Below are 138,999 nucleotides of genomic sequence, written 5' to 3'. Positions count from 1 at the left end.
ATACATACATAATTAAATTAATAAAAAAAACTTCTCCTTCTTCAGGTTAAAATGGCTTTCAGTAGTGCTAAATGAGCACAGATGATTTCGCCAATGTCACGTAGAAAGGAATCTAAAAAAAAAATCTATCATAGGTGATTTTGAAAACATATTAAATTTGAGTTATATTTTAAAGGACAATATTTCTGTATTTTATCTAGACGTAGAGGTGACTTACTTAGGTACCTACACACATATAGTTAAGTTTTATTCACTCAGAGAAATAACACAACATAATATTTACCTTTACTAAAATAAGTAATAAAGAAACATTTTAGTTTTATCTAACCTGAAATATCTGAATTTACTTTTTTATAATTATTTATCATTTATTGAAATTGTCTTATCGTTTAACATAATTTATTGATTACATACATATTATGTTAAACTTTCAAGAATCTCATTTTTTCCTACAAACAAATCGGTAACGAATCACTCCATCGGGACGCCTGATTGACAGATGGCCTGTCGAGATAATTGAGACAAATGCGAATCTGTTTGTCTAGCTTAATAAATCTTCTACGATTTTATCGATATTTTATGATCCTATGTTTTAACAAACAACGTGACATACAAAAAAAAACTAACTATTTAATTTACAAATATGATCGATTTTTCCTAAGATAACTAGATTTCTATGTTTTAGTTGACAAATGACTGGTATGGAAATTTGTAATACTTTTTAGTAATTACTTAATAAATATACAATATAAGCTGTAACTTATGTTATTATGATGTCAATGAATCTGAATAAATAGTTTGGCAGTTTATTCATAGCGATTAGAGCCTGTTATTTCCGACGGTCTTTGATATTTCATACCGGATGGATATTTGCTTTTGTACAAATGTTTGTTTTAGTTCTGTGTGCACCGGTAAATAACGCGAGTTAGCACTGTTTAACTATCTTTACTGTCGGTGGGTAAATTATTTTCACTTTGAGTTTATTTATTTGTTATCATAAGAGGTAGATAGAATGCATATACTTATGAAACTAACTTTCATTATGGCAAGAAGTGTTTCGTGGTGTGAGTCAGTCTCTCACTATCCACGGTTTGATACTACACACAAAAACTCACACAACACACACACACACACACACACACACACACACACACACACACATAACACACACAACACACACACACACACACATACAAATGTTTTAAGCGTAAATAAAACACATCCAGGCTCAAAACAAGCACGTCCCCAAACGATCACAATCCAAACACTAGCACGATCCAATAAACCATCCAACTTTTAATCGAGTGAACCTATGAGTGAAGTAGTTCCAACTGTTTCTGCCAAGCTATGTAACTTGTCTGGAACAATCGTTCACGAACATTACGATAAGATCTAGCAGCGAACGCTCGAACTTACTCCAAGTCGTACTAACTCTGACGACTATTGGTGCTACAACTACGAAATACCTTAAGCTCTTGAGATGTTTAATGCCTAATACATATTCAGGATATTGGTCTTATGTATTCAATCAAATAGTTATTTTAATTGTGTTCGAATAAAAAGATCACTCCCTTAGCAACAAGACCGCTTTTGTTCATTTTTCTTTGTATGTTACTATTTTTTTTTTTTTTTTTTGTTTTAACGACATTCAATAAAGAGTATTTATTATTACTATGAAATATATAATGTTTCTATTTACAGGAAGTTTAGTTTTGTTGTTAAAGATTACAAAATATTTTACTATCACTTATGTTTGGTAAAAGTCTTACAAAAGACACAAAGAACGTTTCATGAATCTCGAAGATAATGTTCAAAAAGACACTCTCACAAATCCTTGTCAGAAAACAGTACAACGCAAAGAGCCACATAATATCGAAAGTGCACTTGGAAACTCAATAGTAACTGGTCCCTGATTGCACTGCGGTGAATTATAGGCCAGGAGTTGGCTGCATTATTGCCAAGTTATGAAACCGTGGACAATAGCTACTATTGTGCGCCGCGCTGTAGCCAACGTTTACCAAGGCGTTGCCAAATTCATTTGCTCCACCTAGACACACCATTACACATTGTTACACAGATGGCCTGGTTGGTAAATACTCTCTGACCATTGTTTTCCTCTGTAGTGCAATTTGCAACTATGATTCGCTTCAAAAAATTTTTTTTAAAATATACATTGAAAATCAATCAAAATAAAAATTTTGTGAACAGTTTATTAAATTTATGTTTCCTTCTTTTGATTTAACTTTTAACGTTTAATTTTTTAATTAGTCTCTTATCAACTTTAATTTCGGGTCAATTTTGTACCTTTGTATGTAAATCATTCTAAGGTAATAAATTTTATAATATTTAAGAGAACCCATGCTTGTAGCACGTGATTTACGACTGAATTTAATACTTAAAATTGGACGTTACCTAATTTCGTCTAACACGAAACACGATATTGTTTATCCAATGAAAGTGTACCAGTCTTTCGCAAGCCTCGGGATTTGCTTTTAATAAAAATTTTACGTCGACACGACGCTGCTATGAAGTTGCAAATTAATTTAGGCCGGTTTTGAAAACTCAATTTTCGGTTTATTTTATCCGCCAATATTTACTGAATGTCAATTATCAGGCGCTCAGCTCGGTCGTGAAGCGGTAGCCATCAATCTACTGCCCTTTATGAAACAACAATCTTGTTTTCAATATTTATGACGCACCCATTCATATCCCCCTTTCATTGGACGATTTGACGAAATATATAATGCCGAACTTTGGTCCGCCTCAGCGATCAGTCTAGGTGTTTATGACATTTTTGTGATTTCAATTAAGGCCGGTATTCACTGTGCACGATACTTATTTACACATAAATGTGTGAAATTTTCTCGATATCATTTAGAAAAACATTTGCAAATGTTTTTTTATGAATAATCTTCTTTATAATTTTTTTAGGACGTATCCACCCCAACAGACTTCAAATGCCCGCTTAATTTTGGGGTTGTATATTTAAAGAAAACAAGACTGCGAAGCGTGATTATGACCTTTATGTGGTTTTCATACGATTCCTTTTAGAAAAAAAATTCGGCGCTGTCAAGTTTTTAAGGTAGCAACATAATTTCCTCTCTCGACATTTTCTTCCTCTGACGTCACAGTTGATGGAAGCTCTTTACTCATTCAAGGCAACCATTTTGCGTAGGTATCCACAAATTACTCTAATGTCTAGAGCAAAGCCTCACAAATTGCGTACATATACTCGATGCATTCAATTTAGTTCAGCAAAACACTCATTATTTATGAATTATGAGCAAACTAGGAGACGCTAATGGAAAAGCAAAGGCAACATTTATCAAGAAGTATTAACACTTTATTAATTTAAGACCGAGTTTTAAGATAAGTGTAATATTTGTACAAAATTTTAAAATACAGAATTATCCTACTAACTAATTCTTTTGAATTACAAAATTAATTTATTTATATAATTATAAAATTAATTAATTTCACCAAAAAATTCTATCTTAATAAAAAACCTTACGAAGATGATTTTATTGGACTTCGCAATTAATTTTTAATACATTCAAAACACAAAAAAAAACCTTTCGGCGAATTATAAACTTAACACCGAGCTTCGCGAGCTTAAATAACTCGTAAAAAATTTGTAACGTACTTAGCATCGAAGGAAAATATAAAATGTTGCGAAACCGCAAAAACTTTTTCTTTATTCTTTACAAGAGAAGCTTAAAACTTGAAGATTTTATTGTATGTCAGTTTAAGTCCCTCTTTAAAATTCTTCATTTATACTAAATCGTTACATTTACCTTCGTAAACAACTGAGCGCACAATATTAAAATAAATTACCGTATTACAAAACAGATTCATAAAATCAGCATGACAAGTTTCAGGTGGAACTTATTTGTGCAAATTTGTGACCTATACTTGTACACATTCACGCATATTTAAACAATTAAAAGGTAAATTTACTGTTGCGGTAATTAGGTTAATTTAGGTTATGTTTTTTGACATGTTGCAATTCTCATTGAAATAAATTTAGATATGCGGCCAAAAAAACTATATAAATATCATATTAATATTTACATACCAATAGTTACTAAATCGTGAAATTTCGTACTTGTGCGTACTCTGTATGTACTCTGTTGTCCTTAATTTCTGTTAGATGTTCCTGAGATTTCTTCATAAAACACGTTTATTCGAACTCCTGGAATTCTTTCTCTTTTAACACAATCTGACACTAGGTTGTAAGCAGTGATTACAGCAAATAACTGTTGCGCCTGGTCCCGGGTTCGATTTCCGCCCCGGATAAATATAATTATATGAGGGACTCACAGATATATGTCATTGCCTGAGCGTTTGTGTTGTGTGAGTACTTCCGGACCACCATCAAAAATAATAGACTTTTCTTTCCTACCTATAATATTAGTATATATCACTTTATATACTTAGAGTACTTAAGTATTATATTATTATTTACTTAAGTACTGATTTTACAAATACTTCAGTCACTAAGCTGCTGAGTTTCTTACCGATTCTCCTCGACAGAATCACACAACATCGATAACACCAAATTGATATGTACGATTTCGTATTACTTTAGTAATAAATAATTTGTTGAAGACCGATACATTTTTAATTAATAATGCATTATACATTTTTAATAAAAGTATAAATTATTTTGGATGACAAATTAATGTATATTTCGATACATTACATTTACTCGTATTAAAAAACAAAACGTAAAACATTCAAACACAAATGTACTACTCTACTACACTAGTCAAATATGTTTCACATTGCTTACTCACTACAGAATACGCTATAATTTTATATCAAATAATACGTATTTCGTGGATGTAAATTTACTCATTTTCAGGTAATAACTTTGCCATTGGACACAGTTATATTAGAGTGAATGCGAATCGGATTAAACAAGTAATTGCAATTATATTCAAGATATTTATTGTACTGCAGCACGTCGAATTATTTATGTTTATCAAACGCTGTTTAAAGCTTATTTTATTTATAATATAATAGGAGATTCGCATATTTTAATCACGTTAATATTACTAATTATAGCAATAATAGCCATTTTTAGCCTAAGTTACCTACCTATTATATGACATATAGTAATTCTAATTTGAAACTTAATAATAAAGATAAAATTAAATACTTTGCACATAATTGGCGTTACTACGATTTTGATCAAATTATAGTTGTAAAAATGTTATTCAAACGTTAAAAACTGATATGCTGTACAATTATTCTTTATAAAAACTTTAATTCTGAACCCTTAAATGAATTTAAACAATATAACTTAATAACAGTAATAATTATAGTACAATTAGTATAGAACATACTATAAACAAATACATATGTGTGTACCTTAACTGCTAATTAAAAGACTTAGTAAAATTAGTCTCTACATATAATTATCCAAATTTATAGCATTCACCAGTTTCAAAGTAGTTTCACGCCTACACTGATGCTAACTGGCCAATTTATAAACTCTCCTTCAGTGTGACACCGCAGCACTTAGGGCACCTAAACTTTGTCTGCCCTGAACTTTAATAAAATCGATCAATGATATAACTTACTACAGCTATCGTGCTAACGCAATATCGTAGTAGTAGCGAATATTTCACGCAAGGCGTGTTGAGCCAATATGCTGGAGCAATGAGCCAATATTATGACACAATTATAATAGTGTTATTATTGTGTCATAATACTCGTAGCTAATCTATTTTTGTCATTTGTACTTCTATACGCATAATAAAAATTGTTTTTTAGTTTTTTGTAATAGATAAATTTTATAAAATTACTGTACCAAAAGTAAATATTCTTTCACCGGCAGACCGTGACATTATCAACGAGTGACAACTATACTAATATTATAAGAAGGTAAAGTTTCTAATTTTGTTTGTTTGTAGGGGGTACTCTTCGCCAATACTGATCCGACCACGAAAATTCTTTCACTAACAGAAAGGTACACTATTTAGGAGTGACAAAGGAGGTTTTATTGTGATTGAACGAAAAATTCAGTGAAAAATCTTATATATAAAATTCTCGTGTCACAATGTTAGTTACAATACTCCTTCGAAACGGCTGGACTGATTTTTATGAAATTTTGTGTGCATATCGGATAGATCTGAGAATTGGCCAAAATCTATTTTTCATACAGCTAAGTTATAAGGGGAGGATTAAAGGGGGGTTAATAACATATATGGCAAAACAACATTTGCGGGGTCAGTTAGTTGGTTATATTTTAACGGATATAAATATTTTTAAATGGTTTACTGCAATTTTTTTTGCAAATTTTTAATGGTTCCTCAATTAAATCTGAACAAATTCTCTTTTAATTACGTTAAACCCCGTTACTTGCATAGTTGATTAATAAAATTAACACTTTTAATTAAGCCAGTATAAATATTTACAATATGCGAATATGTAAAACGCGTCTCGGTGTATAAAAAAAAATTTAGGTCAGGCCCCTCGGCAAGGCTGACTTAAACTTTTTGATGTCAACTTCAAAAGGAAAATCTTCTCACAGATGTCATTCAAATTAAAAAAATTAAAATCTATTTAAAATAATCGCATTAAACGTCTATAAATATCTATATAAACCGTCGTCAGCTTACTCTAAAAATAAGGTAATAGTCAAAATGATGGCGATAGTAGGCGAAACAAATAACTTTATTCAGATTATTTTTCGATAATTATTTATTGATGTAAACAAAAATGACACTTATACCGATTTACTTTGAATTGTAGAATAATATCTAACTGCATGACTGTTTTATTCAGTCAGTAATTTTATTATAGTTTATAAACACTGTCTTAAAAAAGAATACTATATGTATATTTAAAGACTAATATATTAGAGAACATTTCATAACGCCGAATCATTATGTATATAAATATGTATATATATTAATTATAATATATTATACATTAATTGGTTGAGAATAAACTATGGCGTTTCCGTACAATTAGCTCTAAATATTTATTGATCACCTTTTTGTAATTTTCTTTATTAAAAAATAGTCACAAATTAAAAATGCTTTAATTTAAAGGAAAAAAACATCACACAATATTTTATTCCTAAAATAATTCACAAAACGTTGTATGTTGTGTTTAATATTTCCTATCACTAAATTGTGGAAATTTAAATACGCTCGCGGCAGATTGCTCGAACTCAAAGTTATATGAAATGATATACGTGTCACAGTGAGACGCATCAACTCCATAAACAATATTAATTTGAGCTTTAGATTTTGCATTTCGAAAGTGTATTAACGTTATGCTATCGCGCATTAGCATTTGGAAAAACTGATTTCTTTGTCTATAACTATTTCGAGATCTATTGAAAAATATGTAACTGCTTCACTGGAATAATTTCAACTTTAATTATCTTATCTACTATTAATATTTAATATCCTAATCTGACGTGCTTTATTTGATTTTTTTTTAATGTTTTTTTTTTAATTATTTATAATCATATATAATCATCATATCTATTTTCATACATGTAAATCTTTCACTTCAGCCTATCGTAGTCCACTGCATGACCTCTTTACAAGTTCGCGCCAAAAATGACGCGAACTCGCGAATAGGTTTTACCCATAGTCACCACGCTGCGCGGGCGGGTTTGTGACCGCGGGGCTGGCTTTGTCGCACCAAAGACGCTGCTGCCCGTCTACGCCTGTGTATTTCAAAGCCAGCAGTTAGATGGTTATCCCACCATCGGTTGGCTTTTGAAGTTCCAAGATAGTAGTCGAACTATGTTATCCCTTAGTCGCCTCCCGACACCCACGGGAAGAGAGGGGGATGTACATCTTTAAACATACTTTAGAAAAATAACAAAATTATTTAATTAGTACATTACTCGAATTTAAACCTAACAAAACTACGAAATTATTACTAAGCAATTTTAATAATCACGTTTATTTATTTCCTTTAGGTAAGTTTAACAAACCACATGAATTTGCTTTTAGAGTAGTGAGAAGTTAAAGAAAATATGAAAACTATGTTCCACTTTACTCGTTCATACATTTAAGTTGTGAGAGTTGAAAGGGAATATTGCATTAGATAGTCAAACAGATTTGTGAATGGGAAATGATAAGATTAGAGAGCCAACGCCGGCTTTCGGTAAACCATTTGAAGGATTTTATTTGAGGATATTTCATAAGATTATGTAATGTTCTCAAAAGTATTGAGCGAAAAAAAATTTCGTCAATGCTTAAATAGCAAATAGCCAGTAATGGAAAGATTATCTGATGTTGAGCGATTACCGTCACCTAAAATGACGTAGCCTTTAAAGGCTTAAAATACAAGATTCTTCTTTACTATGTTAATGCCATATAATATGTTTCGTGCCAAGCCAGAGCCAAGACTGCCTTAGCGGCGGTTGCACTATTCGTTTTATACACGTCAGAATAACTCGAGTAATATAATAAATGAGGGTAGATGACTATCGAACGATGTGCCTGGTGGCGCGATCGTTGCATCTGTTGTTTATAAATTCCTTTCTAATTGCGTACGACAGTGCTATTGCTGACATATATATTATTTTCACCATTTTGTTACCCTTACATTTCTACACAAATGTTAACTGTTCTGTTTTGTGTTTTGTTTGGTAGATGTTCATAACTAATGAGCAGGTAATCGTGTGTTACTATACTGTAATACTGCTATCCGATGTTACTTTATATATAACCTACATTTTTGTGCATACCATGTTTTTATCATTTTTTATCATTGTAAACAACATAAAATTCACGAAACAAAATTTAAAGATTGGATTAGGCTGAATTAAATTTTTGATAATTTGTACTTCCATCATGCTGTATTCACCTTAAAATGCAGTATATTTCGTTTTATATTTCTTTTGGTATTTAGGTACATTCATTACTCTGTATCGATGTAGTTGCCACAGGTGGATTAAATGAATACAAATAAAAAATAAAATTATTTAACTTTATAAACACACAAATTCGACTATTAATTAATTAATCATCATCATCACTTCAGCCTATTGCAGTCCACTGTTGGACATAGGCCTCCACAAGTTCGCGCCAAAAATGCCGTGAACTTATGTGTGTTGCCCATAGTCACCACCCTGGGCAGGTAGGTTGGTGACCGCAGGGCTGGTTTTGTCGCACCGAAGACGCTGCTGCCCGTCTTCGGCCTGTGTATTTCAAAGCCAGCAGTTGGATGGGTATCACGCCATCGGTCGGCTTTTTAAGTTCCAAGGTGGTAGTGGAACTGTGTTATCCCTTAGTCGCCTCTTACGACACCCACGGGAAGAGAGGGGATGGCTATATTCTTACTGCCTTAACCACACAGCAATTAATGAATACTTGCTTTTATATACGTATATACCTAATCATTATTCGTATATTGATTTTCATTCGTCCAACCTAAAATCTAAAGTAAGCGTTGATGTTTTTTTGATCACAGATTAAAATCACCCACGTGCGTTTACCAAAGCGAGTGTTAAACGCAAAAAAAATATCCATTTAACTTAATTATTCATAAGGCCCCTGTAGTCCCCTCGTTCAGAAGTTTGTTCGGTCCTGTCACGGCCTTGAGTGACAAATTACAAGCGAGATCGAATCATTTTTTTTATGAAAATATTCCACTTTTATCTCACCTCACTTAAGATGTATTTCTAAATGTTTTCGAGGGAATTGATGGATCGCTCTTCGGAACTGGACGTCAAGATAAATATGCTGTCGTCGACAAAGCCCGTTTGAGAGTAAAATGTTGAAATAATTGTGATGGAATTACGAAACGGTAATATTTAAAGTACAAACAATACCTTCGAAAACAAATTATTGTTAGCGTAACTTGTTATAAAGTTCATTTCGATGTGAAATTAATTTTCATTTAAAGACATGAATGAAGTTTAAAATAATTAATTCTTTCGTAATCCTAACTCAGTATAAATTAAAATTGTATACATAAATACTTACCTCTTTGTTTTACTAAATGTCAGTATTATTTATTGTTATGGCCACAATAATTTATTTATTTATTTATTTATTGTTTATTACTTCTTGCATACATATAATTAAAGTAAAAAAAAAAAACAAAAAAATTATTAGAAACAATAATAATATAATAATTAATAAACACTTCACACTCAACGGTCCCCAGTAGGATTTTCTCCTGTGTTAGGGGTTCGGAAACACACACAATACACAAGCACAACGCCCAGACCACGACAAACATCTATATGGCCGATACAAATGTCTGCCGTGAGCGGGAATCGAACCCGTGACTGCCAGCGCAACAGCCTGTGCTATGAACGCTACGCCAACGCGTCGGCTAGAAACAAATATACATAACCGTTTTTTTTTTTTAATTTAAATTACGATACAATTATCTTAAGCCTTACATCCATACGAACAAAAACACAATGCTATGAAAGCTTTCAAAGAAGAAAAACATTTTTGTAAATAAAAAAACAGATCGCTAAAATAAAAAGGTTTTGTGTTGGAAAGGGATTTGGTGTGACATCGCTGCGAGGGCGGGCTTATCGCGGTATCGACGCAGGTAGGTATCAGACACGAGCTTTATTTATACGTATTGTACATATTTATTCTGACAAAAGAGATAATAATGTTATAGGACTTCTGTATCCTTATCTGTGGAAAATATTAAGGTGAAAAATAGATTATAGATTTTTATATCTCAACTAACTCAGAGCACTGGAAGAGTCAACGCAACATGGCTCCTACAATATAATATTATAGCATAAAACTAAAAAAAAGATATACGACGTAAAGAACATTTGTATGGTGTCAAATTTTGTCTAAAACTAAACATTAAATGAAGTGATATCATGCAGAAATGAGGACATACGCGTCGGCCCCGTTTTCTTTATTATAAAATTTTTGGGTCCCAAAATAATTACAGCTTATGAGTTCACGAAAGAAAATTACTATAAACAAACATCCGACAGTGGAAAGAGTATTGTTATAGAAAACGTAATTAAAATAATTTTACATTAATTTTTATGATTTAGTTATTGTTATAATGTGATAGAATAATACATTTACAAATTAGTTTTAAGATTGTCAAAGAGCATAACTAACCAGATAAGTCATCTTAAATTGCAACCTAGATCTCTTTTTAACCGACTTCAAAAAAAAGGTGGAGGTTACTCAATTCGACATATGTGCGGGGATAACTTCGTCGTTTATGAACCGATTTTGATCATTCTTTTTTTGTTGGAAAGCAGATATCCCTGGTGTGGTACTATGATAAGTAAACCAGGATCCGATGATGGAATCCCAGATAAATCGAGGGGAACTTCGTTTGCCTGCAAACACAATTATTTATATAAAAAATGGAATTTGACAAAAACAGAATCATGTTATAAAGCTATATATAGAATATAACTATGTCCTGTTTCAATGAAACCAGTCATATCCTGTCCGAATAAAACCTTAAACTTTCTTAACAAATATATGTGGCCGATTCCCAGAATCGTGAAATTTAATTTTTAATATAAAATGTTATAAATTAATAAAAAAATATTTATGAATTGTGGGTTATTTTAAAAAGTATTTGGTACTTGTTTTGATTAATCAATGTATTGGTTTATCAAAGTTTTCAGTGTAGATGGGAACGGTCATTCTCCAATTCGGCGTTCTTTGCCTAATTACCGTGACGTTTTTTATTTTTCACTGATTTGACTTAAACACATTAAAATATGAAACAAATCAAAAATACGTATTCAATAATTAATTTGGCATGTAACAGTTAATTGTGGTTTTCTAGATAATGAGACTTAAAAAATTTATGGGTATGGTAATTAGAAATTTTTTATATTTAATGTAACGGTAATTAGAAAATATGCTGTGTGGTTACGGCAGTAAGAATATAGCCACTCCCTCTCTTCCCGTGAGTATCGTAAGAGGCGACTAAGGGATTACACAGTTCCACTACCACCCTGGAACTTGAAAATGCCGACCGATGGCGGGATAATCATCCAACTACTGGTTTTGAAATACACAGGCCGAAGACGGGCAGCAGCGTCTTAGGTGCAACAAAGCTAGCCCTGCGGTCTCCAACCCGCCTGCCCAGCGTGGTGACTATGGGCAAGACAAGACAAGACACATGAGTTCACGCCACGTTTTTCTTGAAATATATCCTCTCTTGCCAGGACAAATGCGACTGATCTCATCTTGCTCTACAAAAATTTGGACGTCTTGTTTGGTTTTCTCTACAGTAGTCCCTATATTATTATTATGTAAATACTTTGGTTCTATTTCTTTATCATGACTTTGTTTTGGTTTTGGATGTAGCGTGTTTTATATTTCAGTCTTAATGCTTGCTTCCTGTACGTTTCCTTTGCTCTTCTAAGCTCTATTGTTTAGTCTCAAATATGACATTTCTTTATTTGTTTTCTATACATGCCTTCTAAATAACAATAAGAGTGAGATTTTTTTACGTATCGGTTTCTTGACAGTTATCTTTGAAGATGGTGAAGTTGGTGAAGTTGGTGTTGAACACAAGGAAGACGCTCGTTCCGTAATATTCACACTTGTATCTTTATTTTCGGTCAAATGCTCATTATTGATTAATAATAAAATAACATACTTTCAGTAGAAGATGATGACAGAGCACTAGATGGACGCGGCGTTGATGTGGTTAAAGAAGGTTTAAAATTCGGTGTGGTGGTAACTAATTCTTTTTCAAAAGAAGTCGACTGCAGAAAAATTTCGTCTTGCTGATTATCTTCTTTTTTTGATTTGGGATTTTCGGGACAATTTTGTACTCTTTTAGTGTACTTTTTAGCGCATCGAGTATGATAAATCATTGAGATGTGGTGTGACAAAGTTTCAAGAGGATCTGTTATATTGTTATCAAGCACCTCTATATCTAAGGTCACTTCTTCCTCGATTGTTTTAAATTGTCCCTTTTCCTTTTGTCTTTTATAGTAAGCTCTGAAATTTTCTCTACTTCTTTTTTGAGTTTTCTTCCGGCTTTTGGTGACATTTCGCAGATAGGCAGTATTTTTTTATTTTTTTTATTGTACCCTTCTTCCTCCTTTATTTTTTTTTTTTTTTTTTGATTGCTAATACAAAAAGGGGCATTTTTAATTCGTTCTCGGCATTGTCGCGCGGCAAGCCTTCTATTTTCTTTAACTTCCTCTTTGGTCTTTTTAGGTTTTCCTATCTTATAAATTAAATAATTTGGTGAATATAGACATATTTACGGACAATAATAATAATAATCTACGAAAACCGTGGTAAAAAAGTATTACTTTTCCATACAACGGTAATTATAAACATATGGTAATTAGTATACGGTAATTAGAAAACGATAAATTTTCATAAAAATGTTTAAAACCGACACAGTATACAAATTCTAGCTTATTACAACGTACGGAGGCCAAAGTACTGTCTCCATTTACATGATCAACTTGGGTCTATCTTAAAAATCTAGTATTAAAATAAGAACAACGGTAATTAGAAAAGTTTTTAACCAAGGCTACGGTAATTATATACTCACGTGCTTCATTGGCGGTACACTAACATGAGAGTCATACAACTGCTGATGGACCTCGGTACACACTGAGGAGACGCGATGCGTACGGTAGTGATGTGCCAAATACTTTTATTTAGGGATGTGCACTCGAGAACAGCACATGTTACGGCAATTAGAAGTTTCCATTGGACATACGATTACTTCATCTTATACTATTAAACGAGCAATTCTTGTATATATATATCTATATAATCTGAATCTCGGAAACGGCTCCAACGATTTTCATGAAATTTAGTATGCAGGGAATTTCGGGGGAGATAAATAAATCAAGCTTCATAATTTTCATTCTTCTTAATATTCTATAGATAATAATCTAGGATTCATTTTTAGAAAATGTCGTTTTATCCCTGTTTTTAGGCAATAAAAAAATGGCTACAATATCGTCAGAATAAGAAGGTAAATTTCGCATCTGTTAATAAAGTTGTAGTAGCTCAGGGGAAATCGGCCGATCGCGCTCGGCCGAAAAGATCATGGTTCGAATCCTCAAGTTTTCCAGATCCGATTATCGTTTTTTTTTCTTTTTTTTTTCTAAAAAAATAAAATCGAAAAATATTATTCATATTTTATCAATATGTAATTCGTATTTAAATATGATTTTCAAAAAACACGATTTATTAAAAATACCGAGCTAAGCTCGGTCACCCAGGTCCTAATAATTATTTGTAGACTGGTTCTATTGAGTTGATATTTTGTTATGCGATACACGCTTAATATCGTTTAAAACGTTGAATGGATCAAAGTAAATCTATACGCTATAAAAATTACAAGCAAGTTTTAAGATTAAGTTGGTGTGCGGACACGCCACGGTAATTAGAGAACAGAGAATTAATTTAGTCTTAGTTACTTAAAACAGAAGCCAATATTTTTTTTTACAGCTAGGTACGGATGCTATCTAAAATATATAAAAAAGTGCATGATTGAATATGATGATATTACGATTTAAACAAGCCCGGACACGAAAAATTTGCTAATCGGAGAATGGCCGGGAAGAGAGAATATGTTGTAAAAGTTTCTAAGTCGAATTGTCTCACGTTTTTGCAAAAGTTTTTACTCTTATTAAGAATACCTACGACTTTTACTAAAATTAAATAAAAATTTATTAAAATACATGTATACTTTTACAATTTGAATTATTGAGCTTACTAGCTTTAACCCGTGGCTTCGTTGGAATTGAATTTTTTTATACAAAAAGTATCCTATGTTACTTTTAATACCTGCAAGAATATGTGTACAAAGTTTCATGATGATCGGTTAAGTAGTTTTCGCGTGAAAGCGTAACAAACAAACTTACATTCACATTTATAATATTAGCAGGGATCATGTACAATTATTTTTATTAAAACTTATAAAATTCAGACATTCTGATATGTTACTTAGAAAACGAAATTACAAATTCTCTTTATACTTGTATATATAAGTATTAGGACAACATATCTGCTACAGTAACAAAAATGTCAAACTTTGATATGAAGGTTAATTAAAACAAACTCGAGAAACAAAAACAATTTGCCGATAACCCCAGGCATCCGACATTGTAATACGGCCTTGCTTCAGCCCGAAGCAGCCGTCCATTTCCATTTTAACTAGCCGTCTTTGCACAATAAACGTTTCAAACTTGAAATGCAAATACGTTAAAACACATAGTTCTCTCGAAAATATTATAAGATAAAATAATATAAACAAACTTATAAAGTGTGTACTTTATTAACAGTCTGTTAATCTTGGCTCAATATTCACACAGTATTGTAGTTTAGCGCGAGCTCTGTTATAAATATGAATATAATTATTACAACTAAGTTAGTGATTTTGTTGATATAATTATATAATTTTTTTTTGTATGTATAGTAAAGTTCATTACAAATTTGAAAGAAAATTCATATCCTAAAATACACACGAAATTAAACAGATAAAAATGTATCACAAAAACATGTTTTCGAAATGCTAGTGTCGTTTAGATTACTTCACGATCATTATGTAAGGAACAATACTGCTTTGTTTGGCCGAGTTTGGCTGAGTTACAGAGATCGTCAATTATAATGTAAGCGTATAACCTTCAAGCGTTCCCGGCGGTGTAACTTTAACGTTTTTTTTTTTTTACGTCAAAGCCGCCTGATACGGCGTTGTGGATCCTTTGTTATTCCGCAGTTTACCATTTTACTGTGGAAGACGGTGACGTGTTTTATGTTCACCAAGTTTCTTGGAATCGATCCAACAACGACTGTTAAGATAAAATTCTCTCAGTTGTCATGAAAATCAAATTCTCGTAAAGTACAGTACGATAGGGATAAGTAAGCTATTTATATGTTAAGTACTCTATTATTGTATTTTTAAAATGCTTGATGATTTCTTTCTTCTTTAAAGTTATATAATCTATTCGTAACATCAAATTTTTATGAAAAAACTTACTTGTCAATAAGTATATTTTTAACAAAATCTTAAGCAATCTTCTATATCTTCAAAATATATTAACAAACTCTTCTTGTCCGTGTAATTGATTTTTAGATGATTTTAAACCTACAATATTTTTAATCGACATTGGTATACAATGAAGAATTTTTATCAGATTCCCGTTTTTGTGTTTCATTGTACGGTTGCTATGTGAAAACATTGAAAGGATCTCATAACAGTGTAATAATATAATAATACTTGCTTTCAGAAGCCTGTTATTGACATTTTTTTCTGTTGTAGATCGTAAATTGATATTGTACTATTAAAATAAATATTCAATATTGGGATACTTGGATGTTGTACTCGTATAAATATTTCGTCTTTGTAGCAAACGCTCGTCATTTCAATTATAAAGTTGTCATAAATCATATCAAATAAAAATGTAATAAATATTGTCTTTATTACTTCAGCGATACTGTTTATAGATCGAAATATTTACATGCCACAATTCACACGAAACAAGAGACTATACATTTAGAGAGATAGAAAGAGAGATATATCTTATATATAAAATTCTCGTGTCACAATGTTAGTTACAATACTCGTCCGAAACGGCTAGAACCATTTTTATGAAATTTTGTGTGCATATCGGGTAGGTCTGAAAATCGGCCAACATCTATTTTTCATACCCCTAAGTTATAGGGGGAGGGAGGTTAAGAAGCTTTATAACAGATGTGGCAAAACAACGTTTGCGGGGTCAACTAGTATATGTATAAATTTTAATTTGTATCGATCTTCGTCTTCTTTTTGTTCCGAAACATTAATCTTCATTTACTTTCGTATTTTTTACAAATTTACCACTGTATCCTATTGTGTAATTCGATTACTAAGAACGCCCTGCGTTCTCGCTCAATATCAACATTGTTCTTTAGGTCTTCTGTTACAATGTGACCTAGGTACTTGAATTTGTGAACTCTAACAAGATGTGCCCCGTTTAGCTTTATTAGGGGTATTTTTTCCGGTAGTCTGTTGCCAGCCTTGTAGACTAGGTATTCACTTTTCTTCACCAATCCATGCGTCTCAGCGTATGACTCACAAAAAGCCAGTATCCTCCTAATATCGCTAACAAAGGGTCAGCAGTACCATCTCATCCACGTAGCTGATATTATTGAAACATACGCCACCAATATTGGCATCCGACCCTAATGCTGCTGAGCCCCTCAATCAGCACATTGACATATAGGTTAAAAAGATTAGGTGAGCTGAACCCCCCCTGCCTCACCTCACATTCCAACCTTTATGGCTCCGAGTACTCGTTAGCCAACTTTATAATATTCAATTGGATGCTATACCAATATTTAAGCAATAAAATCAATTCTGCAGGTATTCCCAACTGCTGTCGCTTGTTCCACAGGATGTTGATGTACATGACCAGATCAAATGCTTTCGACAGATCCAAGAAGCAGGCACAAACAGGTGTGCTTCTATCTGTGTAATACCTGACAGCATGTTTTAAACTTAGGATTGCACTTTCCTTGGATAATTGAGACCTAAATCCAAATTGGAGTTCGTGAATGTGCAGATAACAATCTAACTGAGCGTTAAGCACACTGTCAAGTACCTTGGCTATGATTTTTGCTAATGAGATAGGCCTATAATTCGAACTGTTCGCAGAATCACCTGTTTTGTTCTTGACAATAGGTACCACAACTGTTCTCATCAAGTTCGTTGGTAAATATGAATGTACTATACATAAGTCGTCTAATATGAGTCGGATATTCTGAAAGCACTGTGAACATGATTCGTAGCAATGCTACACGTGTGTTAGTTGTAAGCTGTCTATAAAAGAAAATAACCTAACTGCTACGTTAAACGAAAAGTACTTATAAGAGCCTCGCTTTTATCGCTTTTGTTCCAAACCACTCAATCGACGCGATGATATTTCACTTTATTAAAAATAATATATTATTTTTATACGCTAATTTCCTGACCCCAATCTTAGTATCTTGGCTTAAAACGTGCAGCTTACGGCGCTTAATGGAGCAATTTAGCATAATGAATGCGGTCACCCGCAAGAGCACGTCGGCCATCTTTAAGCCGCCACTTAAACTACATATTTTAGAAAAAAAAAATTGTCATAATTTGCTAAGGAGATTTAACATAATTTGTTAAAGTGATGAATACTTCGAAATGTGATAAAAAAGGCTTTTTGAAATACGTGTCCCAATACTGGACAAATAATGCATCTTCTGTTTAGTTAAAGGGGTATTCTAAAATTAGTTTTCAAATTGAGTCATAATTGTCGTACACTTCTTATATAGAGTTATCTTATGTGTATGTATTAATGTATTAAATTCTTCATCAAATTTTTGAGTACAAACGGTCGCGAAATTAAATTTAAAAAATACCAAAATAATTGAATATTATTCTTTGTAGTATGTCACACAGAAAAAAAACGTGTTTCAGCAATTTCTGTTACAACTTGGACTAAAGTATAAATACTGAATACTGATTAATATGAAAATATTTTAATTGAAATATAATATTTATGAATATAAATGAAATTATACCGTCAATATCTTTTTTTGTTGACCCAGAGAAAACCCCCAACGGATGCCTCCAGCCCGGAGGAGCTGGAGGGTATGTCCGGTTCGCACGAACTAAAACCTTTGGGATGTTCCTTCGCTCGCCTGGGGTCACGGGGACGCTAAACTCTGCCGCGATCCCGCCGGCGTTGCCCAATTAGGGCCTATCACCATAAGCGACCTCCGAATGGCTCCCTCGAACACTAAAGTTGCCTCCCTCCTCGGGACTGTGAAATACGGACGATAAATCCCCCGCTTATTCACCCTCTGGTCCGGCGTTACGGCGGCAGGTTGGCTAGGTAAGCCCTGTGTCGCAGACCGCGCCTTCCGCGGCGAGTCGGGAGCGAATTTAGGTCCTGAACCCGCTCCCGCTCAGCCGCTTCCTTACGCAACATTACGGCGCTGCAGAAAGTGGAGACTGCGTCCCAGCTTTCCTCACTGCCGACCATGGCCACAATCACGGCCGACAGTGGGAGATCCACCCCGATGATTGCCGATAAGGCGTTGCGCTCCACAGCACGACGGGCAGGCAATGCGCGTATGCTCTGCCGTGTCCTCGGCGCCGACATCGCAATGGTGACATCCCGACGTTGGCTCCCACCCCAACACTCGGCACAGATAGCGACCGAAACAGCCGTGCCCGGTCAGCATCTGCGCCAAGTGGAACGACACCGCACCGTGTCGTCTATCGACCCAGCCATGTAGGACGAGCCGAATTGCCGCCAACAATTCCCGGCTCGCCTCCTGGTCCGCCAGGCTCACCAACTACTTCCGGAAGAGATCATCGCGAGCTGCTCTCCTCCATTGTACGACCTCTTGCAGAAGAGGCGGTTCAGGCGCCCCTTCGTCACGCGCCAGAAGACCGATGCGTGGACTTCAGCCTCTAATTCCCACAGGGTTGCTATACCGTCAATATCTGCACATAAATAGACTTACATATATATTTATATACGTAAAAGATTAAAGCAAGTATTTTTAAGGAAAACTAAAGGACGAACTTTGATTTCGATTTTATTGTAAAATTAAATTATTATAAAAATTTTACGTTGCAATATTAAAACTATATATTATAACGTACTTGTACAATTTATCTAGTATTATTTTATTTGCTGGCAAACGAAAAAAAAAACCGAATTCAATTACATCGACAAGACAACGTAGGTAGACGAAAAAATAGTCAAGTTGTATCGTATTCAATAAATAGTCAAGTAGTTCGTATTTACGCATTATCAAAGATTACTCTAAAAGTTGTAATCAAATCTCGATGAAATTTAAATGTGACCACATGATAAACATCGGCTTTCGATTAAATTCATCAAAATCGGTACACCCAGTAAAAAGTTATGCAGATTTTCGAGGGTTTCCCTCGATTTCTCTGGAATCCCATCATCAGATCCTGGTTTCTCCTTTCCAACAAAAGAAGAATTATCAAAATCGGTTCACTTTCTAAATTGATATTAAAAGTATTTTGTTGATATTCAACTACGTAACGTGTATTCTGGGATACCGCACCGAGCTTTGTTTGTAATACGTGAGCTTTTTCACTAACTTGGAATCTAGTGAAATAACATTGCACTGGATAATAAAACAATTTACCTTATTTCGAATTCCTTGGAACAAAATCATAGAAAATTGTTAATATCGAATAAATCACATAGTATTTCTGATAATTAAATTATTATGTTATTGAAGAAATGAACAAAAATAAAATAGAAGAGTCTCTCCGCTAGTTTCATTGTAACTCTTACTTTATCATATTCATTTTATTGCATCATTATCAACCATCAACATATATTGATCCCGATTAACCTGTGTCATAACGGTTTGTCCAATGGCTATAATTAAGTGTTAGCTCTGGTATTGCGTCACATTTATATGTATTAATTCTCGTGTTTCACGTCTAAAGCTTACCTAGTACCTGTTATTACATTATTTTACAATTATTTTTATTCAGTTACAAAGTAATGAGAAACTTTCAGAGGTAAAAAAAATATATACGAGTATTACGAACTGTATACTACGTCAATTTCTTATCGTTTTTTGTGTGTTTTGAAGTTTTTGAAGTGATATGTCAGTTAAAACAGATTTTTAATAATTTACTCAAGCATAATATTACAAGTAACGACGACAAGACATCCATCATATCGTAGAAATGTTAAATATAATATTTTAAATTTTAATCTTCATAACGATGTAGTATGATGAATTGGCTTTTGTATTACTAGTTCATGTTTATTAAATATTGCATCAAAACATATGTACGTATGTTGTTGTACTAAATATATTATATTCTTTATTGTAAATATATTATAATCTATTATTTTCTTACTGCTCACTTTATGAGATGGAATAATATGGAGTGTTCTGAAACTAACTATGCAGTGCCATGAAGATCAGAACTTAATAATACTGTTTTCAAATAGTGGTGTGCTTCCGTGGCGACTAAGGTAGCCAGAGCTCCGGGAAAGATTAAGGGGTCGGGGTCGGCGACGCATTTGTAATGTTCTTGGTGCCGTAGTATAAAAAAAAATGTCGAAGGGGGCTAGGAAATGATGGATGCGACCAAGAACCACTTTTTCCATTGTATAACATATTTGAACCATAGTTGTGCAGCCGTTTGTATTTTTTACAGGTTTATACATACAATAGATTGTCTTGTAACCTCATGACTTTAATAAGGCAATTTATTACTTAGTTACTTATTAAACAAATTGTTTTTGCATTTGATAAAATATTTTCGTTTATGCATTCTTAAAATTACTATCACTATTAATTTTCCTTATATTGTGCAGTTCATAATTTTTTTTTTCTTATAACATCTATTTTGGCTCACTCGCTTAGTATAAAACGATCACAAGATATTTTAGTCCCCATTAAGCTCTCGGATACTTAATTCTTTACTCTTATAAATCGTTTTAATTCTATCCTGCACTTAACGTGATGGATGCGGTGGTAACCGCTGGGTGATAAATTGTTAAACCATCTTAAACCAATGTAGGTTAAGATAAACAACAAAGAACTGATAATACAGTTCACAGTGCTAAATAAGTACTGTTTTCAATTTATATTTTTATAAATCATTCAGTGATGATCGACTCCTTTTTTTGATATTGGATTCATATCACGACTAGATAAACTGTTATGTAGGGGTGAGTGTAGTCGCCTAAGCAAGGACGGTTGTGAATTCTATCGTTTCAAATATTTTCTGGTACCTATGTTCTTGTTGAACTCCCTATCGAACCTCGGAGAGCATGTAAAGATTTTCGTGTTATAATAGCAATCATTTCTCGTGGTAAGAAAATTATTCACTAACTTGCTGTGGATCACACACACACACACACACACACATCAGCCTACCGCAGTTCACTGCTGGACATGGCCTCCACAAGTTCGCGCCATAAATGGCGTGTACTCATGTGTTTTGCCTATAGTCACCACGCTGGGCAGGCGGGTTGGTGACCGCGGGGTTGGCTATTTTGCACCGAAGATGCTGCTGCCCGTCTTCGGTCTGTGTATTTCAAAGCCAGTAGTTGGATGGTTATCCCGCCTACGGTCGGCTTTTTAAGTTCCAAGGTGGTATTGGAACTACGTTATCCCTTAGTCGCCTCTTACGACATCCACGGGTAGAGAGGATTTGGTTATATTCTTTGTTGCCGTAACCACACAGCAGTGCATCAGCGTGATGGATTAAGCCTGACCCTTATTCTCTAGGAAGAAAGATAGATACCCTTGCCCAGCGGTGGAACCCTACAAGGTGAGTTTCTTACCTTTAAACGAAAGGCGATCTAAAATGGTGAAAATAAATTAAGGCCGTAAAAGTTTAGTCTTGCTGTGACTGGTTCGCTGACCTGGGTCGTTTTAGCTCTAAAGATGATTAAAATCTTAGATATTTAATGGTCAATAAAGTTTCGAAGTTAAAACTTAAAATTAAAAGGGATTTTGTTTTATTTGACTGAATCAGTAATTAAGCCTTTAAATTTTCTTGATTAATAACATTTAAGGAGTGGATTTAGTTGGCGTGTTTAAGCTGCTGATTAATTTCGATTTACTCGCTGTTTATTTAACTACTAAATATAAAACTGTGACACAACTTTTTTGACGTTATGTTTATATATTTTGTTGAATAGAATAAGTATACAGTGTAAGTATACAGTGTATGTGGAATATGAATACAGTGTTCAAATTTAATTTTAATCTTTAAAACTACATATAGATTATTAGGAAAAATAAGTTAGTTAATTAATCGCAAAAGCCTAATATTGCAAGCGTCACTCGCTCAATGTGTTCGACTTTGTACAAGTTCGAATGTTTATACTATAAGTATCTATGTCCTATGCAAACCTTTATGAAGAAAGAAGATCATATGCGCTAATGTAGGTAACCTATTTACCATTTCGCCAATCCAAATAAGAATACAATATAAAAGTAATAAATATAGATGAAAATTTTATACCATAATACAAATTGAGTTTAAATTATGTACAACTGGCATCCTACTCTCTAAACAGCAATCTCCACGAGTTATATGGTGAACTCGTAGAGATATAATATATATTAACTTTCTTAGATAGGGTTTAGGTCACAAATCTAACGCATAGTAAAATATAATAATTAGAAATGTGAATGGATTATATTCATAGTTTTATGAGTTTTTATCACACATAGAGTGTGAAATAGTATTTTGTAGTAATATTCCCTCGATCGGGTCATAGCTCACCGTAACGAGGCTTTACTGCCCTCCCTAGGCTCGTAAATTTGGCGCACTATTCTTTTCCCAGTTGGATTTCCAAAATTTATTCCGTCGACACTGATAGCCACATTTATTTCACTTGTAACTTAAGCATATATTATAGTGTACCGATTTTATGACGTTTACGTAATAGGTATTTTGAAGAACAATCTTACATCTGCACTACATTTAAAATAATGAAGTGATTATTCAATCAAATCAGAAAAAATATTGTTTTGGTTAACTCAGCACATAGAATCAATGCAATAGATAATCAACAAACATCAAAATCGAGCATGAATGGCCGATGATGCCGCGATGGCCGCTCAATGTCTACAATGTTTAACACCAGCATTTAACGTTACGAATATTCTAAAATAGCAAAAATTTTAGAAGGAATAACTGATATTAGGTATGCATAAAATTAAAAAAATCTTCGTAAGTAAAATAATGTTAGTGCTGCCGCTAGATAAATCAATCAAGCTCATGCATTCTAATGAGAATAAAAAACAGGCGTCGAACGAGAAAGAAAATTACACTGCATTTTCCACTAAAAGAACAAAAATGAAAGCACACGTTGCATGCATGCATTAAATACTTCTACTCCGAAACTTTGGATATCATATATGCTTGTACGCAAACGTACTATCGTTTTATTTGATTACACGTGTGAAATATCCGAGGAAGTTAATACCTCTAGTTATTGTTTCCAACAAACTCTGTTTCTCAACTGCATGTCAACTCATCTCAATAAAAACTTCGAGTAAATTTTACGTAATTATTCATTTGCAAATAACATTTTTATAATTAAAACTGTCGCCCAAGCACGAACTGTAAAACAACTGATTACTATAAACAGTCAACGTTCACTAATTAGTATAGAAAATATATTTGTCGAGTCTCCCGTAAATAGAGTCTATGACATTTTTATTTACGGACTGGGACTCTAATTAAGACGGGGGTCTATTTGAAAGGGCCTGAAATACATTAAACGTCCTTCATTATCGCAAGACTTTTCCTTTAGTGAGAACGAGAAAAAAGGCGAACAAAATAAACATACATATTACATGTATAATGTATACAATATGTGTTATGTATGTATTCTTGTGTATAACAATGTCTATATACATACTTAAATACTCATCTTAATATATATTTGTGTTTAATAATAGCTCTATTCTACATATTTATACTTACTAATGTAATAAATCTAAGATTAATTAGAGTACAAATGTTTTGAACGCTCGAACAGATGAAGTACCAATTCGTACATTATTTTAGCGTTGACCTACTTATTGAGCAATATGTCTAGACGTGAAAGAGAATAAAAAATATAACTAGTGCTGAAACAACGCTGTTGAAAATGTGAAAACGTGAAACGCTGTTGAAAGGTACACTTCAATTATGTCTTGAAAAGTCTATTGTATTTTAGTTTATTTTATCTATTGAAGGATGAATCTAAAAAATAGCAATAACAACAACTTTAGTTGATTTTATATAAAATCGATGTTAGAAAATGAAATAGCAAACGTTATTTTACTACGTGAAAAAATCTCTTATACATATGAACAGTCTAAATTTTAAGTTTAAGTTCTTAAAATAAACCAAAGTCTTATTAAATATCTACACGACAAGCAAATATCTCAGGTCAATATTATTTTCTTTCTTAGGAATTTAAGGGCAGGTCGGCAAAAATGAAGCAGCCACTACCGTGATCGAATTTTATGGCTGCCTTTTGACAATTTAGCGAACTTGTCGGTGGACAACGGAAAATCCAGACATATTTTGGTCATGTATCTTCTCTGTGTAATCATAAAAGCCAATAAAGGTAGGAAGGAAACAAAGTAGTCCAGAAACAAAACCATATAAACGACCATAATCGGATTTGCTTACATCTGGGAGTCTGTAGGATAAAACTGCATTAAAAACCCGAACAAAATGCTTTAAATTCGTTTCAATGTGTAATGCGCCATTTTAAATCTCACTTACACCTGTTATAAATGGGAAAACTTTTTTAGTGATATACGCGAGCCTTTTACGCAATTGAGATAAAAGTCGAAGTTTTAATGCCTAGTTTTTTTGTCTTTTAAACGAAATAAAAGATTCATGATCACAAATGTAACCATATAAATAACTTTTACATTATATCTGAATACTAGTAAAGTCAACGTATTTATTAATCGTATTCCATTTTTCAATGTTACTTTAACATTCGCAACACGTAACTATGATGAGTATATTTTTAAAGGATCATTGACCATAATACAAGGTTGAAATTCCTTTAATTTGAATATAGAACTTTTACGAAATCGGGATTGACGGTTCTCGCCACTTCAAGATGGCGGAATATTTAACCGAGTGACATTAAAATTATCAACAAACTGCAACCCACAAACAATCGAGTCGCAGATTCAGATAGCGCAGGTTTCGGAAGCGGAACTGAAGACAATGCGAAACATAAATCTACCATTATTATCACAAAGCCGTCAAGAGGGCCGTTTGATTCAATTCCTGTCGCAGATTTACGGGAAACCGTGTTAAAGAGTTCTCTTAACGTCCATCCATATTGCCATCGCAACAAAAATTACCCTAGGGATTAAGAAAATATGTTGTGTGCGAGTAGCGTTGAGCGCTAATAACGAAACTCTGTAAAAATTGTTTCCAATGGTTTATTAAGAAATAATAAATAACGGTAAAAACACACACAGTCGTCTGTCCCTATGACAAGCAAGCCTTAAGGCTTGTGTTATAGGTAAAAACCGACTATTAAAGTATTTTTTTTTATAAATATACGTAGAATATATACATAAGTACATAAATACAAATAGTACACCCAGAGTCAGGCAGGAATCAAACCCGCAAACCGCGGAACAGAAAGCAACCTGCGCCAACGGGCTAGTCATAGAAATGTTCTTATATATTCAGGTTATGAATCAAAAGTATTTATGTTCGTTATTAACACGTTACGAATCGTATTCTAAGTTTTGATTATTTAAACTTACAATATCGTTATTTATGTTTTGTTTTTGAGGTAAAACTTATTTACGCACGTTAGAATTGGAGACTCTAGATTTTATAAGTAAATAATGTCATTTTAGTTCATTCGTTCCTACATTTTTTCACAAATATGTATTTTGTTTTCATTATGCTAAATTCCTACTTCATAGTCCAGTAACTACTTTATTTTACTTACACATACATTAAGCGTTCTATATTAAAGGATAAGTCACAGATTTGGAATGTTTCCAAAGCTATTGTTGTTGGTAGAACAAAAACGCTTCCTATTAACATCAAAATCGAAGGCAAAACGAATCGAACACATGCAATGAACTGTTACGTAGATACATCCGATATCGATATACGGTATACAATTAGCAAAAGGAAGTTATTTCACTAGATATGTCCCACAGTTTTACTTGCATTCAATAACTATTTAGACTGATTGATGTTTGCGATTTCTGTTTCATTGTTGTTCTGTTTCACGGAAAAACATTAAATATACATGACACGTAACATATTTTTATCACATACATATTTTGACGTGACAACATCTAATAAATCGATTAACGCCGGCTATGTAGCCACGATGCACGTAAAAAGACGACTCATTTTAACATTACGCTCTTTATCCCGTTGCGCCCATTGTACGCTTGCGCCACAATTATGTCTCTTCCACTCGATTGGCCTATGCGTCCGAGGAGTTGTTTTGTTACGACGTTGTTACGTTAAACTATCGTCCGCAAACCAATTTTACAAAAAACCAATTTTTTTATTTGGTTCTAAGTTAATAAATATGACTTTTAAATTGACAAACTCTTCAGCTTCTTAAGTTTCTGTTCTTATTTTAATTCTTTAGAAAGCTAAAGATTTGGAAATAAATTGAAAATTTTGTAGTACGTACGAATACAGCACGAACCTGTTCTCTTCGGTTAATTGAGCTGAGTGCTTCGCCATTAAGCTTAGTTCGCGTTTCTGCAAGGACGAAATACTTGATGCATCTACGTATTCAATCATAAAAGTCTGTACTAAATTTGTTGCAATTTAATTTATTTATCAAAAATAAATATGACATTTATTTATTTATTTTTACATTTTAATTACTTAAGAAAAATAACAATATTCTATATGATATATCATTTTGAGTAATTTTAAATCAATTTTGAGTAATATTTTTTTTATAAATTAAATTTACTATCTCCTCATGCATAGGTACTAGTAATAAATTTTGCAGTAAAACATGTTTTAAGTCGTTGCATCATTAGCATTTCATTTATATTCTACATTCAAAATAGATCACAAGGCAGTGGGAAAGAGATTTTGAATTGTTTTAAATATCCCCTTTACTATTATATAAACGGTAATCAGTGTATTGTAATTTTTTTTTTGGCACAAAAATCACTCTCTTGGCGCTACAATAAAACAGAAATTTCTCATAATCTTCTTTCAATTTAATTCTAGTGAGCTTTTTTGTTAAATTAAAAAATAATTGGTAGCGAATCTGTATTTACTTACTTCAACTCAAAACCTAGATGTAATTGGCTAGCTTGTTTACAGCTTTGTTGACTGTAATCGAAATTAGCCTAAAGTACCACAGCGCCTTCTAGTGGTGAGTGACGAAACTAGTAGCCAATATCCGCATTCCTATATTTTATTCCCTCATTTTTGCCTATAAAGATAGATGACTAAAAAGTCAGCAATGCACTAAAGGCTTTATTAGTTCTCTAAATGGTCATAACAAGACAATTCTGTGATCGCTTATAACTACACCTATTCCTTCGTTGGCTGGTTATTTCATTTAACGAATGAGTACTTCGGTGTCTGTCATGAATTTGCCTTCTAATTTCAGACAGCAAAAGGGGTGCGTAATTGAAAGACATTGTTAGTTCCTGTTACATAGTATTAGCACTGGATTTTAAAGTTACCTTTTTGGGTAAAAAATTCTCATCATATGGGAAAAGTAGCAAAGAAAATTAACAGAATCTTCACAAGAATATAAGATTTTATTTGGTTGTAACATTTTATTCTACATTTATTTTTCGCGTCTTTGTAAAAATAGAGAAATTTGGAGTCTCTGATACATAGTTCTCGTTAGTGGTGAACATTTTATCCAATTTGTATATTGTTTTCTATTTTTTTTTTTTACATAATAACACACAAGTAACAAGCTGCGGAAAGTTTTTTATACCGTATTAGGTTCAATAATAATATTTTAGTAGTATATATTAACTTTGTTAAAGCAAATTACGTTCTATCAAACCACTCTTCTTTTCGTATGAGTAGAGGAATGTATCAATAATAAAAATCATAATTAAATCAATAGAAAACGATCCCATCCATACAAAAATATTTAGTTTAACGTTTTATAATAAGTTACGTATTCGCAAAATATTGATATGTAGGTCATTCAATAATGTATCAAAAAATAAGACAGACGAACATTTTAACTCGAATTCCTGTTCGCACGGACCATTTAACCCAATAAATTTTGACCATTACCCGTGTCCAAGCGGTGCTGCCATAAAGCGTTTTAGAATGGGCGTGTCGCTTTGAAAACTCGTTACACTTTTTGGCGAAGACAGCAATAAAATTAATTTTGTATAATTGAGCCATTACAAAACGGTTGGACGGCGCTTTGTTCACCGCGTAACGTGTCATTAACCGAGTTTATATAAACACACATCCAAGATCTCAAAACATTTTGACTTCATTTTTATATCAATACGGTTGCTGTACAAAGCAAGAACCGTCCGAAACCCTTGATGATAAGCGGTTACAAAATACCCTTCAACAGTGATAAACCTAAAAATCTCTGGGTACTTTACCACATAACCACAACACTATTCGAGATCAGTAAGGTTTCTATAATCATCTGTAAGGTTCAAATACTTCTATAGACGGCCCTAGTCAAAATTTTGAGGAAGATATTTCCAGTTCTGTTCTATCTCTTTCCAACTACTCAACTGACATACACTGACACACAATTGCATACGCTACACGCACACACGAATATGAAGAAAGTTTCTAATATCTAGGTATAAATATACACATCAAAACACCTAGTTCTCCGACAAATCATTACGTAGGAAATATTAATATCCGAAAATAAAGCAAGTAGTAAAATGAGTGATTTATTTTACGACTTGTTTGCGAAGGTAATACTTGCCTTCGTTTGTTTCATGTCCTAACAAACAAACAGAAAAAAAAAAATACTTTATTGACATAGCCTCAACGTCTCCTCAATTCATTAGTGCATATACATGTATACCTGCGAGTATGTCAATATTAATAATATTTATTGCAATACTGTACCTGTATGAAATGTATTGCCCAAAGCGAAATGAAAATATCTACCGTAAAAGTCAAAGCGAACGGTAAACATTGCACAGTGAATAGGTTCCGTACAAACGGTTGTAATCAACGTATACGTAATAATTTTACATTTTTAGGGTTCTATAGATATCGAAAAATACTACGTTCAAATAATAACATAATTTTTAAATTCTGATTTCACATTTTTAGTTTCACTTGATACTGTCGATGGCTCGGAGTGTATGATTACTGATATCTTAATAAAAAAACAATAATTACTCTTTTAAAAACGGTTTCAGTACAATGTTGTTTAAAACAAACAATGTTTGTTATCCCAACACGAACCCAACGTATATTAATCCCACTCTACTTTATCTCCAATATGATAAGGAGCCCTTATTATTGTAAAAACCCTTCGCACCCTCATAATTTCTAAAGATATGTACCACACTTTGAGATTTTAAATAGAATTAAAGAACAAAAACACATTCTTTGTGAACGTAACACATACATATTAAGTAAGTAGTGGTATATCAAGCTAGTAATATTTCGACAATAACATTAGGATTAAGTAAAATTGAAATTAGTTTGTTAATCATTAGATTTTAAACGGATTGTCTAGCGCAAGCTTTGTTAACCTGACTGACTGAGATTTTAAACTTTTCAATTTATCATTACTTCGTTTAGTTAGAAATATTCAATACCTGAAAGATGACATACAGGTAGTAATTATGAATGTTAAATTAGAGAATTATGAAGATTTTATACTTCCTATTCTTTTATGCAAAGTTTTATACTACTTCGAAACAACTGACTTAGAAATGTTACATAACCAAACAAAGGTAAAAGGTAATATGTTTCTTTCCGACTGAGGTTCGATCATTTTATTTTCTGTACTACACAAAATAAACTCCAAAAAAGATAGAATTGACAAATATTGACTTAATTAAAGAAGCGAATAAAAGAAAATCCGTCCGTAAACTCAATACGTGTTTTCAAAAGCAAAGATGTGAAAACATTTTTTAAATCGCATACAAACTTCACACTCCGACCAGATTCGGTAAACAAAATAACTTTACATTTGACTTACTGGAAAACTGACGAATTATTATTTACATTTCGTCTCGTATCGCGTATCGTCTATGTGAGCACGAGGTAAATATTGGATAGTAAATAATAATAAAACCTGGATGTATTCGGAAAAAGATTTTGGCAACACAAACGGTCTGCGTAATGGAAAAATGGATTATCGTTGAGCGAAATTTAACGCATAAACTATGCATAGATAGATAGTAAGCCGGCGCGTGTACAAGGCAATTTGAATAAATAAATACCATCTACTGCTGTCTAATATTGGTAAGTTCTGGCTTACTATAATACAAAATCAATACAGTAAGCTCCAATTAATCGGCACAGCCGGAGTTGGCATCGCTTACAACCCTCTCTGCGCCTTGCCTCTCGTGTGCAGCGTTTGGAAATTATCCATTCTACTAAAAGCATGTTATTTATTAACAAATTGCAGCGACGAGCTAAATTGAAAACGCTGTCTTCATAGCTATAACTTTGAAGACGCCTCAAGAATATTATTCATCATAAAATTATAGTGAGATAAAGAACTTGTCTGGATTCTGATCTAGACAAGATTCTTTCGTTATAAGAGAAAATGGTATAGTTGCACTTGTTGGGTTTTAGTGTCTGATTTAATTTTCGTGGAATAAATAAGTCATTTTCTTACTAATACTAAGTACAATACACAGCCATCGTCTCCGATGACATAACAATGTAACTAATTACGTACGTGTTATACCTACTTTGAGCCGAGGTGGCCAAAAAAGACTAAAGGGTTCTTAGGGCTAGTTTTACTGAACTTTCGAGTTATAAACTATGAGGGTCTAAAAACAATACTTCAATCATCATCAAGGTCTTTAAACTTATAAATTTAAAATACAATTTTAATATCATATATACATGTTATTTGTGAACACTGTATTACAATTTTAATACTCGCCAATAAAATGTTATTGAAAACAATTTCTGAAATTTCATAAACAAAATTGAATATGAGATACTCTTTGAAGTATTTTATACAATAATTAACTTCGGTTATTATTTCCAGCTTTCGTTAAAGAGAACTCAAATGAATATACAAGTGCCAATCACCCATATCATGTTACGTTGAAAACTGTTATCCCAATTTGTTCATTCAACCGTAACCAAACGTGTATTAATTAGTGAAAAATATGTTTGTAAATTAATTTCCCGACAGCCTATTGATAACTTTTATAACACGAACACATAAGGGCTATCAAAATAAATAACGTTTACCTCGCTTCGAATCTCTGACACTGTAAATGTCATACTGTCAATCTGTGTGTATACAGATATATAATTAATTGAAACGAATTTTCCAGTTTTTAAAGCTTTCTTACATTTCCTAGGGATTCGCAAGAGGTTTACTAGTAAACTAAGCATTCCTGGAAACAATTATTATTTTTAACGCGTTAATAATTTTCAATATCAAACTAATTCTTCAAATTTATGTTATGAATGATATTTTTATAAACTTGTAAAAGACTTACTGGCCTACTGACTTAACTTTTAACTATTATTATTGATATATATATGTAAATATAATATACAGCATATATGTGTATTATATACCTAATTGCTTACTTGCGTCAATACAATTGCTTAGTTATTCCTTAGGTGCTCGTTCACATTCTTCAAATTTTCTCCACATATCTCATCTCTTTTTCTCTTTCTTTCAATACCTAGTCGCACATAGCCAGTTGAAATCTGTTCATTTTAGTCTAGCGTAAGTCAGCTTAGTGACTATATACATATACGAATACTATCCAAAATTTACATTCACAGGCAAATGAAGCACGCAAAATAATACATGACTTTCATGCTCACAGATAATACAAAATCGATACGGTAAGCCTCAATTAATCATAGATGCGGGGTTTGCTTTTTCCGATGCACAAGCTTTTTAGTGGAAACGTAATTCCCGGTATTGTTGATACGTCGGGCTTCGTGTGATTTGGTTATTTTATGAATAAAAGAGTGTTATGTCCAGTATGGTTCGTTTTGCAGCAAAATATTTAAATGGAAATATATTGAAAACATTTAGGTTCAAGAAAGGATATTATTAATGTAAACGTCGTGAAAGGGTTTCAGTTTTAAAGCGATGCAGCGTAAAACTTTCTTGACCCCTTCCGAGCTGTCAGGATTTATGTTTAAAATAACTTACATTGCTAATACAGAACTTTGCTCCTACTTATTCTTTTCGCTTCGTCTTACAACTTTTCGAGACTTACGAGTTCGTGAAGTATTCGTTTACGAATATTTGCAGTTTTTTTTTTTATTTATTTTATCATACAAATAAATATATGGTATTGAATCAATTGAATTTTTTGCATATCTTAAATACAACATAATTTTATATTATGCGAAACCTCTTTCATAATAGAGTTTAAATGTATACATCATCACCCATTTTGTAGGCATTAATTATCAAAAAATGTTAAATATATTGTACTGTATATTAAATTTTAAAAACATACGTGAATTGCCGTAACCACCGTAACTATTGTCGAATATTCGCGTAAAACCAATACAACCTCACTTATAAATAACATATTTACATTATCATTAACGGATTTTATAATGAGTATATTTAAAAGTATTTGTACAAGCGTATGTGAATACAGTATATTTAACTACATGAAATCATAAACTCACTATACGATTGGTATTATATTTTATTTTAATAGTCTAAGAACTTAGTAAAGTTAGTTGATTTCATAATTACTCCTTTGCTGAAAGATTCGTAGCATGAAATGATCTGAAGTTAATTAACAACTTTTTCGAAAAAGAAGATTATTATTATTAAATGTAGTTTGAATCATCACTTTTCTAAAGCGTATCGTAAAATGTATTTAAGGACTCTTTTGCTTTGATCGAAGGAAACGTGTGTCAAGTGTGAAGTTAATATAATAATTTTAACTTTTATTTCTTCCAAATAATTTTGAAAAGTTTTGAAACTTATTTTTACAGCTAATCACAATGATCTTATAATTAGAATATTTTTTGGTTATTTTCGTGGATTGATATTATATGAAGTTAAAAATATACTTTGCAAATGATAATAAAGATACATTGCAATACGTCAATACCAAAAAGAATATTATAGTCGCAATGTTATGTGTATCATGCGCTCTCCGAATGTCCATCCATTGAGATGAATCTCTGTGACGTCCAATATAATGCTAACAATTTCACATTCACATTTTACTGCCCATAAAAAATATCTGCCTATATTTTACGGCGTCACGGGAATTTTGGCAATTTTATTTTTCTCGCCAGAGTGATTTGGTTTTGTCAGATAAACGGACTGGACATTTTGGTAATGATTTCGTTTAACATAATCCTGTTTTACAATGACAATAAAATACTTGAAAACTTGTGACTTTCGTTTACAAATGTATATCAGCAACGTTAACAACTTATTTGTTTTTACTACTACAAGGTTAAAAGAACTATCCAAGATAGCGAATGATATACCTTTCTAGAATACCTTTAGATATTAAGCAAATAATGTTGCTTTTTCCGTTTTGTTTTAGCGTTTGAAAGTCAAAGTTTTTGAGTGCATTACGTTGACAGTAATTGTTTATAGCTTACAAAACATTTTCGTAATTATTGGGCAAATAATTTAAGCCCAAAATTATAGTTATGTAAAGATCTATTAACAACGTATATTTGAATTAGACAATAACACATAAAGATATTCGTGAAATAATCGAAGTAAACAATATAAGTAATGCAAAATAAAAGATAGACAAAAGCTCGACTGATAATTGGAATCTGAAATCGCAAAAAACAATCCTAATAATTCAGGGAGCCGAAGTTGCCATGTACTCCAAGGTTCTAAAATAATGACCCTAACTGTAAACAGTCGCAGTAGAAGTAAAAAAAAAGAGAGTGACATGAAAATTTCAAGTTGTATAAAAAATCAATGAGTGAAAAAGATAAATGTTCAGCAGTAACGCATTAGCTTTTAATGCGGGCAAGTCGACGATAACAATTAAATAATTTATAATTAAATTAATTAGCATTGAGAACAATTGTTCTGTAGATTCTATGTCATAAGTGAAATACTTCTATTAATAACAATATCATCGAAAGGTAAGGTTCTAGGACAACGAAGTTAGATAAATTACGTTCACGAATAAAACAAAGTATAATACCATGTAATTAGCTATATTATTCTCATGTCAATAAAAGGACAATGTGAAATAAGGTTGAATGTGGGAATTAACGTAAAAAAATGTAGCCATAATAAGTGCAGCACTGTAATCTTTATTCCTAAAGTAATAGAGATCAAAGTAATGTATGGCGAGATACCTGTGTATGGAAGGCTTTGTGTACTCTTTGTTATTTTGTTGTTCCATGTACGATAGGGATTCATTTGCGAACCATACCCAAGCTTAATCACACACGCGATGCTAAATATCGTGTTTTCGGTAATATATTAAATTATGAAATACCTATATATATATTATTAGAACTACTTTTTATGAACACGTGGCATATACATATACTCGGATTTTATGCTTATAGAAGGAAATGAGGTAAATCAAGTGGTTTCAAGGCTAAGTAGCCAAGCCAAATGTAACATTTGCTGTGACTTCGTCTAGAACAAAACAACCCAAGTGTATTAGGAATTTCATGACAGTTATTTAAAACTTTTCATTGAATCTGTTTACAAGTTTTATTTCGTTTAGGGCCTGGCACCTCTTTCAAATCTATTAGGAAGTAGCACATATAAATAATAGTATTTTATTAAAGGTAGTAAGATCTTCTTAGATTACAGTCTAAGGAAATCAGTGTTCCGATTACGCTGTGGGCACGTATAAAATCACTTAGTTTGCTCTTAATGTACGAACACTTAGTATTAAACGTAAACAATCCTCGAACCATCTTTACACTTTGCAGTAGCCAATTTTTTAAAGCTTTATTTATCTTTTCTATTGTATATTAGCCATGCAAGGCAAGAAATAAACGTTTTACAAAATAGAAGTATAAACTACGTATTTCGTATGATATTTGAAATGAAATGAAAACATTTAATTCGCCATAAGGTGATACACACACTTAACGAAACTCAAAATAATATAATTTACAAAAAAAAAACCAAACAACGATAAAAGATAGTTAAGGTAGCAAAATATCAAACAATAAAATAAAAAATAAATTACATATTAACACTATAAGTTACATTACAACTTAGGTAATGTACCCTAAATTTATTAATGAGGCTGACATCATTATTATACTCTTTATTGTACACACCAAAAATCAAAAAAAAAAATAACATATTACAAATAAAAAACGGTGTACAAAGGCGGTCTTATCGCTATATCGCGCTAGGATCAAACTACCAACAATCTGCGTCTATGTAGATAATTGTTGGTGTATTTGTTAGCAATGAAAGCGTGTATACGTGCTTGTTAATACACACTGTTTGCTGGTCCAATACGTTAGATATGCAGTACATTATGCATTTAATCGAAATCTGACTTCAATAATCCCCTTGATTTATTATTATATTGTCGTATACTGACGCTAAAATTTTTTACACAAAATGTATATGTTATCATTCTGAATATATCCCTATTCCTTAAAAATAGATTAATAAAATTATGAATTAATGTTTCTGTACTTTTATCATTTTGCCAAATTTAATAAAATGACTAGCTATGCCCGCGACTTCGTCCGCGTAAATTTTAATAAAATAGTTATTGTTCAGTTCGTAGAGTAATAAAATAAAATAAAAAATCTTAAATACGAGTAGCCCAAGTTACTCATTATAACATCTGCCATTGATAGTCCCGTCAAAATAGGTCCAGCAAAAATTATATAAAAATATTATTTTGATATATATATATGAATTTAGTAAAAAGCGGTTAATTTAATGTTACAAACAGACACTCCAAATTTATTTATTTGTATAGATAAATCGATGAGAATATAGTAAATAGTCAAATTTTATACTTTAAATAAATAATACGGTAATTTACCAAGAACTAATTTGAATAACATGATGATCACTTATCATTTACTACGTGTTTACAATTTTCGTATATGTTAGTCGTAATTAATAGTTCTACAACTAATGGTGTCGTATCACAATGCCATTAGCATTATCCACTAATGACGTCACTTCCATTACTAAGCTTAACGATATAGATGTATAAATATTTTAAATAATGATTATTTTATATTTTAATGTTCACACGGGGATTAACGCGAACAAAATATTTTTTAAGGTAAAATATATTACCTTGAGGCCTGAGGTTTCGGCCAGGTTACACCAAAAAAAAATGATTATTTTAATCGTACTTAATTGAAAAGGTTAAATAATTCATTAGTACTTAATTTGTATTATTTTCGATTGAGGTTTTTAGTGGTTGCACGTTTTAACCTCGCCGTTAAGAAAATGTCTTAAATTTCGGTATAAAGAGTATTCAGTGTCTTATCTTGTAATGTACTAATCATTAATTAGTAACTAATGTATTATTGAGATACCTATGAATTAAAATATGAATCATTTACAATAAATAACGATTTAAATCCTTAATATAGCTTTACATAAAGTTTATAACGACACAACTAAACAATTTGGATAGAAACCAACATACTCGCGAGTCGCTATTATCAATCAAGAATATAATTACACGAGCAAGGGTACAAGGAACATAACAACTTAAGTCCCCGAAATTAATGACGATAACGACATTTGGCAATATGTTTGACAAGTTACTATCCTCTGTCCCAAACTATGTTCCTCTTATTTATCGTTAACTCGAGCGAACTCTGTATCGATTAAAAGACAAAACTTATTGTACTGTGGTAGATGTAAAAGTAGTCACAAAAATATAACCCTTTTTTCTGACGATGAGAATTAATTTCCTAAATGTGTTCCAACTTGAAATGTTTGCATCGTTTTTTGTATATTTACGTTTGAAACATTTCACCTTACAATCCGCTAGATATTAAACAGAGTGTCGTCATAAATACAAAAAAATATTAAAAAGAGAAGTTTACTTATGTCAAGCATGCCGCAATAATAAATATGTACAGAATAAATAAAATAACTAAACGGTGCACGCGACGGACGTGCGCTTTGCATATGAAAAACATGACTTGTTTCTATTGTATTTACTTTATATTTTAGGTACTGGTTTTAATTTAAGACTAAAACAACCCTTGCCCATTTATTATTTATATTACAATAAAAATAAACGTGTATATATAAAAAAAAATTATGTGGTGTCATGGGACACCAGGTAGAAACAAAATTCCTTCGGATAGTATAGAAGCAACACAATTTGAAAAAAAAATGTTGAATTTTATATATATTTTCTAGTTCTTGATTTTTTTTTAATTTTATTGGTTGGTTTTTAATTAATTACATAAAAGTATTTAGGAAATTTAGTATTTTAGAAAATAACAAATACCGTAAAATAAAATAAATCAAACAAAATAATAATAATAATAATTCAAACTATTATAAGTGAAATGAAAAAACATGTGTCTTTATTTATTTTTGTCGACAGTATAAAATTACATAAATAATTTAAAAAATCACAGCGTACAAAAGCGCAGCGGTCACAGTCATGGATTGTGCCTGTTGCGCTGGCGGTTGCGGGTTCGATCCCCGCACATGACAAACATCTGTATTGGCCATACAGGTGTTTGCCGTGGTCTGGGTATTTGTGCAGTCCTTGTTGGTCTCCCCACCGTGCCTCGGAGAGCACGTTAAGCCGTGGGTCCCGGTTGTTATCATGTACACCTGATAGCCATCGTTACTCATAGTAGGGAATATATCCGCCAACCCGCATTGGAGCAGCGTGGTGGATTAAGCTCTGATTCTTCTCCTGCATGGGGAAAAAGGCCTATGCCCAGTATTGGGATATTACAGGCTGAAGCGATAAATACGAAATTCGTTAACAGTTATAAGATTTATAAATTTACCTAAATTATATCCGTTGACTAAACTTCATAATTTCTGTTTCACCTTTTGAAATAGGGAAAATTGACCTACTTCTCCAGTTCATCATGAATGGGTCAAAGAGCTTACCGTCGTTTAGTAATACACTTCAAAAGATTCAACTCCATAATGTTACCCTACCTAAACATGAAATTGACCAAAATTGTTTGATGTAAATCATCATTTACCAGAAATATTGAAGACTTTTCACTCTTTTGTATTGTAGAAAATCTTTTCACAGAAATTAGTATTACGCATTTATGTATAAGCTTTTCTCAACTGTGGGTCGACAGTATGAAGGACTGATGATGATATTAAGGATTTATTTATACTTATTTAAACTTTACTTTGCAACTTTTATAAATCACCATATTCTGTAAATACTTTTACCAGAAATTGGAATTGAATATATATGTACATACCTATGCTCATCTGCAAACGTATCAATGAATGGAATGTAAAATCTAAATGTTAATCGAAAATTAGTATAAGTAGAGTTATTTTCACATATTGAAATATTTCTTTTGCAATTTTTTAATTGGGTATGTTTGTCATCAGGTTGCGACAACGCGCTTGCCGCTGCCGACGTTCTCGCCGCGCGCCGTGCTGATGTACAGCGCGGCGGTAGGCGGCGAGGGGGTGGCGCTACAGTTGCGAGAGGCGACGCAAGCCGAGATCGACGAGCGGCTTGCCATCGCTTGCCATGAGCCGGAATTGCTTGCGGATTTGTTGCACGCTGCTGCTAATATTGGTATGCAATTAGTAGAAATCTATATACACATACACTAACATCCGAAAAGTTAAAAATAACATCTATATTTTAATTTTGTGAGGATGGATTGATAGATGTTTGTCACACTTTTTGCATGCAATATGCACTATCTGTACCCTCGGCTTTGTTCGCGAATACCGTCTTGTTCATTTATCCTGTAGGATGAAAGTATGGACACTGGTTGACAACTAGTCGCACGTTAAAAAAATTTAAGATTCTGATTTTAAAGATATTTGGACAATAAGTCAACTTAAGAAAACCGAAGTCAGTAAGAATTAAAGGTTATATGTTTGTTATTTCTTAAATAAATAAATAAATAAATGATATGTGACAAGGCGTGTTAATAAAATAAAACTCAGCAGGTACATTTTCGGAATTTCATTCCTTCTGTAGAGGGGCTGCTATGAATATCAGTATAAAAACTATTTAGCGTCCGTACTACATTTTTTGTTGTGTAAAAATAAATAATAGTTACACGTTCTTTTGTCATTTTAAACATATATAAAGGTTTGAGAATAACTACCCCACAAAATAGTTATACCTATTTTACACATGCATTTACTCGTACCTATACTGCATACATTTTTAACACTTATAACGCGCTAATTCACGTAAATAACTTTTGGAGCAGATTTACATTAATGACCGAGAGGAAACGGTGTTACTTTTAGTGATACGATTAAATTTTATTGCATTCAGTGAGTTTCTTTGTTATTGTATCAAATGATTTCATAATAAAAATAATTTTATAATAAAATTTGCGTAACTTCTGAGTTGTGGTCATAAATACCACAAGATAACTATTTATTATATATTGACGTTATGGAACACGCCACAAGGGAAAAGTGCTGTCAACAAAATTGGCATTCAGTTGGAACGAAAGCCAACTTGTTTTATTTGACTACGGCGCAAGAATGAGGAGTATTCTTGCTAGTATGTCGAGCGTTTTGAAATTCAAATATGAAATTTTGCATTCGGAACTGGCTTCGAGCATCGCTCGCGTTTGCCGGACAGCATTACCATTTACTGCGGCCATTTGGGACAGACGATCATTTTTATTGCTAACTAGCTTTTGGTACTTGCTGAATATAGCTATAGCAATGTTTGTTTAAAACGTACATTACAATGAAATGTTGAAAACGGTTCACTAATAATTAACATTACACACGGATAGAAAATAAAATACGTATCACGACTTTATTTCCAGTCTTTTGTTTATGTCGCTAGCACTAAAAATTTCTAAAGGTTAAAATAATGTGAGGTTACACATGGTTGTTATTTAAACTCGAGGTAGTTATCAGAGTGTGCCGAAAACCTTAATTATCCTCGTGGGAATTTACATTTGTCCCTACCACAATAGCGGACAGAGCATATTGTAAGCGGCTCGCTCATTGTTGATGTTTTTAATATAACCTGAGGAAACTCAGTGAAACATTTCTTATGACAAAACATAAAAATAACATTTAAAATAAATTACGTGTTTGATACAATATACAATTATTAAAATGTAAATAAAATCAATTCATAAACCTTTGTTGCTATGATAAAATGCAGCTGTATACAAAAAATTTGTGTTAATGTGTATAAGCTGCAGATAAAATTATTTCATAAAATTTATATTACCTAATACGGTCATTGACAATATTTAAGCCCCTTTTCTTTTTCTTTTCTTTTTTATTTTATACATTATAGATTTAAAAAAATACACCTTTTTATGCTATCATTGTAGTTAAGTCTTACTGATTCAATAACTGACACTACAACACACATATTTTGACTAAGGTGTAGAGTTTGTGAAGTAAGGGTTTGTAGAGTTAGGGCGTGTAGAGTTAGAAGCTTGGCTCTACATGAGATCTGATAACTTTTTGACAGTGCGAGCCATATGATCTCGTCTTGGCAACATTTTACATGAAAATGTTTTTGGTGGGATCTAATATTCATAATATTATTGCCAAAATATATGTTCTAATAAAAGTATAAAATAAAAAAGATATATTTTCTCTATGTGTTACTTTATTAATAAATACTAACGGTACATAAGAATATATAAGAAGAAAAATCTATAAGTTATTTCATAACATTATAAATAATATAAAATTATACGCAATTATATGAATGGTATTGGTTCCTACCTAGTTACAGTGCCCCAATAAGAAATCAGCAATGATAAATTAAATAGCTGAACTTGCAATTTTAACTCAGAACTCCTGACTGCAGCCCTTCATTAGTCTAAAAATGCTCGAGGCAGCATCGTACCGACTTGTCAAAAATTCCCGCCAACTCTCGGCTCCCTTAAAAATGCTAACTCATGCAAACGAGCTTCCAAGGCCTCTAATTGAATTAGATTTCTCAAGCAAACGATGAAATATTCCTCCCTTTTATTGGACGCAAATTGAAAAGATCCAACTGCTGTGCATTTCAATCGTGAACTCGTTATTTGATTTAAAAAATTAACAATGAAAGTGTCAAAATAATTTATAACAAATTCGAGGGGAATAACAAAATGATTTTATATTTACTGAAAAAGTAGCGAAATTTAATACTACAATTTCGTATAAATTTTACTCGTACTATCAACTCGTGACATGTGTGGTGGTTATATTAATTACGAGATCATCATTCTACATTTTACAATTTAACTATTAACTCACAATAAAATATTTAATTAGTACTACCCCTAGTAAATATCCTTACTATAAAGACCTGTTCGCAAAGGACGGTGCAGTTTAAGTAATACTTACTTGTGGTAGCATCACTCAAACAAAACATAATTGTTTGATTGTTATCCGATATATTAATAATTTATCTCATACATAAAAGAAACGATTTGCTTTCACAATTTTTAATTATTAACACTATTTGCTTACAACTAGATTCTGTTCGTGGTAATCAAATACCCGGTATTCCATAGCCCGATTCCTCGGAGAGTATTTAATTAACACATGGCAAACAATTTCATAATTCTCTCTGTAATAATATTAACTGACTTACAATTTGCTTTAATCTTGAAATAGCAGAAAAATATAATGCCATTTCTAAAGAGCGTACATTTTTATTTATAAAAATTCAATTTTATAACCAGAGAATTTTCGTATTTTTTTTTTTTTTTTATCCTTTAAAACCATTGTTGCTTTTGACTGAAAAGAAAAAAAATGGGGTCATATTGAAATACAATGTCCTAATTTTAATAATTTCAATATTTTACAGAAGAAATTTGCAATAAAATGGACATTGTTAATTTTTTATTTCTATCCGAAAATTTTCTTCTTGCCCATTTGACTTTCATTAGGTATATAATTAAAAAAACATTATTGCATGTTTGTTAGTTACAAATGAACTATTATATAAGTAATCGCTAGATCATCATTTAAACTTTAAATTATATTAAACATTTACTTTAATTATTTAAGAGCATAAAATTAATAATTACTACATATTTAAAAGTATCGTATATTAATTCTGTTTTGATATCAAAAATTTGTTTTTTAAAAACTAAAATTTAGCAAAGAAATGGTAAATAATTTTCCGATGTTTAATCTAAAAGTCTACTAATGCATTATAAATAAATTGAACGAAACAAAGCGAACTTGTTCTCTAACAAAGCTAAATAAAAACAGTAAAATATGAGTAAGTGGTTGCATATTTTATTCAGTGGGCGGAAAAGGCTCTCGGAGAGATGAATTGTCACTCTAGGAATTGTTTTCGAGCGCAGTTTGAATCACTGACAATAATGGACGTCGGAGCGTATTCTTAAGGAAATGTTCTATGTTATGACACTATTTTTATAAGAATGACGTCTTGAGCTTAAACGTTTTCGCAAATTATTAAATGGAAAATCGTACTCGAGTTTATGAAATTGTATTCTTTTCGTTTTCATTTACTTATTGTAAATAAGTAGACGTCAGTTCTATATTGGATACATTATTTCTTTAGTTTTTGTTTAAAATGTATTACGAAGTTTTTTTCATTCATTTGCATGTTTTTATTGTGAATCATATTTTAATACTTAATTAAGAAATATAAATAAATAAAAATAACCAATACTAAAACCAATACTTGTTTTGATACTAAAATATCTATACAAATAAATAAAATTCTAGTATCTGTTTTTAATATTAAAATAACCGCTTTTTACTGAATGCATATAGATTACAATAACCAAACATTTTTAACAATTTTTGTCTGTCTAATCTCTGAAACGACTGGACTGATTTTGACGGACAGCTGATATAATAAGGAGTAACTAAGGCTACTTTTATTTTAGAAATTTATTTCTTTTGTAACTCTGCGAACTGAACAATATTTTTTTGTTAAAAACCACATCCTTCGTTCTACGCTGACAAAGTCGCGGGCACAGCTAGTGTATATACATATTAATTTACAAATAAATTTTTCATATTATATTGCAACAAAAATCTGCTACGGAAATAAGAATAAAATTATCATTTTTCAATAAGCTTAGATGTTAAACTGTAATCGTTCTAATTGAAAAGAAACTTCTATTAATTTGTTCCTAAAGTGATCTCGCCAAAATTACCTATTAATTAGATTAGCACAGAACCCTAAGCCTTTAAATTATTATTTATTTTAACACATTCAAAACCTTTACTTACATCCATATGGAGTCAAATGGTAGCTAATGATTTAAATTTAATTACTTTAATGTGCACAATTATTATGGGTCAATTGTAATGTGATTTTAATTTTGTGCCAATTATATAATGTATATATGTATAATAATATAGATTATGACCTTATTCAAAGCGTTGTACAATGTCAGATACATCAATTTTCTTAGTGTATTTTGAAATCGATTAAGATATACTTCAGTCTCAGAATCAAATTTAGAATCCTAGTATTTAACTTTACTTAAAATAACTAACTAAATAACTTTTACTTTTTGTTAACAAGCGGAGCTTATAATTATTAATAAAACGGACTATTAATCCGAATATTATATAATACTAGCTGTGCCCGCGATTTCGTCCGCGTGGAATTTAACAAAATAGTTATTGTTCTGTTCACAGTTTAAAAAAAATCGCAGAGCTATAAAATAAATAAATTTCTAAAATAAAAGTAGCCTAAGTTACTCCTTATTACATCAGTGAAAGTCCCATCAAAATCGGTCCAGCCGTTTCAGAGATTAGCCGGAACAAACAGACAGACAGACAGAAAAAAAAATTATAAAAAATACTATTTTGGTACATGTACCGTGTAGTACATATGAATTTAGTAAAAAGCGGTTATTTAAATAATACAAACACACTCCAACTTTATTTATTTGTATAAATTGATTTCACCTAACTGAAACTCAAATAATATCGGTTCTATGTATATACCGTATACGGTAGTATATAATGTAAATACCTACGTAGATAAATCTATGACCGGTATACCTATATTTCGTGCCAATATCAACTAATATCAGTCAATGTCAGGAAGAAAATTTAAGAACTGAATTTATCACATCCACATAGCATCATTACAAGAGAATATAGAGTGACCATGGTTAACATAGCTACCGAAATATTTTTGATTATGTCGAGCCAAACAATCGAAGAACATTGACTTTTTTCATATATACACAACAATATGATCAATTATATCGTACACAACTTATAATAACGGTTAGACGTTACTAGTCGTATTTATTTTAATATTTTTCAAAACTGGAAATCTTAGTTAAATTTTTCAACCGAAAATTATTATTTTTACATAAACAGACATTCGAAATAGCTAATAAGATGAGCGTATGAGCGTCATAATTGGACCCGCATAAATTCGCGAAAGGTCGCTTCCATTACATTTTACGACAAACACGAACCTTCATATAACTTTGTTATTACGGTTACTATATATTACAACCAGATGCTAACTTAGAATTTTGGTTAAAGATTATAGTTCAGTGTTCCTGTCTGTTAAGTTCTAATTAATTTATTATTACATCAAAACAAACATTCCTGGACTTGCAAACTAGATCCAAAGAGTTCGGTTATAAGTTATTAATATTTTTAGTTTAAATTAAAATCTTAATTATTCAGACGTAGGTACCTAATTTTAGATAGAAATAAAAAAAAGGTTTTACTACTCATCTCTATTACTTAGATAATAGAGTAATAAAACTAGTTAATATTTTTAAACGTGCCAACTTTAGAAACTTTTTAAAAACGTGAAACATCATTATTATGTAGACCAAACCACAAATAATATAGTATATCGTTAACTCCTACATAAATTATATTAAATGTTTAAATTAATTTTTCAGAAATAATTTAAAGTTCTTACAACTATAAATTAACAGTTATTTGCATTTCAAATTCAAGACACGAGGTTGGCTCTTTGGATCTGAATTTCATAAGTCCTAAAGATAAGTATTTGAATTACCCTTTAAATGGCTCTGTTTATTCTTTTACTAAAATTTAAGAACAAGATAAAATATATTTTAAATATTAATGATACATAATTGTGTTTTCTGGCAAACGAATAAAAAACTAACATCAATTACTTTGACCGGTAATACAACGTAGATAAACGAAAAAATAGTCAAGTAAATACGTATTATTAAAGATAACTCAAAAAGTACTTGCCAGATCTCAAATTTAAATGGCGCCACAATGACAAGCACCACATTGCGATTAGCTAAAAGAAAATCACGTAAACTCATACAGTTGCAGGTTCGAAAACGGGTAACGCGGATTCCTAAAGAGACAAAGTGTTATTTATATATTAAAAAAAATAATTACTATTCATATATATACTACTATATAATTAAACTCTTATACGTCTTCTCAATAGGAGAAAAAGCTTTTGCCTAGCAATGTGTCGATATGATCGATTTTCAAATAGACGATTGGTCTGGTATACACAGCTATGTAGAGAATAATAATTATATATTATTCCTTATTTAATTATCTTTATTTAATTATTTATTGATTGAAAAAAATACGAACAAACCATATTTAACCTTATAGAAAAACTTATATTTTTATCTATATAATGATACACTATTGTCTGCAACGCTATATTGATAGTAAAAAAATATATCTTTGATGTATATAACTCCGAATATTTTGTTCGATTTTACACAAACTGACTGTCTCGGTAAAATCTACATTACGTAACGTTTGGAGCTCTTCGCTATATTAAAAAAACTAGCTGTCTCCCGTGGTTTCACACGCTTTAATTAGAGGAAAAACAATAGCCTATTATTACCTTCCTCGGTGAATGTGCAAACACAAAAAGAATTTTTCAATTCGAACCATTAGTTACTGAGATTAGCGCGCTTAAACAAACAAACTTTTCAACTTTTAATATAAATATAGATATATATTTTGTAAAGTTACTGTTAATTATTTTCGTTAAATTAAACTAAATACACAAAACAAACATTCACTAGTATGGAAACAGGAGGTATTAGGATCAAACATCCCTAATATATCCAATTCATCTTGCTATCGACATTTCTCGGTAATATACCCCTGCACATGCCAATCTCACATCCTGCCAAGTCCCTCTTGTCATGTGACATCTCCGTCTTACCAAAGGGAAATCCTATCGTCTCAATGCCATCAGTTCACGTAGACCGGTAATTGGATATGATTATACGAGTATATTTTATGTACGTATTTGAAGAACGTTAAGACTATTATCCTTTTGAAGTAATAATATTATAATTTTTAAAGTAAGTCAAGGTACTTACCTCGTTTAATATCTCATATTTAATATCACATAGATAATTTTGAACTTTATCACTTATTGTTAAATAAAAACATTATTATTTGTATAACTTATTATTAAAACAATCTCGTTTGCACAGATATAAATGAACCTGATTATAACATGTCAGTCCATTACTGCCTATAACTTATGCATTAAATTATCTAGATTAGGAACAGACGTCCGTGTGTGTGTGTGTGTGTGTGTGTGTGTGTGTGTGTGTGTGTGTGTGTGTGTGTGTGTGTGTGTGTGTGATCATTCGATGATTATAAACTTTCTAGTTAGAAGATATCGGTATACTATATATAGGTACATCAAACATTCCATTAAAATCAATATAAAATATAAAAGCAATCATAGCTTATCCCAATATTACGGGAACGATATTCAAATGGATGGTCACACTATCCGAGGACAAGAGGGAAATGGTCAGGATTAATTACAAAGTAGAGTCACTGGCCAGCGTCAGCCGCGTCAATTCACCCCGACGATTTATTCAACTTAATTAAATGACACTAAGTAAGTAGTAGTGAATTCAGAGCACAACTGTTTAGCACTTCTAACTTTCAGTATAAGTCAAGTGCGATATTGCGAGAAGTTCATTTACAACTTTATGGCGGTACATTTAGTTCGGGCACGCGACTCTTCTGTGGCTTTTTGTGAAAAACTATTAGAGGCTCTACTGTTCTACGGAGGCGGAATAGTGATTTCCTAGTTTAGCTGTAACTGGCCTAACTTTATTTATATGGCAGCTGTGAGTTTTCGTTTGCACGTAGTTTATAGACACTCTTTTATAATTATATAAACGTTGCGCAGTTGCGGATATAGTATTCGGTACTTTTGTAATATACTTTAAGTTTATTTATTTATTTATTTCTTCATAAATACAAATTTGCAGAGCTTTGCTGCAGACACAAGTAAGTCAATCAGAAAAGAAGGAAAAACACAGTTATGTCAGGTAAAGAAAATAATGACAAATATACAATCTTACCAAAATATAATAATTAAAATTTATAATTTCAATAAAAAATACATTAGGTACTGTCAGTAGATTAATATTAAAAGAATTTAATATCAATAATTAGGAGTATAACGATACGAAGGAGTAACAAAGATGTACACCTCACACTCAACGGCCCCCCTAGAATTAACTCTTGTGTCGGGGGTCCGGAAACACACGAACGCCCAGACCAGCAAATATCTGTAAGGCCAACGCAAATGCTTGCCATGTGCTGGGATCGAATCCGCAACCGCCAGAGCAACAGCCACAAACCTATACGATATCTTTAATCATGGAAGTGTAAAATTATAAACAAAATAATAGAACTACTGTAATTAAAGAATATATATTGTGTACCAGTGTTTTTAAAGATTATGAAATTTTGCAAAAGTGAAGTAATTATAGTAACATCAAAAAAATAACAACATTTTAAAATAATATTTGTTTTGTTGAATTAATTAAACTTAAAAGTGAAGGTTCTATCGATTCGAAATGTACCTATATTATTATTATTATTATTATTATATTATGCAAGACGAATATCGCAGTTACTCTTTAAAAATGTGTTTTATTATAAAATTAGTAAAATCTTGCATGAGATACAGCGCCACTAAATCCACACATCTTTATCTATACAAATAAATAAAATTGAAGTGTCTGTTTTAATAGTAAAATAACGCTTTTTACTAAATGCATGTGAATGTATACAAGGTAAATATATCAAAATAACATTTTTTACAATTTTCGTCTATCTGTCTGTTTATTCCGGCTAATCTTTGAACCGGCTGGATCGATTTTGACGGAACTGTCACTGGCAGATAGCTGATGTTATAATGAGTAACTTGGGTTACTTTTAAATTATAAATCTATTTATTTTTTTATAACTCTGCGAACTGAAGAATAACTTTTTTGTTAAGTTCTACGCGGACGAAGTCGCAGGCACAGCTAGTCATTAATATATTCATGAGTCAAATAATATTCTTTAGCTGCTAAATTATTTTTAACATAAATTATTTTAAGCAAAAACATCTCAAATTTTTACATATTATAGTGATCGTTCATCAGAATGCTACTTATTTTAATATTTATGAAAATCTTCAATCAAAAATATTTTAATGTCTTATTATAGCACATTTTAAAATTAAAATCTGTCTTTTCTATTATAAAAAAGTGAGACTTTTAAAATTAAATATTATTCATAAGCAAAAACGCTTTCATAGTCTTTTATGAGGACGGAAAAAACAGACATCGTTAATTAACAGCGAGAATACGGAAAAGTATATAAAAAGGACAGGTTTGGTATTCATAGAGAGTAACCTCTATAAGGCAGTTTTCATAAAAATAATATCTTGAAAAAACCCACTTAGTCTTTTGTTGAGAATGCATAAAACACAAAAGTGAATACCAGTAGGCTCTGTCGCTGTCTGTTTAAAATTTGTAGTTTTATATAAAATTATATTTAAGTTAAGACAACAATGTTTTAAGATTGTATTTTCTAATTATTTTGAATACTTTACAATGTAATCACGGAAGAAAAAGTTGTATATTTATAACGAAACATATCTCTCTAAAAATCATCACTTCATCATCATCACTTCAGACTGTCGCAGTCCACTGCTGGACATAGGCCTCTCCAAGCTCACGCCAGACATTACATTACATAACTCTCTAAAAATAGCAATGTAAATTGTCTTTCCTCTTTTTTGTCAATGCCTCTAAAAACTAAATTGTCTGTTATAAAAATTCCATCAATATTTTTATACGAATATAACCCAGAGAATGCTCAGGTAAAGTTCCTCAAGTGCCTCATAATTATTGAATATCTGCTGGCAGGGTAAGAAAATTATTAAAATGTCATAATTTATTTATGGGTATTTCAAATAAGTCCGAAAAGGCTTTGGCATTTCGCAAGAATTCGTTTAGTATTTACAATACCTAAATAAATTTTTTAAATCCAAAATAGCTTCGAGGGATAATCGCATTTTCAAATTAACTGTATTTGGCAACGAACCATTTGGCGGCTTTATCTGACTTTATCGTATTAAGGATTTGTTTTTATTCTCTTCGATCTCAATTTACAAAAACATCTCGCGAGGTCTCTTCTTTGATAATTCCCATTTCAATTTACTTCATGATTTCCTCTGGACAGGAAGTAAAAACTTGGATATTAAAAAAATTCTGTATATGATATAAAATAACGGGCAAAGATTATGATTAAAAGAAATTAAACGTCAGTACAACATATTTGGTTAAATGACTAAGGGTCGCTTCTGCCAATAAGTTACACATAGACTTTGACAGAGAGGTAGAATAGGCCATTAGGACCTGCTTTTCCTCAATTAATAAACTACAACTTTAAGAATAATATATGCGAATCAAAAACTTTTATCTGTCGGATACCGTCATCTATCAAATAGCGTTATCCACAACTGATTAACCAAGCCCTAATTTTTATTACGTTTATACAAAAAAAATAGTAATTGATTATGAGACTACTTACTAGTGAATTTATGAAATTAATTACAAATTATAATAAAAATCATTTGTTAAAAGAAATTTTGAATTTTTCAAATGTATATTTTATATAAACATGACGCACAATAAAAAGTATGTTGTCGGGCAATCCAGACTTTTTCCTATTACTCTATTTGAAAGACTACTAATTATAATATTCATAAGAATAAAAAACATCACTTTCTTGCTCGGTAATCAGCCACTAAGTAACATGGTTTCCTGCTGGTGGAAAGCCACGGAAACGCGATGAAATCTCTCATTTTTCCGTCCTCATTAAAATGCGATGTATTACGAAGCAAAGTATTCCCCTGGTGATAATTTTCTGCGCTAATGCTAATTTTCATGTAGACGACGAACAGGACTAATTTTAATTTTTTCCCAACTTCGAAGCGCCAAAGGACTCTTATTATTTTTTGTGATAAAACTCAGAATATAAAATATACTTTCTTAGAATTTGATTACTTTACCACAGCGTTGTAAAAGTACACGGTATTCGTTAAATCAATTAAACGTTATACAGTCTATACTTCTTAAATTACATTACTAAATACATATACTTATGTATTGTCAATTCATAATAAAGTTCGAGTACTTTTAGCCATGAAAACTTTAGTCAGAGGTCTCAATTTCTATGAAAATAGAAATAATAAACAAATTTATACAATAAAACATACTACATTTTTTTAAACCTAATTTTAATTATTACCTACTTCATTATATTATTATAGATAATATAATGCGTATTCCATAATACAAAACAATTATATATTTTAATTAACATTGAATAAAATTTTACTTTATAATTAATAGAACAACAAAAGATATTCAATTATAAATAATTTATGGATAATTAAAACAATCAACAATAGTTTAATAAACATTATACATATTTACAATTCACAACTTAAGAACTAAATATTTAATAATAACTAAATATACACAAATATTTGAACCTTGGAGTAGCAGTGCAAAAAATTTTTTAAATGAGATAACTCCTCGCCTTATTGCCTCCACTGGTTACAAGAGGGCTGGTGCATTTTTTTGGCCAGAAAATCGGCATAGCGATTCAACGGGGAAATGCTGCCAGGATTCTTGGCACAAGTCCACGCGGACATGATTTATACCAAAACTATCTGTAAATAATTAAAACTAAAATTTTCTTATCTCAAAACATCAATGAACCAATCGAAATGAAAAAAATAACCTCAATCAGACAACCTAATTTAAGATATAATATTAAGTATGCTTGGTTTAATCAGCCAACACGGGAAAGTTCCGTCAAATGAATTCAATTTTCCTTTTATAAAATATTATTTCAAACTTATATTAGTTAAATTTTGAAATATAACCCAGTCCATAAAAAACGTTGCAATGATACAGCTTTATACTGTGCAATAATCGGGCTTTGAAATAAAACTTTGAGTAGATGTAATACTCCATTTGAGTGTTTACACCTCAAATTATGTCCGTCGAATGCCCAGTAGTTTTCGAGAAAACACCCTTTTTAAATTTATTCATCCATAACTTAAAATTTTCGACTGTGATGTCAACAGCAAAGTGGTCTATAATAATATACCAGTCTATAATAGTCCACTATTTTCTTTTACATAAGAAAGTACAAAATAATAAAAAAGGGATTAATTAATTTTCATTTCCTTCTAAAAGGCTTCTGAGTAAAAATACTGAAATAATTGAACATAAAAAAAATACATCACGTACCTTAGACTATGTCTACAAAATATCACGACAATGCATTTTAAATAAAATGTTACGAATAATAAAATTCTTGGGATATGTCTTCAAGCGATATGAAAAACAATATTCTTTTCTAGGCGGCGAGCATGATGGACTAACAGCTTTACTGGGAGCGTCGTCCCCTGACTTGGCGCTCGCTTCTGACGCGTCAGACAGCCTGCCATTGCCTGACCATGATAACGGTATCTATAATTATGTTTTGATTAACTTATAATTTGCTATGTGGATACGGCATTAAGAATATAGCCACTCCCTCTCTTCCCGTGGGTGTCGTAAGAGGCAACTAAGGGATAGCACAGTTCCACTACCACCTTCGAACTTAAAAGCCGACCGATGGCGGGATGACCATCTAACTACCGGCTTTGAAATACACAGGCCGAAGACGGGCAGCAGCGTCTTCGGTGCGACAAAGCCAGCCCTGCGTTCACCAACCCGCCTGCCCAGCGTGGTGACTATGGGCAAAATACATGAGTTCACTCCATTTTTGGCGCGAACTTGTGAAGGCCTATGTCCGAAGTCGACTGTATTAGGCTAAAGTGATAACAATAATATTTATTATAATCAAATACCCCAAGCTACTAAGACCTAGTGATATAACTATGGGATAAACTTTTACATTCATCTGTTCATCCTATTTATTTATCTGTTTCGCTGTTATAAGTTTAAATATGATGTTCGATATCTAAATATACGTGTATGTCGTATTGATATAGCCTTAATGGATTGGCAGACTTTGTAAGATTCTATTAGGTAAAGAAATATTAAACTCATCTTAGTACTTTTAGTATTATCGATTACTAACAAACAAATTTATAAAACTCGTTCAAATAAAGAAGATGCATAATAAGGTGCTTGTTAAAAAATATATGCAACTGTTACTAAAGCCCTTGTCTATTTCGAAATACGATATTTAAAAATCTAATAAATGAAAGACAAAGAATATGATGTACAAAGCACATCTTAGAATAAAGCCGTCTCATATATGTACAGATGTTTTGTAATTAGAAACCTCAAAATCCTAACAAGCACGAATCCTCCCCCTCTCGTCACCCCTCATAACCTTGTATGTGCAAGTGACGAATAGATTGGGAGCCCACTTGTGCCATTGTTTCAGAGGAGCAGGCTCAGATGTCTGTGAGTAACGTAGGATTTAGCTGTGCTAGAAACGTAGCAGGCTTGTCGAAATTAAAATATAAATAGTTAACTACAACACGCCATTTAAACCACTAGTAGGTATTTCATTCGTTAAAAATGTAATGATAACTTATGTTTTGTAGTCTTAAATTTAGAAATATTTTAGATACAAGGGTGTAGTTGAATAGTTGAATATATAGAATACCTATAAGAAACAGAGGAACCAAGAGATATAGGAACATAGAACATAACATAAACATAAAAACATACAAACTGGAAATATATAACACAATAATGTACATCCAAAATACGTCTGAAACAATATTAATATCACACTTTATTATACCAAGACAAAAATTAAAATAATTTACATAATCATATATAAAAGGGACACAATACTAAATGCATGATAAATCTTGTTAGTCTTATTGCTAAGCAGTAGAGACTTACTGGCTAACAAGAGCTTAAGAACAAAGTTGAAAGTGGTGTCTATTACAAATATAATATACTAAACTAATAGTAATATTTTAAGTTTAATAGTTTTGTTATGATCTAATATATGTATACATAATCTAAAGTTACGCTGAAATATACTTTCCTTGCTAGCAATGTGTTAATAATACATTCTTCAATATTTACAGTATATGTTTAATTGTAATTTTGTGAAGAACAAAACCAATTTATATATTTTTGAATAAAACAAATAGTACCTGGGTGACCGAACTTAGCTCGGTATTTTTAGTAAATCGTGTGTTTTGGAAATCTTATTTAAATACGAATCAAATATTGATAAAATATGAATAATATTTTTCGATTTTACCGACAATAATAAGAAATAACAACTGGCTATTTAAATAAAAATAACGAGTGTAATTAGAAAAAAAAAATAATAATAATCGATTTGGAAATATGAAGATTTGAACCGTGGTCTTTTCGATCGATGGCGGCCGGCCGATTCCCCACCTGAGATATTACTACTTTGTTTACAATCGCAAAATTTACCTTCGTATTCTAACGATATTGTAGCCATTTTTTCATTACATTTTCGACATTTTCTAAAAATGAATCCTAGCTAGATTTATTTATCTCCCCCGAAATCCCCTGCATACTAAATTCCATGAAAATCGTTGGAGCCGTTTCCGATTCAGATTATATATATATATATATATATATATATATATATATATATATATATATATACAAGAATTGCTCGTTTAATAGTATAAGATATCGCATACAATGTACACTATTCGATACATTTATACATCATAACTTCAGTCGTAAACTTGGAACTATCTTCCGTGTCGCCGAAAGCGGCAAACTGGCGTTATTGCGCAAAACTCATCAATCTAAAACTTGTATAGGGTTAACAGAGGGAGCGTATCCAACGCGGAAGAGCCAACAAATCGTTACATTTGTCAAAATAACTATAACTACAAACATTCTATTACAAGTTATATGACTAACACACGATACACATGTGTGATGTTTCATGTGACCTCCATAATGTTATTTTTGTTAACTATCTAAATTTGAAATAATATATAAGCTAGTATGGGCCACAGGGCTTTTAGATAATGTAAACTACTAAATTTTTTACCAACATTTTTATTTTTTAGAAGCATATTAACTATTTTCAGTTAACCAATGAGAATCTAATTTTCTACTTGAACATCCTACAAATTCAGTTTTAGAGATCCTTTTCATAGGAATATTGCTTTATATTAGTTTTAAGGAGGACAGGGGTTTAAAATACAGTACAGTACAGATTACACTTGCATACATTATAATAAAATGATGTTAGGATAATCCTTTCCAGCTGATCGACACGATCATGTTAAATTATCGCTCAATTTTTTTTTTTATTTACGTCGATGGTTCATTTCATATTTGCTTGTTTAAATTTAACTTTTATTACATAGATTAAGCAAATTTACATTAGAAATATAAAAAGAAAATACACACAACAATATACATACAATTACATTAAAAATATAATAAGAAAAGTAGAAACAAATTTATAAATCAATAATATGCGAATGAAACATGTTTACTTTGACACAACCAAGACATTATTTTTATGAGTTTACTTGTGAGTTAATGAGAAAGAATAGAAATATAGAACTTCTATGAAAGCATTGCAAAGCTTGCAGCACCGAGATATTGTCAACATTCAAAATACGTTTTGCTTGATAAAAATAGTTATCGCTCATTCTCCCGAGTTAATGGAATCGCGTGCCTATTAAAAATATTGTAGAAATTTTTCATAAATATGTACAATTCATATGTACAACAAAAGGCTTAATTAAAATAATTTCTTTAAATGACAATTCTAAGAAAACATGGCGCTTGTATTACTTTTTAAATAAAATGTAAATTTAAGACACACGCAATTTTAAAAAAACTTGTTACTGAACATAAGATTTTAAGGAAAAATAAAAAAATATTGCAGCATTTTATCATAGAATTATAATTCGACGTCCGAGAATAATATTTTAATTTCAAATGTAACATGTTGTTTTTTTTCAAATAGCGAAGCAGACGTTCTTGAGTACAATCTGCTTCGCAAGAATTCCTTTACGATATTAATAACCTAAGCAAATAAAGCGGAGAGCACATTCGACTAAGTACCTACCTTTCATAGAATTGGTCTCCTTTACAAACGTATGTCGTTCTAGCGTACTTAATAATGTTTCCTATCCGTACATCTACCATGCCTTTGACGTAATTTGCATTTACTGGTGTGTTCCAACGCTGTAATAGCATAACTACGGAGGGCGATGTTTATTCAGCGTTTGAAATAGATATTTATGTTTAAATGATTCAAATTATATTAGAGCAAATCGCTTAAGCGATTTTGACGTTTAAATAAAGAGAATGTCGAAACAAAGATTGAAATAGGCTGATTAACGCTACGTACACTTTTCGCATTAAGCAGACGTGTTTGTTATTACACATTAGGTGAAAGCCGTGTAATTAACTCTGTGACGTTTCCGTGGACGTAAATAAACAGCATTGAAACAGGTATATGAGCTGTATTTGTGCGAATATTCTTTATCGACATAGTATCTTTTCAATGTGTTGTTCAGTACTTACTATATCAGTTAAAGTGTTGGAGTTTTATACACAAACAACAAAGTAAAAATGTATTGTTTAAGCTAAAAAACCAATAGTTCTTTCATCAGCCATATGTGTATCATATATATATGTCATCATCATCACTTCAGCCTATCGCAGTCCACTGTTGGACATAGGCCTCCACAAGTTGACGCCAAAAACGGCTTGAGCTCATGTGTGTTGCCCATAGTCAACACACTGGGCAGGCGGAGTGGTGAACGCAGGGCTGGCTTTGTCGCACCGAAGACGCTGCTGCCCGTCTTCGGCCTGTGTATTTCAAAGCCAGTTTCAAAGCCAGTTGGATGGTTATCCCGCCATCGGTCGGTTTTTTAAATTCCAAGGTGGTAGTGGCACTGTGTTATCCCTTAGTGGCCTCTTACGACACCCACGGGAAGAGAGGGGGTGGCTATATTATTTACTGCCGTAACCACACAGCAGGTTTTTATATCATACATAACAATGATTTTATCTGCTATTATTAACAACATCAATATATAGAATTAGCTTGGCAAAATAGCTTCGACTTTTATAAAAAATATAATTGATAGGCAAAAAGATATTTGTAATTTAATATTTTTGATATTTACTTTCTATAATCTTAAAGTTATTGAAAAACAAATTGTATCCCATTCACAAATAAACAAAGAATATCGATATCATAAATCAATAATAATGATGAATTTGTCACAGAGCCAAAATTGTTTTTCTTGAGTGTTTAGTGATTCGGTCAAATTGGGTGGAATATCATAAGATTTATCCCCTTCAGTGCGAGGATATATCGAAGTGAGGCATTAAATAGCCTGTCAAGAGAGACACCCAGGCTCAACGCACTGTAAAAAATGTACGACGTCGTCACACGTCCTTTATCCTGCCTGCGGGGACGTTTTGAGAAATGACGATTTGACAGCCCTTACGCAAAAACACTACACTTAAGGATCCGTAACCCTACTTTTTACATCGGAAAAATTTTATCTTCCGTTTTTCTTCTAAATGTAGGATAACAAATCGTCAAAAACAAAAATTATTTTACGTAAAAAATTTATTCCGAAACCAAAAAATATTATTTTGTGTCACATGATATGTCGTTAACTATACTTATAAGCTTCATGTACAGTACAAAACTAGAAAAAATATGATCAAAATTTACATGTTCCGACTATTTTTAGCGACTAACAAAACATCACAAGACAGACAATAAATACACGAAAATACTTAAAATACCGCAGCATACGCAAACCTCGAAACAAAATAAAAATCCTCAACTAAAACAAATTCAGGTTTTGTCTGTGTTCTAAGCAAGAACTGTAACATAACGCCATCCTGGTCTATGGCGCAAGGTTTATTTTTGCAAAGCTCGCAACAGCGCTATAAAGTTACCAAAAATGAAACGCTCCCATTAAAAATGTAAGCCCTTTTCCCTCAAGTGTACGCACGCTTTGTGCATTTTTGTTCATTTAACGCTTGAAATTCTATTCTTTTTGACTACTACTACTTTTGTTTACAATTTTTTTCTTTCATTTTATAAGAAACAACTTAGAAACAAATTTAGAAATTTATCAAATTTTTTCTATAATTATATTTTTTGTAATGACTTTTCAATTTGATTTTAAGTTACCTAAAACTTGCATAGATTCTAATGTTTTAATACTCTAATAATTTATTTGATATAACCTTTCTTTTCTAATATTTTCGCACCATCAGTTACTTTTTATTTTAATATTTTATATCACACCAGTAAAACTAAGAGTAAACTTTAACAGTCGTTAGAACAAAAAATGATGAAATCGTTCAAAGTTCAAAATAGCTAATACATATTATTTATTTAAAACTAGCGGCACGGACAGACTTCGTTCTGTCTAAAGTTAATAGTAATTATTTTTTTTTTTTTTTTTTGTCTTAAAACCTTCTGTGCCTTAAGGAAAACGCAAAAATATAAATTAGCCGAATTTGTCGAGCCATTGTCGAGTTGTGCGCTTAGCAATATTTAGTTTTATTTATATAGGCTAAGGCGAGATATTTGTACTTAAATATATTCCGCATTTAATACATGTAAACAAAATCACCATTTCAGTAAAAGAATGATAAAGTTTTTTTTTTATTATTTTCTTTATACGAACAAATACATGTATACAGACGGCCTACAAATATGGCATTTGTCATTTGTATCTCACACGTCCCGCTCACAAAATTTATAACCCAGAAATGAAACATGCATGAGTCCAACGCGGGGTAAGATTTGAAACAACTTTGGAACGCTCACAAACTGCTCTACGTATAAATGTTGTAAAATTGAATTTGAATCGTTTGTACTTTTCACATGTAATTGAGTTTTATGTTAAACAAATTTAAGTTAGACTCGCTTTTATATTCTGCTAGCAATCTCGCAACATTGTTTCAAACTTCAACCATGACATTCGTACTTTATACTAACTTAAAAAGACATTTTACTGTCTTCTATTCATATTCATTACATCATTGTCAACCGTACAACGACCGTTCCGTTTTTATGATAAAATGCATACTATTTAGTATTGAAAAAATGTAGCATTACTGAAACTGAAGAGGATAATTGACAACACAAAAACTTTAAAATTGTACTATTTATCTAAATTCCGATATTAATATACTACGCATTTACCAACTTCGCAATGTGAATAGTTAAATACATAAGTGAAATATAAAGTGCTACCGTACACAAGTACACCCTGTGATTTATATTAATTTATTATGATCAATTATTATTTGTCACAGACGTACACGAGCGACAGTGATTAACTATGCAACAACAGACGACCCGGCAAACCATTAGACTGATGAGTCTTTTTAATTTAATGTAAAAGTAAGTTTTAAGTAGTAAAAGTACCATTTAAGTATGTCTATTAACTCTATGAAGCCTCTGAACTCTTTGACGTGGTAGAAATATTTTTATATCCGTTTTTTTTCTAAGAATAATATTACAAATACCTTTTTCGTTAAATTAAAAACACATTAAGGACACTAGAGTGAAATAAAACCCCCTTATTTTTGTTTTTTTTTTTTTTTTTCGTTTGCCACAACATCTCAGTTGCAACGCTAATTGTTCTTTCTTAACAATTAAGATAAACTGTGTTGTTGAAAAACAAGTCACAGTTAATCTCATGTGAATTTATATTTATGTGACAATTTTGAATAAATTATTAAATACTAGTGAACACAGCGTAAATAAAACATTTAACTAGTATAAACTAAACTGTCTACAATGCTGCAAGTTTCATATGGAATGAAAATTTTATAAAATTGGAAATTCCAGAATATCTGATTATTATTTCAATTTTATGCGTTTGACATTCCAGATCGCTACGTCGCTTTAGTCAACTAGTAATGAATAATATTTCTAAAAACTTGATTAAAACTTCATTTTAAAATATTAAAATTTTGTATCGTTCAACAATTTTAAATAATAAAATTGATTATGAAACTTTGTTGCATGCCTGTTTCGCGAACGCAAAATCGTGGTCAAAATATTTTTGAATAGTGAGCAATTAATTAACTTAAGTTAATTATTATTTATTACGAAAATTTTATATATTAGACTAGCTGACTCGGCAAACGCTGTCTTGCCGCTAAACGCTATTTAAAAATAGGGGTTGATCGTAGAGGGTTGAAAATTTAGGGCTGTATGTATTTTTTAATGTTGTATCATAAAAAAATTAAAAACCTAAAATTAAAAAAATTAAGGGTGGACTACCCTTAACATTTAGGGGGATGAAAAATAGATGTTGTTTGATTCTCAGATCTACCCAATATGCATACAAAATTTCATGAGAATCGGTCAAGCCGTTTCGGAGGAGTTTAACTACAAACACCGTGACACGAGAATTTTATATATTAGATTAAGTTTCAGAAAAAAATAAAAATAATAATTAATGTTTGTTGTTTAATATATAATTTAATTTATAAACTATTAAACTATAACATTCCTTTTGCCTATAATTTTCATCAAAATAAAACTGGGAAAAAATAAACTCTGATTGAATTACGTTATGTTAACATGAAGAACTTTAATAAATAGTTCAAAAGAGCGGAACGACTACTGATAGGAAGAAAATTGCGGTTAAACCACTAATTATATTCAACATTCATTAAATGTACTCGCAATAGTTTCGTATACACTTACTTATTCATTCCCACATCCCCATCCCTATTCAGAAACATCTACACGAACAAAATTAATGCATAATCAAAGTTGGATACGAATTGGACACTTTTCCAAACTTAGCAAGATACACGCGAACTTTCACGAAGTAATCATCATAATTATGGCTGAGCCATTAGACTACCACAAATTTTGAAACGTCAAAGGCAAAATGCGAAACTGATCAATATTAATTACTTCCGTTATTCTGGTTTTGAAGCATTTGGAGCAAATATGGCGGACGTAGTTACTGTGAGGACACTACATTAGTAAATGAGCATAGACACCGTGTACTGAGAAAGACCGATTTCAAATATACATTCGTGACTCCAGGATAAGGATATTGTTAAAACTGAAGACACTAATCAATAAATCAAAGACATTATATAACCTGTAGACTTATCACTTACCAATTTCTATAGAAAAACCTGTATACTAAGTAACGACTAATAACAAAATAACCCTTGTAATATGTAAATTAAGTCAGTTTTTTTTTTTTTTAGAAAAAATACAATTCTTTATTTTTAAGAAGAATCATTCAAATAAAATTACAGATGCTAATTTACAAAATAGTTCCAATATTTTACTACCTATAGAAAAGCACGTAAATAACTTTTTAGGTTCTTACTGAAGTACGATAACGATATAGTTAAATCTTTTTATACAACTAGTTCGACAAACAAGCGTACGGCTCACCTGATAGTAAGCGATTGCCGTAGCCTATGGATGCCTGCAATACCAGAAGCATCGCAAGCGCGTTGCCGACCCTATGCCCAATTCCCCCAAGAGCTCTGGTCACTTACTCATCAACAGGAACACAACACTGCTTGAAAGCAATATTATTTAGCTATGAGCAGGAAATTACCTGCTGTTCCCTACCTCAGTTTTTACTTGATCATCGATGGTTGAAAAAATAAATATTAATGTCATCAATTACAAAACTGCAAAACCAACATCTATTACCAAAATATGAAATACAGCGTAATAATTCTGCGCTAATTTTCAACAAACATCTTTTTTATATTGAGATAACTAAAGTCTAATTATCAAATCAAAATAACTAAATTTAAATAGGCTTCAAAGGTACTTTCGAATCGTCATTTTACAAATTAAAATTTTCAAATTCTTTATTATTGTTATAAGTGAGGTGAACCACCGATTTGGAATGTAAATTCTGCAGAGAAGATTCGGCGAGAAACTCCACAGTTACTCTTTTAAAAATAATATAGAAATTATGTTCACTGTATCACTAATATATCATATTTTTATATAAAAATTATTATTAACTAGCTGTGCCCGCGACTTCGTCCACGTGGAATTTAACAAAAAAGTTTTTGTTCACTTCGCAGAGTAATAAAATAAATAAATTTCTAAAATAAAATTAACCTAATTTACTACATTACTTATACACTTACTTATTACATCAGCTATCTGCCAGTGAAAGTCCGGACAAAATCGCTCCCGCCGTTTCAGACATTAGCCAGAACAAACAGACCGACAGTTAGACACAAAAATTGTAAAAAAATGTTATATTGGTATGCGTTTACGGTACCGTGTACATAACCACATGCATTTAGTAAAAAGCAGTTTTTTTAATATTACAAATAGACACATCAATAGATCAATCAGATAGATGTATAGATATTATAAATTATTATTTTTATTAAATGTTACTACTACTTCATTAATTTTTCATGTATCATATTGTCCTCTATGTGCTTATAAACACATACAAGCAACAAAACATGTATCATGCATAACGTTCAGCTTCTGCGAAATTGCGAAAAATGAAAAATAGACTATAGACAATTTTAGTCTTTGCATTTGTAAAATTAAAAATGTAACTCGGAACAGTTGGAATTTTTCGTAATACAGTGGTCCTCCCGGGAAAATAAGACGAATACACACAAATGCCACTCGGAAACATAAAGAAGTTTCCTTGCAGCAATTAAGGGTTTCAATGGTTATTTCAACAAACATTTCCAGTGCATTCAGATGCCAATTTATTCCACTAATCCTGCGGTTGGAGTTACTCGAATCGCGTTTCGAGGACGATTTAACATGCTTAAGGGCTATTTAAATTGTTTACTTGTTTATGCCCTAGATTCGTTGTTGAATTCTGCTTTCAACTACTGAAAGTAATCAATAATATAGTCATCGTTTAATTAAGTTTAATTAACCATAGATATTTTTAGGAATAACTTTATTTTTATAAAGCTATATTAACGACATGCTAAAAATCGTAACAAAGGAGTAAAATATAAAATAATTTAAAACGTAAAAACAAATTCCATGTATCTAAAATTTATATTTAAAGTTAACTCTTGAACGATTACTTCTAAAATAATGATGATGCGCACACCAAGGTATCGTTGACAGGCCTTGATAGATTGTAACATCCTTTGTTTGCCGACATTACTTTACCGCACATCGTTAGGGACTTCCACCCTTGCTTATTTATAACTTATGGCATCCACTTGTTTATCATATAAATATTGTAAAGACGAAAATTTTCTTTGTTCTAAAAGAAATACGTATGTCGTATGAGTGGCTTTGACATTATGACGTACTTGTCAAACTTCTTATAAATATATTGTATTACTTTATACAAATGATAGCTGGATAGTCCGCGTCTTAAATGGACTTCAGATTTAAATCAATAACTAATAGTTAACTATACTATAAAACATAAATTAATAAAATAATAATTTCCATATGTTACTTAAACTAAGAACCAACATTCAAACATGGGTATTTAGAATAAAATTACATAAAAAAAATATTTTTTTCGTAGTTGCTCACTTAGGTTTGTTGCAGTGCGCTGTTGTAGTTGTAAACATTTTCAATTAGGGAACATTCGTACCAAACGCTGAGTGAAACATTTTTGAGACAAATTGTAAATACGACTACGCGGAAATATAAAGTTATCTAATAGTCTCCCATAGTCTCATAATTCTCACAACATTTGTATATGTAATGTTTGACTGAAACAAAGATTAATTTTCATTATTTACTGTCCTAATAAAAAGTCAATCAGATTTATTTTGATCTTGATTTGCTTTAAACATTGAAAAGATTATTGTTACCGTAAAATTCTACTGAAATTATAAGATTTTTTTACAATAAAAAATAACATTAAATTTTTTATCTTATTATATTACTACAGATAAATAATAGTAATAACTTCACAATCTGTAAAGCATCGTAGTGAAAAATAAATAACATATTTTTACAAAAATTCTCATTTATTAAAATCAAGGCTTATTTTTTTATTATTTACAAAGCAACATTTACGAACTTTTAATCGCCCACGGCTTTTTAAACATCATACATTTAATTACACTTATCCTAATAGCAATTTTTATTTATGATACTAATTTTGGTGAGTAAAATTCGAATTTTTACAACATTTAAATATTTAAAGTGCTTTAATGAAAACAAAGGTTGCTTTAAGTAGTAACGGTTTTGTGTGTCTATATTGCTAAGTAAGCCATGAATAACTCATTTAATGAGTCAACTCTGGATATCTATGCCATGGCCGACTTTTCAGTAGTCTTCTTTGAGACATGCAGTTCTTGATATATTATTTTTACGTACATCTTAATGCTCACAAGTTGTCAATATGTTTATTATTATATTATTGTTTATTCTCAAGCTTAACTAGAATGTAAATTTCATAAAAAGTATCCAAAAAATTTTCCGAAAGCCAAAAAAATTACTCATATGAAAATGCGTTGCTTCTTTCAGAACAGGAAAATAATACGGATAATAGAGATTTTTTTTTTTGTAAATTACTAATTATGATGATGACATACTTTTAAAAGTACGCTTACATATTACAAATAAATGTAACTGAAATGAACTAAAACAGCCTGTCAATATTTCACACAGGAAAAAAGTTAACATTAGTCCGCTACACTATTCCTCTACGAGTTAAAGGATAATTTTCCTTCTAAGTGTAACCACCAGATTTAGTTTCTTTTGATAAAAACCGACCCAGAAATAAATATTTTGAATTTGTATACGAATACCCAAACACGACCATAGTTTCTTTAACTTTTTTGTTTTATTTATTTATTATATTTACTAGAAATTGTAACACTGAAATTTATGTATTTTTCCATAATTAATTATTTCAGTAATTACTGTCATAGCTAGTAATGCCGCGAGTCACAGTAGTATTAGTTTAACTTTTGTAGGTTAATGATAATGACGCGGAAGCTGGACCTTCTCGTTAACCGGTCACATAAATTGTTACTCCTTACGACTGCACTTCAACCCTTATCACTTGGAAGTTATAACCTGTGTAGTTTCTAATTTGAACTTAAGATGTTGAGACTGAAAATTATTATAGCTAAAATATTCAGTTAAGTTCCTAAGTATACATATATTACTAAAATTAAAATTAAAAATTCTTAAAGATACACTTCAAAGGAAATTTTAAATAACATATTACCTACGTTTTATTTCATCTTATAAGAAATACTAAATTGTCGGGCTAAATAATGTAGGAAATATGTCAGAATTTTTGTTTTTTGAATAATTACAATAATTTTCCTTGATCTTTTAACCATCGTTAATCTTGTAATTGAAATGGAATTACAAAAATATTAAGAATTGTTTGCAAAATGAAATCATCAAGAAAATAAAACTATTGTGTACGTAAGCACGTTGATAGATCGCAGCTTCCTTTGTTCGGTGACCGCAAGCCGCAGGAAGGGCAAGGAGTTTCCAACTATGTCCATTATTCATCACACCGACACCGTATTTTAGGGAAGAACACATTTTTCAACTGCCTGTTTTGTTGTTAATTCAGATAGTTTTACTTCATAATTAATTTTAATTTATAATTTCATAACAAATATGTAATAATAATACGTAATAGTCTAAATTTTATAAGGATACATCTGTTCCTAGGAAAAGCAACATAGCGCCAAAGAGCTAGGCTAAATTTGACACGTTTGTTTTTCGTATTTCCACAACAACCGCTCTGATGTGCCATATCGGCATCTACACACCGGCGGTTTGCGGGTTTGATTCCAGTTCTGGATGGATAAGTATATTTACAAATATTTCTTTCCTATTTGGATGTCTTGTTTCTCAGAGAACACGTTAGGCTGTCGTTCCCAGTTGATATCATAAATACCTGATAGCGATCGTTATTCATTGTAGGGAATATATCCACCAACCTGAAGTAGAGCGGCGTGTTGGGTTAAGCTACAATTCTTCTCCTACATTTAGAAAGAGGCCTTTGCCCAGCTATCGCTTTCTGCATTCATTTCACATCATCTTAAGCCAAAAAGTAACAACAAAGAAGGGACAATCTTAACAGGAATGGCAATATTATCAAAAGAAACATTCCGCATCACTATATCTCTAATATTAATAATAATCATCTTTATTTCTTCAAACGTTAGTACATAATATTAACACATATTATATTAGTTGTCACTTAATTAACTAAATCAGTATTCTGCAATATTCGTGTCACTTGTGCAGAATGGTTGGCTCGGGTTAGGTTATTTATCAGGCGTGTCACGTGTGTTACTAAATTTATCGCGTTTTAGTAGAATTTCGCTCGCGTCGAGGTTGACTGCTACATGACGTGAAATGTAGATTATAAAGTACCCGGTGAGCCTAAAAGATTAAACGTGACATTTTATATGATACTTTGTCATATGTCACAATATAGTGTGACCTAAAATAAATCTGAATCGATCTGAAATTGTTCTCTGAGTGCATGTACGTAACATTAACAAGATTGAGTTATTTCAATAACGAACAAATACCGTAGCATGTACAACATTGAAACCATTGTTCGGGTTGCAAAAATATTAAAAAATGATTGAGTAGAAGTTTCTCAACTACATTTTTGTGCATGAATATTATTAATTGCTCTACGCATATTATTGACCTATGCGGCTTTCACAATTTCACTGTGGCAATGGATCGTAATATTCTTTTTAACTGACTTCAAGAATGGAGAAGGTTCTCAATTCAACTAAGTAACTTTTTTCTGGGTAGACCGATTACGATGATTCTTTTTTTGATCGAAAGACAGTACTTATCGAGTGGTCCCTTTACATTTAATCGAAATTTGATTAGAACTTTTTGAGTTATATCTAATAATGCATATTTACTTGACCATTTATTACCAACATTGTATATACCTCATTACTTTTTACTGGGTGTACCGATTTTGATCTCTTTTTTTTCAAAAACTGGTACTTATCGTGTGGTCCTATTTAAATTTGATCGGGATGTGATAAATTTCTTTTTATGTAATCTTTGATAACGTGTAATCACACACATACACATTACAGCCTATACAGTCCACTGCTGGACATAGGCCTCCACAAGTTCACGCCAAAAATAACGTGAACTCATGTGTTTTGCCCATAGTCACCACGCTGGGCAGGCGTGTAATCAATTGACTATTTTTTTAGTCTACCTACGCTGTATTACTTGTCGATGTAAATGAAGTTGATTTTTTTTTCGTTTGCAAACACATAATAAATTACATTAAATATAACTTTTTATTGTTTACGTATCACAAATACAAATATTTCCTCTCTATAATATTATCTACAGATTAATATTGAATATGATTGGTTATTATCGATTTTAATACTTTATTGAAATATACGGTTCGCTTTTACAATATTGTTATCACAAAATATTACATTTTGTTATAACAATATCGAAAATATCATAAAATTGATAAAAACAATACTGCTCGCATTTTTACAAACAAATGAATAGCTACAAACCTATGTACAATGTGCCAAAAGCTCTGTGAACCGAGAGACGTGTTCAAATTAACCGAGACGCCTTCCTCCCTCCTACTACATGGAAGACAGAATTTACTCATCAAAAGCATCCACAAGGTAGATTGTAACTACTCTGGTGCCTGCTTGGCACTACTATATTAGAATTTGAATATTAAGTTTTTAGAAATATACAAATTAGTTTATTTCAATCAAGTACTAATTTTAATTTCTATGTATTGTGATAGCGTGATAATATGTAGCCTATATGTTGACCCGACTTCTTAATAATATTCGTGCCGTATTTGAAGTAAATCCATGCGGTACTTTTTGAGTTTGTCCCGGACATACATACAGACAAACGGACAAACAGACAAACAAATAAAAATTCTAAAAACTATATTTTTGGCTTCGGTATCGATTGTAGATCACACCACAAGTATTCTTTTCAATGTACAGTATTGACTTTCCTACCATCTTATTATATGTATAGATTATCATACGTCAAGTTAAACCATTTAAACTTATCAATATATAGATGACCTTTTTGCTTGCTATAAAAAAGTAGAGTATTGAGATTCTAAGTGGCCACATTTATTTATCCGTACCTAAGTTTCGGACTGCCCGAGGGCGGTACGCGACCCGCATGACTGTGTGCTTAATATGAATAATTTCACTAACCCACATAAGACCTTATTACACACACACTAACAAATTTACAGCGACGTTTTTGTTGTTTTTTATTATAATAATGTATGATATTCTGAGTTTTGACAAGCTTGGTAATGTTTTTCTTAATCTCGCATTATGTATAAAAGGACGTGATATTTTCATATAATATAAATCTCAAACTATACTAGACAACCGTATATTGCATAAATATATACGTACTAGCTGGCCTGTCGAACTTCGTACTGTCTTACTATTATAATTTTTAATATAATAATTCATCACTCATCATCATCACTTCAGCCTATATACATAAGATGGACATAGGCCTATACAAGTTCGCGCCAAAAATAGCGTGAACTCATGTGTGTTGCCCATAGTCATTACGCTAGGCAGGCGGGTTGGTGACCGAAAATTAATTATTATATCGAAATAAAATATAGCCTATCTTTCAAGTTGAATCAAACTGCACATCATTATCATCATCATTACAGCCTATACAGTCCACTGCTGGACATAGGCCTCCATAAGTTTACGCCAAAAATAACGTGAACTCATGTGTTTTGGCCATAGTCACCACGCTGGGCAGGCAAACAAAAAACAAAAAAAAAAACTGCAAACTGTCAAACTATCAAACTGCACGCGGTGTGCAAATTTGATTAAAATCGGTTAAGTATTTTGGGAGTCCATCGCGGACAACCAACGTAACGCGTAATTACTTAAATACAAAAAATACTTGCTACATAAACAAAAAAGTGCTTAAGAGTGCATCTGTTGAAAAAAAAATATATATTAGGCTGCTTTCTGCTCCGCGGGTTGCGGATTCGATTCCCGCCTGCGTCTGGGTGTAATATTTGTATTTATATATTTACATTATTATGTAATATTTCTATGTACTAACGAATAACGTCAAAAATGTTAAACAGTAACCCAAAGGTCCTTTGGTTTAATTGCTCGTATTACTCGTATCAGATATTATATGTATACAAAATTATGAAAAATTGAAATAGTAAAAATATTTTGATTTAAATAATGATGAAATATTTGATAGTAAAAAAGTGAAGTATTACACACAGTATTACACATTTAGGAATAAATTATATATTACATACATAATGTTTGTATGTAAATTAAAAAAAAATCAGATTATTATAGTTTTCAGCATATATGTCTATTTATTCCCTTTGTCTCCAGACGTAAAAATATGAATACGTGTTACGGTTTTTTTTTGATAAACAATTATTATTTAAAAAAGAACAAAACAAAACAATTTATAAAAACGTAACATATATCATTTTTCATGTATTCATTAATTTAAAGTCAATAACAATACATAGCTTACGTTCACCATTTATTCTCAACTTCAATAAAGTACTAATTTAATATCAAACTAATTTAGTTTTTTAAACATTTCTTTATCACTATCTCTATCTATCTATGGCCTTTACATCTATTGCAGATGTTTTAAGCAGTTTTTTCTTTTGCTCATTTCCGTTGGTGACTATGCAATCCAATTCTAGACGGACAAGGCGTTTATCACTATAACGTTAAGGTTATTTGATGGCTAGATTTTTTTTCTAATCTAAAAACTATATAATAAAACAATCAAAATATAAGCATATTCTTCACAACTCTACATTACTTACGATATGGTATATAGTATTCACTGTCCATACTTATTCCATAATCATAATAATATAATTATTGCGAAGACACCGTGAAAGGGAAGTACAATTTAGATAGACATAATCTCAAGTAGATGCAAAGAGCTCTTAATGTTCACATCACTTGCAACATCCGAGTTCATCCCAAAGGATCGTTCTCATATAACTTTAACATCACCCTCGTTGAATAAAACCGTTATCATATTAGTGTTTATCGAGCGTGAGCGTTTTTCTAACTATTGATTAGCTTGAATTCTGCATGCCTGTAGCGTATACGTTGCAACTTCATACATAATAATCTTGTTTGTTCTCAAAAAAAAAGATCGGCTTCAAAACTGCTCGTCATATATCGCTCAAATATGATTACGTAACAATCTTCAGCTTTTAAATATGAAAATAATCAATTAAAATCGCTATAGCGTATAAAAATTTACGAGGATTACACACATAAAAAAATCTAATTTAGAATCTTCTCCTTTTTTTGAAGTTGGTTGGCTTGGAAAATTAGTTGTGCTTAAGAAAAGCTATTATCATGTTTTCGTTCATTTTTATCGTCGTTTTCATTAGTTTATTAGATACAGTATATAAGCTACTTAAAAAAAACCGTTCGTTTAAATATTTCTTCACGTTCCGAGTTTTATGTAATAAAAAGATTCGTGAAACCTTAAAAACTTATATTTGAGTCTAGTACTAAGTTGATATATGCAATTTTCTGAATAATCGGGTAACCTTTAAGAGACATCATTTTTAACAAAGAAAGAAAAACTTTAAATAGAGCACTCGTTATTAATATTCATTTTCAACGCTTTCCCCTAGGAAAATGAGCCAAATTTTGAAATAAAATTTACCTAACGTCTTGCTAAAAGTACAAACCAAACCATGGGTAGTTTCGTTTAAATTCATTCAAAAGTTTTAGCCAAAATATACAAGTACATACATAGGCCGAAAAACGCGCCCGCTCAAAGAACGTTAATATAAAACCAACCTAAATGACGAATTATTACCGGTACTGCGAAGCGAAATAAACGTCTATTTCTGTAACAAACGCCTTTTGTCTTTTTATTGTAATAAGAAATGATATAGTGCAAATATAATTTTTATTGGAACCATTCTATTACAGTCGTTGCTGTGATATTACAGTCGTTGCTGTGATATTTACATAATATCCGATTCGAATATATGTAAATAGTTCTTTACAATACACTGATACAAATTTTTCTATTCTAGTTTGATCTCAAATAAATTGATATTATCGATAACATCATTATCAAATACCGTTTATGTTATTCTTTAAAAAAAATCGTGTAATTTAGGACCATTTTAATTTATTCATACATCCTGACTACTAACATTATACACACACATAAACTGTACAATACAAAGACATATCCTCCTCTTACCTACCACCTCCTGTAAGGATTACTACAAACAATAAGCAATTTTCTTTTTGCTGTTACTATTTTGTAATAAAAAAAAATATGATTTGTATGCAGTAAAATCATTACATAGTATAAAACAAAGTCGCTTCCCGCTGTCTGTATACTTCGATCTTTAAAACTACGCAACGGATTTTGCTGCGGTTTTCTTTAGTTAATAGAGTGATTCCTGAGGAAGGTTTATATGTATAATACATGCATAATATAGTAGAGGAACACTGATAGTTATTGCAACCTTGCGAAGCCGGGGCGGGTCGCTACTAATAAATAAAAAGTGAATAAAGATAACCTAGTGTCAAAAAATGAATGTTGCGAAATCAAGAGATTAACAAATTTTCAGCACTATTTTTTTTAAAAAGAATTTGGTGCATTAACATTATTAAATTAGGTTCTTAAAAATAATACATAATACACACATTTACGTTAATTTCAATTGCATTAGCGAAGCAATCAAAATGCAGCTTTGCAAAATTACATTAAACGTATGAATGGAGTCACCTAAAATGACTAAATGGAAATGACGCGATATTATATAATGAGGCGCCACGGGGAGCTATTCATTTAAATATAATGCGATTTTGATAGCTATATTTTCGATAATGACATAAAAGTTGGCAAACACTACAATTGTAATAATAATAACGTTCAGTTTTTATGTAAGATTAAAGTTGACTATTAATAATGTATTAATAATGTATTATATAATAATGTATTTATGTATATATGTATGTATATGTGTATGTATGTATGTACGTATGTATGTATTTATGTATGTGTTTATGTATGTATGTATGTAAATAAGTAAATATATTCAAACGTTTATGTCTCAATTTGTACACCTACACTGACACAATACCATCTCCTCTGCCCCTAGGTTGCCTGGAAGAGATCGCTTTTTAGCGATAAGGCCGCCTTTTGTGCCTGATGATACTCTGTTTAAGTCCATAATATGTATTATTTCTGTTTTGGTGTACAATAAAGTGTATTGTTATGTTATGTTATAATTATACTATACTATTAATAATAATCGGAGATGCGGGAAAAATCATTTTCTCTGTTATAACTGGATAAGTCATGTAACTTTAACGTTGGGTTAATGCAATGGTTATAGAAAGAAATTACTGCGCGGGAACAAAAAAAAAATATTGTCAATACAAATAAACAACTGAACGAATTTCGAACACCAACCGTCAGCGTTCTTGTAACTTTCGTCACCACTACACCAAAACGGTTTTCAAATACGAGAAGTGCTATAATTAAGTACTAAAATTATTTAAAAGCGGTATATTTGCCATGTTTTTTAAAATATTAATACAAGGAAAAGAATAGATTAATTTAGGTATATACCTAATGTATATTGTACTGCTATACCAAACACAAGTTGAACGAAATAGCATAAACACGTACCTCTGTTAAATGCAATTTGCTAAACAAGGAACACTCATAGTTGCAGCGAGTTTCGCGCTGAAACAATAAGTGAGAAATGCGACACAATAATAGTTCAAAAAGTCTATTTGCTTCATTAATTAACAAAACATCTTTAATACATGTATTACGGACGACCGCATCAGATTCATTATACGCAGCAACTCATGCATAAATGACGATTAATCAGAAATAATTATCATGACTGACCGATACACATGCAAATGTCGTACATTTACCGGTGCAAACGACGTGCATGGACGCACATACAGAGGGTTGATCTGATTGATGAGGCTTCGTACAATTATTACCTACTAGACTGTAAGATGGGGAATTTAGTATCGAAATAAAAGGTTCTGAGTTGTATCGTATGAATTAAACTGTACACAGTTGCTCCAATGTTTTTTTTTTTTTTTTGTTCAATACCACTAGAATGTTTATATATAATTAATTAATATTTATCTTTTACATTTACAAAATGTAGTTTACTTTTTTCCTTGTATATATATTTTTTAATTAATTCTGACATAACAGCAAAAATGTTTTAGAAGCCTTCTTTCAAAAACCAATTTACTTTTATAGTCAATTTACTATTAATACTTTTTATTTATTCAATTTACTTGTAGCCAGATAAACCTAAAAATGTATGGTATATTTTATCTCACTTTCTCAGTAGATACTTAAAAAGATAGTTTTAGCATATCAAAAGATCTTGTCTCCTGAAACAGAAAAAAAATACGTTCGATCTGAACATGAATAAGTTCAAGTGTTCAGTCCGTTCAAAAATATAAAATAAACCTCTTAATCGGTCTTTTGCAGAATTTGAAGAGAAAAGTCTATAAAGTAGCCGAAGACCACTTCAAACGTACGTCGTATTTATGTTCGACATTACTATATTTATTTTTTATTCCCGTTTCTTCTCGACCAATGACCATTAATGGAATGGACGAAAAATGACGTCCCATCACGTGAGGATGGAGCTAGGCAACCGTAACAAAGTACCCGCTTTTCACTATCCCTGTTGATGGATGTGGTAACGTTTGGTAGGTTTCTGGTAACGCTCGAAGAAACCTCGGCTTTTAATGTTATTGAATTCCTAAACAAAATATCAATCTTGTTTATACAGGACGTTCCGGTGATATGGCTATAACAATATGTCACATGTTCATTAATCAAATTTGTCTAGATCTCTTCTTCCTTTGTTTGTCGCTACAAAAAACAGGATGATTGATTTTGTAAGGATTTATTTTTCCTCATCCTCAAACAAGTTTATAGACTTAAGTAATCTAATGCTGTAATCCTTCTAAGAGCAATGAAAATGAAGGAATTTCCCCGTTTTAAAAGTTCTATACATACAAAAACATCCTTACACAAACAAATATAAATAATTAATTATTTAAAAATCGATTGTAACCTGTTAAATTGTGAAACCATTTATTATTTAGAAATATTTATTTACCTACGCATTGTAATTTTTTGAAGTCTTAAGGTGCCTTGACAAAGAAGCCGTTACTAATATATTTTTATAATCGAAACGATTAGTTATTAGTATGTCATTTATTACATGATACCGTTTCTGAGTTGTTTTTACATGTTTGACATACACACACAACCGTGTGTTCCTAAGAAAGACAATAAATAACTTAATTTAAATAGCAACCGATTGATACGTATATCAACTAACACTACTGCCGCTTTACCGTTTTTTTTTTTTTTTTTTTTTTTTTTAATTTATCTTATTATTACGTATATATGGACAAAAACAAAATAGAGCTTAGTTTCTTTAGTCCTATTTATTAATACAAATCTGTGACTGTTATTTGTATATATATACTCATTTTAGCACGAGAGCACGTGAGCCTAAACCAAAGTGACGTTGCTTTGTTCATATCAAATAAGTTTACATTTAATTTGTGTTAGATTCAATGTAACTACATTTATACGTATTAATCAATTATTTATGCGTGAAAATAATCATGGAATTATTGGTGATGATTGTCGAATGAACGTTGAAACGTGGTTAATCATGAGATTAAATAAAATCAATTTAATTAAAAAAAATGAATATTTTTACGTAAAATTACACTTTATTAAATCTACGAGATTTCCCTTATAATTCCTTTACTCTTATTTACGTAGGATTTATTTAGCTTACAGATGTCGTCTGCCTATCAATCAAGTAGGTCAAAATGTTATGTTAAACGTTAATTTAATTTATCTTCAATGTTTTTTCTACGAAGAATTTTTTTTACAATATTAGCGCTTCTCTCAATACGGCTAGTTATGTACATAAACTATGAAACGTAAATAAGTAACGATTTTAAAATACAACGCTAGTTTATTATTAAAATCGTAGTCGGTGGCATGAAAACTATTTTATAAATTTAACGTTCATCTCATAAATACTAGGCAACATTACTTTTTAAACGGCTCGGCTTCACCTGCATTTTGGAATAAAGTTATTATGGAATATTCCACAGTTTTGTTTTAATATTCTGTTTTATTATCGTGAAATTTATTACGAACATTCCATTCGGTAAATTGCATATTTAACCAACAAATAATGAACGTCATAGGTAAATAGCGCATAAATTATTTTCCATTTAATTTTAAATACTAATTAAATCGAAGTTCCGATTTCGTTTGTTCGGAAATTAAATCACACAGGAATCGATATTATAAATGAAAATTTTATATTGTCCAGTTAGAACAAAGGATTGGCTATTAACGGAATTCGTAATTTAATTAACTAATTGTTTATTTATGGTTTAACCATTAATTAAATAACTATGTAATTATGTATATAATATGGATCTCTGTATACTTTTGAATACCATTTAGAGTAATTTAATTATTATTATTTTTTTTTATATATTTAGCTATTGTCGTTAGCTTTACTTTGGCATAATTATGTAACTTATGTATGAAAATAATAAGAGATACGTAAACCTAATAATTTTATAATAAATGCAGTCGCAATCTTTGATTTATTATTTCAGGAACAGTGTTATGAACCAACATTAGATGAATGAACATAAAGTTAACTTAACATCTAAATAAAGCATTAAAAGTGTATCAAAAAAAATCCGAAAATGCAAAAAAAAAATATGTTGAATTTTATTTCTATTATCATAAATGAAACATCATTCGTTGATTAAAATATCATTTTCTGTTCGATTATGTGGATAGGATTGCGAGAAAAACTAAATGATTTATATGTCAACCAATATACAAATAAATAAAATTGGAGTTGCTGTTTGTAATATTAAAATAACTGCTTTTTACTAATTTTTAATAATGTTTGTCTGTCTGCCTGTCTGTCTGTTTGTTCCGGCTAATCTCTGAAAGGTCTGGATCGATTTTGACGCTGATTGATAGCTGATGTAATAATTGTGTTTGCAGACAATCGAAGAAAAACCGACTTCAATTATATCGACAAGTAATAAAACGTAGGTAGTCGAAAAAATAGTCAAGTAAACACGCATTATCAACGATTACTCCAAAAGTTGTAATCAGATCTCGATGAAATTTAAGTGTGACCACATGATAAACATCGGCTTTCAATTAAATTAAAAATCATTAAAATCGGTACACCCAGTAAAAAGTTATGCGGATTTTCGAGAGTTTCCTTCGATTTCTCTGGGATCCCATCATCAAATCCTGGTTTCCTTACCATGGTACCAAACTAGGGATATCTCCTTTCCAAAAAAAAAGAATTATCAAAATCGGTTCATAAACGACGGAGTTATCCCCGAACTTACGAATTGAGTAACCTCCTCCTTTTTTGAAGTCGGTTAAAAAAGAGTAGCTAAGGCTAATTTTATTTCATTTATTTTTATTTTATAGCTGGTCGCGGGCACAGCTAGTTTCTTAATAAAGAGACATTTATAGACTACATATACGCTGTTTCTGCATATGTTTATTATGACTTTAACATTTGCATCATAAAATATATCGAAATTTAAATGCAAATAGTGTTGTATATAGTACGCAATAAATTATTATAATATGCTACCGTAGCTACACGTACGGCATAAAATAGTCATTTCAATAAATCGTCTGCATCTATCAACACGAAATATTGCACAGCAAATAAATACCTGATTTGAAGTAGTCCGTCAAACTCTCACATTAAACCTTACGACGATCATAGTCGCGTGAACAAAGTACATTTCAACATATTAAATAAATGAATCTTTAAATGCATATTTTTTTCTTTATATCAATATTTGAAAAAGACTTCCTTTGACCTGTATTATCTTTCACTGCTAGAAGTTATAAGTCTTATATAAAAATGGTTTTACGTCTGTAAACCAATTAACTGAGAATATATAAAATGTCATCTAAAGTTTCAGAAGCGTAACAGTATTCTTTAATTTTAACTTGAAAAGAATCGAAATAAGAGTTTAAACTCCACCTAGATTTAAAATACCTAAATGTAGTCGATGCTTTTTTAACTTATTTTACTGGTTTAAAAACAAAAATTTTGTGATAACTTAGATCTGTTTTATACGCTTCCATATTATTTTTACGTAGTGATACGTACGTTTCTTCTCGATCGTTCCAGAGCTATGGTCATTTCTAACGTTAAATAGAATGTTCATTTACATATATACATTATAAGTTATTTTCGGCTTTCCTTTTTTTAAATATCCTTCGCAAAATACGATGTTATCTATTATTTACTTCTGTCTTTTCAGATTATACAACATCTTCGTCGTCGAGCATAAGTGGTATAACAACGGTGTCGGTGGCCGTTACAGGTCTGGACGCGCGGCCGATTGCTAAGAAGGTGCGGCCCAAACCTGCTTCACCAAATCGACAGGGCCCGCAACAGTGTCAAGTAAGTTCTAGGATTACACATACTTTACGACACAAATTAATACTGTATAATTTTTTAATGACTTTGAGTACAAAACTCCGTCTCATACTCTGCAAATTTTTTAAATTACTCCTCAATTACGCTACTCTTTTTCTTAGAAGAATAATCTTTGACAGATAATTTTGGATTAAAACCTCGTGATTCAGTCTAAATAGTTTTCGTCTTCTTCGGCGGCTTTTAGTCGCACACAGCTAGAAGTAGGTATCCTCAAGGGACTGATCAAAAATATTAAAAATATTCGTCATAGAACTCTTAGCATTATTATATACATATATAAGCAAATAAACAAATTCAAGACAATGCGTATATATTTTGTATAATGTCGGAATCAGGAATGAAAAAATAAATTCATGAAATATTACAATAAACAAAAAACAGTTAAATAATTAACACCATAACTTTACTCGTTCCGAAAATCCGAAGTTCCGAAGAATCTGAATTACAATTCAATGGAGTATGGCTTTTTAAAATAATAATTACTATCTCTGTTTGCTTAAACTTTGCTTATTATTTTTCTTATTTATCATTTTAACCATAAATTATTTATTTTCTGTTTCTGTTAGTTCATATAAAGTGTTATAACCCACACTTTCTCCTACGAGCTGATTTCTGCCACAAAAAAAATAAACACGATTCCTTAACTCGATAATATAATCTAAAGAACTGAAAAAAAAAACACTTTATTTATTTTACATTTGTAAACAAGGAAAAGAAAAGGTCCGTCATTACGTTTTAAGCTAATCTCAAGAGCTAAATTTGCTCGAGATAAGAAAACATATATATATATGTATATATATATATATATATATATATATATATATAGGTTTGTTTCGTTTCTGAAACGAATGATGGAATGGAATAATGTCTTTTGTTATTACATATAGACGCACACAAAACATACAGACACACACAAACACATACACTAAATATTGCTTTTAAATTGTCTTGTATATTAACTAGTAAAATATGTTATTCAAAGTTAGTACAGTAGTACAGTTAGTACAGTACCTCCAATTATTTTTAAATTAAGCAATTGCAAATATTTTAGCCATATTTTGAAAAGAAAATATGTATGATAGTTTCGAGGATTAGAAATAAATATGCATATATGCAAAGATCTTTATTATTCTTTTGCAATAAGTAAAATAATATAAATCAATGAATTCCCGTATGAATGAATTGTTGTATTCTATGTTAATTAAAATTTAATAGTATTCTAAAATATTCTAAAGTTTACATTAAAACCTAATAGAACGAGTACATAGTCAAACGCTAATTATAAAGTATACATAAAAATCAGTATTGTAAGACTCACAATGTGACTGTTTTAATAACCAGTAATTAACTGTAATAACAAAATAAACGTTACCTGAAACGTTCCTTATGGTATCTGTAATCTGTCTGGCGATCGTTTGATTACAACCACTTGCCCTTGATCTTTTTGTCTCTTTGGCACGTGTAAGACGACTCATCCGACAAGTATTTCATAATAGTATCTAAAATAAACTCTTATACTTGCGAAATACTTAGTGATTGATTCAAGATTGTAATCTAAATTTTAGATTCAATTAACGTTTAAATTAATTTGTTAATTGAAGTTTACTATTTAGATATAATAACGGAATTTTCAATGGCAACAGTTGGTTAGCCGATTTATGATTATTTCGACAGTCAAGATTAGTTCAAAAACATTCTGAAACCTTATTCTTGGAATATTACAAGAATACGAAATATAATACCTACTTACGTGGTTTTCCTTTCTGAGCGTTTTGTTAGCAATATTTCAGTATGAAATGTGTTTAAAAATTAAGATTACCAAATCCAACTTTCTTTTATCTCTAGACGGTTCTCGATTTAGACTAAATTATTCAGCGTTAGACTTTTTTGAGTATTATACGAACCTTAAAATACTACATTTTTTTATTTTATTTATTTATCATTTTCACAGACGATAGAATATTTTTCAGAAAGACATATATTTTACTTACATGAAATAGCAACTAAAAATCATTAAGGTTTAAAGCTGTGCTATTACGAGCTTATAAATAAAATATAAAAATGTACATAACTACAACTTATTAGAAATATCGATAAACCAAACTCAAAAGATACTTTTGAACGTATTTCATTGGACTTGAATAGTTTACCTATAGCTGAAATTACGTATATTTTGAGTAAATTACTAGGCATTGGAGTTAAATTTGTTAATAGTGATTTTTTTATATCGTTATTGTTCGTGCTCATTACATAGGTTATATATAGGACCTCTATATCTGTAAATACACAATAATTATTAAATCTAAAAAAAAAAACCTTCGAATATTTCAATTTCAAAATATACTTTTTGTTATAATAATGTATGTATATATTTCAAATAAATACATTTTAGCCCGACTGGGGTAGTACCTCGACCTTACAGAAGATCACAGCAAAATAATACTGTTTTCAAGCAGTATTTGTGTTCCTGTTGGTGAGTAAGGTGACCAGAGCTCCTGGGGGGATTGGGGATTGGGTCGGTAACGCGCTTGCGATGCTTCTGGTGTTGCAGGCGTCTATAAGCTACGGTAATCGCTTACCTGTTTGCCGACCTAGTGACATAAAAAAAAATACAAACAAAGAAGTTACGTGAACTCCTTTGTCTATTTATTTATTTATTTATTTAACAATTTATGTACACTAGGATAGCAAAAGGAAATAGCTCTTATAAACAATGCTGGTACAAAGGCACTACTTATCCCATGATGGAATCTCTTCCAGTAGTCCTGCCACAGGAAACTTATAAAAATATAATATATAATGAATACATAATTATACAATATATAAATGCACACATACATAATAATGTATACACACGTAGATACAAATAATACGATACTTACATACACATATACGATACATAATATGATACATACGACAATATATTCCAATACGCATAAGGACACTTAATTAAATACTAGGATTGATTAAGGTAGCAGTAGTCTCGCAAATTCCGCACGTTTAATGATAAATAACTAACGTTTAATTATACTACTATTTTAAGATTATTTCGACTATACTACTTAACGTATAATTGATAAATACTAAAAAAGGAATTCAAATAATTAGGTAATAAAGTGTTTTACACATACATTTATCGAATATAAGTTCATAAGAAAAATTTATGACAAAAACAACAAATAACTCACTGAATACCATAAAGTATAAGTAACTACTAAGCTGAATTGCATGAATTATCTCGAACAACCATAAATTATTTGAATTATAGAAAGAGAATCTATGATATGAAATCCGAAATATATCGAGCAGTGAGGTCAGTCACTAAAAGGAAAAACGTATTGAGAAAGTGTGTTTATAGGTCAGAGGAATACGATCAAAGATTTTAGGGGCTCCTAAGAACCTGTTCAAGTTTAATAGAAGTATATGTAGGTACATATATCCTAATATGTATTTAGGTTCTTTTAAACATTATCAATTTTCATCTTACATGATACATTACATGCTTTTCATTTGTTACTAATTGTTTTCGTCTAACATCTTAAAGTTTCTAGCAAAAGTTTAACCTAGTTCTTATTCGTCCTTCACCGATTAGTCAAAGTACACAACTTTATGGTTCACATTGACTTAATCCACTGACAATTTTCAAAATATTAATATGCCATATAAAATTTAAAGTACGTCGTACTCAACGAATATTTATTAACAGAAAAATTTAATGACATATTGCAAAACACTGAAACGAAATAGTGAAAATTTATTGTCCCAATTAGTACTTGCATGATTTTGTTATAATAAATGTTTGGTTAATTTACATCTATTAAAATGAAAATACTATCATTTTCATTAGCATAAAATTATACACAAAAACGATATTTAATATCGCTTTTGTAATTCAATCAGATTGCAAACCCTGCTTCCATAATTCCATCATTTACCAAAGTCCACAGAATAACTTACAAAGGCTCCATAATATAATCAGATACCAAGTTGTTTTAATGTTGGAATGAGATTTGAACTGATACTGCTAATTGGGCCGACTAATAGCCTTGATGGTCCTTGCCAATTAAGCCTTATTGACGTCGCCCTGGATCTCCAACCCTCGTCTCGTTTTAACCCCATCTCGCTTTCCTAATAATTAATCAAGCAATTAAGAACCGAACATTTCGAACATCTTAAAATACATAACAATACAAAAAATATTGTGATATGTTTACCTTAAGATATGATTATTTTACGTCTAGTCTATTTTTTCTTGACATGTGTTGTAATGCGTAATCAATATCTTAAAATAAAGGCATCTTTCTTGATCAAAAAAAAGAATTGCAACTTAATCGTACTTGCAATAAGTTTCTGTTTTCTCCTTTCGGAGAGGTTAAATTATTATAATTTCCCTCTGTAATAACGACACAATTTAATAAACAAATATTGCTCCTAAAAATTGAAAACCGTGAACTTAAAGTTTAGATCCTTGAGCCTCCAACAACACTAACCTGTCAAATAAAAACAATGCATGTCTTTTAAAGAAAATCACAATAACTTATAATAAAAAATTACTTATTAGTAATCTAAAGCTTTTAGTACGAGTATTCTAAAGCTAGTCAGTCCATACACTCGTATATATATTACAGTAGTCCAGTCTATTTTTTATTTATTTCTATTATTGGTATAACCTTAGGGTAAGGTAGGGCGTTTGACGTCCTGACTAACTTCACCTTACGTTTTTACCTGCGTAGCTTCTAAGCTAGAATAAAAAGTGTCCTGAATTACTCAGTCATTAATCACAATCGGCTCTTAGTTTTTGTGTAACAGTAAACATCAGGTAGTCTATCCTCATAGAGTTAATACATAATATATTTATAACGTGATTAATTACCTAATTTTTTATTATAATAACCTTATTTTTTATTAGTTACCTATAAGCTGGATATCCAGTGGCTTTTTTTAAATTTCATCTCTTACTTTAACTGCATAAAATTGGGAATGAATTTAAAAAATATTTTCGCTATTTAATGACCTGTTAGTAACTATTAAAACATGTATTCTAATGTGAATTTAACGGTTATTAATCTTTTAACTTATATTATATTAATTAAATATGACAAAGTATTATTTTATAACAATTTGTATTTTAATTAACTAAACTCTGATTGCTTAGGAATAGTGAGCTCTCAAACCCTAAAAATTATGTCAATCGATTAACTTTCACTAACACAAACATAATATTAGTAAAAGAACAAACAAACATAAAACACAAAAACGATCGCTAACAACATTACTGATAATGATATGTCACCTAATCAACAATTCACAGCAATGTCAATTCAGAACTAAATCAAATTTACTACATTCTATCTAGCAAAATTATGACCGATTCTTATTTCATTTAACAGCCCGTGAGTTGGGAACTGAAAGCCTTAAACGCGGCCCGAATGTTTAATGCTATTTGACTTCCTAAGGCCCGTATATATGTATCTCATCTTTATTTTTTCCTGTTTTCACGTTTCTCCTTTTTTATAAATGTATTTTTCTTGTCTCAAATTTTTTGTATTTTGATTGAAATTCCAAACACAAAAAAACTATAACTTCATAACTTGTCACGATACTCAAGTACTCGTATTTACTTAGTTTGACAATTGTCAAAATTAAAATTAATATGATAATTATTCACTTTACTTGTTTGTCTACGTAGTTACTTCACGACAAGCCTATGTTATATAAATTGTGTAATGATGTTATATGTTGATCGTAAAAGTTTTAAAGGAAAAGTTAATTTTATTCTTTTTAGTGCATTTAAAATAAAAGGTTAATTTTACGTAAAGCAGAGTCAATAAATATTTTTAAGAATCGTTTGCACAAATACTACTTATCTCTTACATTGTCTTAAATATGTGATCTATTGGTATATTATTTCTATGTGTATATTTCATTTGATACCCATATTATAGGACAGCAAAAAAACTTACTCCACCATCTTTACAAGCGGATGGCGGATATTGAATTAGGAGTATCGTCACTTAATATTTCAAGCTATTCTCACCAAGCCCTTTAATTTGATACCCATATTGTAGGAGTGCATTAAAAATAACTACTGGGCCATCTTTAGTATGGTCGCCATTTTGGATTTATAATAACGTCAGTACCTGGGTGACCGAGCTTAGCTCGGTATTTTTAGTAAATCGTGTTTTTTGAAACTCATATTTAAATACGAATCGTTATTCGTATCGATTAAATATGAATAATATTTTTCGATTTTACCGACATAATAATAAGAAATATGAACTGTTTATTTAAATAAAAAATCATGAGTGCAATTAGAAAAAAAAGGAAATAAATAATCGATTGACATGGGATTTGAACCGTGGTTTTCTCGGTCGATCTCGACCGGCCGATTTCCCACCTGAGCTATAACAACTATATTGACAATTGCGAAATTTACCTTCGGATTCTAATGATATTGTAGCCATTTTTTCAGTGCCTAAAAACAGGAATAAAACTATATTTTCTAAAAATGAATCTTAGCTATATCGATTTTAAGAATTGCTCGTTTAATAGTATTAGATATAGTTAAACACGAATTGTCATCTAAATTAAACGTATATTTAAATATTTTAGCTTAATCCGTTAAAGATATCAAAAATTGCTTCAAAATTAAGTTGCAAGATTCCACATATTCCAATTTTCCAACATATATATGTACATGTATACCTACACACTTACATACATTGCAAATTAAATAAAAGCTTTTAAAACAGCACTTAATTGATCAAATTTTTACATAAACTTGTTTGTTAAAAATTACTGTTTGCTTAAAAATATTTTAAGTTCACGGAATATTTTACGAACTCGATTATTGTACAGAAAATAAAAAATAAGGTCTCGTTTCGCTTCGTTCCACCGTTTGTCACAATAACTTAAGTTGTTTATCCGCCTCTTACCAGGAAAAGTTGAAATATTTCATATACACGAATTGACAAACAAAATTTCATTAATCTAATAATTTTTGATGTAAATAAAAAGTTGAAATAAGTTGAAAAAAAATTGCTTTGTACATTGTTTGATATTGTAAAGATTTCTTTTATTTCTAAGTTTTATTTCAACTGTATATGCTGATTCAATAAAAAAATTTGTAGTACATTACAATTTTACAAAACTCGAAGAATTTTATATTGACTGTGGTTTTAACATAACACATGGCATCGCGAATTTTATGTACCCGACAAAATGTGTATTCATATGTTGTGGTATTAACTTAACCGGACTTGAGCCGTGGTCTGACGCAAAGCCAGCAGTGAGCTGGGTTTGGGCGCTTGCCAGCCTGCGATAAGCTCCGCCACATCCAACATTAAATTACGTATATCTTAGAAACTTTAAGAACGGCAAGCCAATCACAATCCGTTTTAGGGGAGACTAAACATCGATTGCGTTGATATCAAAATTACAAATAACGTGTCGAAACTGATTTACTTAGCTTAGCTTCATCCATACAACCATAAACTCGTTGTGTGGTCCAATCCAGTTAGTTACCCCATTCAGACTGACTGCATATTACTAAAGTTTATGTTAGGGTTTTAATAATGCTCTTCAATCCTTACTTATCACAAAAATTAAAAAAGTATAAGCTAATTTAGTTGAATTTTATTGTGCACATGCACATGTGTTTAACAATATATTTTGTCTAGCTTTTAGTAGTCACGCCACCGATTTGCTATAAACATTCATCTTCACTGTTACGAATCAAAATAAATAATTGTGTTTGCTCGCAAACGAAAAAAAAACCGACTTCAATTACATCGACGAGTAATACAACGTAGATCAACGAAAAAATAGTCAAGTAACTACGCGTTATCAAAGATTACTCAAAAAGTAGTTATCAGATCTCAATAAAATTTATATGTGACCACATGACAAACATCAGCTTTCGATTAAATTAAAAATTATCAATATCGGTACACCCAGTAAAAAGTTATTGCGGATTTTCGAGAGTTTCCCTCGATTTCTCTGGGATCCCATCATCAGATCCTAGTTTTCTTATCATGGTACTAAACTAGGGATATCTTCTTTCCAACAAAAAAAGAATTATCAAAATCGGTACACCCAGTAAAAAGTTATTGCGGATTTTCAAGAGTTTCTCCCGATTTCTCTGGGATCCCTTCATCAGATCCTGGTTTTCTTATTATGGTACTAAACTAGGGATATCTTCTTTCCAACAAAAAAAGAATTATCAAAATCGGTACATCCAATAAAAAGTTATGTCGTATATACAACGTAGGTCGACGAAAAAAGCGTCAAGTAAAAACGCATTATTAGATATAACTCGAAAAGTAGTTGTTAGATCTCAAATAAATTTAAATGGAACCAATTGGCACACAAGACCTTTCGATTAAAAAAAAATTGTCGAAATCGGTCCACACGGTCAAAAATTCTGATGTACATATACATAAACTACTGACTACATAAAAAAAAAATACAGTCGAATTGAGAACCTCCTCCTTTTTTGGAAGTCGGTTAAAAATAGACATTCGCAAAATACACAAAAATGGTCGTTCCCCCTTCAACAACAATAAGTTTTACCTTTTTATTATATATGTACATTAACTGTTATGTAATATTACCGAAACTGTTTACCACTGCGCTGGAGGATGTCTTTAAGACCTTGGATTGGGGGGAACGAGGCATCAACGTGAACGGTGAATTCATCTCTCACCTTCGTTTCGCCGACGATATTGTCATCTTTGACGAGACGTTGGATGAGTTAGGCCAGATGCTGGCCGGCCTAAACGAGTCCTCCCAGCATGTCGGTGGCCGTTGGAGCAGACGGGTCCTGGAGTGGAGACCGCATCTTGGCAAACGCAGTGTGGGACGTCATCCGGCCCGTTGGACCGACGATCTATGTAAGATTGCCGGTTTAGGCTGGATGAGGATTGCGGAAAACCGGGATGTCTGGCGCGAACTTGGGGAGGCCTATGTCCAACAGTGGATTGCAATAGGCTGAGCTGACTGATAGACTGACTGATAAACTAATATATAAACAAAGGAAAATGCGTATGATATGACGATATCAATCATCTATACACGTGAAACTCGGGGCTTATGTTTTCGATATAATTTCAAATAAAAAAGAAGAAAAGAACGTTTTGTCGAAATCCCTCATTAGAAGCAAGTACACATTTGTTTTCATAGCATCTCTGTGATATAGGTTAAGTAAGCTTCATAGCAATAACAAAACGCTGTCCAACGTTCCCCGGTATATTAAAGCGACCCAATAAACGATCTCGGCAGCCAGCCAAACCACTCCAGGTAATTCCAAATGAACGCTTGCGGTCGTGTACTGAAACTTTAGCTTTTGAAATTGAGGGCGTGTCCTATAATTGGACATTCTCTGGTTTTTCTTAAAGCTATCCTGACATGAACATCGAGACAGTAGGTAATCTGTAATTATTTATAGAATCTATAATAGGGATATGTCACTACAGTATATGTAGTTTGTATCAAAGAGAAACTAAGCCTTGATTCGTTTTTCTTAATAGCTAGAGTATTTATATTGTATTAGTAAGTTATTACAAGTTGACATTTCATCAAATTCTTCATTTTCTATAACAAAAAACAAAAATGTATAAAAAACACGCTATGTCACGCTACATTCGTTACAGCGTGAAAGAGATGAAATCACCTGTTAACACGTCAGTCACCGGTTTAGGCGTACGCGTGATTGATGAAGGTTGGATGGAATAAATTTCGATAGTAAAAGACGAATAAAGGGACCTTTCTCTTTGAGAAGTGTTTTGTTGTTAAACTTTACACGAATAGAGTTTATCCTCGCACCCTAAACTCAGACGCCCCGAAGCCTACATTAACTCTATATGATACTATAAAAAATATATTCCAAAAGTATAAACTACGTACATGACCGAAATTTTAAGAATACTTTCAATTGTTAGTCGTAATGGTTTTAATTTTTCAAATCTAAATTTATTTTAAAAAATTGTAATATATTAAGACTCTACAACTCTACGGGACTTACAAAGATTGTTATTTGGAACTATATTTTGGTAACGTTGCAGGGCCATGACCACCGGTGACTCACCCGTTCGTAGTGACTGTTAAAGTATAAAAATATATATGACTCTCCTGTTCTGATCTCCTCTGTTCTATGAGCACAGACAGATGTTCACACTGAAAAATGGTTGATTCTTTTAGATTATATGACCTTTTTAATAAAAGTTCGCTTAAGTTTTATAAAAGCTATATAAAAGTTCTAACCGTCAACGACGTTCTTTCTCTTATCATGCCTACTGGAAATAACCGTGATAGTAAGCAAGAAGCCTAATAATTGACGTTATCTGCGTCAAACCACTGGTTTTGCTTCATATTAAGAATAGTGAAGAGTCTAAGAGTTTTGGAAAAAGTCTTTGCAAAAAAAATAGTGAATTTATTCAAAAATGTAGCATTTAAATAAGGCAGAGCATAGCAGGAAATTTCCCTCTTCAAAATATGAAGTAGCCCGACTAGGGTAGTACCTCGATTTTACAGAAGATCACAGCTAAATAATACTGTTTTCATGAAGTGTTCTTTTCCTGTTGGTGAGTAAGGTGACCAGAGCTCCTGGGAGGAATTGGGGATGGGCTTGGCAACGTGCTTGCGATGCATCTGGTGTTGCAGACATTTATAAGCTACGGTAATTGCTTACCATCAGGTGAGCCGTAAGCTTGTTTGCCGACTTTGTTATATTTAAAAAAAGAAAAAAAAGCCTTCTTGCCATCAATTTATGTAACTACCAATTTTTTGTTAAATTTTGCCGTATATATTTACTATACAGCATCTTTTATTTTAAATAAACGTTTATTAAAAGGAATTTTCTACTAACAAATAATAAATAAGGGTATAAAACTATTCTTTTGATGCCACGTCAATATTCTACATGTTATTGAAAGTCTAATCTCCGCTTTCTCCCTAGATTTTTACGTTTTCTTAAAAAGGTAACCTTTGTCCAATCTACGAAGTGTTGGATTATATCGACAAATTCGCATTATATTCCCTCAATTGTCCATGTGACCATAAAAGAAAAAGGTCAGTTTTTATGACAGGGGAAGGAAATGTTGCACGGTTAGTTAAACAACAAGAATGGACATTTGTTATCAAAATAATGAACATTTGATGGCACTCCGCTAAAGTGAATTTGACGGCCGTATATTGCTTTGTGTGAAATGAAGAAATTGAAGATGAAATTACGTAGACATAATATTTGTTTCGCATCTGTAGAAAAGTTCAAAGATTTTTAAACTATATTTTGTATAATTTTTTACACGTTTCTAAGATTTTAACTAACTAGTAACGTAAAAAATTACCTTTTATTTTAAAGATAATAAAAATTTTATCTTTCATAGAACAACCTAGAACACATTTTATACATTATATTTTACACCAACTGCATCCCTATTTTGTCCATATTTAATTAAAAAATACCCTCTTTCAAGGGAAATGTGCTGAATTTCGGGACTAAAAGTCGCCTGTGTCCTATCTGCTACTGTTAATTCAAATCGAACCAATTTTCATTCGAATTAATTTAGTAGTTTCAGCGCGATACACGCCCAAGATGAAGACAAACAAAAACTGAAGAAAAGCATATTTTTGGATTCTGTATCGACTATGATTTTGTAGGGCAGAGTGCCCTACAAAATCATTTTTGCAATATCTTCAATATACAAAAATGGGCTTTTACAGTTGTATTATAAATATCAAGTTATAACTTGCAATTTGTTTATTTATTTATTGATCCACCAACATTTGTTTACATCAATACATACAAAAACAAAAATACATAATATACATAGCTTAATCTAGATGTAACAAACACTTACAGAAAGATACATCATGCTTAATAGAAATAAAACTTCTAAGCGCGAGTCGAAGTAAAAACTAAATAAAAAATCACGATCTCGTTCATCGATCGACGTTATCACGATTATCAATTTAAACAACATTTACTAAACAAAAATAATTAAGTTTTAAATTAAAAGACTAAAATATAGAGAGTAAGGAGACAAAAGCCTTGACAGCGTTGACAAATGGTTGGCATTCAAAGCGAAGGAACAAAAACGAAGGTGAAATCGCAGTCAGACTGGGAAAAAATGCGCCATTCAAATAATTCCATTGTTACACTACACCGTTTTGTTTTCACGTACAAAAATATTAACACCGTGTTGTGATTTTTATTAAATTGTCTTTCGTGGATTATTAAAATATATCAAAATAAGGCTATGTGGAAAAGGGAACCTAAAAATTAACGAAACAAATTCACAAGAACAAAAAATACCTTAATTAAAGAAACAAAAACAAGTTTATAACTACACAAATTACTTAATACATTATTGCTGACAAGGAAATTGTACGTAGTCTAATTACTAAGACAGGTCTGGCTGTGCTAGACCGGAAGTATGGAAACGTTAGCAGTCAAGCGACTCGGATCAATAGTTCTTACGACTTTAATACTCTGACGGACAAGGCTATAGAACAACAAGCAAATACTGTACAGAATCAGAAGCATTGTGATGGATCAAACATAATGATAAAGGATCTCATTACACATTGTATGAACGTGAATGTTTGATTAAATTAAATTTAAATTTAACTGTACCGTTTGTATCACGTTAATGATACACGTTTTTAAACATTTCACGGTCACTGTTTAAAACGACTGCCAAAAAGAAGGAGGTTCTCAATTCGATTTTTTGTTGTCATGTGGTCCCATTTAAATTTAATTGAGATCTGAGGAGTACTTTTTGAGTAATCTTTTATAACACGTAGTCACTTGACTATGTTTTCCTATGCCAAGCAGTGGGATGTGACAGGCTAAATCGTGAAAAAAGCCACTTTAAATTTTTAAGGCTTATTAAATAGACATAAAGAAGCTGTGCCCCGTGGATTTAAACGCGTTAATTTGAGGAAAATAATTGCCTGTAGACTTTCTCGGTAAGTTGGCCGCAACACGTGTAGTGCAACACCAGTAACTCCTAAGATTAGCGCGTTTAAACAAACTGACACTTTTCAGCTTTATAACATTAGAATAGATAATAAATAACTTTTACCAATTTGAAAGGTTATGTGCTTGACAGATGCGTAATGAATTTTTTTTTTCGCGTCGAAATAGAATATATAAACAAAAAGCACTCATCCCATTTTCAATTCAATTCACGAAAAGCAAAGCCGCCGCGATCGGAAAAACAGAAAACATTGAGAGATTACGATTATTCGATTTATATACTTTGATATATATTTTTTATGACAAATATTATTTAATATTATAATGAAAATAAAGTTTAATGTTTTTAAAGTACATACTTATAACTGTCTCTATTAGATTATCAAACGTCAAATACCATAAAATTGAGTGTTTAGCATGATATCAACAATTTTTAAAGCTCATAACGTTAAAAACTGGTGCCGAATAAAGATTTCCCAATCTCTTTTCATTTCCAATGAATATTCTACGCTTTAAGCGGAACCTCTTGACAGTTCCGCGACAATAGAGTTAATCGTCATGGCTCATTTGCATTGGCGACACGTCAGGCACGTCGCTCTACGAGGCCGATTTAGACGTGCGCACCCGAGTAAATAGGGCGCACCATATTGCATGCTATTGAACCAATTTCTGCCACTTAAACTTTTAGAGCCGTGCGTTTACATAGAACGATAATGTAAATACTAGAAAAAGCTAAAAAAATTTATCACTTGCGAAGCTAAAATATATTTACGTGCATTGATAAAAAAGAATAATAATACTACAGAGTTTCTTTTTTTGTTTATTTGATAACGTGAACCTTATAATCTAACAGTTTTGGTTAAAAAACTATTTGTACTTGTTATTTTAAAACAATTTATTTATTACTAGCTTTTACCCGGCCTCACTCGCATTGAATCTTTTTAGTAAAAAGTATTCTACGTTACTTCTAATACATCCAAGAATATTTTTACTATGTTTCATGATGATCGGTTGAGTAGTTTTCGCGTGAAAGAGTAACAAACATTCATATTTATAATATTATTAGGGATTATTCTGTACAAAAATATAACTATTTTTATTACGATCAAATATTAATTTATATTTTTAAGTATAAACAAATATTTGCAAAAATATTGAAACGATTATAATTAAGATCGAACGTGTACAGTGTTAGCGTCAAACAATTTCAAGTTTTCAAAGATAAAAAAATTGAGTTGGTAAATTGATGCGTGAGTATAGCTCAGTCCCTTGGCTCAGCGGAGATGTCGCGATGATCCTCGCATTCCACGGAAATTGTGTCACGAGAAAATGGATATTACGATCACGAAATCCCCACACTTTATTTATTATGACGGATATATTTTAGGCTTTCGCACCTGTTGTTACTTGAGTTCTATCGATTCGACGAGTCGAAGACTAGACACGTTTTTAATTTGGGAAGCGATAAATAATCTGCTCGATTACAAATAATATAAATTAAAATAGTAGTTTATTTAGTTTTTGGATTATTTCTTACTTTTCTACAAATCCTAACGGATTTGTATATACATACCTATATATTCTTTATTACACTTCAAAACATGATTACAAATTGTTATTGCATTGGAACTTGTTGAAATTATCTCTGAAAAAGATCTCAACCAATCTAATCATGGTGGTGACACTGTACTGCAAGACTTATAAAATGAAATAAATAATAAAAAACATAATATGGAAATAAATTTATTTTAAACACATACACAACTAAAATTTAAAAAATAAAATAATGAAAATTTAAAACCAGTGCTTTTAATTTTAAGCCTTTGGAAATGGTAAAAAAAGTGAAAGATAATATAGTAGGATGAAACCCATTGGAAAAGGAAGAGAATACAACGAAAATGAAAGGAAAAATAAATTACAGCATATCTGACAACGGGAAGTGGTAGGAAGAGGGGATTTTAGAGTAAAAAACGTTTTATCTCGATTTCCGGCTAAACTACAAAATTTGGCGAAAACACACTGCATTTTTAAATTATTGATTTTTTCACCTTATTTTGACCTCAATATTTTATTTTCAATCGAAAATGTTTATGTCAAAATATCATTTTTTTTAAGTCGGTCGATGCAAAACATTTTCTGAGAACTTTTACCATAGTAATGTATATTTTTTTACACCATCAGAAAATAGAGATTTCAACAATAAAAACTACCCTATCTCCCAAATTGGACCAAATTACAGATGCTAACAAAATTTTGATAAATATTGGTTCAGTAGTTTCCGAGTTACATGCCGTTAGCAGCGCCACCTACCGGGTCCAATTGAGATAAAACTATCCTATCTCCCAAGTTGGACTAAATTACAGATGCTTACAAATTTGATAAAAATTTGTTCAGTAGTTTCGGATTTTATATATCGTGAAAATCATCGTGAAATTTTTATATATATAAATAAATTGTAACAGTAATAACTGTCACATATGTAAAATAAACCTCTCTATTACTTTAGAATCATTTTAAAAATATTTTGTTACAAAGTTATACTTCGCTTAAAATAAGATAGGGTGATTAAATATCAATATGTTATCATTGTTAAAATATATCATAAAATACATAATAACATATATGTTGTTAAAATATATGTAAAAAAAATTTTTATCTTGAATAGTAGATCAATTTATATGGGTTATAACTATTTGAAAGGCTGGCAAACTCCTAGACCGATGATATCAATTGAAATACTAACGGCACTTACTTAACTTTTTTGTAATACTAAATGATTGATGGACAAACTATATCTAACTTTCATTAGATAAGTTATGAACGTATAAACATTTGATTTTTCTTTTATTACTAAACATTTAAACTCACGAAATAACGAAAGAAAGTTAAGACATTTCTCTCGGTGACGCCTTACCGAACGAAGAGAGTTCTCACAAAACAATGTCAAGTGAAAAAATGTTGCGAGAAGACGCACGACCCGATTTCGCATGCATTTTTAATGTGGGTCACGGCCCGTAAATTGGGTCGGACTTTATGAAATGAAATGGCAGGAAGCTGGCTAGAAACAAAATTTCACTGGCTTCCGCGTAATAAGCGAAATTGTATAAAATTACCGCTCATGTGCACATTACGTTTGTTTAGATTTACATTCACATAATTATTAATGTAAAATTTTAATTATTCGATGTAATATTTTAGCTATGTATACCATTATTTTAATTTTATTAGTATCGGTAAACTTGTAATAACTACTTTGTTACATAATAAATGAGCAATAGACTAAATAAACGAAATATACACAATAATAACGAAACCATCATAATTATAATTATATCTAATTATTTTTTCATCCTTACTTAGTAACTTTGTCAAGTTATCGTATTATGAGATCATAAATCATGGATTACCGAACCCCATCAATCTTAATCGCATCAAAACAAGCATCCACAGATAAATGTTGCCATTTCACTTACTTTATTTCCCAATAAAAACGATCTACGACATAAACCTTACGTAAACGTCGATCCGTCGGTAAGATAAGTTAACGGGCCCTGCGACGGGAAGCCATTACATATTTTTATATGTCTATTATATTCGATGGGTATTCATTGTGGAGAAACGAGCGATTTTTTGGGCTAACAAACGTCCCCTAGGAAAGGTCTATTGTGGCGAAGGGAGTTATTTTGTACCGTATAGATTTTAGGAGCGTGAGGAAAAGGGAGGATCCTCCACCAGACGGGTGTTGTGTCTGGCGGGCTAACGCCCCAACGGTTGTTGTCGGGATCTTGTATATATAGTTATTCACTTTGAAAACTCTGATAGCGCGATGTAGCATACGTCAGTAATTACGTCTCTAATTACGTAGTTTGAAGTCGTTCGTATTTCGCGCGATAGATGTCGCCACATCACTCCCCTCCGAGACCGGAGGTCGATAGCAGGTTAAGTCGTCCATTCATCTTGTGATGCTTGCCGGGCCAGTGGAATGTTCCAGTGAGTCGGAACCAGATGCCGCATAGTTCACGGTGAGTCGGAACTGTCTGCGGTGATGCTGCATATGCTCCAGTGAGTCGGAGTGGTGCAGTGCTGCGTAGTGGCTGCTGCTGCGTCGACCAGGAGAGAAGTGCGTCTCTGCTTGCTGACCGGCCGAAGTGCAGTGTGCTGTGCCAAAGTCGCTGAGAAGGCTGTGGGTGATGACCAGGAATGCGCGTCCGCTGCATGCTGGTGGTCAGGATACCCGTAGTAGCCGTAGATGCTGGCTGGCTGAAGTCGTAGATGCTGGATGCTACTCGCTACTCGAAAGCTTGAGGAAGTGATGATGACGATGAAGGTTGCGCTGATGTTCATGCTCGGGGTCACCAGTTTGGCGATGCGTGTGAAACGTAGTGTGAAGAATCACGTCCGCCATCGAAAAGGGAGGATCCTCCGGCCAGACGGGTGTTGTGTCTGGCGGGCTACCGGCCCCAACGGTTGTTGTCGGGATCTTGTATATATAGTTATTCACTTTGAAAACTCTGATAGCGCGATGTAGCATACGTCAGTAATTACGTCTCTAATTACGTAGTTTGAAGTCGTTCGTATTTCGCGCGATAGATGTCGCCACAAGATGAAAGATACACTCGATTGGATTAAAGTCTTATATTTTTTTCTGTGAAAGAGGACTAGTAATATGTTATCTGTAAATAAAAGTAAACATTTCAAGACGTACTTCAGTTATTGTTATTATTTATTGCTTTAGAACAGGAAAGTGCATTACTAAACTAAACGTAAATTAAGTTTTATATAATATAATATCACAGTAGTCAAAAAAATAGAAAAAAGCATTTTCCCAATTGACGTGTCGATTCCACGATTCGATTCGAGTTCGCGCCAGATTCGGTTCGGTTTCGGTTTTCCATAATCCTCATCCAGTCCACACCGGCAATCTTACGTAGATCGGTGGTCCAACTGGCCGGAGGACGTCCCACACTACGTTTTTCAAGACGCGGTCTCCACTCCAGGACCCGTCTGCTCCAACGGCTATCGGTCCTGCGACACAGATGACCAGCCCACTGCCACTTCAACTTGCTAATTCTATGGGCTATGTCGGTTACTTTCGTCCTCTCGTGGATAGTCTCATTTCTAAACCTATCTTAGAGAGAGACCCCAAAAATAGCCCGATCTATTGCACGTTGAACAACTTTAAACTGGTGGACCAGTTCCTTCGTCAGTGTCCACGTCTTGGCTCCGCATGTTAACACAGTCAGGACACATTGCTCGAAAACTTTTGTCTTCAAGCATTGCGGAATCTTCGAAGTGAAAACTCGACGAAGCCTGCCAAATGCCGCCCAGCCCAATCGAATCCTCCTATCGGCTTCCTTCTCGAAGTTGTTGCGGCCTAGTTGGGTGGTATGGCCTAGGTAAATATAACCCTGGACAACTTCGATAAGGGTACCATCGACCAATACCGGTCTCGGTATGACTTGACTGTTAAACATAACTTTCGTTTTGTCCACGTCCATACCGACACCGACACGTCGGGAGGACAGGTTTAGGACGGCCAGCATTTGGCTAGCTCATCCAACGTCTCCGCAAAGATGAAGATATCGGCGGCGAAACAAAGGTGAGAGATGCATTCGCCGTTGACGTATCAACGTTCCCCCCAATCCAAGGTCTTAAAGACATCCTCCAGCGCAGTGGTAAACAGTTTCGGTGATATTACATCTCCATGTCTTACCCCACCACGGAGGAAAATGGGTCTTGTTCTCTGGTTCTGGATATGAACGATCATCGTAGCCATCATGTCCAGCTCAAACAATTAATAATATACGTTTGAAATTACGAAAAGATTTTGATGTTATGCTCAAAATCATGTCATGTGAGAAAGATTTTTCAAAATTCGTCGCTTTGAGTAGAGAATTAGAGAGGAGGGTATAATATCATATATGGGATTAATATGACAATATTCACATGTACCTAGGCATAATGATACATATTTAAATAACTCATATGATAAAACTTTGATAAAATTAATTATTAAATATCCCGTTTACGTTACATGGATAAAAACCACGAAGCGCAACTAGTAACATAATGAAATATGGTCAGATTGTAAGTCTGTGTCCCGCTGATGGCCTTTTTTCCTGTTAAAGATAAGAGCTTAATTTTCTACTCTGCTTCACTGCGAATTGGCGGATTTAACTCATTAGCGAAGTTTAATTTTTCTTTAAAAAACTTTTTGACTTTTTAAAACTTAATTTCGTTTTTAAAATAAAACCTTACACGTATAAAATGTTATAAAATTTTTTTTGTTTATTTGAAATGAATTTTTGGTTTTACTAACTGTGTGGCTACGGCACCAAAGAATATAGCCACCCCCTCTCTTCCCGTGGGTGTCGTAAGAGGCGACTAAGGAATAACAAGGTTCCACTACCACTTTGGAACTTAAGAAGCCGACCGACGGCGGGATAACCATCTAACAGCTGGCTTTGAAACACATAGGCCGAAGACGGGCAGCAGCGTCTTAGGTGCGACAAAGCCAGCCCTGCAGTCACCAACCCGCCTGCCCAGCGTGATGACTATGGGCAACATACATGGGTTCACGCATTTTTGGCGCGAACTTGTGGAGGCCTATGTCCAACAGTGGACTGCAATAGGCTGGAATGATGATGATGATGATGATGATGAATTGTGTTCTTTTTGTACAATTTTTATTGTTCAACTGAAAAATATCTGATCCGTTATAGCTTAACACTATATTGCTTGTTCAACAAAAAAAAGTGTAAATGTTATATAACATAGTATTATAAAAGTTTAACAGCCTAAAATGTGTCTTAACTAAAAGTTACACGAAAGATACACGATATAATCAAAATAAAAAATATATATGTATATATAAACTTACGACATTTCTGTACGTTTGTTATTCATTTTTAAAATAAATGACGGAAACGTTTACATCCTGTCACATTAAGGTACAGGTTAGGTAAGCCCAATTGGGAATTTTGGCCATTCTAAATTCCATACGAGAAAGAAGAAAGATCCCTCGGGTGTCAATTATTTCGACATAAAAATTGGCGTGTGTTCCGGTGAGCGAAATGTTTTGCGGTTGAGTGTCGATCTCGGTCGACAAAAAATTTTGCTTAAGTTACAATTGTAACAAATAAAAATGTGCACGCTTCCTTTAACTTTGTGGCCCTTAATGTGTGTATTTTTTTCGTTTATTTAATTTGAGAAAATAAATTAACTATAAAATAAAAGTCTTGACTTGTTCGTTAAATGAACAAAGGTACTAACTTAATCATTTACTAAAAATTAAATTGGGGCCAGTCATTTATAAATGTTACCTACTTGAATATCGTTCACATAGCATTAACAGTTCGCATCAACTTTAACAGATCCTTTTTAATGAAATATTTCTTTATTGGAGTTCAAAAACTAAGAGAATATAAGGTACAGCAGGTCGGTCTTTATTTTAAAAACATTTTATACAAAACTAATATAATTCAATTAAAAACTATACCGTGATGATGTAATCCATTTGCCGAATGGAAAAACGTTTAGCAAACATCAATATCGCATTTTTAAAATACGGCCTAAAAAGCAAACATTTAAATAAATGAAACCATATTATATTTCGTTTGAGTGAAACATTGAAGCGGAGATAAAAATCCACAATAAAAACCTTTCTGCCGATACACCAATAACCCTATTTAGATGGTATAATAAAAGAGATCGATGGAGGGATATATATTTCTATACGAACAAATAGTACAGTGAACAAAATTGTCAAGAAAACGTTACCAAAACTCTTGGGCTCTAGTAAAATATTCAAATGTACGGTAATATTATTGAAAACAATGGCGTCGAGTCGGGAATATTCCGCTGTGTATTTGATGTTTGTGTTGTGTTTGTGTGCCATCTAAATTGTATCAAATGCTCGTAATTATTGATTCATTGTTTGAAATACCAGTAATCATTTCATTATGTGCTATAGTACAGACTTATTAAGGTTCGAAATATTGATTATAAATTAGTAGTTGATGCGTGCAATTTCACTCACATTGTTATTTTTACATGTTTATTTTAAATATTAGTAGTTAATTTCAAATTAATATTAATAACATTGAAGTTCAGAACGTGATTACTGAAAAGACCGATAAAATACCTGCACAAAGTAACTGCAAATATAGAATAAACGTCTGTCTGTTAATAGCACAAAACAAGGAATTTTAGAAGATTTAAAAAATTGGAATCAGAAAAAAGGATTGTGAGTACCTCCCTCTCTATCACTTCTTGGGAATAAAATAGAAGACCTTCAATGAACCTCACGCAAAACGAGCTTCGAAATAAAAAACGTTCCTATTTTTTTTTTTTTATATCACTAGGTCGGCAAACAAGCGTACGGCTCACCTGATGGTAAGAGATTACCGTAGCTTATTATGATTAGCCTGCAACACCAGAAGCATCGCAAGTGCGTTGCCGACCCAATCCCCAATCCCCCCCAGGAGCTCTGGTCACCTTACTCACCATCAGGAACACAATACGGCTTGAAAACAGTATTATTTAGCTGTGATCTTCTGTAAGGTCGAGGTACTACCCCAGTCGGGCTGCTCCATATTTTGAACAGGAAATTCCTGCTGGGCCCTACCTCAGTTAAGTTACCTAGAAAAACGCCTGAGAATAGAGAGGATTTAATTCATATTATAAGCTGTCTTTCGAAAACGTCGATAACCCTCGATAAACCTCGATTTTTGCCCACGAGACATAAAAGACATTTTTAGAATAAAGGCGCGCAATGAGAGGCAAAACAGCTTCCCTATCACTGAAAAACCAAGAAATTTAATATAAAAAGCGTGTGAATTGCAAGCTAAGTATCTACTTTCTTCTTTCTAAAACTTATGACGAAACTGAAGAACTCCTAAAACTGATTGCTTAATTCTGTCACCATGTAGGGCATCTACCAAATTTCCTGATAAAAGACATATCAGCATACTTGCACACACACAAACATACACAGCTACACAAACATACACACCAACACAAACATAAACATATACCAAACATACCCTTAGTTGAAACCATGCAGACATATCTGTTACAAAATTACTATCTTTATTTCATATTTTTTCTTGATTTTGTTTGTTTTTTTATTTTTTATTATTTCACTCTTAATATACTTAATATTAAAAATTATGTATATAATCTTTTGTAGAATATAATAATGTAACTTTATAATCTATAATGTAACTTTGAATTCTGAACAACTCGTGGCAAACTAATGAAAAGTAAAAATTGTAGAATTCTTGGGAGGAAAATCGCTTCTCCTTAATACAGATAGCTCAGCTACCTAGCTAGGAGAAGTAGAGATCATACTTAGTAATTACTTTCAAATTACACCTAGAAACTAATTGTTCCTTTTTTGTTACTTGAATCTGTCGTGTAAATACGGAAATAAAAATTATTTAGATTTAGATCTTGGTTTTACAATAAATGAAGATACGCCTTATATACACGAAGATACGCCGTATACAGAACAGCTTACTGCTAAAGCCCAACTATTTATCCTGTCGCGTAATTTCGCCAAAAAAAATTTTTAAGCCTTACTGGACGGCTTTTGGAAGAGTTTTGTGAGAAAAGATGACCCATCCAAAATTCATTCTTATTCAAACCTCTCACGCCACGGGGCTTTAACCAGTGACTGCAAATTGCGCCTTTCTTGGAATTGATCGCTCTTCATCTACTCCCAACATTGATAGTTTCATCAGCTCTCTTAACGTACATATCTCACATAAATTTGATTCCGACTGATACATAAAACCCTTAGGAGCACTGTAATTCACACATTTATCTAAATGTGCTTTCCTTGCATGGTCTCCTGCCTGGTTATATTTACTTACGAGAGAAAACGCCTGTTTTGATTACGTTATGTTGCATTTGGATGTAAGACTCAATCCAGCTATTGTTGCTGTTATCAACGCTACTATAACTGACCGTGATCTTATATTGCTCGGTTTATCCAAAATTATTATTGACTGTGGTGAATGAAGCCTTCCAAACTCTAAAATTTACTCGTCCTATCTTCAACTAGATAATAATATTAAGGATTTTTCCAACTGTCTTATTGTTGTGGTTAAATCAAAGATACAAGTCAATTCTATATTAATACACTCCACAAATAATAACAGATACCCAACATTTACCCAATGCAATATTATAAATTCAAAAGAAGATTAACTAAATGGTTGAAATCTCTTACTTTTGTTGAAGTTGAAAATCTTATAGCTAAAATTAGCTAGTAATTTTTTTTATTTTTATGTAAGTGATATACATCCACGGGCTTTTGAACCCATGTCCTTTTTTATTCTAAAACATTAAATTTTTTTTTTAATCAAGGTAGGCGTTACTCAGCAACATCACTGTTCAAGTTAGACTAACTTAATGTCTCCAAAAGAGACGTGAGTCTTGTGTAGCTAGTAAAATGTGCATCCTTACCGCTACTATGCGTCCCAATTTATACGACGTACATTGAGTACTTACCTAAACATACTTTATAAATCATAGATAAAGGCACACACACAATCACACGCGTACTCACGCATATAGACACACACACACACACACACACACACACACACACTCATCCACACACACACACACACACACACATACACACACACATACACACACACACACACACATACACACACACATATACACCCACACACACATACACACCCACACACACATACACACCCACACACACATACACACACAACACTTACACTTAGATTAAATGTTAAAATTTTAATTTTAAGCGTTACCATAGTCTTAATAATCCGTAAGGGAAGTAGCAAGTCATTGCCAATGCAAGTGTCTTTGACTACTTACTGGGAAAACTCGATGATAAATTATAGAAATAAATTATTTTTATTTTTATTTTTTAATGAATAGTCTTAAATTTTTCTGCCTCATACGAATTTTCGTATTCCCGTTAAATCTCTTATAAGCCTAATTAGCCTATTGTTAAAATCGTTCCTAAATAAAGCTCTACGAAACAGTTTTCCTCATATCTCTACATCTAATATATTTAATTTTATATAAATCAGCTTACCAACACATTCGAATACATACATATACAGATTGTAGCTTAAAGTGTAGAATACACTTTGATACTTCATTAATATGCATGGCTCCATTATATTGAAACTGGTATATTTTTTGATACATTTAAAAACGCTATTAAATATTCGAGTTTGAAAAATCCAATATGGCAGTTTGGATGCGGTTTAGATGTGCAATCAATCATTTTTATTTGGAAATTTTGTAATAACAGTTATTTATCACGGCTCAAATAAAAGTCACAGCTTCATGAGTTATCGCTATATTGAGTTCGAAAGTTCCCTCACTAATTGTTCTATTTTGATATTTAAAAAACAATCTAAATGACACATACACTTTTGTCTGCGTAAATCTATAAGTATGTTAATGATTGCTGTTTCGAAGTTTCCCTGCTGCTACAGATTATTTTAAGTTCTATACTTTTAATACTATCTACAACTGTCTATTTAATGGCTGTATTTCGATCCTCATCTGCTCCTGTAAGCTATTTTAAAAAATATCATGTTTTCTATTGTGTACTCGACTGCTTTATGAATACCAACGTTAGTTATATCATGTAAAATATTTCTTTTTCTCACTTTAAATTAAATTTAGCACTTGATAACGAACGGGTTCGCTAATATTAAATTAAAAAAAATTATTATTAGATTCGGAACTGTCTGCTAAAATCCATATTTTCAGTCAACTGGTCTATCTTGACATTATTTAATATCATATCAAAAATCGACCGTTCTAGCGGGGATCGAACCTGCATCTCTGACTGACCTTGTCGGTGCTCTAGGCAATTAAGCTACGGAACGATGTACCCGTTAGATCGATTTTTTTGGTCTATCTTGGTTTATTAAATTGGTTTTTTATAATTTTTCCAGCCGGATGGGTAACTAACATTAACTTAGACTATTTTAATAATTGACATAAGTTCTTGTGTTGATGCAAGAAATTACCATTACGTCGGCAGTTACGATTTCCATTCAGTACATTTTTATTGTACTTTATTATTGATTCGGTATCGGTGTACGAGTATCTTCTAGTTGGTCGTCTTCCGTGTCTCGTAGAGCTCGTTAGACTCTTGTTGTTATTGACATGCACTAAAGCACCGTGTTGTGTTAAACTACTTTACATAGTATAGAATAATAAGAAACTCATACAATGTTGTTGTTCGCAGGTATGTAACAAAGTGTTCGGGAACGCTTCGGCGCTAGCAAAGCACAAATTGACTCACAGCGACGAGCGAAAGTACGTGTGTATAACTTGCGCCAAAGCTTTCAAGAGACAGGATCATCTGTGAGTATTATGCAATCTTTCTGCAAGCCTGTACTAGGGTACAAGTTGTACGTAAATTACCATAACGATAAATTTATTGACTAAAACAATAACAATAACATTACAGCAATGAATGTTTTGTAAATAATGAAAATTAATGCTGATTTGATTGAGGTGAAAATCTAGGTTTAGGAGATATTTTTATATTTTTCTCTATTGTATAAATATATAATTTCTTTCCTTGTAAAATGTTTACCGAATATTTGTTAATCAAAACTAGGAATGACGCCTGCGAAAGAATCATTAAAGGCGATTCTCAATTAAAAAATCATACATAAAAAAACTTACCCCTTAATAACGTACCCCTTTTAAACTGAATTTTACAATACCATTAACAATAAAATGTCACAAAGTGTGTTGTGACACTAGATTAATTCATAACTTCAATGTTTTTTGTGTAAAATGCGCTATGGATTTAACAAATAGATTTCAATTAACATATTCTGAGATTTAGGTATTAAATCGAACTAGCACTAACCATGAAGGAGTGTTCATATTCCCGTTAAGTCATTGTGCGTCCGAAATTCGTCCCTTTAATCGTAGTTGCTAACGCTGTATGAATATTAATGAATGCTCAAAATGCGCGTATCGACTCGACCCAAAGTGGCTGTGTTATCTGGTGACCTATTTGTGAATGTAACCGGGTTAAATTGGTATGAAGTTTCTGTTTAAAATACAATTTGTCCCGTGAAAACTGGCGTTTTTTATTATAATTTTTATCAGACAGTATAATAATAAAATCGAATTGACAATTAATAATAAATTTCTAAAAATATCTCACACGTGTTCACAGATATCGGAAATATACTGTTTTACTATAAAAATAGTAAAATGTTGAAAATAAATACAACTATGACGTCCGCAATAGTATTGACTTTAAGAAAGACGACTGAACTCCTTTACATTTAAAATAGAATAAAATAAATATTATAGGGATTTTATACTGCCGTTCCAATGCATTTTAAGCTTTAAAGGATTTATTCAGTAACTCTTAAGACAAAAGTTGTGACTGAAAAATCAGATATGGCTTACTTTAACGAAAATCTTAATATTCTTATTATTTCAGTAATGGACATATGCTAACACATCGTAATAAGAAGCCATATGAATGCAAAGCAGATGGATGTGGTAAATCATACTGCGATGCGCGATCGTTGCGTAGACACACTGAGAACCATCACCAACCTCCTGCTGAATCAAGTAAGAAACCTCGACTGGAAGTTTTTTTATAGCCTAAACGACATCTATGGACTATTAATTGCCCGTGATTTTTTACAAAATATTACAAAATAACTATGCTAATTCAACAAGCGATTATATTAATGAATACAAACAGATCGGTAGTCTTATGAAAGCTATGTAAAGCTAAAACGTGGTCTGACGCTGAGGGCGTTTATATTTCAAAATATGAAACTTTATTCAAATCTTAGAAGCTATTGTCAAAGTGAAATAAAAATTTAAACTCTAGACCAGAAATGTGATCTTGAGTTGATTAATTAAGGCGGGTTATATTTGACTGACGTGTCGTGTTGTGTCGCATCAGAATAGAATCGGTATCATACATTTTATTAACCGACTTCAAAAAAGGAGGAGGTTACTCAATTCGACTGTATATATATATATATTTTAAATGTATGTTCGGGGATAACTCTGTCGTTTATAAACCGACTTTGATAATTCTTTTTTTGTTGGAAGGGAAATATCCCTAGTTTGGTACCATGATAAGAAAACTAGGATCTGATGATGGGATCCTAGATAAATGGAGGAAAACTCAAAAATCCGCATAACTTTTTACTGGGTGTACCAATTTTAATGATTTTTAATGTAATCGAAAGCCGATGTTTATCATGTGACCAAATTTAAATTTCATCGAGATTTGATTACAACTTTTGGAGTAATCTTTAATAAAGCGTATTTACTTGACTATTTTTTCGTCTATCTAATTTGTATGAATTGTCGATATAATTGAAGTCGGTTTTGCTTCGTTTGCCTGCAAGCACAATTATATGACAACGTTTACATTTATGTATTGTGTCCTGTCGTGATAGCTTCTGATGTGTTGTATCAGAACCGATCCTGATTCACGTCAGGTAAGCGGGTTTCGGGAGGTGCTGAAACGGCGCCACCACGACACGTCAGATTAATGTGAACAGTTTTGAGTTATGACGCATCAGCGTCGCTCGTTTATTTACTTAAAATATAAAATTATAGTTTATTTGGCTCTTAAAAATGGATGACTTAATTGAAATTGTACGACAATATAATGTTATTTATAATATAAAACATAAACAATATAATATATGTTTAATATATTTGTCTATTAATTGGATGAATTCAAAATCTCGTTCTCTTTCTTTCTTTTTTTAAAAGAGTTGCGAGCATTAAAAATTGAATATCTTCTTCAAAATCTGAATCAGAATCCGATTACTCGGCTGTATTGATTCAAAATATCGTTCTGACGCGTCATAACACGACATAATTGTAAACGCTAGCCATCACGTCATGACACGACACGGCAGTCAAATATAAATCCACCTTAAGTTATTACAGTGTCATTGTGGCATAATTACAATATCGGATAATGAAATTGGAAGATAAATAAAACTATCACAATCTACAATTGTAACGTCAATTAATGTCAAATGATGTATGCTTTTAATACAGTTGTAATAGCAGATCGCTCCTATTTTAAAATCCAAAATTGATTACGTAATTTTAGAATGAATTTAGGAAGTATTTTTGAAAATGTTCTAAAAATAAAAGAAGTTGTTACTAACATACACATCCACATAAACATAGTTGTTAATAAATTTGGTGAACACACAAATTCTAACCTCTAGCAAAATGTTGCAGAAACAACAAACAATACAGACCCACATGCAAGTTCCGAGCGAGAGCCGAGCTCATCACGCGTCACCTCGCCCACACCGCCGTCCCGCACTAACTCAGTAAACTCTGATGTAAGTAATAAACAACAAATAAAATCTTTCTACCAAGCATTTGCTACAGAGTAAGAGAAAATAAATCCTTAGTATATTACTATGACATCTCAAAACGTTCCATCGTATTGAGATATTACAATAATGTTAAACAAAATATCAAAAGATACAAGAATTATTAGTTTTTAATTGATGAAACTTGTTTAATACAATAAGCCAATTTCGAAGTATATTAAGACACAGTTCAGATGAGTTATTTGTTTTTTTTTTCTTCTTCTATGTGTAGCATAAAATTAAAGCCAGCAAGTTAACTCAGCCCTACAAAATATTCTAGTTTCGAATGCATAGGTAAAATATGATAATTACAATCATAAACTCACAAACATAACTTAATTGAATAATAAAAAAAAACCCTCATATAAATCCGTGTGACGTTATATGCTCAATCTGACATTTTATTACGCGCTGGCGACCGTCCAACTGACCGCGTGTAAAATTCGGCACCGGACGTCCCTATTAATTAACCAATTAGCCCATAACCGCGTTGTTCTCTTTTAATCTCACGCTACCATTACAGGTTTTCGGGGGAAAAAAATTAGGAATAATGGTGGCCGTGTTCCCAAACAATTAATTTCGCTGGAATGAATAAAGTACAAACATCGCTCAGGCAAATCAACGGGGAATATTTTCTTCTGGAGTTTTAATAAGGAAAAGCGATTTAAGTTTTATATTGCTTTGAGTGAAAACGCTTCTTTTGTTAGTCCAAGTACCTTTAGTGACTCAGAGAGCTCTGAGAGGTCTCGGTTGCGATGGCTAAGTTACTTCACATTTAATGAACCATTTTAATTATTTTCTTTGCACATTTCTTTGGTTTCTTAATTTGAAATGTTAATCGATCTATTTACTTGACTTTTTTTTTTATTACAATAATGAACAGTAGAATATGTTGATTGATATACGTTTAAAAAAACGCAGTGTTATTTTGAGTATTCAAGTATCCTGAAACATGCGTGTAGACGAAGAACAGTATCTGAAGTATCTGTACGTTCTACGATAACATTTAAATATTAAATTTCTAGACATATACTCGTATTGACGGGACCAATAAATAACTTAAATATAAATATGAGGAATATAAATCCATTATATGTGTATATATTATCTAATAATCATACAAGTAAATAAGCTATAACCTCCACAGTCCAGCAACAGTTCGGACAAAGGAGCACACACAGGCGACAGCAGCCCTCCCCGCACGCCACCCGCACCCCCGACGCCGCCAGCCCGCTCTAAAACTACCAAAGCTAACAACAACAGACCGAAAACCACAACCTCTGTAAGTTGAATTATATAAAATACTAGATTACCCTAGCGATTTCACTTACGTTCAATTTCAATAGCAATCAGAGCGGTTAGCGTTTGTTTGAATTTTCGGATTTTATTATATTTGTAACTATCTAACTACACATTTTGTAAGGCAAAAATATTTTTAAAAGAGTTCATTATCATTATATCAGTTTCATATCATTTGTAAATAAAATCAGCCTATCTTTTTCATTCGTTTCGTATTAAAGAATACTTCTATTCGAAGCATATTATTTTAATAAGAAAAGATAACAGAATAAAACAAACAATTGTTTGTCTCTTGCGTAGTACTAATTCCCACTATATCAAGTGTCAGAGTTAGATATATATTAAGTGATCTCAGAACGATTTAGTAACAAGAGCAAACAATGAGTGGTATAGTATTTGGACGCTAATCCCATGTTTGTAGTGAATTAAGCACCTCTTATTTACTACTAAACAGGGATTCACCTCACCCTTTCCGCTCGCTAAGTGTTTTACTCCCTTTTCATACAGTGTTCACATTCTCGCACGAGAAACTTGAACCCTGATAAATTATAGATCAGATATCTAAAGTTACGTACGTGTTGCACGTTTTAAGGCTGACACAACATTTACGTTTTATTTTTATGTTAATTACCTACTAGTCTAGATTAAAATTCTTTTACTTGATTTTATTTATTTTTATTTATTTATTTATGAAAGTTGGAAACAAACGGTATATAATATTTTTTTTCTTAATAACACATATTTTAAAAAAATCCTCACCAAAACAGTTTTCAAAGATTTTGTTTATTATATCCTATTATTTTTATATTTTATGCTTTTATATTTTTGATTTGTGAAAGTTACCAAAAAATATTAATGGTAGCTCACGACTAGAACTATTAACGTTAAGCTTTAAAAGTTAAGAAATTCTTCAATATAATTCAATAATAAGCAAAATATCTAACAGAAAAACGTCAAAAGTTTTTAGGTGATATTTTTAAATTATAAACATTTTAAAATAATACTAATTTTCAACAAACAAAAGTAAAATCGTAATTTGGCAAAATATCTTCGTTGACTTTTCTTATTACCATCATGAGCTGTACTTATAATAAAACGTAAGAAACGTAAACATAATAACAAAGAAACTGCCTGGTAAACAAGTATCGGTGTGTCAATATAATTGACATAAAGGACCGGGATGTTGGAACGCTGGTGTTTATACTACCTCTTGCCCCTGATAATGGCAATATACATCGAGAGATAATCAATACCTTGCCCCATGCTATCATCTCTCTCCCTTGAGTGTATTAATCTTATCTTTTTTTCTTTTTTCACTTTTCTTCACTGCACGCAAAATTGCAATTAGGGACGCAATTCCGTGCGTTAAATCATGCTCCCTCAAAAAATTAATATCACGTGTATTTTAATGCATGCTAGGTAGAAAAAAATTATTTCAAAATATTTTATGACTTTGAAATATTAATTTCAAAAATATTTAATTAAAAATCCGTCAACCGCCGCATTTAAAAATCAGACAACCGATGATAGGTTTTATGCACGTGTTTAATATTTAACTTTTTATTTTCGAAAAACACTTTTGTATAGTTAAGTACAACAACCTATAGTAATAATTAGTTACATTTCGATGGAATCGTTCACATGAAGATACTAAATATATAGCAAACTTTAAACGTGACCTATGTAGAACTACAAACGAAGTTCTAATAATGTATCTAAATTCTAAGCGAAATGTAAACTGCTACGAAGCAAAACGTAGAGCTTCGTAGCTAATGTAGCCGATGAGCCAAACATGTCTTATTTATCTTGCGTATTAAGGTACAGAACTCAAAATTTAAACTGACTTCAGTAACACCTACCCATGTTATTTACTACCATTAATTCGACCAGCCCGTTGGCGCAGTTTATAGTGGCCTCGGTTCCGCGAGTTGTGATTCCTGTCTGGTTCTGGCTGTAATATATGTATTTATATATTGATATACGTATTAATTCTATGTATATTTATGAAAAAAATATTTAGCTATAAAAGCCGGCTGTTACCTATAACACAAGCATTAAGTTGATTGCGATAGGAACAGACGACCACGTGTTATAAAATAGTTCTAAGAAAATAAGCCCTAAATTATTCTGTAAACTTGAAGGGATATTTTTCAATTTTATTATTGACTTTCAGGAGCATAAAGTTATACTAATAACAAGCAACTACTAATATAAACGAATCTCTGTTAACAATAAAATACTAACATTAGTTTTCTTATACATACCTGGTGGGGAGACAATACGGCTACCAGCGGAACAATTCTGCGATTGAAAATAGTTCGCTTTGTAAATGAAAACAATAAAATTTTGTCGTGGCTCGAAGCACGTATTATTCGAACTTATAATATCAGAATGAATTCAAATAATACCGCTTTGAATTTCACAAATGAGGCATTTGAATAAAGATTATTATGCTTTCGTTGTTAAAAGTTAATTGCTATTTCATTTAATAATTTTTTAATTAAGACTCAATTGAAATAACTTTGTACATTATAATATTATTGTCGATAGATTTTATGAATCTAAACACTGTAAAAAATGTTTTTAAACAAAATCGAATAAAATACATTAATTAAAAATCTTTTCAAAACATATTTTTAAATCTTAAAAAAACTATAAGCACATTCCCACAAAATTCCGACGCTAAATGAATAACAGACATGGAATTATTAATTCGTAACAAAATAATACGAAACAACGAAAGTGCTCCGTGAGAAACAAATTCTTATGCTAATTCCGATACATCGCGGATTGCTTTGCGAATGTCCAGTGAATGAAAACGGGCATTCATCGCTTTATAATTCAGTTGTTGTGACCCTCGTACCGCGAGACGAAGTCGCGATGGGGTAGAAATAATAATTTATTTTATTACTACTTATTGGTCATAAGTTGTCGAGAAATATTTTTCAAATAGCGTGCTTGTTTAATTCAACTTATCATAAGTACAAAATTTGACCTCAACTAAAAGTAAATTTGAGAAAATGGAGTAAGTCTTTAAAGAACAGTTTTTTTTAAGCTTTGAAATCTATGTATATTATACATTTCATTATTCTCATGTACGTTCAAAATAATAAGCAAGTGAATACACAAAAATTAAGAAAAATAAAACAATTTTTGATGAGACAGTTAAGTTGCGTAATTTAATAGAGGGTAGCGATTCGCAAAACTGGACCGCTCATCACAGGAGGTGTCACCTGTTCCAACCCCATAGACTCGATCGAGGGGTCTTTACGCTTTCATTAAACTAGAAATATTAATTCTTACTTGTTTAATGATATTTATGTATGTAGGGAGATATTTTTGCTAATCTATTTCGCGTGGGAAAATTCTATATCAATTCACATCTGCCAAACTAGTAGCACATCAAATAAGAATTTAATAGGCATTCAGCGTTGTTAATATCAAAGAAAAAATGTATAGGTTCACTTGATATTTTGTGTCGATAGGCTGATGTGTGTATGTGTGTGTGTTGATATTTTGTAAATAAATGTTACTGATTGTGTATTAATATTAATATTTATTTTTAAAATGTGTAAATATGAAGTGTAAACATTAAACCATAACGTTTTAAACGAATTCATAACAGCTCAATTTAATTACAACTTGAACGTGAATTAATTGCCAGAGACGCAATTATTTACGTTGTATATCGATTTAATCGAAGCCATAACTAATGGGTGATGGATATAAGGACGTCTATAGACGGGATGCGTACAACGGAGCTGGAGACTGTAGTGACGGGCGCTTTATTAAAAGCACTCACTTTGATCGGCCCTGATTTGACGTCACCTGCAGGAAGTAATAAAGGCCGGCAAACGCGGCCTCATAATTACAAACGGGTAGGTTTTGTTCACAACATATCGACAGCGGAATGCTTTGAACGCAATAAATCCACTTTGAACCACTTCATTAAGTCAGGGAATGTTGAATTTGTGTACGTGATGACATAATAATTATATTTGCCTATTAGACGCTACGCTTTGACGTTATTTAGTTGATATCGAAACCTTGAGCACAATCAAGACTATTTAATGAAGAGCTTGAATCCGGTGTTATGACACTTTCTACTGTGTGTTGTGCTAGACAGGATTTTTTTTATTTATTGAAGACTTACAATTATAAACTGCACATTAAATGTTCTACGCGGTTTTGTCCGTGTTAAATTTTCATAGTAGCTAAATGGTCTGACATTTATAGAAACAGCTCTACTCCTATTTAGTATTATGTATATTTATGTATTATGTATATAATGTTTATTTATGTAGAGTATAATTTTAATACCTTTCTAAAATACGTACAAAAAAGTCTTGTGTTCAATCTTAGTTTCAATATATAAATTAGGATAAGGCGGTAGGGCCAGAGCAATATAACGAAAAAAAAAACTAAATAAAACAAAACTTTTAGCAAATTTTCTTTAATAGTTTGACTTTATAAGTAACCAATATACATAATAAGTCTACTTTATGTTAATAACGAAAAAAACATTAGTTAAATAGTTGCAAAGGTTATCTTCAATCAATAATTTTTTTAAATCTTTCAGTATTAGATAGCCCATTCGAGAAAGGCTTATATCATCACGCTATGATCAATAGGAGCGGAGCACTAATGAAGAATGTTTTAAAATCGGTTTTTTTTTCAAGTAATTATTCAACGCGGTCGAAGTCGCGGGCAGTAGCTAGATTTTAAATACAACAAAATAGACAATAGTTACATTTTACTCAATAATCAGCTACCTACGACCCTCAGCTAATACGAAGCCCTGTTGTATACTATAATACATACGGGGTCGTATCAGGTATCCGATAATTAAGACACGAATCGATAATCACTAGGATTTGATCTGTACTATATCTAAACCGGCCCGGGGCATTGTCATTAGTAACAATATTGTTGTATTTCGCGGTAAATTGTAAATATGTATAATGTTTAATAAACTATTGTTATCAAAAAAAAAGATCATCAACTTAGATATTATATTAAATTGCGTGTACTTGTGAGTATAGATATAGTTCACATACGTTGTACATAATATGAGTATTCTATTTTTATTTGAATATAGTTTTGTTAACATTGACATTTTGACATTCAATACTAGGACATAATACTCGCAATAAGTACAAAAACTTACTAAAGTAGCTAAATTTGTCGTGACATTATGCTTCATGTTTTTAAATAAAATGATGTGATCTGAACACTTTACTATGCACTTCCTAAAAGTGTTGTTTTTAGCAATTTGAATTCTGGACTTCTTCTGGACTCTTTTCTCTGGACTTGGATTCTCTACATTGGAACTATAAATTATTAGAACCATGCTGGATTCTTTGAATTGCAGCTTACCTCGCCAAAATACTATAGCTCGACATAGGCGTCTCTTATATAAAAGAATGAAAAGCTTAATCCGCTACACTATAACATTTCGGGTAGTTGAATAATTTCTATAGTCAAAGTTACGTTTATTATTATCATTGTTTTTTATGGTAGAAATACCTGATTTTTAATTATATTAAAAATCAATTTAGTAAGTTTATAGATCTTTTTGAACGCAACATCCATATTTAAATCAATATTTAATCAATTTTCAAATATCTAGTATTAGAAATTTAATTTTAGCTGCAGTAAATTCACTATGATTAATTTTATCATCTTTATCAAAAATGAACTAATAGAATAAAAGTTAACAACAAAGGTTAATAACTTCATACTGATGAAGACATTAGAATACACTTAAGGTTAAAAAGTAGGATAATTGAAGAAGCAATAGCGAGCAAATTTAGAGCAGGTTTAGCACCTGCACCTGCACATTTAGAACAGATTCGGTCGAATCGCTCGTACTACAATTTCTGGTTCACGCCAGGAAATTGCATTTGCCGCTGTCTTATGGATGTAACATCGAAAATATTAGAATTTATTTGCGGCTGTAAAGTTCTCCGCCTTGCAAGAACCATAAATTTCATGGACAGTATTAAAATCGTAAAGTTTCCTGGCAAGGAAAGGTGGAAAGTATTCCAATTTGCGAGTTTTTTCTGGAACCGCACAAACTTACTTTAACTCCTTGGATTTTAATTTTTTATCTCGAAAAGTTTATTGAGGTTTATTAAATTTATATTTCATTTAATGTTATGAATCGGTACTAATATAATCTCTATATCCCAATACATTTGTCTATTTATTTATGTTAAAAATCCTTCGTGCTATTTAATTAGGAATAAATATTATATTACTAACTAATAAATAAATCAGCCTCAAATAACAAAAAAATGAACCTCTTTTGTTTATAACAAGGAAAAGGTAGCGCACAGCAGAAAATTTCTTGCTTAAAATATGGAGCAGCCTGACTGGGGTAAATAATACAGAAGACCACAGCTAAATAATACTGCTTTCAAGCAGTGTTGTGTTCCTGTTGGTTAGTAGGGTCGGCAATGCGCTTACGATGCTTTTGGTGTTGCAGACGTCTATAAGCTATGGTAATTGTTTAACATAAGATGAGCCATAAGATTCTTTGCCGACTTAGCTATATAAAAAATTATAACCAATCATTTGTTTTCAAAGTTGTAACGCTTAGTGGTAAATCTATAATTATGCTAATTATAAATTATTTATGACGTCTATTTTAGTAATTTACGAATCGATTGCAAGCAAATATGTAGTTTTATTTAATTTTAAACGTAATAGTTTTGTCAAATAAATATCAAAATTCAATAAGCACACTAATATGTGTCTGAATGATGTCTTTGACATTATTTTAATGATACCATTTAAAATTTTTCGTAGTTAACGCAGATTAAATTATCCTTTGGTTTATATGTAAAACAGAATACTTACCAATTAACATGTTTTATAACAGAAATTATTAAGAACTCAAAATGGCGAACAATATCATATTATGTAATATTTACCGTTTTGTGTCTTATCTATATATAATTTAAATAAAAATAAAATGTATAACGATATGCATCATTTCCAAACGATTACCAAATTGGATAATTATTTTTTTTTTGTTTTGTTATTTATTATTGTCAGAATAAGGTTTCTACAAATACAAATTAAAAAAAATCTATATATTGACGAAAAAAAATTGTGGTACGAAGTTCGCTGGGTCAACTAATTTACATATAAATCAAAGTGTTAAGTAAACCATGGCAGCTTAAAAGCTTGTGTAAACCTGGTATGTTAGATTACAAATTAAATCACGGATGGACCATGCACAACTCGAGGCACAGTTTCATTATTTGGCCACGTTGAACTTTACATCTTTGTGCGCTCGGCGCCGGCGGTAAGGAGACAGAGCGAATCAAAGAAACATTTTATTAAATTTCAACTTTGTGACTCTTCCTTGATTTATAAAGGTGATTTCGGAGCATTTTTATTGCAATGTAATTTTACTTTTAGCGTCTTCTACAGCATATTTCAATGGAGCCCTATAACTATAACTCCGCTGTCCGTTTATCAACCCATTTGTCACAGCGTCGTCTATTACACACAATATTATATAATATAATGATTGCCACTAACGTTACCTTATATTTCCTCCCTTTTTTTCTTCTTAATATGAATTTTATTAATACTTAATTTTGCACACCAACAAACGTCTGCTCTTGTACGTCCTAAGGTTGGCTGGTAGAGAATGCTTTTAGCATTAAGTCCGCCTTTTTGTACAATTCTTTAATGTATTGTGCAATAAAGTATTAATAAATAAATAAATATTTTACAAACTTTGTATTACTGTCTTATAAATAAAGTAAAAATAACAAACCGTAATTTCTTTATTCAAGTACGCTTCAAAACCACTTTTAACCCTAGAACCGTACCCTGGGGTACAATTGAAAAAAATAAATTAAAATTGTCAATAACATTTTTACTATTTGACGTTTTGCTTCGCGTGTCCGTGTATTTACGGGGGGTGAGGGGACTCGCAGATACCTCAGTCGACCGTTGGTCCTGCTTTCAAGTGGACGTGGCACGCTGCTTGTGGGGTACACTAGAACCCCAGGGTACTTTCAACGTAAGTATTTCGTTATTATTATTATTTTGTTATTTCGAGTTTTTATGCTGCTTATGATATTTCAAGTTTTTATGCGATGATAGATAATAATCTACTGATATCGTATGTGATGTTAGGATCTATGACATCTTTATGTGCACAATTAACTTGCTAAAAAATTTAAGATTTTTGCTGTGTAGGTTTTTTTACTAATAGATATTTATATATTGATATTTGTTTATTCATTTTTTTCAGATGACGTCACGTCGCAATTTGAATGAAAGTGAAATATTAAATGTTCTGTTGGAGACGGAAGATGAAGATCTTTTTTTAGGCGAGGAGTTAGAAGATGAAACAGATGTAATTATTCAAGACTTTCGCTCGACGGAAGATATTAGAACAGCTGGTAATCCTGATGCCTTAGAACCAGAATCACCTCAAGATTCAGACGAAGAACCTGAAGAATCTTTACAATCGGGTTCTAATGATGCACTAGTTACCGTCCTCAGTGTTCCAGATGTTTTACATGGCAGAGGCACAAAAAAACAGAAAAATTGCGAAAAAATCGTGTGGCGTGGATCTTATCCTCGTTCATCACGTACACCAAAGAGAAACATCATATCCCATCCTCCAGGTAACAAAGGTCCTGCTAGGTTTATTACTACCGCAGTAGATACTTGGCAATTGTTTTTCACGGATGATGTTTTGGAGAATATCATGGCTTTCACAAACCAAGAGATTTTTGAGCAACGTAAAAAATATAAATCTGACAGGCCAACTTCCACTGAAGATGACGATTTTGTTCCATCGAGCATTCGACCTTCATTTGTTCAAGATACAACAAAAATAGAGCTAAAAGCCTTATTGGGATTATATTACTTAGCTGGTGTACTGAGAATAAATCATCTGACTGTGAAAGAAATCTTCGATAAAAATACAGGTATAAGTTATTTCCGGTCTACTATGAGTGAAAAAAGATTTGAATTTTTAACTAATTGTCTCCGTTTCGATGATCGTTTGACAAGAGCTGAGAGAAGACAGGTGAATAAATTAGCACCAATAAAAGAACTCTTTGATCATGTAGTCGAGACCTCAAAAAACCTGTATTCTCCTTCTGCCTGCACTACCATAGATGAGCAGTTGCTCGGTTTTCGGGGAAGATGTCCATTTCGGATGTACATCCCTTCAAAGCCAGATAAATATAGGATAAAACTACTGATGTTGTGTGATGCTAAGACATACTACATGATAAATAGCCTAATATACACAGGAAAAGATTCTACTCCTAGAGGGATACCTGTTGCTGAGTATTACGCGCTTGAGTTGTCAACTTCTATTCACAATACCAACAGAAATGTAACATACGATAATTGGTTTACCTCTATACCTACCGCTCAGAAACTACTGTCAAAAAAAGTAACTACAGTTGGAACATTGAAAAAAAATAAAATAGAAATACCGAATCTTTTTACTAATATCAAAGACCATGACCTGAATACGTCAATGTTTGCTTTTCATGATGAACTCACTCTGCTTTCATATGTGGCTCCAAAGCTTAGTAAAGGAAAAAAGAAAAACGTCCTTATGCTTTCCACCATGCACTACGAAGCAGACAAAGACAAAACTGTTAGTTTACCAGATATAATATCCTTTTACAATAAAACGAAGGGTGGAGTTGATACATTTGACCAACTTTCTCACACGTATAGTGTGTCACGCAAAACTCGCCGCTGGAGTCTTTGTGTATTTTATGGAATACTCAATATTGTGGGGATTAATTCCATGATATTACTTAATTCTTCAAATGCAACCGATAAGCAAGTTTTCAAGAACAGGCGCACTTATCTGAAGACACTCGCATTCGATCTAATTAAACCTCACCTGGAAGATAGATTTCAGTATCGTACTTTGCCAACATCCCTAAAAATAAGTATTGAGGATATATTAGGGAAAAAGCGACCATTAGCTGTAGTAACTAATGAAAATTCAAAATCTGGAAGATGTTCTTACTGTCCAAGGTCCAAGGACCCTAAATCACGCACACAGTGTGTTACGTGCAAAACTTTTATATGTAATGAGCACCAAAAAAAAATTTGTCAAAATTGTTTAACTTCTTAATTTTATGGGGCTCAATTGTGTTCATTAAAACCAAAATTAATGTAAGACTGTATATGTATGTTGATTTTTAATAAAACTTTATTACCTTTTGAAAAATGTGGCTTTTTATTTGGGGTGTGCTTGTACCCCAGGGTACCGTTAATGAAATTCTTATATGGGTACGGTTCTAGGGTTAAATCAACTTTTTATAAATTACTAGTTTCTGCGCGCGACTTCGTCCGCGTGAAACAGAGGCGCGCGCAATACTTGATCATTATTTTGCTGCGAGGTTATTTTTAAAATGCGATATCTCCTGAGATACTCATTGAAATCAAATTATGTAAAGGGCTATTTTGTTTTAAATTAAATACTTGTGATGAATAACCTATTTATTAAGATAAGGATTAATATCATGTTTATAAAAACATCTTCACAAATAATTCATTATTTTAGAACAAATTTGATTAGCATAAAAAAGGTTATAGTGAGCCCAACTTAAAAGATACTCGTAGATATATGCTGTCGCGGACTTTTTTTTAGAACTTTTAAAGAAGATCAATTCTGTCATACATGATTTTTGCGAAACTTTAACTGTTTTCACAGCGCACGCAGCAGAAACTCTCAAAAGGAAAAAAGAACCCCCGATTTTGAAACATTCTTCTTTGGTGCTCCGCTCCTTTTAGTCTTAGCGGGATGATAACAGTAAAAGAATTTTTCAAATCGGACCAGTAGTTTCTGAGATTAGCGCGTTCAAACAAACAAACAAACTCTTCAGCTTTATAATATTAGTATAGATAATTATATTAGTCTTTAAAAAATTATTAATATGTTGATTTTACTAATAATATTAAGTATCACAAAACTTATTTTTCTGATTTTTCTTATTTCTCTTCCTTTTCTATACATTTCAATTATTAATTACGTCTCCAAAATATTTCACGACGACACAATAAATATTTAAGAAATATGTGTGGCTTTGGAAAATACATAAATGTGGAATATTTTTAAGAATAATAGGTAAATATCGTGAAGACGTATCGTGGAAACTTATTCGGTGTCAAAATTCGATTCTTTCCTACTGTCAGCTCGCGCCTGAATATTTCATTGGCGTTACACTTTCAGACTTTGACGGCAAAATATAGCGAGGTTGCCTCGGTCATGTCGAAAATATATGAAAATTTTGCTCTATTTAATATCAAAAATTTTATTAAAGATATTTTCTTAAAATAATATTATAGGTATTAGAGATCGATATTGAATATACGTTATTTTTAACCGACTTCCAAAAAATGAGGAGTTTATCAATTCGGCTGCATTTTTTCATTTTTTTTAATCAAAGGTGGTTGCTAGGTGTTAGGTTGAGGTGCGTGTTATTTAGTCCTATTTAAATTTAATTGAGATCTAACAAGTACTTTTCGAGTTATATCTAATAATGCGTTTTTGCATAATTTGCATAAATGCAAAACTTTGGACTGGGTATACCAATTTTGATGATTCTTATTTTAATCGAAAGCTGATATTTGTCTTGTAGTCGCATTTAAATATAATCAAGATTTGATAACTGCTTTTTAAGTAACCTTTGATAAACCGTATTTTTTTGACTAATCTTTCATCTACTTATCTCGTATTACTTGTCGATGTAATTGAAGTCGGTTTTTTTTCGTTTGCAAGCAAACACAATTATATTTATTACAAACTGCATTGTTGTTGCTAGATTAAGTATAATACTTTATCTGTTAATAAAGTCACTGCAATTAGTAAGAAATTATAGTTCTAACGAATTATTTTTAAAACTTACCTATAACATAGTAATAATTTATTTTTTATTTTTATTTTCATTTTATTTTATTTGGAAAAAAACAATTATTACAACACTCGTCAATAAAAACAATACAAGAAAAAACACAAATCAATCAATTTTCCACAGAAAATTATAACAAACACTTGACAATCCATTATAAAAACAAAAACTGAACACAAATTAAACACACTAATTAAACAGTTAAAACAATTGTTCTTTAAATAATAATTCATGTAAACTATTCTTATATCTACTAATTTTCACGTTGAATATATCTAAACTCTCACAATTCTTATTATAATTTTTACAGGCACGTAGCAAAAACACATTCTTGGCATAATCATTTTTACAACGGGGCACGAAGAATAATGATTGATTTCTCGAGTTAAGACGGGGACATTCAAATAAAATTTTACTAAAAAGACTTAGAATCAACAAGTAAATATGTAATATAATCTATAACATAGTAACCTATATTAAAATTCATAATTATACCAAAATTGTATGCAAGTAAAACTCGATAAACATGTCTGAAAGTAAAACGTTAATAATTAATTTTTTATATAGTCTGACCAATACTTACTACAATTATCTTTTTATTCACCTAAATTATGCTCTGATATCAAACCGCACTAGATGTATCTTAAAACGTTTGTAGAAGAGTCATGCAGTGTTAAATACATACGGTTAATTCGTCCATTAATAATATAGGATGATAAAGACGCAGATGGCCCAGAAACGTTCCACTGTAAACGTCCCGATGCATAATTGAAGACACGTTACTTACGTGACTCCTCGGAGAAAAGCCATGCGCTAAGTGTGATGGATGACGAGGAATGTTATGTAATCGGATGATCCTTGATATGAAGTTGTAAAGAATTGAAACATCCGTGGTCATGCATGTTCTGCAAATGCATGTTAATAAACACAGCTAATTGATATTTAGTTGTGTTAATTTTTACATAAAAAAAAAATACTAAACAAAGCTGAAGAATATATTAAATTATTCTTCACCTTTCAGGTGTGTTTGTGCTAATAAATTTGTTAAAATAACAGCTTATTTATATTATTTATTATGGAAACGGTAAGAATTACGAAAACATGAAGGTTTTTGTAACTAAAGTTCAAAAAATAACAACATTGTTTCATTTTATCGCACTAAATAAACAGAAGCTCAACATTTTTATATCAGACGATAAAACGAATAAAATATCTAATATTTACACTTTCATATTTTAAACATAAAAATGGTAATTTATTAGAGGGGCGTGTTTATTGAACACCCTAAGAGCTTGACCTTCTGACCTGTGACCTCTGAATGCCGCGTGATTGTCTCGCTACAATGTCAGATGTCGCCTAACCCCTTGTTATTATTTTTATCCTCAGGCAAGTTTCGAGGTGCACTTAATATGCCACACTTTTTCATAAAATAAAATTAATCTAAATACATTAAATTTAAAGATATTTTATTCATGCAGTTTTTTTAAATATAATCGTAGTTAACTTAGAACTCGTGACTTGGTGAGTTTACGATTTGTAAGAAAATATAAAACTAATTCTGATTAACATATTATGATATAAGTTAATAATGCGTAAAAGACATAACAAAATCTTAAATCTCTGAAAATTTTCTTAATGGAAGCGGAATTCAATGAACAGCTTTTAGTTGACTTTAATTTGTACTATTTAAATAAACTAACGCAATGTGTTATAGTGTTGTTAAATTAAATCTTCGAGATTTATTCTATTTATTCATTCATGTAAAGAAACGAACTTTTTAATGAAATTAATATTCGAAATCCACATACACATATGCAAATCAGATACATTCACGATTCTTTTGTTGTTCCACTGGTCACTTTATCTCACAATTTGCAAGATCAAAAACTCTGGGGGTCATCTCTTCGATATCTTTCTCGTACATTGTAGTATCATTTCATTTTCGGGAACCGTGAGACAAGCACAGCTTTACGTGTGATTAGCGAATTCGGTGCCACTTTGACGCTGCGATTTTTTAATATTCTTTTTTTGTGTAAGTGCGATGGACAATTGGATAACACAACTGTTTCAAGCTCCTTCTTTTCCTAAGTCAAAAGTAAGATATTTTACATTTATTCTTCTTAACATTTACGGATGATTATAAGTATTATAAAATATCATATTTTGTTGGTTTTAGATGTAACTATTTGTCAAAATAGAAAATGATGACTCTAATGTCTGATCTTTTCATTTACATCTAAGTATAAAACTTACTTGAAAGATAACCTAGTTGTATTCGCCATTTCGTTTTTTATATAATTTCATATAGAGAAATAGTAAATACATATTTATTAAAAAAATAAATAAATTTATTTACGTAGATTAATATACTTGTTTTGCTACCATATAAGTTCAAGAATTACGTAGACAATATTTAGGCGTGTTTTGACAGTATTTTACATAACGGCCAAACAATTACAACTTATTTATCAAAGATACACGCTTAAACTTTATGAAACCAACCTTAGCAGTCGAGGCGCTGAAGCCTGAAATTACTTTTCTTTTAATTCGCTATTAGTAAAAGGCGCAGGGCAACACTTATTCGTCTTCTTCTATGAGTCATTAATTTTATATCATATTAATTGATCTTATTTATTTTTATTGTGTTCGGCCAAACTTTTTTGAAACAAATAGGTACACTAACCAGCTTACTTAGCTTATGTATATAACAGGCTTTTTTTATATGCTGATAATTAAGCATTTCTGATTACGTCCGTTGTTTGCACAAATTTCATAGCAGATAAAAAAATAAAAGTCAAAATTTTGTTGCATGTTTTTTGTAACCAAAAGGTATTAATCAATCATGGTAATCCCACGAGGAGCGCTCCTATCATCCGTAATCAGGCAACTATTACCCAGCGGAAATACATCGCCCATTCGTAAAAGTCAAGTAAATGCGATCATTGACTTTTTACTTAAATATGTTGGAATATTTGCTAGCTACAATTCCGATATATTATACATAATATATATAGGTACTTAACAAAATAAAACAAAATTAAAAAGCCTTTTATTTCTTGCAGTAAATGCTAGTTTACGAGTAAATTAGTTTTGTTAGTCAAGATTTTTTTTTTTGTAGTTTATGTTTGGTAGTTACAGATTTATATAAAGAGTTTTAGATACGTTATTATTTTATTTATGTTATGTCACCGCGTTGGCGCAACGGTCACAACACTGGTTTGTGGCCGTTGCGGTGATGGTGTCCCCATAGTGCCTCGGAAAGCACGTTAAGCCGTCACCACCACCACCACCGTTATGTACACCTGATAGCGGTCGTTATTCATAGTAGGGAATATATCCGCCAACCCGCATTGGAGCAGCGTGGTAGATTAAGCTCTGATTCTTCTCCTACATGGGGAAAGAGTGGATGTGCCTAGCAGCGGGATATTACAGGCTGAAGCGTAACGTAAATGTATTATCATAGATATAGTATATTATAATTATAATAAAATTATTATGTAAGAACCTCTCGGCAGGTTAAGGCCTCCTCCAAATTGAGCCAGTCTTCTCTGGATTGTATGGTATAGAATGGAGGGGGCCATTCTATTACTCTTTTTGCCCGCCTTTGATCTTGCAGGCGTGCTATGTGTCTGGCCCACTTCCATTTGAATGCAAGAGCTTGTGCTCAACCGTCTGTTGCGTATTTTTGTATGCCTTATTATATTTATTCTTTTCATGTTTAGCATACTGCGCTCCATTCCTCGTTGGCACGTTATAATTTTATTAAACTTCTATATCTGACATGGTATATGGCAAGATTCATAACCCTCGTCTTCAGTTTGATTAGCATGTTGCTCTTAAATATTTCTTTAAGGCTTCAATCCTTAGTCCATTTTAACTGGGCTCTGCGCTCAATCTGTTGGTAGTTGTTTAGTCTGTCGACGCTTATTTGCTTGCCTAGTTAAATGTTTTTGTTAGTGTCTTGGAGAGGCTCGTATTAAACGTATAATTTGTACCTTGGTGTTCATTACCATAGTTTTAGAGAGGTTCATTTCTAGCCCGACGAGCTTGCTAGCTTTGTTTAATGACTCTACCATGTACTGTAGTTATTTTCCTTTCTCTGATATCAGTACCAAGTCGTCAGCAAAACGTAGGTGGTTTAAATACTTATTTTTTACTGTTATTCAGCATTCATTCCAGTCAAGCTTGCTTATTATCGACTCTAATGTGGCTATAAATAGTATAGGAGAAAGCGGGTCCCCCTGTCTTACGTCTCTCTTTATAGGGAACCAGGAACCAGCTGTTGCTAGTTTAACTCTACTTTTGCTCTTCCTGTATATACTTTTGATTACTCTTAAATATTTGTTTTCCACGTTTTGTATTTTTGGAGTTTCCCAGATATAGCTGTGTAACATTGAATCGAATGTTTTTTTTTTTCTAATCGATATATGAAGTACAGTGGTCTATTTCTCTCATGATACTTTTCGATGAGAAGTTCGAGTGTGTATATGATATGGTCGATGGTAGAGAATCCTTTTCAGAATCCTGCCTGTTCAACAGATTGTCTTGTTTCTAATGTAGAGCTAAGTTTTTGGTCAGGATTATAGAAAATAACCCAAATCATTCAGACCGCTTTTTTTATGACAGAATTATGTTAGATTCAGACCATTGGGTCTCTCCAGATTCGAGAATAGAATTGAATAAATCTGTAACGGTTGTAGCTAACATAAATAGTTTAAAATACAAATTTAAGATTTCGTTGCGTAACTTAAACGATTTAGTTATTAACTCCTCTGTAATTCCCGAGTTTTAAAAATGAGAACAGACTAAAAATTGTTTTTTAACAATTTTTCAATATTACATTGACTTGGAAGAATTAATTTGGTTCCAATTCTCAGAGGTAGTCTACCTCTTAAATTTCGTTTAAAACTTTTATTTTGAAATAAGTATCTGAAATAACGAATTCGAAAAAGTCAAAGAACAAAAAGTTATTATCTATATGAAATCATAAAGTAACGTTTAGCTCATCTTGATTTTGATAGTATATAATCATAGAATATAAATAATAATTAATGAAAAAAAAAAACTACAACAAGTAAAATTAAGTACGAAACGTTAGTTTTAAAAATCGCGTTATAAAACCCTACAAGAATGATATATCGCAAAAACGCTACCAGCGAGTAACAAACATCTGCTCTCGCCTCTCACCTCCCGCGCATTAACCTAACGAGCTGCCCTAATGGCGCCGTTAGGGCTGCCACGTGAAAAAAAACCTTCGATAAATTACCAAGCAACTACCAAGTCCCTAACGCATTCGTCATTAGATAAATTATTATTTTATATTAGCATTTTATCAGTTAGAGTAAATATCTCTAGTGGAAGTAATTTGTAGATTGAGACAATATATTAATAATAAATATATACAACCAAATTAGAAGAGTAAAATAATACTACAAAATATGGTTCATATTTAGGCCAAAAATATTTTATTATTTATATAAAACGTTTTTATTTTTGTTATAATAGTTAAAACAAAAGTAGTTATGAGAAAATCAAACTGTACTAAATGCATTAAATAATGAACTAAGTGTGAACTAAGAGATGCTTAATAACGAATGTTGCATACAAAGCGAAATCCAATATAAGTAACTTTCAGCAAGTCTAATGCTATAAGTAACGGGTTAACAGTTGCCAACCTAACGAGCTCCCTTAATGGCATCTATTAGGGTTGCTAAGCTAAAATATATTACCACCTACTTAACCAAAGCTTTTTCATTTACGTTTTCCATTTCCTACAATTATAATATTATAATTATACTTTGATGTAAAAAAATAAGGAACTGTAGTGAGGATACTGTAAATGTATCTAAATACTAGAAATTAAAGAACATAAAATATATATTATATTACTTATGTATGTTAATAAGATAAAAATAAAATATCAGTTTATGAATAGGAACATTCAGTCATTACTACATCATAAATTAGAGAGTTAGACTTTTTAATGAACCTTGTTTTTGTTGGTGAAATTATATTTATGCTATTGTTTGTATATTTTGTATCCTAATATACCTACGGCAAAGGAAGTGCAGACCGGTGACACGGCTACGGTGCTCGGATTTCCGCAACTAATTAAAATTCTACGTAAATGAATTACTGCACTGCACTGTTCGGGCTTTGTTGCGTTTTTTGAAAATAAATATGGATAAAAGATAATTATTTTCAGCAAACTGTTATTAATAATTATTCTCACTTTGCCAGCTGTGCTGCAATGGATTGATCTTTAATTACCGTTTTCCTTTTAAACCAACGGAGATTACGCGAGTCTATCAAAATCCGTTAATTAACTTGGAATATTAACGAGCTACTCAAGATCGAAAGTTTATACCTTAAAATTACAAAGTACGTAATAGGTTTGAAAGTCTTTTGAAGTTATATAAATTTATCGCGAATTTCAGACACAACAGGGAAGTCCAAAATGTGGAAGTGGTGGAATGGGCAGCGGGGCTATCAGCGTAGTGGGCATGGCTGGACCAACTCGCGCTACAGATATCAAGCCAGTCGAGTGCAACTTATGTCACCGAAAGTTCAAAAATATTCCCGCTCTTAATGGTCACATGCGATTACATGGAGGATATTTTAAAAAGGTATAATTATCATAATTGTTAAAGACACTTAAATTAATCTATATTTCGTATTCTATACTTAAGTTCCCTTCTTCCCATATAGGACTCTGACAGTAAAAAGTTAGATAAAAAGGAATCAACCGGTCCACCATTGCAAACAGCTTCTGTTTCTGTAAGAGCACTGATCGAAGAAAAGATCATAAGTCGAAGAGGAGCTGCAGTGACGACTTCACAATGCATAGGTATTATAAACTTACTTTATTTTAAGCTTTACAAAATTTGATTACTTGATTTGGAAAAAATTGAAATAATATGAACAATTTCAGGCTCATCAGATGTAGCTTCTTCTCGTTCAAGTTTCGTAGCACCAGCGCCTCCACCTTTATCAACCATAAAATCCTCCAATTCGTCAACAATATCTATTACATCGTCGCAATTTGTGTCACCACGCGCTCCACCTGTAGTAACCGTTGCTACTGCTAACATTACTGCCAGTCAAAGAGACTCAACTTTAATTGAATTATTAAAAAAGGGTAGTTCAAAGGTTTGTTTCTTGTCATATAATTGTCGTGCTATATATTAAAAAGATAAAATTAATAATTGCTTAATATTTTTAAAGGTCGTTAAACGGTCATCATCGGATCCAGGACAAGCTTCACCACAACAAGATTTTACATTTCGTCCAGAATTATTTGGTGTATCGTTCAACTCAGATGACGGATATTTTTCACCTGCTTTGAATGAGGATACTTTTCAATTCACTACAACGTCTGATCAGTTAGATGAACTTGCGTCATTAGAAGATTATGCAACGGTTGCCGCATCAATACGAGAACGGTCACCAGTTACATTCCCGTCCAGTCGTCGTCTTGCTGCTGTACTTAACTCCCCATTACCAGAATCTTTAGCTGATTTTGGGGCCTGTCATGGTGGTTCACCGGTACCATCACCTGGAATCAGATACACTCAAAATTCCCCAGGACTATCATATACAACTGGAGATTCCCCTGGTCTAGCTTACACTGCTACGTCACCTAGTGGAAGTTACTCAACACAGCCAGAACCATCTCCCGGTTTAGCTTATCCAACACCACCTGCATCCCATGACGCACACTCACCTGCTCATACTGTGCCACGAGTATCTTCGCCTTTAACAGCAGCCTTTTTTACCGCAACAATGTCAAGTCAAGAGGAGGTATTTTATATTTATTGCTTATTGATATATCAAATATTTATTTATCAAATGTACTTATCCAAAATCATGTCGCTAGGTGGAAGAAGCGCTTGAAGAAGTTTTGCCAGAAGAATGTAGATCGTTAGATGCATATGCTCTAGAACCATCCCCTACAGCAAGGCGCATAATGCTGAATTCAGAAGATCCACTTTTGTCAAGCAGTCCACGTGATTTTTCACATCAACGTCCCATTCGGCGAAGCCATCGAATAGCAACTCCTATTACTACGCCTATTCACCAGTGGAATGATAACTCTCTCCAGGTATAATATTGTAACAAAAATCATTATCATATTTCAAATATAGACTGCCTGAGTATTATTAATTAATTATTAACAGGTATGCGTGGAAGGACGAGATACATTACCAGCCGTTTTCCTAAGTCCCAGCAGTGTCCCAGCGTCACCTCAAAGACGTAAAAGGCGTGCTTCACCAGCTGGTCCCTATCGCTCACGCATGCGACATTCAATCGACCATTATACACCTCAACCAATTTTACCACCTGATAGAGATGGCTGTGGCTTATTTATGGAGCTAATAAGTGGTTAGTAATATCAAAACATTAATCTTATAATATCATTATGGCAATACAACTAATGTTATTAAAAAAAACTTTTAGGAATGCAAGCGGATACTGACCTTTTATCACAGTCTGAAGAGCCTCGACTACCACAAATTAACATAGGAGTAAATCATCAAGCTGACATACCTGAGTTGTACAACGATCGTATAGATCTACATCGAGTACCCGAACAACTCCTTTGGGACCCTGGTATAAATGATGGCCTCGATGATAATGAAGGTATTCACACGTTAGCTAATTATATACAATTTATATTATCAATTTTAAGTACATCTATCTAAAGATTTTTTTTCTATAGTGCGTATGTTCATGGAATTGGCAATGTGTGCCGCAATGCCTGTCGGAGGACACACGAGGGAATATGCCTTGCAAACCTTAGGCGAGTGTGGAGGTGACATCCGAGCAGCTACTCTACGCCTTATGTCCCGTCCTGCTGCACCTTCACAGCATGAATCCCGTTGGACACCAGATGAAGTCGAAGCATTTTTAGCAGGACTAAGTCAATATGATAAAGACTTCTTTAGGATTTCGCAACTGGTAATACAAATTAAATTTTAAGTGCATGTATTGTTGCTAAAGCCCAAAGTATTTGAATTTTACATGTAAATTCTAAGAGTTACTAATATGTTCAATATTAAAAATTTTATCATAGGAAATAATTTTCTAAATTGTACGGCGCTACGAGATTTATTAATATAATTTATTATTTACCAACATTCGGTCATTAATAGTAAAATTCAACTATTTATACTACTATTACCATCATTAAACTAAAATATGAAGAGATTCATAATAATTTACATAATTATATTGTTCTAGATAAGAACCAAAGATTCGAAACAATGCGTCCAGTTCTACTATTTCTGGAAGAAAGTAACTAAAGACTACAAAACTCTATACTTGCGAAGTTGGAACGACGGTCAAGTCCCACAAGTAAGCACAGCCATCAACACTGGCCTTCACTTTGTCTTCAGGTTCACTGAATAGCTAATAAGTAAGATGTTAACCTGCTCGACTTATCCATACGCAGGGTTCGATAGGGCAGGTTTCAGTTCCCGGCTCGGCTCCGTGCTCTTCGCCACCGAACTTGTACGAGGGTGAGGAATTTCCGTGCAAGATATGCGGGAAGTAAGTGTCAAGATCTGGAACACGCGTATCGCTTCCATATCGGCCTCAATCGCAAACACTCGCAATCGCAATATAATTAAGCATATTAATATTTTACATCATTTTGCGTATGAACACGAACACGTTTGATCCTGCGCGATGATGATCAAAGCGTGAAAAAAGTAATTGTTTCATTGAGCATGTTTTAAAACCATTGCAGGTTTTTTTTAATTTACGATATATTTTGTAAAACTAACAAAATCTGAAATATTTTAAAATAGTATAATATGTTTCACACTGGCTTAAGAAATGTTTGTGCTGTACGGCGCGATCTAATTTTATAATTGACGGATATTTTTAAATTAAATTGTATAGGTATTCCCTGGGCTAGATAGGGTCATTGCGCCTGTTCGCGTCCACCGCCCAATTCGCGTCCATTTTACGGATCTCACTTTGAAAAGTCTCGAAATTAAGTATACTAAGACACCAATAAGTCGAAAAATAATTACCGGCTAATACCTCAATGTATAAGAGGCACGTACGCATAGACAAAAGTTCCGTGCGTCCAAGCAATCCTGGGTAAAAAAAATAGTTAGCGAGGGCTGTTCAACAAGAGAGCGCGAAGGCACGGAATAATGAGAAGAAAATAGTGGGCAGTGGTTCGTTTGAAGGTGAGTCTTTTATTGTTTTATGTTTATTTTGGATACATAGCTGTTTCTAGGCGTTGGTTATGATAAAAGGAATTATAATAATTATGAATTTGCTTATTTTTTTTATACTTAATAGTTAAAATAAGGTGGACGCGAACTGCTACACCGAATTTATAAAACTTCCACTTTGCGTCCGCAATGGACGCAAACTATACCTAAAGGGATTAATAAGAAAACTAAATCGCGTCCATTTTTGTTTAAGATGAGTTCTTTGCAGATAAGAAAGAAGAAGGAAAAAAGAACATACACAAAGGAAGATTAAGGGAAGATTTGCATGACATCCAAGAGAAGAAGAAATCGGTAAGACAAGCACCTATGCAAAAAATATGCTATTACGATATTGGATAAAATCAGTGGGGGCAGACCAAGAGGGTACAAAACTTATCTACACAAATAAATAAAATTGGAGTGTCTGTTTGTAATATTAAAGTAACACCTTTTTACTAAATGTATATTGATTTATACACGGTACATATACCAAAATAAGCAATCTCTTTACTGTATGATACCCTAATAAGAAGTCAGCTTGAGTATAATGCGGTAGTATGGTTTACACATGAAGTCAAATACAGTCTCATACTGGAACGTGTTCAAAATAAATTCACCAGGTTTCTTTACCATAGGCTTTATGGCGTGTATCCCTTGTATCCCATGATGTATCCAACATTGTTTGTATTGGGCATGGTTGGATACAACAAGTTGGAGACTAGGAGAGAGCTGGCTCTGGCAACTTATATTTTAAAATTATTTCGCGTTATTGTCAATAATCCAGGGGTAGTGCAGTGGATAGGTTTGAGCGTACTCGATAGGTATCATCTACAACGAAGACAGCGACCGAGCTTATTTGCAGTACCCCACGGCAGAACCGAGCTAGTGCGCAACGGCCCCCTTGCTCGTTCAGTCAGAACGCTAAACTTGGTGGCTGACACACTAGACCTTTTTTCTTATTCGTGGAGTGAATTCGCAAAAGTTACTTTGTATATAATATGTTATGAGAAATGAATTTAATATTTTTATATTTGTTATTGTTTTGTTTTTAGTATTATGTTCAAGTCAGCCAATTCTTTTTTAATTATAGTTTAACATTTTTTTCCTTTCGCTTTTTGTCTCCTTTACTATGTCTAATGAATTGGGTTATGCCTGTAATATTAGATGTAAGAAAATAAAATAAATAAATAAATAAAAACATTTTTTAGAATTTTTGTCTGTCTGTCTGTCTGTTTGCTCCGGCTAATTACTGAAACGACTGGACTGATTTTGACGTTACCATCTAGATAGCTAATGAAATAAGGAGTAAATTAGGCTACTTTTATTTTAGAAATTTATTTATTTTGTAATTCTACGAACAGAACAATATTTTTTTATTATAATTATAATTATAATTACACGCGAATGAAGTCGCGAGCACAGCTAGTATCAAATAAAACCAAGTAACGAAGAAGAAAACAGCGGTATTATTAATATTTAATGCGAATGGAGATATGTGTGCACCTCGTATTTTGTTTCCATAATTATTATTAATCAAGGCTGATCTTTGTGGTGCTGTGTGCTTACGGCATCAAAGAATATAAACACCCCCTCTCTTCCCGTGGGTGTCGTAAGAGGCGACTAAGTTCCTGTACTACCTCGGAACTTAAAAAGCCGACCGATGGCGGGATATCCATCCAACTGCTGGCTTTGAAATACACAGGACGAAGACGGGCAGCAGCGTCTTCGGTACGACAATGCCAGGCCTGCGGTCACCATCCCGTCTGCCCAGTGTAGTGACTATGGGCAAAACACAGGAGTGAACTTGTCGAGGCCTATGTCCAGTAGTCGACTGCGAAAGGCTGCTGTGATTGTAATTACAGGCTGATCTTTAGCTTGCTTACATTTCTTTAAAATTCACAGAACAGATAATTGTTGAATTTTAAAAGTGGAATTACTATTTACTGACTACATAGGTACCTAATTTGTTTTTTAATTTTAAGTTCTATCAATGTTTAGAAGAGTAAATAGGTGTATTATTTTCTTTATAGTGATTTATTAATGTTAATATGTTGATTTTTAAATAACAATAATTCTTCAATAAATAAATTATTAAAATCCAATGTCTCTTTACATTATTATAAAAATATCACCTCTTTATTCCTTTTCTAAGCTGGTGGACGCGAAGTGGTCCAGCGGGTGGACGCAAATTGGATTTTATGGACGCAAACTGGGTAAATCGCCTAATTTTGACGTTTGTATTTAAATAAAATAATAACAAGATGTTTCGAACAAAACTGAAAATTAATCTTTAAATAGACTATATAATGAACACAGTAAATAAATTTTTCATAGAAATTAGTGCGGGAACATTTTTATTTTCTTCTTCAAACTTGCCAACTGCACTAAGTGGACGCGAACAGGCGCAATGACCCTACGTTTTTTTAATTATTGATGTTTTTGCATGACCACTTATTATATAAGCATATACCCTAATAATCATGTCAGATTGTAGTAAACCCAAATCGACATAGACGATTCCTGTGACAAATTTTTAAAAAGGGTTTTATTCACAAAAAATTCATTTAAATGAAATGTTTGTGTTACAAAAACAATTTATTTGTAACGTATACATTAATATTTGGCAAATAATAAAACAAATTAAAACCTTAATAACTGTCTCAGGGACCATCTTATGTCAAGAGTTGTAAATAAAAGAGATGTTTTGAATGTTATTAAAACATTACATAAAATAGATTAGTATTGTATATAATATTTATTTATGACACTTAGGTATAATTGAAAGGATTTTGAGTATTAATGTTGTATGTTTAAACTTAGATTTATACATCACTAACAACTGAACGCTTCGCTTAGCTTCCATGCTTTGTTTGCAGATCGAGTTACCGTTTTGCTTCTTTTCATTTTCTCTTTTGTTGCTAATTCTTAATGTGTACCCTATTATGTTTCAGAGTATTTAACAAAGTTAAAAGTCGTAGCGCGCACATGAAGTCGCACCGGCCACTCGACGCCGAGCCGAAAAGGCCTAAACTCGAAAAGCCTTATGAAAAGGTCGAGAGATCTGACGATAAATCGCAAGCGACTGGCGAATTTCAAATGCTCGCTCAGTAACTGAATTCACACTCATCCATTCCGCCCGCGCGTTGCGTTGTGCCCAATGCGACTAATCATCGTAGTGAAAATATATTGAATCACTTTAACACGTATTAAATTACCAGGCACATGTGTCAAGTGCTGCACTATAAATCGCTTCTAGCGACCACCGCCCGCCCTCACTCGCACCGAGCCTAGTGTACATAAATATAATGAGTGGCTAGCTCTAAACGAATTTTTATTACGGTTATAAAATAGTTGGATAGAATAAATAAAAGTGATGTAGAAAAAACGAAAACAAAGTAGTTTTTAGCATTTAGAGATGATTAGTATCGGGTAAAGAAACGAAATTTTCGTAATGCTAAGCTACGTGAGAGCGCATAAAGTATTTTGTATAACAATTGATATCTGTAGATAGGTAGAGCCTTCGTAAAGTTTTTATATGACAGACTTCTCAATGTGACTTTGCAAGTGTGATGTTGTAAATAATTCAATAGTTCTTCGAAGCTACGATTTAGCTCCGCGGGCAGCTCTGTCGAGATAATCTATATTTCTATTACAACTACGTGTGATACATTAACGTAACTCGTGTAGTAACTACACTACCTCGTTTATATTGAATCGTTTGATTTTATTGCGAGCTCAGCTCACTATTACATTTGCTTGTTTGCTCACTATCTTGTTGTTATTTTTAATTTTTAACTTTATTTTCTAGTCATACTAGATAAATATATGGAGCATACTTGATGCGTGAGTTTTAGATTTAATTTAAGACAACGTAATTCAATTCGTTATCCGTACCGTAAATAAGTCACATATCGAAGCAGTTTTAGAAAAATATTACAGTAACGAGATACCGCCTCTGTGAATCTCTGAATTATTTTTTAAGCTCTTGCGTACCTAAATGTTAGAAACAAAGTAACGTAGTGCCAAAAGACTTTTCACTAGTGAGGTTACAGTTGCCATCCATTGTCATGTATGCGTTATTTACAATACGCAATACCGACGTGTAATAACAGGCATTCACAGAGGTGGGTGGCAAAAATAATAAAAATGAATGTAATGATATTTTTTTACACAAATATTATCGAAATGCTCAAAATACTATATTTTATGTTGATAATTTTATTAACTAGACATTTGTTGTTGATCGTTCTATTGTATCTTAAATTATTTGATACTCGATGTGTAATTAGTTAATTTTCGAGTGTAAATTATTTTTAATGGATGTGTAATATATGTACTTAAATGGTGTATGTACGTGTACCTTACGTGTTGTGATATGTACTATTTATTATTTTTAATGATCAGTGTATTATTTAAATGGAATGTACAAATCGAGCAATAAAATGTGTTGCTCAATAATGTAACGATCGTCGTAGATCTGCCGGCTATCGGAACTATTAGCAGCTGCCTAAGTCGATTTCAATAGACGTATTCTGCGGTTGTGAAGTTTAATAATTCAATTTTCGTCTTCCGATACTTCGTTCCCGTATCTTAGTATATATTTATTTCGGCAGTATTCCTTGTAAAAGACATAATGTAATTTAAATACATTTAAAATCGTTTACTGTATTAATTTAACCCATTTAGGTTAATATTTATTGTTATATGATTAATACAAAGCGTGTGACGCTATCGGCTTTACGCAGGAGTACAACTGATGTAACATTTTACGAGTATAGTAGTTGATGCTGTAAAGAGACTAATGAACAATCAGACGTAAAGAACTGTGTACCGCGTGTTGGAGGTATGCCTATGTATCCGTTGTCCTTCCATCTGTACCTGAATGGAATTCTGCCAAACATGACACGAAGATTTTAAGATCGTAGTCTTGGTATCTTTCTAGATATACATATATTTATGAGGATAAAAGGAAAATAAAACGTTATGTATTTGTATATCACTAACTCGTGTGATTATTTGGTTGTGTTCTTAATCTTAACAATCTAGGCGAATTTTTGCGATAAAACTGTTAATTCTATAATTAATTTTCTCGAGTTGCCAAATAATGTGAAGTAAATTTATAAATTATGTTATAATTAGTACTTACGAATTAAGTATAAAATTGAGTACTATTAAACATAGACGGTTGATTTAGATTAAGGCAAGGCTTTAACTAAATACCTACACATACATAAGGTTTACATAAAGGTTTAGGGTCTGTTTTACTAGTTGTGAATAACGCTATTTGACGCATGACAGTATCCGACAGTACAAAGTTTTTAATTCATTATTCTTTTTACCATCGATTCCTGCTATATTTATATTAATTTTTCATTAATCTTAAAGTTGTAGTTTATTAATTGATGAGAAACAATTCCTACTGACCTATTCTACTTCCGAATTCAGCTTTTTAAGTCTATTTGTATCGTAATCCGTCAAATAGCGTTATCCTCAACTGGTGAATCATGCCCTTAATGAAAAATATTAATGCTTAGAATCTGCTGAAAATATGTGCCATCTATTTTGTAGTAGAAAAACTATTTTAAATTTCGTATTAGGTAAAAATTATATATAACTATAACAAAATTTGTCACGGTAAATATAAAATATTTAAATTCTAATTACATTTACAAATCTTTTGTTTAAATCGTATCCACTAAATGCCTCTATCGGTCGTTAATGTAACACGTTTTTCGAAGGTTTTATTTTTACCGTGGCTATTATGTAATTCATTTATATCAAAATTATTTTCATAAATAAATAAATCGTGTTACGTAAATATTAAATATTTTTTCAAATAATGATACCGGTAATTTATCTACATCTACAACATAAAAATTACAATTTATCAAAGACAAATCCCTCCAGAATATTTTTTAACAATACTCTTAGCTCCTAAGACTGAAAGATATGTCAAATTCTTAGCATTGATTCTCATATTCGCTCTTCTCTCTCATTTTATGTAGGTACATCACAATCATTCGCTCATTCCACGTGCCAAATTTTCACAAGTCAGAGTAAGTATAACTAACTTCATATACACCTGAATAATACTCATAAAAATGAGTCCTCTTTTTCAAAAAGAGAGTAAAAAAGTAGTCAGCTAATTAAATCCCCCGCCAAATTTGTAGCACGTCTGTAATGTTACTAACTAAAATTAAATAATTTATATACAATTGAGAGACAACAATTGTAAAATATTTTATAACGCCATCAAAAAACTAAAACAAAGCGTACATATAATTCGTCCCACATGCAGCCGGTACATTTGTTCACATAATAATTTCTAAATATTTAATAATAAGATCAAGTATTGGACAATCTCATTTCGATTTAAATATAGAAGTGCCTTACAATTTTCTTTTGTTGTTGTTTTCGTTATTTTGTTTTATTTAAATCAGGTCATACGAAGCACTGGAAATTGCATTTATTGTGATCCACTAAATCAACTCTGCGCGAGCAGAGTCGCTGCGAAGTGGATCAGTGTTAGTTCAATCGTTGCTAGTAAATTATTTTATATGTTAATTTATTAATTTATTTTTAATAATAAAGACAGTACGGGCTAACATTGTTTGTGAATAACGTTTTTATCATTTATAAAAACCTGTCAGCATAGACTAAAGTTGTCGTTTATTACGATGTTTATAGTACAACGGCATATTTAAAAACAATAACTACGCGTCAATTTAACAAATGATAAATCTACGAAAGTGTAATACAATGTATACTGTAGCAGATGACTGCATAAAAACAGAATGACTTTATTGAATTAAATTATAATAAGCCAAATGTAATGTATGTTTTAACGATATCGTGATGTCTCCTTTGCGTTTCGTTCGCTAACTATTTACTGATTCCATTCTCTGTAACCCAAAGTAAACTATATAAATGTGTATATACTTATTTATTTGTGTCAACACAATGTTATTATATATAGTATAAATGTTTTATAAGCCTAAGTGGATATTATATTCTTCTAATTTTGTATCGAATAAAGTGTGTACCATTATATGTCTTATATGATGATAGAGGTGCCATGAGTCCCTACTCAATGTGTAATGTTACCGCGAGCCATCGATATTAAAAACATTAATGTAGTTGAATTCTTTTTCATTCAAAAGTTATTTATCGAACTAATTGACTTAAAAGAATATGTTTCTGGCCTAAAATATCGATGGTCGTAGTAATACGATACCGAACATCGTACGTACTTTAATTGTAATTTAACAGTAGGTAATAAACTGACACGTGCCAAATGCACGATAATTTGATATTACACTCTGTGTTGTGATTTTGAACGTTCTGTAAATTACCAAAGTCTTTAAATACTATAAAAAATGTAGACACCTTTTTAGATTAGCACAATTCTTCGCGTAGTCATGTTAGGTGGTAATGGTTGTAAGCATTTAGATTTAACACTGAAATAGATATTCATTAAAAGGTGTAAATGTATTGCGTATAAATTTTTAGATTCATTGTTATATTAAATGTGATGATTCGTAAAGAACAACGACACTCTCGAGTCCTGTCTCTCCCGCTCTGGGCGACTCTTCACAACTTCGCATATCCTTGAAACAATAAGTAATAAAATAAAACTATATATATATTGATAAATTTATTAGGGTAACTAATTTTATAAGACAATGACTATTACGTGATCTTTTAGATTGTCTTTATTAATAAATATATGGTGAAGGTTTTGTCAATTCATTTTTTTCTTTTTATCCCTATTACCTCAAATAAAAACACAAACACAGTTACTCAATTGGAATAATTCAAGTTATAGAAGTAAATACATTAATAACAAAAATACAATCAGCTACACAATTTTTAATGAAAAACTAATTGAAATATCCATCCACGGAAAATCCGTGACTCTAAAGACACCATCCACGGAAAATCCGTGACTCTAAAGACACCATCCACGGAAAATCCGTGACTCTAAAGAAGTAAAAAAATAGCCATTTCTAGCGTTTTTTCCGTGTCTCTCTCTAAGCACGTTAAAACTTGAGAGAAAAGTTTCATAAACTAAACAATTTATGGCGTTCTCCGTGACTGCACGGACTTAAGACACGGAAAATCTTAAAGGGCCGGACAAACGCATCTCGTTATCCGTGACTCTAAGGACTTAAAGACATGGAAAATCTCAAAGAGACGGACAAATTCATCTCGTCGTCCGTGTGTTTATGGACTTAGAGAAACGGAAAATTTACATTTTCAGAGGTTTCTCACGTCATTTTCCGTTGGATGAAAGATTTCGAGACACGGGAAAATACAAAAGTGAAAATTTTACTTTTTTATTCTTTATTGCAAGGGTTTAGAGCCACAAAAATATCAGAACTGAAAAATAAATTATTATCGAAAGAATTACACTGAAACAACTAAAAAGAACGGAGAGCACGCTAAGCCTTTGGTCTCGGTTGTTATCATGTACACCTGATAGCGATCGTTACTCATAGTAGGGAATATATCCGCCAAGGCGCCAACCCGCATTGGAGCAGCGTGGTGGATTAAGTTCTGATCCTTCTCCTACATGGGGAAAGAGGCCTATGCCCAGTAGTGGGATATTACAGGCTGAAGCGGTAACTAAAAAGAAAAATCTTTTTCGAATATCTGTTAGACTGTAAGATTGACCGACTATAAACTCGTATATTCTAATCTGTTAGATAATTTAAAAATTTGTATTAATTGCTATGAAGCATAATTATACGTATACATTACAATCGTTCGATGATAGAACAAACATGTTCAAAATCTCTTATTAAGCTAATATCCTTATTACTTACTAGCTGTACCCGCGACTTCAGTTCGCAGTTACAAAAAAAAAGAAGCCTAACTTATTACTTAAGCTATCTGCCAGTGAAATTCCCGTCAAAATCGGCCCAGCCGTTTCAGAGATTAGCCGGAACAAAGAGACAGATAGACAGACAAAAATTGTAAAAAATGTTATTCTGGTATATGTACCGTGTATACCTACATCCATACGCATTTACTAAAAACCGGTTATTTTAATATTACAAACAGACACTTCAATTTCATTTATTTGTATATATATATAGATGTATAGATAATCATATCTTCAAAAACGCACCATGAGGTCCTCGTGATGTGTCTTCTACAGAAATCTACCTAAAAATTGAGCTTTCAGGAACGCACCGTTTAAAAAAATATTTTTTAATGTACTTTGTAGAAAAAAAATAAAAAAATAAATCGAACGCTCTACAGAAAATATTCAGACAAATCAAAAAGATAATTCAACGTTTGAGTCCACGGAAAAGTCAATGTTTGAGGCCATGAAAAAGTCTATGATTGAATCCCAGAAAATATCGATCTTTAGATCCACGGAATATTCAATTTTTAAATGCACGGAAAAGTCGATGTTTGGATCCACGAAAAAGTCATTGTTTAAATTCATGAAAAAGTTAATGCTTGAATCCACGAAAAATTCGATGTTTGGATCCATGGATAATTCAAAGTTTGAATCCACGG

At 31.9% G+C, this 138,999-nt stretch overlaps 1 protein-coding gene and 1 long non-coding RNA gene across 2 annotated transcripts; both read left to right on the top strand.

Annotated features, from left to right (window-relative positions):
* Window positions 1-30,290: 30,290 nt before the first annotated feature.
* LOC123662465 lies at window positions 30,291-132,766 on the top strand. Its single transcript, XM_045597307.1, has 20 exons — window positions 30,291-30,401; window positions 39,110-39,365; window positions 52,449-52,553; window positions 77,458-77,600; window positions 102,878-102,996; window positions 104,102-104,235; window positions 105,889-105,995; window positions 107,176-107,310; window positions 115,603-116,763; window positions 125,683-125,871; window positions 125,954-126,092; window positions 126,177-126,394; window positions 126,470-127,045; window positions 127,122-127,346; window positions 127,423-127,627; window positions 127,703-127,885; window positions 127,965-128,203; window positions 128,486-128,599; window positions 128,697-128,794; window positions 132,423-132,766. Exons 1-20 carry the CDS (start codon window positions 30,291-30,293, stop codon window positions 132,580-132,582), a joined length of 4,617 nt encoding a protein of 1,538 aa, XP_045453263.1. The 3' UTR covers window positions 132,583-132,766.
* LOC123661990 lies at window positions 52,815-63,844 on the top strand. Its single transcript, XR_006744422.1, has 3 exons — window positions 52,815-52,907; window positions 56,310-56,317; window positions 63,834-63,844. It is a non-coding gene; the product is annotated as an uncharacterized LOC123661990 (long non-coding RNA).
* Window positions 132,767-138,999: the final 6,233 nt, after the last annotated feature.

This window comes from Melitaea cinxia, chromosome 18, assembly GCF_905220565.1.
Source record: "Melitaea cinxia chromosome 18, ilMelCinx1.1, whole genome shotgun sequence".
Taxonomy (NCBI): Eukaryota; Metazoa; Arthropoda; class Insecta; order Lepidoptera; family Nymphalidae; genus Melitaea; species Melitaea cinxia.
This window is presented reverse-complemented; position numbering and strand designations above follow the sequence as displayed.

What these genes read in the sequence shown, in the direction of transcription:
- LOC123662465 (XM_045597307.1), top strand. Translation starts at nt 30,291, where the DNA reads ATGAATGTTAAATTAGAGAATTATGAAGATTTTATACTTCCTATTCTT. An exon ending in ATGGAGGATATTTTAAAAAG is followed by an intron (nt 125,872 to 125,953) that starts GTATAATTATCA and finishes CTTCCCATATAG; the next exon opens with GACTCTGACAGTAAAAAGTT. An exon ending in TAAAAAAGGGTAGTTCAAAG is followed by an intron (nt 126,395 to 126,469) that starts GTTTGTTTCTTG and finishes ATATTTTTAAAG; the next exon opens with GTCGTTAAACGGTCATCATC.